At 45.3% G+C, this 136,095-nt stretch overlaps 4 protein-coding genes across 5 annotated transcripts; 1 reads left to right on the top strand and 3 right to left on the bottom strand.

Annotated features, from left to right (window-relative positions):
- Positions 1-11,405: 11,405 nt before the first annotated feature.
- polr3glb (RNA polymerase III subunit GL b) lies at positions 11,406-27,889 on the top strand. 2 transcript variants are annotated; one of them, XM_056286336.1, is made up of 8 exons: positions 11,406-11,657; positions 15,101-15,235; positions 16,276-16,405; positions 16,520-16,588; positions 17,487-17,543; positions 21,150-21,238; positions 21,763-21,873; positions 27,372-27,889. In XM_056286336.1, the coding sequence occupies exons 2-8, from the start codon at positions 15,122-15,124 to the stop codon at positions 27,456-27,458; spliced, it is 657 nt and encodes a 218-aa protein (XP_056142311.1). In that variant the 5' UTR covers positions 11,406-11,657; positions 15,101-15,121; the 3' UTR covers positions 27,459-27,889. The 2 variants fall into 2 exon arrangements, with proteins under 2 accessions (XP_056142311.1, XP_056142312.1); XM_056286337.1 differs by having other exon boundaries at positions 15,098-15,235.
- Positions 27,890-71,561: 43,672 nt separating this feature from the next.
- LOC130117973 (thioredoxin-interacting protein-like) lies at positions 71,562-74,639 on the bottom strand. Its single transcript, XM_056286259.1, has 6 exons — positions 74,223-74,639; positions 73,841-73,916; positions 73,601-73,748; positions 73,115-73,474; positions 72,588-72,893; positions 71,562-72,285 (listed from the first exon to the last, which is right to left on the bottom strand). Exons 1-6 carry the CDS (start codon positions 74,476-74,478, stop codon positions 72,259-72,261), a joined length of 1,173 nt encoding a protein of 390 aa, XP_056142234.1. The 5' UTR covers positions 74,479-74,639; the 3' UTR covers positions 71,562-72,258.
- A 17,867-nt stretch (positions 74,640-92,506) lies between these two features.
- bnipl (BCL2 interacting protein like) lies at positions 92,507-109,173 on the bottom strand. Its single transcript, XM_056286661.1, has 9 exons — positions 109,041-109,173; positions 104,890-104,949; positions 102,787-102,851; positions 98,990-99,232; positions 98,149-98,361; positions 97,298-97,400; positions 94,572-94,703; positions 92,934-93,020; positions 92,507-92,609 (listed from the first exon to the last, which is right to left on the bottom strand). The coding sequence occupies exons 1-9, from the start codon at positions 109,082-109,084 to the stop codon at positions 92,507-92,509; spliced, it is 1,050 nt and encodes a 349-aa protein (XP_056142636.1). The 5' UTR covers positions 109,085-109,173.
- A 6,696-nt stretch (positions 109,174-115,869) lies between these two features.
- prune (prune exopolyphosphatase) lies at positions 115,870-135,706 on the bottom strand. Its single transcript, XM_056286675.1, has 9 exons — positions 135,391-135,706; positions 130,825-130,929; positions 127,666-127,868; positions 127,134-127,318; positions 124,908-125,066; positions 124,282-124,376; positions 123,225-123,383; positions 122,395-122,485; positions 115,870-121,809 (listed from the first exon to the last, which is right to left on the bottom strand). The coding sequence occupies exons 1-9, from the start codon at positions 135,427-135,429 to the stop codon at positions 121,556-121,558; spliced, it is 1,290 nt and encodes a 429-aa protein (XP_056142650.1). The 5' UTR covers positions 135,430-135,706; the 3' UTR covers positions 115,870-121,555.
- Positions 135,707-136,095: the final 389 nt, after the last annotated feature.

Below are 136,095 nucleotides of genomic sequence, written 5' to 3'. Positions count from 1 at the left end.
GGTTAACAAGTCTGGGCTGGGGACAAGCCCAAAACAGTGACGTTCTGGCACATTTGAAATTTCAACTTACTGAGAAAGTATTAAAATGTCAACATTGAGACACAAATCTCTTTTTTTCATAGCTAACACAACCCATCTCTAACAAATACAATGATTGTTTTTTTTTTTTCAAAAAAAATTATTTTTTTCCTGAAAGTCTACCCTGGGGACAGACAAACTCCCTTAACTGAAGAATCACCCTTAAATGTTTTTTTTTTGCTCCTTATTTTTTCTACTTATTCATCTGTCCATTGCTTCACGTGTGTCTGTCCATTGAGGTCTAATTTGTCTTTATGCACGCCCAGTAATCAGATTTTAGATAACGATCTGATTGGTATGTGAAACTCTTGGTTGTGAGGCTACCCTTGAGTCGTTAAGTGTTTGTGGTGGGCTGTCAGTCAGTAGGCAGCTCGATGGCGACGGGCGTGTCAGCGCTGCCTTCTCGCGCTGCCTTCTCGCGCTGCAGCAGCCTCCTGCTCGAAACGTTCGGGAGGAGCTGGAGTGCGCGGCCTCGCTTCAGTCTGATTCTTGAACTGAATAGTTTCAAGACAAAACTTAAGGATGCTGAGTACAGACGCAGTCTGCTCGTCTCCCATTCCGAGGCATGCACATAAAACCCCGTCTTAAAGCGGAGTCCATGCTAGGTGCCCGTCCCCGCCGCCCCCTTCCTCTTCGGGTGTTTGTGGGTGAGAGTCCATCTCATCGCTACCGCAGTGAGTGGTGACCTGTGTTGCGGCGTGACGCGGCTCTGTGTCAGGCTGTACCGTGTTCATGGTCGTCAGCGTCATCATGCCTGTCCCATCCTTGCGTACGTATAGCGCTCTCTGCTGATGATGTCATACCCGGAGTTATGTAACGGGAGTCAGAGTGTGGCGTCACCTCCTGTCACGGAATGTGCCTCCGAAATTTCTTTTTTTTTTCATGTCTGCCCTGTTCCTTTGCTGCCTGCCTGTCTGTCTGCCTGCCTGCCTGTCTGTCCGCCTGCCTGCTTGTCAGCCTGTCTGTGTACCCGCCTGCCTGCCTGTCTCTATTTGTCTGTCCGTCTACCTGTCTGTCTGTCTTTCAGTTTGTCCATCTGCCAGTCTCTCTGTCTGTCTGTCTGCCTGTCAGTCTGTATGTCTGTCTGTCTGTCTTCCAGTTTGTCTGCCTGTCCCTCTGTCTGTCTGCCTGTCTGTCTGTCTGTCTGTCTGTCTGTCTGTCTGTCTGTCTGTCTGTCTTCCAGTTTGTCTGTTGGCCTGTCTCTCTGCCTGTCTGTCAGCCTGTATGTCTGTCTGTCTCTCCGCCTGTCTGCTTGTCAGCCTGTCTGCCTGCCTGCTTTCCTGTCTGTCTGTCAGCCTGTATGTCTGTCTGTCTCTCCGCCTGTCTGCTTGTCAGCCTGTCTGCCTGCCTGCTTTCCTGTCTGTCTGTCTGTCTGTCTCTCTGCCTGTCTGTCAGCCTGTATGCCTGTCTGTCTCTCCGCCTGTGTGCTTGTCAGCCTGTATGTCTGTCAGCCTGCTTTCCTGTCTACCTGTCTGCCTGCCTGTCTGTCTGCCTGCCTGTCTGACGTGTTCGTCTCTATCATTAAACCGCTGCCAAGTTAAAGGCCGTTCAGTCGCAGCATCGCTGCGGCAGCGCGGAGCCAATCAGTCGGGTAGAGGACTCGGGGTCTGTCGGTGTCCTCCCGGAGGGGAAACCAGATAATGATAGTAGTAATAATAACAACATCACCGCCATGCCCCCGCCATGCGCAGAATCAAACGCCAATGCATCGTTATTACTTGCCCACTTCAAAGCTTTCCCGGGAGTTTCGGATCTACATACCGACGTTATGCCGCGTAACCCGCGAGTTTAAACGGTAACCACCGCCTTGCAAAAATTCCCCAAAAACACGCGGACATCTTTGCACCGACAGAACATCGTCTCTCTCACAGGAGTTTCTGTCTCGGCCGGAATGCGCCGCTGCCCGCGCAGAACCGCAGACTGCGCGGCTAAAGACACAAGGAAGGTTTCTTACCACGGATGGAGGGAATTCACATCCACATGTCGCAGCCTCAGTTCAGTCCATCTCAGAGGCGGAGTGTGATTGTGTGTGTGTGTGTGTGTGTGTGTGTGTGTGTGTGTGTGTGTGTGTGTGTGTGTGTGTGTGTGTGTGTGTGTGTGTGTGTGTGTGTGTGTGTGCGAGCGAGAGAGAGAGAGCGAGAGAGAGAGAGCGAGAGATGGAGCCGGAGCCTGCCCGCCTCCTCCGGGTGGAGTTGGGAGGAGGAGGTAGTGGAGGCGGGGATGGAAACGACCTCCTGAATGTTTGTGATGGGTGTGGAAAGGAAAGAGAGAGAAGGAGAGACAGAGCGCTAGAGATGCAGAGAAGTGAAGGAAACGAAGCAGCGAAAGCAGGATTAGGAGTCTGAAAACTGACGTCATCAACAGCAACCAGCATCTAACTAGTCTGACAAAGTGACCTCTGGTCAACACCCCTGCCGACCCGAGGACCGGTATCTGACCTGTGACCTTTTACAGCTGTGATTCCATCTTCCTCCATCTATCTGCATATCTATTATGTCTCTACTTCTCATCCTATCTCTCATCCTATCTCTCTACCCCCTTCCCTCCTCTCCATTTCTCTCTCTATGCCTCTCTCTTTTTTCACTCTTCTATCTTTACCTCTCCCACTCTAATTCTCCCCACCCTCCTTTCTCTCTCCATGTCTCTCTCTCTCTCTCCATGTCTCTCTCTCTCTCTCTCTCTCTCTCTCTCTCTCTCTCTCTCTCTCTCTCTCTCTCTCTCTCCATGTCTCTCTCTCTCTCTCGCTCTGTGTGTGTGTGTGTCTCTCTCTCACATGCGTGCGCACACACATACATACAGGTGTTGTTTATTGTGTCCTCATAATTTTGTCTTTTTCTTTATCTCCATCTCTCCGTATATCTTCCCACCTGTCTCTCTCTCTGTCTCCCTCATTCTCACTCTGTCCATCTGTCTGTCTGTCTTTGTGAGATCTTGTGTATTGTTGTGTGTGTGCGTGTGTGTGTGTTTGGGTGGGGTATACACACACACACACACACACATATACATATTAATATTAATATGTATATATATTTAAATATATATACTATAATATGTACAGAGATGCATATGTATATATATATACGTATATATATATACACTATATATACACTATATATAGTATATATAGGCATCTCTGGACATAGTATATATATTAATCAGCACGTTTGCTTTGATTTCTCACGTGTGTGCGTCGGTGTGTAAACAATACACATCAACATGAGACATGTGATGTGTATTGATCTGCAGTTTTGATTCCTTTTTCCTGCATTAATTTTCTGTGGGAAAAATAAGCAAACATTTCATTAGACTATTCCAATATAAATCGCTGCCCTGGTTGTTGTGTGTCTTGCTCCTCTTGTTTCTACCTGTGCCTTCATACGTAATAAAAAAAAGCCCTTAGAGGAGCCCGCAGCCCATGTAAGACCACACTAAACACTCATTCAAAGACTGTTGCTATTATGGACCGCAGTTTCTATGGCAACTGATGAGCAGGATTCCTCCAGAAGCGCGCCAACGGTGACACACTCGCTACCACGCTCACCACACACACACACACACACACACACACACACTTTTTTTCGTTCTCTCCCTCCCTCTCACAAATGCATACACAATCAACAGATTTGCATACATGCACGTGCATGTGCACCTCTCTCACAGGTACACACACACACACACACACACACACACACAGACTGGGGCTGTGGGATGACAGGCTTCATGAGCAGGGTTCGTAAGGGAGGACTCACACTGACACAGCAGAAACGGTTCGACCTCATCGTCTGCCGGTCAACGTCTGTCAGTGGCCGTCTCTCCTCCTGTCTGTGGCTCTGCTGTCTGTTTCCAGTCCGGCGTCCACACAAAGGTCCACACAAACCTACCGGCTGCCATCCTGGGCTCACACCCGTTTATCCTCGTGCAACATCACACACACACACACACACACACACACACACACACACACACACACACACACACACACACACACACACACACACACACACACACACACACACACACACCGTCTCCCCCAGAAAACAGACCTTTTTATTCCGAGCACACGATACCGTTGACCTGTACTTTACAGTATACTTACACTTCCAGCTTGGTGGAAGGCTTACCGAGTAAAGGATATTTCAGGCTGAAACCCGTCGTAGTGGCGTGACTATGAGCTTATGTTGTCCCTACGGTGTCTGGTGCTTGGTTTCATTTAATACATTTTGGACTTTTTGAACCCTCTGATTATTATGGAGATCGGAGAGAAGCAGTGATGTTCTTCCCGACAGGAGAAGGACCGTGAAGACTGATACAGACCCAGAGTGGCTCTCATCCATGCCAGGTTTTGTTCCTTGGAGTCAGGCCGGTATTCCGCTTCCTCCATCCAAACACTGGGAAGAATCATCCAGATCGGGGATGGGCAACTTTGACGATAGAGAGGGCCACACAAATTTGACCCTCACTACCAGAGGGCCAGACTGTGACCGTGCACTTCCACCAGTGGGATGCTGCAACCCCATTAACCCCATCACTCAATTAGCCACTTAAAGCTGCTGATTTAATGAAAAGAATAAAATATATGCCGGTAATCAGAGTTTATTCTACCAACATTTCTATTTAATGAGACCAGCACGGAAACAAAACGTCCACATTCCTGAGTGATGTACTGTTATTTCAGTGCAGCGGGGTCTCAAAAATCATCATATATTGGTACACAAGTTAACATTCACACTACGTGCAACAACTAATATTCATGTTTGTAGTGCGTTTCTACTCTGCCCCCCCCCCCCATTCCATGACATGTTTCAAATAAACATGCATTTACCTCAAAATGGTAAATGGACTGCATTTTATATAGCACTTTTCTAGTCTACAGACTCCTCAGGGTTTTTGTTTTAATGTATGCCTCACATTCACCCGTTCACACACACATTCATACACTGATGAAGCCGCTGAAACTCCCCCGCCGCAGGTGGAGCAGTATACAGTTCTGTCTTCCTGAGAGATTTGTGGCCTCTCCTGCTGGCGTACGACAGACTGGATGTCAGTGTCAGTGTTTGTGCATCCAGTCTGGATCTGTCAGCCTGTTTCTCTCTTTTGACTTGCTGTGCTTCATTGCTGAGAAGCTGCTCTCGCAGATGCCGGTGCTCCCAGACATGCTGGCCACCGAGAGTGCGAAATCCCTGAGGAGTGGAAAGCGGGACTCGGGGGTAGTAGTCTCCAAAATGAAATTCCTCTCTCATTGCTTTTTGCTTGAAAGAAGGGGGTCTGGCTGTAGTTTGCAAAGTTCAAGCTGCAACTCTGGGGGTTGCTCACTGACAGCAGCAGATGGGGGGGCGGGGGGGGGTCAGTGAATAACGCAATTGGTGGTTGCATGGCGTGGAAATCTTGAAACCGTTCCTTGAACTGCTGCTGCAACTTTTCGGTCTGCTCTGTACTTGAGAAATGTTTTCTCACATTCGGGGACATCTTTGCGCATGTCTTCACAGGGAAAGTGTGCCAAATTTGGATGGTGGGATGAAAAGCCTTCTCTGAACAGGGCTAATTTATGCTTAAATGTGTTCACGTGTGCCTATAGATCCGCAGTGTTGGGAGGGTTACTTTTAAAATGTATTCCGCTACAGATTGCAGAATACATGTCATGAAATGTAATTTGTAACGTATTCCGTTAGATTACTCATTGTGAGTAACGTATCCTAAATACTTTGGATTACTTTAATATTTTCTTACATTTTGTGTAACAATATATGTGGCATTCACACAATACTACTTACTTGAGTAGACTAGTCGGTTTCTTCTATTGTATCAACTGGCTGAATGCATTTGGGTCACCTTAAATATATATTAACAAAGGCTAGAATAGTATGTAAACACAAAAGATCTATGATTTTTTTATCTGGTAAAAAAAGGAAGAAGAGAACTTGTCCGCGTCCTTTTCTTTATTTCCATAGCTGTTAGAATGAAAAACCTTAGACAAAGATGAAAATATAGCATACTGTTTTACTGAATTTACTGTTTGACTAACATTTAGGTGTCACTTTCACTGCATTTTGTGTTGCAATCCTCTTAAAATAAGAATGGCACCAAAGGGAAAAAAATTAAGTAATCCATTAATTTCAAGAATGTAACTGTATTCTGAATACCATAAATTTAAATTGTAACTGGATTTGAATACAGTTACTCATATGTTGTATTTTAAATACGTAACGCCGTTACATGTATTCCGTTACTCCCCAACACTGTAGATCCGGCACAGTTTGGCCTCTTCCCTGCAACCGCATATAGTGTTAACTAGCAAGCTAACCCTGGCTTCTGTCATCTGTAGGCTAGCAGTCAGGTTTCTAGCAGGAGTAAACATAAACTGGGTGGATATATCAAATTATGAGTTGAATTTAAGTCTAGAAATCCCATGAAAATATCACAATGTGTAAGTCTGCATGCAGGAAACAGCAGCAGGCTAGAGAAGTAGAGCAGGCTAATGAGGAAACTGATGCATCTTCAGGGTTTCAGGGCCTAATTATGAATAATAGTTTGGAATTATAGGAAGGCATCAGCATTCAAGTTATTCTTGGGCTGTTCGGCAAGCATAACCTTTGAAAGTCAACATATTTGGTCATGGGGTTATTTTGGTAGAAAAAAAAACTTAAACCAGAACAAGTTGTTTTCATAAGATCCTATTATCCTATTCACTCAATATTTAAAGTTTTCCCTCAAAAATAAATGTGACCCCAAGTGTAACCCTATGTTTGTATGTATCTTGTTCATCAAGGCATCATTTTATTACACACAGGAAACTTAGAAATCAAGTAAAGATGCCATAGGGCAGGTTGAGGGAGAAGCAGCTGGATCTTCAGGGCATCAAGTGAGGTCTTAAAAAGATACTGCGATTAAACATATGCTATTGTTTATTAATTGTAAATTACCAACTTACATGTAATGTAACCATAGTCTACCTATTTTCATGTTAACTTAGTTGGGAGTTATTATAACATAGGATGCAAAAGAATCACTTGCTTATGTTGATACAGACCAGGTTAAGTTTGGTTTTCTCTGCAGGGGACAGTCAGTGTGAGTGAGTATGATCCTGAAGCAAGTCAGTGTAGCACTGTCATGGACATGGGGAGTAAGCCGTACCAGCCTGGTCCAAAATTCATAGAAGTACAGCAACTTCCAAATGAGATGTTGCAGTTTCAGGTGATGTGGTACAGTCAGTACATGTGTTTTGTGGACTTGGAGAAGGCTTATGACCATGTACCCTGGGGCACTCTGTGGGGGGTACTGTGGGAGTATGGGGTACTGGGGCAGTTGCTACAAGTCATCCGGTCCTTGTATAACCAAAGCGAGAGTTGTGTCCGCATTCTCAGCATAAAGTCAAACACGTTTTCGGTGGGTGTTGGACTCCGCCAAGGTTGTCCCTTGTCTCTGATTCTGTTTGTGATATTCATGGACAGGATCTCAAGGCGCAGCCAAGGTGAGGAGTGTGTCCATTTTGGGAACCTCAGAATTGCATCTCTGCTCTTCGCAGATGATGTGGTTTTGTTGGCTTCATCAGAACGCGACCTCCAGCGCACACTGGGGCGGTTTCCTGCTGAGTGTGAAATGGCCGTGATGAGAGTCAGCACCTCTAAGTCTGAGGCCATGGTTCTCTACCGGAAAATAGTGGATTGCTCCCTCTGGGTTGGGGATGAGTTGCTGCCTCAAGTGAAGGACTTTAAGTATCTCGGGGTCTTGTTCACCAGTGAGGGTAGGATGGAGCGGGAGATTGACAGGCGGATTAGTGCAGCATCAGCAGTAATGCGGACGTCGAAGAGGGAGCTGAGCTGGTAGGCAAACTCTCAATTTACCAGTCAATCTCCACTCCAACTGTCACCTATAGTCATGAGCTTTGGGTAGGGTCAGAAAGGGTGAGCTCACTGATACAAGCGGCTGAAATGAGTTTCCTCCTTAGGGTGTCTGGGCTCAACCTCAGAGATAGGGTGAGGAGCTCGGACCTCCGGAGGGAGCTCGGAGTAGAGCTGCTGCTCTTTCGCGTCACAAAAAGCCAATTGAGGTGGTTCGGGCATCTGATTAGGATGCCTCCTGGGCACCTTCCTTTGGAGGTTTTCCGGGCATGTCCAACTGGGAGGAGACCCCGGGGTAGACCCAGAACTCGCTGGAGGGACTACATGTCCAATCTGGCCTGGAAATGCATTGGGATCCCCCAGGAGGAGCTGGAGGACATTGCTGGGGCATGGGACATCTGGAGTGCCCTACTTAGCTTGCTGCCACCACGACCTGACCCCAGACAAGCGGCTGATGATTAATGAATGAATGAATGAATGAATGAATGAATGAATGAATGAATGAATGAATGAATGAATGAATGAATGAATGGTACAGTCAGAATCCATGGTTTAACTAACACTGAAAAAGGTTCTTTGTCTGGAGTATGTCAAAGCGTGCACCATAAAAAGACCACTTTGGGGAAAAAGAATGACCCTGCCTTCTGCACAAAGGGTTTCAATAATTGGTAGAATGCCACGGGTAGCTTTAGTTGCCATCAAGCCAACAAACAAAGCACACCATCATACATTTGCAATCAATACACAGGAGCAAACTCCAGTTCACACCCAAATATCAAGTGCATGGGCTAAAACGCAGGAAGAGACGAGGCACTGTCAGGAGACAATAATGGGTGCTGTAAGGTAGCTTGCTTGGCAGGGAGTAGCATTTCAAGGACATGAGGCAAATGAAGGGAATTTGTACCACCTTGTGAAGCCACTTGCAAATGATGACCCTGTTCTTTCCTCTTGGCTCACTCATTGCCATGATTATGTGTCAAAATTAATACTTAACCTTGCTTGGTAACAACTGTCAGAGACATTGCAGCAACAATCAGTGGTTCAGTTTTCAGTTATAATGGATGGCACTCAGGACATATTAGGAAAAGAGTAAATGTCCCTATGTTTAATTGTGTGGACCAAGACCTGGTACCACAGGAAGTCTTTGTAGGATTATATGAGGTGCCAGTGACAATTGGTGAGCAGATAGTCAAACTTGCTATTGATGTGCTCTTGAGATTGAATATTCCAATTTTAGGCTTATCAGGTCAGGCGTATGATGGCACTGCTAATATGGCAGGGAAGTGCTCAGGGGCACAGGCAGTGTTGAAGAGAGAAAAGCCATTGTCTCTGTATTTGCATTGTAGTGCACATTGTGCAAATCTTATAACACAATGTGCTTGCAGTGCCTCTCCCTTAGTACATGACGTATTGCAGTGGATCCATGAACTTGAAACTCTCTGCAACTTACTACTAGTAGTACTTTCAGCTGCTCTCGTTAGGGGTCGCCACAGCGGATCATCCACTTCCATCTCTTCCTGTCCTCTGCAGCTTCCTCTGTCATGCCAGCCACCTTTCCTCCCTCACCACATCCATTCCTCTGTCATGCCAGCATGTCCTCCCTCACCACACCCATAAACCTCCTCTTTGGCCTTCATCTTTCCCCATTCCCTGGCAACTCCATATTCAGCATCCTTCTCCCAATATACCCAGCATCTCTCCTCCACACATGTCCAAACCACTTCAATCTTGTCTTTATGCATGCTCAATAATGCAGGTAAGAAAATCAAAGAAAGTTGAATCAGTTCATTTGGACACAACGTTTATTGACAGAAACGTTTCCTCACTCATCTAAGTGACCTCTTCAGTCTAAACTGACTGCAGGTATCCCCACCCTTAATACAGTTGCATAACGACCAAAACCAATGATCATTTTCATATGCAAATATGATGCATGTTTGCATATGAAACTGATAGGTGGATGGTGCATGGACAAGCTGTTGATACTGTTCTTTGTCAGTATGAGGCGATGTTGTCCATTTTGGAGGAAATGGCCTAAGTTGGTTCCAACTCTGGCACGAGGGCCAGTGGTCTCCTAAATCACTTCCAAGAGGGCAAGATTGTTCTTGGGCTGCTGGTAGCGTCAGAGGTGTTGGGGGAGCTTGAGTGCCTAAACAAGTCATTGCGGTCCCAAAAAGGTTGTTGTGTCCTTACCAGTGTTGAGACCCAACCTACGCCCCAACCTACGTAACATCCCACTGGTCATCCAGTCTCTCCTATCTGTTTTGGCCACATTTCATGCACACTAAAGCAGATTTCGTGCTTTAAATCACACACAGAGGTAAAAACCTTCTTGCATGCCTCAGCATTTCTCTCCCTCTTCCTCTTTCTTCCTTTTTTCTCTCCACTCCTCCTGCCATACCACCACCATTCAAACTCCCCTTCCTGCCACATGACCAGGTTAATGCCCCTGTATCACAACTGCTTATTCTTGTTTCTTTTTCAGCAACACAATTCACAGGTGTAATTTGTTGCTTTCAGCTGTGAGAAAATGAACAAATCTGTATTTCCTCACTATAATCTTACATTTATTAGTTTCAGTATAGTGATCATTATTTTCAGTATTTTAGATATAAGGATTTGTGCAATGAATATATGTGTACAGTTGATGGGAGAGTGGTGGATTTCAGCTTAAAGCAATATCCTCAGTTTTGATTAGCAAGACTTCGCTGATTTTTACGTCCATTGTATTATGACATTTTGTTTTAGGGGGATGCAGAAAACAGGCTTTACATTCACTTTTTATTTTGTGTGACTGCAATCAGAAATGTTACATTGTTGTGTGCAAATGAGTTTAATGGTGTGGGCGTTTGACTGTATAATGTGGAAATGTAGATAATCATTTGAGGATTGTCATTTAAACAGTTGAAGAAATTGCAGGAACGGAGTTTCCAAAGTTTTCCTCCCTGTTAAAGGTTTTATTTTTTTTTAGGGAGTTTTTCCTTATCTGGTGCGAGGGTCTAAGGACAGGATGTTGTGTTGCTGTAAAGCCCCGTGAGGCAAAATTGTAATTTGTGATATTGGGCTATACAAATAAAACTGACTTGACTTGACACAGACACACAGAAGTAGCTTGGCATACACAAACACACACAAAAATGCAAACAACTACACACATATATGCACATTTATTAAGGCTGGGCCCACACACACACACACACACACACACACGCACACGCACACACACAGCACCTTACATACATCGACCACTATTTATTATTATTACTGCTTTTTGTATTGTTGCTGCAGCGTTGAGGAGCCGAAACTCAAGAATTTTACTCTCTTTAACTTTTATAATGAGACGTAACAAATAAAGAACCTTGAATCTTGAATCGTTGTCTTGCCTCCTCTGCTGGTCCACATTGTGGCGGTCTCCCTCCGGAGCAGCAGGGGGCGATGAAAGAGCAAAACTACAGTAAAACTGCGGGAAACTACAGTGGACGGAAACGGGGACCCGGATGTGGCGGGCTGGGCTTCCGAATCATGCGCTTTCCGCTGCCGAATTGAAAATAATGACGACAACAACAACAACAACAACAATAAAATACTGGCAACGATAAAAGAAGAAAAAACAATAATTTAAAACAAAAATTGTCAAGATGAACGCTAGAAAGTATGCCGAACAGCTGAAGGTTTAATCGACCACAACGGGTTTGTTTGTCCCTCCGGAGGACGTCTGACGTAGGACGAAAACAACTTGTGGTAAGAAAGCAATAAATTAAGAAATCGTGTTTGTATTTAAGACAAATAACCAAAGAGGAGCAACCGAACCTAGCAGTCTGTTAGCCTGGTGCGTTACAGAATCGGAATCTAAAGGGCAACTCTGTCAGAATCAGAATCAAGTTTACTGGCCATGCAGGGTTGCACTACATGGAATTGGACTCCGGGTTCGTGGCTCTACTTAACATGGAATTACAGCACAACACTGCCGTAACTTCTAGATAACCTGTAACTTTTAAGTCAGTGGTGCTCGGACTTGGCCAATTCAGAAGAGAAATTGACAATATTTTTTTTTTGGGAAAAAGCCAGATTACAACAATACGCCTCCTCACCCAACCTTCATAGGGTCATAGGTTGCTCATCTCGGGACGGTGGATTATCAACGTTACTGAGCTGGAAACTGAATCATGCGTTGATGGGATGCGCCAGCTATCACACAGAGAGAAGCCTGGTGCATGCAGAGCTGTCAGAAATTGGAGCTACAGGTCTTTTGTTGAAATCAATACTCAGCGCAGAACATTGTGAAACAGCAAGAACTGTTATCAACTTCTCCATCGCACTGGACTCTACATAAGGATTTAGCTCATTGTCTTGATGGATGCTCGGTAATCCACGTAAGGAAATCACAGAAAGTTGAGTCAGTTCACCTGGACACAAGGTTTAGTGGGAGAAATGTAGATGAGGTATCCCCACCCTTATAAACAATACAGCTGCATAACAACCTCAACTAACGGTCGGTTTCATATGCAAATTAACATGACCATTAACTAGAGTTAAAATGGCCATGTGTACTATTCACAGTCACAGAGGATTGGAGAATAGTTGTAATCACAGCATTGTAAGGTGGCGACAGATGTACACTTAGCCACCCCACCCGCTCTCAGTTCAGGGATGGTCATTCCCTCTTCACATAGATGGCCTCTTTGATTCTCTGTTCAAACCAGCGTTCCTCCCTATCAAGGAGGCGCACATCCTCATCCTTGAAAGAGTGGCCACTGGCCTGTAAATGGGTGTAGACTGTGGAGTCCTGGCCTGATGCATTAGCTTTTCTATGTTGCGCCGTCCTCTTCTTCAGCATCTGTTTGGTTTCCCCCGATGTACAATGTACAAGTCATGGCAATCCTCCTGGCACTGAACCCCATACACTATATTTCTCTGTTTATGTCGGGGGACCTGATCCTTGGGGTGGACCAATTTCTGGCACAGCGTGTTTTGGGGTTTGAAAGCAACTGAGACTCGGTGTTTGGAAAATACGCATCTCAACTTTTCTGACACTCCCGCCACATACAGAATCACCACTGGTTTAAGCAGCTCTGTTGTCTTTCTCCTCTCTTTGATTGGCTGGTGCACTGTTTGGGCGTCTTCCTGGCTTTGACAAATGCCCAGTTAGGATAACCACACTTAACCAGGGCCTGTTTAATGTGGGATTTCTCCCCTTCCCTGGTGGCTGTGTTGAAGGGGATATTGTCAGCTTGGTGTTACAGCGCCCTGATGACTCATAGTTTGTGCTCCAGTGGATGATGAGAGTCAAACCTTAAGTACTGATCAGTATGTGTTGGTTTACGGTAAACATCAACATCAAATGACCCCATCACTGATTGTAATTTCACAATCTAAAAAGGCTAAGCTGTCATTTTTCACTTCCTCCACGCTGAACTTGATGTGGTTGTTCACTGAGTTAAACCACCGCTGATTCTGTATGTGGCAGGAGTGTCGAAACAGTTGAGAAGTGTATTTTTCAAGCACCGCATTTCAGTTGCTTTCAAAAGCCAAAACATGCTGCGCCAGCAATTGGTCCACCCCAAGGATCGGGTACCCCGGCACAAACAGACCAATGTAATGTATGTTGCTGCATGCCGGGAGGATTGCCGTGACTTGTACATTGGGGAAACCAAACAGACACTGGCAAAGAGGATGGCACAACACAGGAGAGCTAATGCATCAGGCCAAGACTCTGCAGTCTGCACCCATCTACAGACCAGTGGCCACTCTTTCAAGGATTAGGGTGTGCACAAACTTGATAGGGAGGAACGCTGGTTTGAACAGGAAGTCAAAGTGGCCATGTATGTTAAGCGGGAACAACCATCCCTGAACCGAGGGGTGTAGTTAAGAGTACATCTGTCGCCATTGTACAATGCTGTGATTGCAACTATTCCCCAATCCTCTGTGAATGGTACACATGGCCATTTTAACTCCAGTTAATGGTCAAGGCAATTTGCATATAGGACACTAAGTAACTATGTAAGAAAGTTGGGGTCATTATGCAACTGTGCTGTTTGTAGGGGTGAGGATACCTGCAGTCAGTTGAGACTGAAGAAGTCACTTAGATGAGTGATGAAGCTTTTCTCCCAATAAATGTTGTGTCCAGATGAACTGATTCAAATTTCTGTGACTTAGCTCAGTCTACAATCAGTCTATAGTCAGTTCTACAAATTACCTATGGAGTGCAGCAAGAAGGATTTGCTGTGTCTAGTCTGCCACAAATTCATCAGAAGCAGAAGAACGTTACTGCTGCAAGTATTTTTTCCCCCTTTTTTCTCCCAGTTGTATCCAGCCAATTACCCCACTCTTCCGAGCTGTCCCGGTCACTGCTCCACCCCTTCTGCTGATCCGGGGAGGGCTGCAGACTACCACATGCCTCCTCCGATACATGTGGAGTCGCCAGCTGTTTCTTTTCACCTGACAGTGAGAAATTTGGCCAAGGGGACATAGGGCATGGGAGGATCATGCTATTCCCCCTCCCCCCAAGCAGGCGCCCCGACTGACCAGAGGAGGCGCTAGTGCAGCGACCAGGACACATACCCACATCCGGCTTCCCACCTGCAGAAACGGCCAATTGTGTCTGTAGGGACGCTTGACCAAGCCGGAGGTAAGACGGGGATTCGAACTGGCGATCCCCATGTTGGTAGGCAACGGGATAGACCGCTACGCTACCCAGACGCCCCAACTGCTGCAAGTTTCTCAGTCACTATCTGGTGAAATATTTGGTTAAAAAGCATTAAGAAATGCAAAATTGGAGACTTGAAAGAACCGCAATATAGTCATCAAAGAGCCGCATGCAGCTCGCGAGCCACGGTCTGTGCCCCGCTGTTTTAAGTAAAGCGAGTTTACGACACACACATTCTTCATCTAACTTCAAATGCCTAATAGATGTTAACATTTTTCCCCTGACTTTACTGAAATCCCTGAAAGATTTGTTTTTACATTTTTTTCATCCAACTTTACTTGTCGTCCTAAAAGAGTTTACATCTTTCTTCTAACTTTATTCCGAGTGTCTAGTATGTTTTTATGTTCGTCATTTACTTCACATGTCTGGAAGATGTCAGCTCCCCAAACTGATGAAACGTTTTGGAGGGTCCAGGCGAAACAGGAGATGTAGGTTGTACGTTGGTGTAGTTGACAACGGCATTTCTCCTGTCCAGCAGATCTCCTCGGGGTGGAGCAGGATGGCTGGCCGTGGTCGGGGCAGGAGGCTCATGAGCTTCAGCGTGGAGGCAGTGGGTATCGGGAGAGGAGAGAATTTACCTCCCTCTATCCTCCAACCAACTCCCCTGTTCCCAGTATGTAATCTGTTACGGTTTACCCATCTAGACAGATGGATAGATAGACAAAGTCTTACCACCATGGCAGAATGCTGTTGGTGAATTTGAACCTCCCTTTGCACTCTGGCACTTTCCGTTGATATGGATAATTTGATTCTAGTTTGAGACTGAACATGACTCACAGCGAGGATATGCCTAACAGCTATTTTTTCAATTTGATCATTCTTTTTATTATTTACCTGTTTAGTTGATTTGGTTGGTTGAAAAAAAAAAGCGTTTCTGGCAGAAAAAAAATGTTTGACTCTAAAAACACTCTGCAACACATGCCATCATTCCTTTTTTTTTGGTTGAATGTTTTTACCCCCCTTTTCTCCCAATTGTGCTTGGCCAGTTACCCTATTTTTCTGAGCTGTCCCGGTCACTGCCTTTCTTTACCCCTCTGTATATATGTGTGTGTGTGTGTGTGTGTGTGTGTGTGTGTGTGTGTGTGCGTGCATGCGTGTGCGCGCACCTTTGTGCACTGCTGAATGCTGGCTGTTGGCCCCTGTTCCCCTTTATTTTTTACTTCTTTGACTGTTGAACTCAACAAGTTGTTTGTCATCTTGACTGTAAAGTTTACCCACCATTTTGAAATAACGTTACATTGTCGTTTGATTCCGTTATGTAATTAAGACGAAGGAAAAACATATGCGCTGTCATTGTACACATAACTTACAGAACACTGTCGTATTTATTGACATCAGGTCAGATTGCTCTCACAACACTACTGTACACTGTAGAAGCAGCAGCAACCAGGGTTTTTTTTTTATGTTTTCACTTCCGCAACGATTCAACTTGCTACACAAAGTGCTTGTTACTTATCCGTTATGGAATTCATTACCAACTGTTTTATCAGTTTTTCTGAATTGTATCAAGGAGTTGTTCCAGTCCTACGTTAAGCAAACTATAATATAAGCAAATTTAAGCAACCTGTGATAAGCAGAGGGCATTCCCATGAATGGTTAGTGTTAGGGGGGGGGGTCTGCTCAGGTGGAACTGATGACTGACTGGTTTTGTAGCCAATGGAACACAAGCCAGTTGCCCTAACAACAGGAGAGGAGGCAGAGTACATGCTGGCATTGAAACAGGAGCTGAGAGGAGCCATGAGGACCCTTCCTTTTTATATCCAGCCTGCTTCTTCAAAGAAAGGTAAACTCATCCCTTTACATATCACTACATTGTGTGTGCATGTGTGTGTGTCTATCATAGAAGTGCTCTTGTTTGTCCAGATGCTCTGTAAATTCATGTGTGTGTTGTGTTTAGATGTGGAGAGGTACTCTGACAAGTATCACAGTAGTGAACCAGCTGACAACTTGATAGACTGGAAACCAGGTAAGAACATGTGTGCTTTCTCTACTCTGTCTCTACTGTTTGTAGTGTCTCTACTCTGTATCTTCTGTCTGTACTCTTTCTTTTTATCTACTTTCCCTACTGTCTGAACTGTACTCTGTCTCTTCTCCAGTTCTCCTGTCTCTACTGTGTCCACTGTCTTTACTGCTTACAGCATGGTTGCCCAGTGGTTAGCACTGTTGCCTCACAGCAAGAAGGTCCTGGGTTTGAACCCCAGGCCTGTCCCAGGTCCTTTCTGTGTGGAGTTTGCATGTTCTCCTCGTGTCTGCTTGGGTGTCCTCCAGGTGTTCTGATTTCCTCCCACAATCAAAAGACATGCATGTTATCGGTAGTTCGAATCCCCGTGTTACCTCCGGCTTGGTCAGGTGTCTCTACAGACACAATTGGGCATATCTGCTGCAGCTGCCCACTGCTCCTATACAATAGGATGGATTTAATGCAGAGAACAAATTCGTTGTAGGAATAAAATGACAAAATAAAGTCGATTTCTTTGTTTCTTTCTTCTTCCTACTTCCCTACTCCTTCTACTGTCTCTACTCTGTCTCAACTGTCTATAACAGACACAGGCAAACATGTGCCATAAGTATATAGGTTTTCTTCCCACCCGTTCACTATACAAGACGATTTCACTGATTAACACACCTTCAACCAAACAAGACAGACTAATTGGTGAAATCAGCTGGTGTAGTGTGGTGTAGGATGAAACCCTGTATATTAACTGTCCTCCATGGCACCTGGTTGCCCATGACTGGTCTCTACTTTGTCTACAGTTTAGTGTCTCTACTGTATTGCTAGTGTCTCTGTCTTTGCATGTAAATGCAAATGTAAGTTCTTGGTACGTAATAACAGTATGTTCCTTTGTTTTTGTCTGCTCACTCAGACTGGAGGCGACTTCCTAAAGAGCTGCGTATTCGAGTGCGGAGGCCTCAAAAACAAAGTGAGTCCAAACCAAAATCTAGACACTATTTTACCAGCCACCTAGTTGTTAGAGTAGAAGTTACTTAAGCAGAGAACTAGGCTAATTTACAAAACGATAAGACTGATGTCAATACCTGGCTTTTAGCATCACTTTCAATCCTCGGGCATGCAAACTTGTCAGCTTTTGGCAAAATTTGCCGTTTTGAATCCAAAATAGGTCACCTACGTAACTAAGGCAGACATGGTGAGGAATAATTGGGGGCCGGGGGGTCGAGAGTCTTCCTACTCAAAGCGACTTCCATAGAAAGGCAATGGAGTACAAACATCTGATGCTGTGGATGTGCGTTTGGATATGCGTGTTATGGACTGTCAACAAAAAAGGCAGCAGCCAATCAATTCACTAGTCACAGTACCATGCAAGCCCAGACCATCAGTCTGTGAACTGCTGTGTGGAAAAAGCGGACACGAAGTTGCCACAGTGGCGCATGCCAGTCACAAAACTACAGAGAAGGCATCAACTGAAAACCGAAAAATACCCGCCAGTTGGAAAGCCTGAGGTAAGAGATCAAATTGGAGGAAACAAGGATTGTTAGCAAGCTAGCTAACATTGTTAAGAGAGGATGTCAGGTACGGGGAGGTGGACGGCACACTTTGTAAAGAACATCCGGTCAGTAGGAACCACTAACAAACGCCAATGGCAGCAGAGTCTGCCAGAAAAGTGACGGCAGGAGAGCAAGTATGGCTGCCAACCATCTAGCAGTGCTCAGGAGAGCAAAAGGCAGACGGCTGAGGAGGAGACGGCAAGACTGAGACATACGGCAAAACAGCGAAAGCGGACCCTTGAGACACTGGTCCAGGCCAAGAAGAAGAAATAAGAACAGATCCCTCTAGCCCCGTCCCTTCCACCAGTCCTAAAGCATAGGATACTTTTTCATATTCACATTATCAATTTTTCATTTTAACATTTTAACATGGTTTCTGGCCGATGTGGAGAGTAATAATTTTAAAAATAATTGTAATTAGTTGTGTACCTGGTGGGGCTTCCCTTTGTTAATTTTCCTTGTAAATGTGAGCATATCATATGTAAAGGGACATTTGCACTTAATCAATTAATACTTTGTATTTTATTTTGCGCAGTTTTGTAATTCTGTTAGCTTGTGAGCAGCACCAGAGTAATCCTAAAAGAAATGAGCATTCAGTAGCTTATTTTTAAAAAAAAAATCCAAGGGAGGATACCCCTGGACCCCCCTAGTGGGTATGTGTTTTTCTCTCCTCACACATGCTTCTCACCTTTTTCACTCCTAACCAGTTAGCATGCCTGAACCCTAGTCACAACTAAGATCTGTTTCTTCTCATCACACATCATGTCCAATTGTAGCTTCTACTCTTAAAAATCTGGTCACAGAGGGTGTCCGGGTAGCGTTGCCTATCCGCACGGGGCTCACCGGTTCGAATCCCTGTGTTACCTCTGGCTTGGTCGGGCATCCCTACAGACACAATTGGCCGTGTCTGTGGGTCGGATGCTGGATGTGGGTATGTGTCCTGGTCGCTGCACTAGTGCCTCCTCTGGTCGATCGGGGTGCCTGTTCAGGGGGGAGGGGGAACCGGAGGGAATAGCGTGATCCTCCCACTCGCTACGTCCCCCTGGTGAAACTCCTCACTGTCAGGTTAAAAGAAGTGGCTGGAGACTCCACATGTATCGGAGGAGGCATGTGGTAGTCGGCAGCCCTCCCCGGATCGGCAGAGGGGTTGGAGCAGTGACCGGGACGGCTTGGAAGAGTGGGGTAATTGGCCAAGTACAATTGGGGAGGAGAAAAAAGGGGGGCGTAGAGAACAGGACCATTAAATGATGGTTAGCTACCTGTCAGCCTGGAATGCCTTTAATAAATTACATCGTATATGGACGTCTGACATCTCTGACAAGACAAAACTAGCATTCTTCAGAGCATGTGTTGAATGTAGCCTACTTTATGGGCCGGAGACATGGACCATGAAAAAAGATCTTCAGGCAAGACTTGACGGAGCATACACACGCCTTGTTATGAGAGTTAAGAACATTTCCTGGCGGGAGCACAAAACCAAAGCTGAACTCTACGATGATACACCAACTATCTCAACTACGGTTGCACAGAGGAGAGCACGTTCTGCAGGACATTGCTATCGAGCAAAAGATCAGATTGTATCCGATGTTATCTGTATGTGTCTCTCATGTCCTACCAGAGGAAGGAGACCTTTCAACTACACAGAATATTTCAAGAGATGCTCAAATATACACTACCGTTCAAAAGTTTGGGATCACCCAAACAATTTCGTGTTTTCCATGAAAAGTCACACTTATTCACCACCATATGTTGTGAAATGAATAGAAAATAGAGTCAAGACATTGACAAGGTTAGAAATAATGATTTGTATTTGAAATAAGATTTTTTTTACATCAAACTTTGCTTTCGTCAAAGAATCCTCCATTTGCAGCAATTACAGCATTGCAGACCTTTGGCATTCTAGCTGTTAATTTGTTGAGGTAATCTGGAGAAATTGCACCCCACGCTTCCAGAAGCAGCTCCCACAAGTTGGATTGGTTGGATGGGCACTTCTTTGAGCAGATTGAGTTTCTGGAGCATCACATTTGTGGGGTCAATTAAACGCTCAAAATGGCCAGAAAAAGAGAACTTTCATCTGAAACTCGACAGTCTATTCTTGTTCTTAGAAATGAAGGCTATTCCATGCGAGAAATTGCTAAGAAATTGAAGATTTCCTACACCGGTGTGTACTACTCCCTTCAGAGGACAGCACAAACAGGCTCTAACCAGAGTAGAAAAAGAAGTGGGAGGCCGCGTTGCACAACTGAGCAAGAAGATAAGTACATTAGAGTCTCTAGTTTGAGAAACAGACGCCTCACAGGTCCCCAACTGGCATCTTCATTAAATAGTACCTGTTAGAGCCTGTTTGTGCTGTCCTCTGAAGGGAGTAGTACACACCGGTGTAGGAAATCTTCAATTTCTTAGCAATTTCTCGCATGGAATAGCCTTCATTTCTAAGAACAAGAATAGACTGTCGAGTTTCAGATGAAAGTTCTCTTTTTCTGGCCATTTTGAGCGTTTAATTGACCCCACAAATGTGATGCTCCAGAAACTCAATCTGCTCAAAGAAGTGCCCATCCAACCAATCCAACTTGTGGGAGCTGCTTCTGGAAGCGTGGGGTGCAATTTCTCCAGATTACCTCAACAAATTAACAGCTAGAATGCCAAAGGTCTGCAATGCTGTAATTGCTGCAAATGGAGGATTCTTTGACGAAAGCAAAGTTTGATGTAAAAAAAATCTTATTTCAAATACAAATCATTATTTCTAACCTTGTCAATGTCTTGACTCTATTTTCTATTCATTTCACAACATATGGTGGTGAATAAGTGTGACTTTTCATGGAAAACACAAAATTGTTTGGGTGATCCCAAACTTTTGAACGGTAGTGTATGTTCAAGACCTCCCAAATCAAATGGGAAACAGAATACTGGCGTGACGTTGTGAATGCATGTTTGACTGCGGTCGAAGGATGATGATGATGATGATGATGATAGCTACCTGTCAGAGAAGATTAAATTAGCATTCCCATTCGCACTCTGTGTAGACACCCCCATCGCTATGGAGTCATCAGTTCGATCCAAGTCCAGCGAGAAGAACAGCATAGTGAAAGAGGAGGTGATTCTGAAGCTTGAGGTAAATCATTCGTTCTATTTCTAACGGTTGTCCAAAAAATCATGTCAAGTTGGTTGAGAAAACCATTAAAGAGTTAAAATAGTAATGACATGGTCAGTTAATGCTCAGAGTAATATCGTGTAGTTGAGTCATATTGTGATATTGCTTGTAGAATAATGTTCACTTATAGAGTGATATGGTCTAGTTGACAGTCATATTTTGATATTTTGATATTACTTATCTTATAGAGTCTGTTGTCAAGTTTGTAGATACTCTCACTACTACTACTTTCGGCTGCTCCCGTTAGGGGTCGCCACAGCGGACCATCCGTTTCCTTTTTTTTTTTTTTCCATTTTCTCCAATGTTCCATTTTCCATTCCGTTTCCATTCCAAATTTGTAGATACTCTTAATGTCAGAAATTCATTTTCTTCAAGTGTTGCTTTGGTAACAGCCTCAGCTGAATAAGTGTGAATGGACGGAAGCTCACTGGCCTCAGCCAGACTGTGCCCTTTGACCTTGCTCTTCACTCCTAAACCACCACCAGACGCTGGAAAAGAAAGAGGAGGCGATGAGCTCCGAGGAGGAGGAGGAGAAGAAACAGGAGGAAGAGGAAGGAGAGGGGGAGGAGGAGTATGATGAGGAAGAGTATGAGGAGGTGAGCAGCAACACGTGCACAAAAATTACGCTATTAACACTGAATGAATACATGTTATTTACTTTTTTATGTTATTTACACTATTAATTATTTTCATTATAAATGTGTATTTACACTATTAACAGTAAATGAGTAAGTTTAGATAGAAAACAGTTACTTGATATTACTGGTAGTAATCAGTCAAAGAGAATATTTGGATTTAAGGTTCACATAGATTTAGTTTGAAAGAACCTGGTTTCTCTAAAACACGGGCATACATTGGTTCTTTTAACAACCAGTCTGTGGTACACCAGCTCTTCCAGTATTTCCTGTTCCCCAATCGTGGCACTAACAGACCTCAAGGAAACACGTCTGATCATTTTCTCTGACTGACGTATTTTTTAAACTGTTTTACGCCTCGTTGCAGAACAGCATAACGTAAGCGTTTCTGCTGACCGTTTGCCAGCTCACCAAGTCTTGTGTGTGAGGTGGCAAACAGCAAACCATTACAAGCTGAACATCATCATCCTAATACTGATTCCAGTGCCCTGATCATTTGTCTAGTATGTGAAACACTGATTAGCCAAAACATTAGAACCGCCTGCCTAATATTTAGGCCCCCCCTCATCCCGCCAAAACAGCTCTGACCCGTCGAGGCGTGGACTCCACAAGACCTCTGAAGGTGTCCTCTGGTATCTGACACCAAGACCTTAGCAGCACATCCTTTAAGTCCTGTAAGTTGTGAGGTGGGCCTCCATGGATCGTACTTGTTATTCCAGCACATCCCACAGATTCTTGATCGGATTGAGATCTGGGGGATTTGGAAGCCATGGCAACACCTTGAACTGTATGTCATGTTCCTGAAATCATTCCGGGACAAATTTTACAGTTTCAGCATTATCCTGCTGGAAGAGGCCACTGCCATCAGGGAATACTGTTGCCGTGAAGGGTCATCATGGACACTGACCGGTCTGCTGCTATGCAGCCCCATACGCAGCAAGCCGTGTTGCAGTGTGTTCTGACTCCGGTCTGTCATAACCAGCATTCACTTTTTCAGCAATTTGTGCTACAGTAGCTCTTCTGTGGGATCGGACCAGACGGGCTAGCCTTCCCTCCCCACGCCCATCAATGAGCCTTGGGTGCCCATGACCCTGTCACTGGTTCACCGGTTGTCCTTCCTTGGATCACTTTTGGTAGGTACTGACCACTGCATACCGGGAACAACCACAAGACCTGCCGTTTTTGGAGATGCTCTGACCCAGTTGTCTAGCCATCACAGTTTGGCCTTTGTCACTCAGTCACTCAGACCCTTACACTTGCCCATTTTTCCTGCTTCCAACACATCAACTTCAAGAACTGATGGTTCATTTGCTGCCTAATATATCCCACCCCTGTACAGGTACCATTGTTTTTTTTTTCTTCCCCTTTTTCTCCCGATTGTATTTGGCCAATTACCCCACTCTTCCAAGCCGTCCCGGTCGCTGCTCCACCCGCTCAGCCGATCCGGGGGGGAGGGGGGGGAGGGGGGCTGCAGACTACCACATGCCTCCTCCAATACATGTGGAGTCGCCAGCTGCTTCTTTTCACCTGACAGTGAGGAGTTTCGCCAGGGGAACGTAGCGCGTGGGAGGATCACGCTATTTCCCCCGGGTCCCCCTCCCCCCTGATCAGGTGCCCCGACCGACCAGGGGAGGCGCTAGTGCAGCAACCAGGACACATACCCACATCCGACTTCCCACTCGCAGATATGCCCAATTGTGTCTGTAGAGACACCTGACCAAGCCGGAAGTAACATGGGGATTCGAACCGACAATCCCCGTGTTGGAAGGCAACGGAGTAGACCACTATGCCACCCGGACGCCATTGTAATGAGTTAATCAATGTCATTCACTTTGCTGTTAGTGTTTTTGATTTTTTTGGCTGATCAGTTTATAATTGATTGCAACGCTTTATGTTCAGTTTGTGATGATACACGAACCAAACTGGTTGTTTAAAGTTTCAAATCTCCTTAAAAACAAGACATTTGATCAAACAACATCCGGTTCACCATGACTGGTGAGCTTTCACATGCTCAGTTTCAAAAAGCAGATTATAAGTCAACTATTCCATTTATATGTATTAAAAAATTGATCCATTCAATACATCCAGTTAAGGTCAGAGGTGAGGAGTTTGAATAGTTAAGTGTTAATAGGTAGATGGTAGAAGAATATGGGTAAGGATTAGAAGGAAAGATGTAGTAGTGAGCACGTACCATGAGCTGTGAGTTATTTTATATGCATTAGGATAAGGAATGATTATATTAGAGGCATAGCTCAGGTTGGACGGTTTGGGGACAAAGCAAGAGAGACAAGATTGAGATGGCTTGGACATGTGTGGAGGAGAGATGCTGGGTATATTGGGAGAAGGATGCTGAATATGGAGCTGCCAGGGAAGAGGAAAAGAGGAAGGCCAAAGAAGAGGTTTATGGATGTGCTGAGAGAAGACATGCAGGTGGCCGGTGTGACAGAGGAAGATGCAGAGGACAGGAAGAAATGGAAACAGATGATCCACTGTGGCGACCCCTAACGGGATCAGCTGAAAGTATTAGTAGTAGTAGTAGTAGCAGTAGTAGTAGTAAGTAAGTAGACTTTATTCACTGATACACACACATATATATATATTTATTTTTTTTTGACTGTGTCAGACCTAGTCTAAGCGTCCACTATGACAGTCATATCAGACTAAACACAGAAATTATCCGATAAGGCAGCATCAAGGACCATGACATTTGAGATATTAAGACCTTTGGGGATAACAAGGTCCAGTATATGGCCTTTGTTGTGAGTAGGCTCTTTTACATGCTGAGAGAGTCCCAAGTTTTCAAGGATAATGGAAAGTTCTTGAGCAGTCCTATCATTTGAGATATCAACATGAATATTAAAATCACTCGTAAAAATTACACGGCCAAAGTCAGTTACAATAATGGAAAGCAATTCTGCAAAGTAAAAAAAAATATAGCTAACTGAAAATTTGGGTGGCCTATAGATATTTAATAGAATAGTTTTAACACTGCTATCTAATGTAACAGATTTTCAAAGCAGTTATATGTACCAAATGACAATTGTTTGCACAAGAACACATATTTGAATATAACAGCTACTTCACCTCCTCCTCCTCTTCTTCTCCCTCTAATTGGTGTTTAACTATGTACAGGCATAGTAATAACAACCGGTGCCAATTCAGATTAGCTGGAAAGTGTAGTAGTTGTAATAGATTGATTAAAACAACACTGTATTAAATGATGCACTCATTTTCATTATTATTTATTCCACTCATGGTAACGCACAGCTCCAGACAGGAACAAGCATTTCAAATCAACCACAAATCAGTTTACACATTCCAGGATCGAAAAGGAGCAGGGAGAAGAAAAATCCTATCTTACCTGCCCCTTCCTCAAACATAAATAAACAACAGAATAGATGGTCTGTCAGTCAGTTACTCAACAACTAATACTTACAGCAGCATGGGAAATGAAAAAGAATCAAAAAGCCATACACAATAGTTCACCATCAACTGAAAACCCATTACCTGACAACTCCGTATTGTGTAATTTTTCTAAATGGTGCACTCGGCACAAATACTGTCGACAATAAAATGCTGTGTCAAGGAAATGCGCCTGACGTAAACCGTGGTCATAAAACCCGATGCTATCAGAACACTGCGGTGTTGGGGCGGCAGTAGTTCAGGAGGTAGAGTAGGTCATCTGATAACCGGACGGTTGCTGGTTAGATCCTCAGCTCCTCCTTGCAAAAATTCCAAGGTGTCCCTGAGCAAGACGTCTAATCCCAATTACTCCAGATTAGCTGGGTGTTACCTTGCATGGTTGACACGACCGTTGGTGTATGTTTGTTTGTCTGCATGTGCACGGGTGATTGTGAGGCATTATTCCATTGTAAAGGCTTTGAGTGGCTGTTGCAGCTTAAAAAAAAACAACACTATATAAAATGCAGTCCATTTACCATTTATGGTGCTGCTAGCCGCTCTGTGACTGAACAGGAATCAGGAATCGGGATCACTTTATTTGTCATTTCACCTCATGTACTTGTGCACATGAAATGAAACGAAATGGCGTTTCCCCCAGACCACAGCAGTGCAACATAACAGACAAAAACACATTCAAGAACTACAAGAACACACATTCAAACTAACACATATACTATCCAAACCAAAAAAAAAAAAATCACTGTCCAAAGGAACAAACGCCAGCCAGGATGACTGTCGGAACCGCCGGCCTGCATGGGCTAGCAGTTAGCCTAGCCTGACCCGATTACCCATCCTGTCAGACCGCCCTCCGTGTCTCCTCCTCGGGCGCAGCTCCCAGCTGGGGCCGTGGTCCCTGTGGCAACCGGACGAAGCAGACCAAGCCCTCCCAGCCGATCCAGCGCCAGCTCTCCCAGCCAGACCAGACACCCTTGACACACCTCCTCGCACTCCACACGACGACATCAGAAACACCACAATCAACGCCAGGTGAGGCCGCCGCCAGACCGCCCTCGGTGTTATCGGAACTGCCAGTCTGCATGGGGTAGCAGTTAGCTTAGCCTGCCCCGCTTCCGTGTCCTGTCAGACCGCCCTCGGTGTTACCTCCTCGGGTGCAGCTCCGGGCAAGGCCGCGGTCCCTGAGCCCACAGCACAGCTGATCCAGCACCAGCTCTCCCAGCCAACAAACAAAGACGAAAACTTAAGACACATATACGTGGACAAAGACACTGCATCGACGGTACTGTGTGAGGCCGGTACTGTGTGAATTCACACCGCCATCTTCCCACATACATGGGAAGTGGTGTTAAAAAAGGATCCCTTATACACATGGTAACAGGGTAACAGAAGATATGACAGAGTGAGCTGCTGATTGGTTTACTGACTAAGGTAAAGGGTAAAATGGTATACGGACCACATTTACACAGCACTTTTCTAGTCTGCCGACCACTCAAAGCTTTATTTTACAATGTATGCCTAGGCAAAGTTCCCTGGGCTGGTTTTCATATGGGCACTTTTAAGTGAATGGATTTGCACACACCATCGTATTATCACAAGGTTAAACAAGCTTCAATCACAAACTCATGAAGGTGATTTGACCTGCAGGTGGCGCCATAGCATTTAATAAACCTTTAAAGCGTTTAACGACATCTTTACTAAAAGCCCCTGAAGACTTCTCTCTTACTATAAACTATGGGGTCCTGCAGCAGCGTTACATACAGAACTGTTTACTTATTCATTTATTTGTATGTTTGTTTGTTTTGCTATTCCGAATGAGAGAGTTCGACAAAATGTGTTTTTGTCCTGCGCTCACTGGTTTGAGTTGGGCGTAGTCGGTCTCATCCAGATGTCCAGGGGAACTAACGTTGTGAGGTTTTGCCCTCGGCAACAGTATATAATGCTACAAAACAACAACAACAATACGGAAAATGGCTGTTGTGCGTCATTCCAGCAGGCTGTTTTGTTGTGTGTTTGGTTTAACACTTCTTTCATTCTTATAGGAGACCGACTACATCATGTCTTATTTTGACAATGGAGAGGACTTTGGTGGGGAAAGTGACGACAACATGGACGAAGCCATTTACTGAGGGACGACGACTGAGACCAGAAGACACAAACCCGGTTGTGTTTGCGATGTGTTTTTATTGTTTTATCCGCGTTCCTGACCACAGAGGCGCGGTGTAGGACAGTGTTTTTAACGTCACTTTTCTATTGGCCCATGAGGGGCTCAGGCTGGAGAAAGGGTTGATATTTGAATGTGTGTCTCCAGTGAAAAGACAGTCCTGTGAGGAGAAGAGGACAAACCCAAAACGTCCATGAGAAGCGATGACCTGGACCTGATCTCGTGATTTCTAAGTCTTACCGGGACACCAGCAGGTTACTTTCCGTTTCTGTTTTTAACTCTGTATTTTCATGTTTTTAAGCCATTGTGTCTGTGTTCCTTAATGTTTTTCCTAAAAAAAAACAACAACAAAAGAGTCTTTTGTACGTGTCACACATTGGTTTGTGGGTTAATAAACAGAAGCTATTTTTGATGCGTTTGTCATACGTGCACAGCTGTGGTACACCAGGTCCACCCGACCTTTCGCCTGCATTATCAAGCTGCGGCCCTGCAGCCCTCCTCACCACAGTGAGACACACCTCATCGGGTCACGCTTCATTTCCTGTTTTTTCATGTCACATGATGCAGTCAGACCGCAGCAGGGGGGGGGGGGTTCAGCATAAGGTCAAACTGAGGTCAGAATTGTCCTAGGCGATGCGGGCCCGGCTTTTATGGACTGGTTTGTGCTCCTCTGGGGCGGGTGTGGCTGTTGCCCCCCCCCCCCCGGGTGTGGGCTCGGTGGTCCTCCGGGGTTGCGGTGCCTTGGGCTCCGGCTGCTCTGTTGGTCCTGGGGTGTCTTGCACCACCGCAGGACCTGTGTGGGTGGCTGCAGAGCCCGTCCGCTGCTCGGAGGTGCCACGATGAGTCCCGGATCTCAGACCCCCAGAATTTATTGGGATTAATCCGGTGCACTCACAGGTGGACACGCCGCATGTACATACACACTGCTGGCGTCTGCCTCACACACATCCCTGGGACACTCCCCTGATTATGTCCTTCTCGGTCCTTTCTTCCCCTTTTTTCTGTCGTCTGCTTTATCGCTGTAACCGCTGTCTATCCTAAACTGGTATCAGGAAGACTGGTTTAATGACGTTTTGTCCAACACTTGTCAGCCTGTTGTCACTTCTCGTGGTTTCCTTGGCCCCGTCTCGGAGAAGCGATGCTGGTTGGTGGTTTAGCTGATCAAACATGCGGAAGAGGGGGACGGATGGGGGCTATAAATGTACAACAACCCCCCCACCCCACCCCCCCGCTCTTGTCATCCCACAGACCATCCGAAGGGCCGAGTAGTTGTACGCAGTTCTTGGCCATTAATAAAGATCGCCTTTGAAGGTGGAGAATCTGAACTCCGCTCGCAGCTTAACCGGCCAGGACGCACCGGCATGCGAAGGCCGCGTGTTGTGTATGCCAAGTGTGCCAACACTGCAACAAAAAAAACAAAAAAAGGAGGAGGAGGAAGGAATGGAAAGTGAAATAAATACCTTGGTGTCGGAAGGTGCAGTTTTTCCAGTGGGGAGGCAAACTGTTTACTCATTGTTCAAGTGGGTTTGTAGTCGTGTGTTTAAAAACAGCTCCCTTCAGCTGTCTCCATCCTAACCCGCAGTCGGCCATGGGTCAGAGGGCTGCGAAATGTGCGTGCGTGTGTGCGTGCGTGTGGGGTTGTCCTTTCTCTGGTTTCATCCGGTCTCAGATATGTGTGTGGGGGGGTGGGGGGGGTTTACAGCCACCCAACATTTCTCCATGAGGGGATTTTGGCTTCGGATGGTTTTATAAAACTACGGGCCGGTGTGGAAAACAAAGGGAATACCGGGTCTACCAGCCCGTCTTCTCTTTCTTATTCCGTTGTGTTAAAAACGTTTCCACTAAACTGACTTGTGTCCAGTAGATGCCACAGCTGAGGCTCTACACAAACTATACATCACGTCATCCATTTCTACACGATATAGGTTGATCTATCAACATGTATATATGAAGGGCTGCACCACCACTACCTTCAGCATTAATAATAATAGAAATTAAAGCTTGTAGACTGAAGACTGTATAGTGTGGAAGATGCACACTTCCACCATGTTGAATAACGCATCCAGACTTGAACCCTCGGATCAGTGATCCCATCTAACGCCACTTCTGTTTCACTTTAGCTGCTATGACAGAAGGTCAAGACAACAACAGCTACCCCAATGAGCATTATTATTATTATTAGGCTGCTCTAAAACTGGCCACCTGCTGCGTGAGTTCTGGCCCACCACACACATTACCAATAATGTGACATCATTTCCTGGTACAGGCGACGCATTCTGGAACCTGATTGGCTCAGCAGCAAACTCCCATAGTTGCCTCAGGAAACACCCCATCAGTGTGTGTTATGCAATAGACCGTGCAGGGACAAGCCCTGCGCACGCACACACACACACACACACACACACACAAATCTATCCTTGTGTGGACCCCTCATTGACTACATTCATTTCCTAGCCCTTAACCCTACCCTTAACCACGCAAACTACATGCCTAACCCTAATGCTAACCTTAACCTAACCCTAATGCTAACCTTAACCCTTACCCTAATGCTAACCCTAACCCTTACCCTAATGCTAACCTTAACCTAATCCTAATGCTAACCTTAACCTAATCCTAATGCTAACCTTAACCTAACCCTAATGCTAACCTTAACCCTTACCCTAATGCTAACCTTAACCTAACCCTAACGCTAACCTTAACCCTTACCCTAATGCTAACCTTAACCTAACCCTAATGCTAACTTTAACCTAATTCTAATGCTAACCTTAACCTAACCCTAATGCTAACTTTAACCTAATCCTAATGCTAACCTTAACCTAACCCTAATGCTAACTTTAACCTAATCCTAATGCTAACCTTAACCTAACGCTAATGCTAACTTTAACCTAATCCTAATGCTAACCTTAACCTAATCCTAATGCTAAACTTAACCCTAAAACCAAGTCCTAACCCTAAAATAGACCCTTTTACTAGTGGGGCCCCATAAAATGGCCCCACAAGGTAGGTGGCTTCTGGTTTTTCGATCCTAAATGTCCCCATTAGGATATTCAAACATGACACACACACACACACACACACACACACACACACACACACACACACACACACACACACACACACACACACACACACACACACACACACACAGGTGATGGGGAATTCCACATGTTCCAGTGTGGTAGTAGGAAAATCCCTCTTTTTCCCTCTTTCACTTTCGTTCTGAGGGAGAGAGAGAGAGAGAGAGAGAGAGGCAGATCAGTACTGAAAACAGCACTGATCAGACCTCAGAGGTATTTTCACCCCCTCGAATCATATTTAGCCTCGTCAGTGATGAATTTCTATTTGGATCATTTTAGCCTCATATTTCTGCATGAGAGAGACGCCCACCCAGGCCGGAGCACCCACTCAGGCCAGCATGAAGACTCCTGGACGACCTGGCAGAATAGAAAACATGACTAGAAAAGCAAACAGAACTGGTATTAATTTACTATTAGAGGCGCTTAAGCGCTTATGTATTTCTGTTTTTATATGTATGTACAGTTATGTACTGTGTTTGCTGACTGTTGTGTTTTTGTCTTTGCTGGACACTAAAGACCAGTCCAGATACTTTTTAGGGCAAACTTGTGGGAATAAAAAAGAAAAATCTGAACAATTAATAATTTCAATAATAATGTTAATATTAGTAATAAGGATAATAATAATAATAATAATAGTGAAATGTATTTGTAAAGCAGCTTTCATTCAAAAAAAAATGCAACTCAAAGTGTTTTACACTAGAGACAGCAAATTAAAACAGTCACAAGGAGGAAAAAAAGTCCACACAAAAAGTCAGTGATAAAATAAAAAGTCAAATACAGCAGTCATGGTGTTTGATGAAAACAGCTGCCGCTCTATGATCGCTCGGAGTGGCTGAAATTTCCAAAATAAAAAAAGCACTTTAAAAACATTAATCTCTTCTGCTCCACGACCACAAACCACAACCTTATTGTAAATAAAGCCAACGTGACCTTTCAGTCCAGCGCGTCATCTTGCTGGTGTCAGCTCCAGTAAATAGGAGCTTGCTACTCTGTAAACCTTCCCTGGAGAAGCGACCACACACACACGTGATCACCACGCGCCCAATAGAGTCGGGCGGTGTGTGTTTAATCATCACAACGTGAGCTGATCATGTCCTGCTGGCTGCTGTTTGTTACAGCCTTTCTTTCTCCACCCAACTCTGATTCACATTCACTCACTGACCAGTACAACCACAGCCTGCCACTGCAACCCTCTGGGAGCTGTCCAGTACAACCACGGTTTGCTGCTGTAAAGTGTGATATTTAATATACCCCGAATTAGGGCTGTCACGGTGTTAGATTTCCACTACACGATTATCGTGGCCAAAAGAATTCATGATAACAATATTGTGGCAAACTCGGGGGGGGGGGGGCAGTCCGGGAGCTGCCACAGCCGGGACGCGAACCCGTGTCTTCCGCTCCGCAAGCGACAACGTTGACCAGTCGACTAAAGGGTTTGACCCGTTAGGCAAGGACCAACGTGTCTACTTATCCATGCACGTTAAAATATTATCGTGATATCCATAGAAGTAAAAAAAATATATAACGCGCACGGATTAATAGACTTGCTAGCCCTTGGCTAACGGGCCGGACGCTTTAGTCGACTGGTTAACGTAGTCGCCCGTGATGCGGGAGACACGGGTTCGCGTCCCGGCTGTGGCGGTTCTCGGCTGCCCCCCTGATTCGCCATATTGGTGTCAGAAGTGGGATGGTGAAGCCGTCGGAATAATGCTTCCCGAAGGAGGGGGGGGGGTAGTGTAACGTGCACGGATGAATAGACTCGCTATCCCTTGGCTAACGGGTCGGACTGTTTAGTCCAGAGGGCACCGGGCCGCAAAGCATTTGCTACCGGGCCGCAAGGAAACAATATGATATACAATAGTCAAATAAAAGCCTGGTCCAGTCATCTGGACCGTGTAACGCTAGAGGGCTTTTAATTTGAAATGGGTGGCGTAATTTCATCACTCATTCACGTGGCATTCGGCAGACCAATGGGAGGTAATTAACTTCATAATTCAGAGACCACTCAGTCAGCTCGCTACTAGCAGCTAGCTAGCCGGCATGAGCAGTAAAAAACGTGGCTTGAGAGTTTCTTCGGGAGAGGTAGGGGAGATAAAAGGTCTAATGACGATGATAACGCAGAGACAGCGGAGGCCGAGACAGCACAAAAAGAGAAGAAAGCTTTCTTCAGTAGGAAATACGACGAGTCGTACCTAAAATACGGCTTTTTTGCGACCGGTGACTCGCAGGCTCCGAGACCCTGTGTGTGATATGTGGAGACAAGCTGTCTGATGAGGCAACGAAGCCTCAAAACCGCTTCGGCACCTTGAGTCCAAGCACCCTACACTCACACTCGAACCTGTGGAGTTCTTTCACCGGAAACAGCGCGAGCAAGCGGGACAGAAGCGCGCGCTGAGAGCCACCACCTCTACACGCTGCTGCTCTGAGAGCGTCGTGCTGAGTGGCTGGTCTTGTTGCTAAGGCTACTTAGCTGCTGGTCGTGTTGCTAAGGCTGCTTAGCGGCTAGTCGTGTTGCTAAGGCTGCTTAGCGGCTGGTCGTGTTGCTAAGACTAAGGAGCCTTTCACTATCGACGGAGACTTGAGTCTGCCTGCTGCCAAGCACACGTACCGGAACCTGCAGCTAACAAGGTGGCAAAGGTTCCTCTGTCAGCTACCGCACTTTCAAGAATTGATGAAATTGGTGAGTTGCAATGATGTTATATTTATGTTATGTTAATGCGAGGAAAATATGCGCTGTGTGTTTAATATCCAAACGTTACTTTAAATGTTATGATGCTACTGATTTATAAGCCTAACATAATATATTCCGGTCGTTATACCCAAGGGGCCGGTCTTTCCCAAAGCAGGTAAACCAGAGCCATTCACTGGGTGACAGGACTGCTGGGCGTGTGGAGGTGAGTGAAGACAGACTCATTGGCGTAAACATATTTCTTATTATTTATAACATATTGTAACCGGTTATTTTCTTGCCCGGTGCGGGATTCGATACGGGGTGTACTTCACCACAAGGCGACGTCACTAACCGCTCGGCTAACGGATCAGACCCGTTAGCTAGGGGCTAACGTGTCTTATTAGTAGTTTACAATAATTTGGGTGATTGCCACGCTAGCTAGTTACTGCGTCACGGGGGATGGAGACGAAGCAAGAACGGAAATGACTTAACAGGCGCCGGATTATTTACACGACATCATGTGTATTGTTAACATGATATTGTAGCGAATTCGGGGGACAACGCAACCACAGGAACTGCCGCGGCCGGGAAGCGAACCCGTATCGCCCGCACCGCAGGAGACATCGCTAACCGCTCGACTAAAGGATGCTGCGCTGGGTGCTGCATGGCTGGCCAGTGGATACACCCGACATCCGTTTCAAGCCGTTTTTCACCCGGCGCCATGAACTGTCCGCACGCAGTTTCATATAGAGTGCAGACTCCTGATGGGCAAATGCACCGACGCCACGTGGATCAGCTGCGTGGTAGAGCGACTGCACGCACGGATGTGGTCGCTGGAGAATCCATGGTTCCTGGTGAGCAGTCACCTGAAGATGGGCCGCTCGAGCCTACCTCGTCGGAAACGCCACGACCAGAGACCAGCGGGTCTGTTGAAGATCCCTCTGGTCCTGTGTCCATTCCTGTGCCCACTACCCCTCTACAGCGTCCGGCAAGAGACCGGCACCCTCCACGCCACTTGGCGGATTTTGTTGACTGGGGGAAAGGGGTGTAATGTATTGGGACTTATGTTAATGCGCATGCTCTCTGGTTAGTCTTTGATGGGGGGCTCTCGCGAGACGAGACCAGGAAGTAATGTTAAGTATGAGCCGAACTGGAAGAAACGCAGATGTAGCCTGATGGCTGAGTATCCTAAATTTGCTAAGTTCTAAGTAAAGAGTTCGTTTACAACCAATGTCTCTCTCGTCTCTAAGTCGAATCTTACAGTTAAATACTGGACTTCTTAGACACCCTTTCAGAGTTAACAAGTAAGCTTTTAATGACTGCAGGTCAAACAAGTCAGAACAGACACAAGTTTGTATGGGTCTTAGCTCCCGATGGCCGCCGCTGGTGGCTCTCTCTCCACGGGTCATGTCCAACTTGCTTCTGGTGGCTTCCCCATGGCTTGAAGCGCCGGCTGTTTTTCGTCGCACAGTCGGGGGCAGGCCGCGGCGGGGACTCCTCATCGGACTCGCTCTGAAAGAGAAGAAATTTTCCATTTCCTTGGGACTCCGCCCCTCGGACATTACCCAGCGCGTCTACCGCACTCAGGGGTGGGCACGGGTCTCCCCCTTCCTGAGGCCGCACTGCGCTACTCCCACCTGGCAGACAGAGCAGACCTTTGATCTCCTTTTCGAGAGCAGCGATTTCCATACGCTCACCGGCCGACTTTCGGTTACGTTCTTCGGCCAACAGTCTAAAGAGGTCCGTCCCACTTCTGACACCAATTTAGCGAATTCGGGGGACAACGCAACCACAGGAACTGCCGCGGCCGGGATGCGAACCTGTATGGCCCGCACCGCAGGAGACATCGCTAACCGCTCGACTAAAGGCTCAGACCCGCCAGTCTGCGGCCAGCGTGTCTACTTATCCATGCACGTTACAATATCAATATTTCATTTTTTTTAAAATAGCACGGTTATCGTTAATACCGGTATATCGCGACACCCCTACTCCGGAGACATGAAATATTTCTGACATGTCTTCCAATACTTGGGGGCGCATTGGCTCAAAACAGACTCAAGATTTAGTTTATTGTCATTTTCATTATGTACCTGGGCACATACATAAAAGCGAAATGCCGTTTCTCCCAGCCCACAGCAGTGCAACAGAAAAGATAAACATACACATCCAAAAATTCGCTAAAAACAATGCCAATAAAAACAAAAACAGAGAGAACAAACGAAAAAAGCACAGACAATCAACAACACAGTCCATTTAAGTGCAACATAGTCCATTAACGTGTCTGTGACGTTACTTTATTAGAATGTGAGAAGAGTACTTTTATTTTGAAGTTTATTTGCTCCCCCTAGCCTTCCTCACGTGACTTAAATTCAGGAAATAGTTTCCTGCATGATAGTCATGGTAACAGTACAGTCCAGCTTTCCATGCGGAGTTTCATATGTTTGCCCAGCTCCTGTGTTTATTGCTTCTATCTACGTTTGTGCCTTGGAGAGCATCGTCTTTTTACAAAAAAGGTTGAATTCTCAAAGTTCTTCAGTAAAGTTCCTCAACTTGGACCGGGACTCTGTATTTCTTTGGGATTCTTCATGTTGGCTATCTGTCGGCCTGTTTATACAGGGACACAAACACGTAGGACAGAATAGTAAAAAGACGACTTCACGGCGGGCACTACAGCAACAGGATCAATAAACAATGACGGACAACAGCGTAACCAATGGAAACACTGAAGGTGATGAGACGAAACAGGTCCGCTCACCTGACGCTGCATCTAAAACCTCCTCAACTGGCAAAGCTGCAATCAGGGCTCGCGCCAAAGTCGAAGCTGCCCGCGCACGTGCATCCTACGGTTAACGGTAAGCTAAATTAAAGGTAGAAGAGGCCCGTATAGCAGCTCACCTGAAATTAGAAGAGGCTTGTCTAGCACCTGACATTAAAGTTAAAGAAGCTCAAATAGCCGCCGAGTTATCAACATTGGGGCATGAGAAGGAGGTAGCGGCAGCTATAGCAGAAGCTCAAGTTCTCGAAGAAGCGGCTGAACTTGAAGATCGTGAGGGAAGCGAGAAGAGTCGATACAAATCGGTTAGCAACAGCCTTCAACGCACACGTGACTACGTCGAACACCACTCTAAGCTACAGACTAGTTACGAGGAGCCCCCAGAACTTGAACGATATACGCCGCTCAGAGCCCCTCACCTCTCAGCCACGAACGATGTTCATGCAGTACAGCAACCTGCAACTACAACGCCAGCTGCCACACATCAACCTGCAAGTTCAACGCCAGCAGCTCCGGCACAGCAACCTGCGAGGTCAGCGCCTGCAGCTCCGGCACAGCAACCTGCGAGGTCAGCGCCTGCAGCTCCGGCACAGCAACCTGCGAGGTCGATGCCAGCTGCAGCACAGCAACCTGCGAGGTCAGCGCTTGCAGCTCCGGCACAGCAACCTGCGAGGTCAGCGCCGGCAGCTCTGGCACAGCAACCTGTGAGGTCAACACCTGCAGTACATCACCAACATCCTGCTCAGCTCTCCCCTCCTCAGCCTCCTCCTGCTCAGCTGCACCATTCTCCTCTCAGAGCCTCACCGCAGCCACATCGTGATGACACGACTGGTATAAATGACATTGCGAGGTACTTGGTGCGCCGAGAGCTTGTGAATTCTGGTCTCATCCAGTTCAACGAGCGCCCAGAAAATTATTGGGCGTGGAAGTCCTCTTTCTTCAACACCATTGAAGGACTGAACTTAACTGCCAGCGAGGAGCTCGACCTCTTGACAAAGTGGTTAGGAAAAATGTCCTCAGAGCACGTTACAAGGATTCGCTCTGTGCACATCGCCAACCCTGTAGTGGGCCTACAACTTGTCTGGGAACGCCTAGAAGAGTGCTATCGCTCCCCTGAAGTGATCGAGAGAGCGCTCTTCGAGAGGCTAGAGAACTTTCCAAAAATCTCTCAGAAAGACCCCGTAAAGTTGAGTGAACTGGGAGACCTGCTGATGGAGTTAGACTCTGCTAAGTATGAGGGCTACCTGCCGGGGCTCTCGTACCTGGACACCGCCAGGGGTGTCAACCCGATCGTTGAGAAGCTGCCACACAGTCTACAAGAGAGGTGGATAACTAAGGGTTCCCAGTACAAAGAGCAGCACCATGTCTCTTTCCCCCCATTCACCTTCTTCGCAGACTTTATCTGCAGCGAGGCACGCAGAGGAAATGACCCCAGCTTTACGCTCCCTTCAACTCCCTTGAAAACGTCCAACAAGTCCTCCTCAGGGTCCTCAAAACATGAGCGATCAGAAAAGGAATCAAGACACAACAAAAGGCATTTCTCCACCCACAAGACAGAGGTCTCAACAAACCGCTCAGCTTCTCAGTCACGCAGTTCGAGCAGCAAGCCTGACGACTTTGGGAAACAATGTCCCATCCATCAGAAGCCCCATCCTCTAAAGAAATGTCGGGGTTTTCGAAGCAAGCCTCTTGAGGAGCGCAAAGCCTTTCTGAAAGAGAATGGTGCCTGCTACAGGTGTTGCTCCTCCATAACTCACCTGACGAAGAACTGTAAGACAACTTTGAAGTGCAGCGAATGCGAGAGCGATGACCACATAGCGGCGCTCCATCCTGGACCTCCTCCATGGGACAAAAAAGACAAGGACCCCACCTCAGAGCATGGCGGGGAGAGTGAAGAGGAGGCGCCTCCACCAGCAGTCACCTCTAAATGCACAGAAGTCTGTGGCAAAGGCCAAAGCCTCAGATCCTGTGCCAAAATCTGCCTGGTGAAGCTATACCCGAAAGCACACCCAGACAGAGCTACTAACGTCTACATCGTCCTGGACGACCAGAGCAATAGATCTCTGGCAAGGTCTGAATTCTTCGACCTCTTTCAAATCAGAGGTTCAGACTCACCGTACACCCTGCGTTGCAGGAGTCACCGAGACATCTGGAAGAAGAGCCACAGGGTTCTTGGCGGAGTCGTTGGATGGAAAAATAAGTGTGGTGCTTCCAACACTCATCGAGTGCCACCATATGCCTGACGATCGGTCAGAAATCCCGACCCCAGAAGCTGCACAGCACCACAGCCACCTGAAGTCCATCGCTCGCAGAATCCCTCGCCTGGACCCTGAAGCCCAGATCCTGATACTTCTGGGACGCGACATCCTCCAGGTCCATAAAGTCAGGGAGCAACGCAATGGTCCTCCCAGCGCCCCCTATGCCCAACGTCTAGACCTGGGTTGGGTGGTTATAGGTGACGTGTGCCTGGGTTCAGCCCACAAGCCAGCAGCTGTGACTTCCTATCGCACCAGCGTGCTCGAAAACGGAAGGCCATCTCTCCTCACTCCATGCCCCAACCGTCTCCAGGTCAAGGAAAGATTCAGCTCCAAAGCACAGAACAGCACCTCTCCTCCTTACAGCGTCAAACATGACACCCCAGTCCCTGATGACTGCAGCCTAGGCAGCACTATCTTCCAGAGTACCAAAGATGACGACAAAGTGGGGCTTTCCATCAAAGATCGTCTGTTCCTGGAGTTCATGGACAGAGAGATGGTGATGGACGACACCAACAGCTGGGTGGCGCCTCTCCCATTCCGATCCCCTCGTCGACGGCTCCCGAACAATCGAGACCAAGCTCTTAGCAGACTTACCTCTCTCCGCCGCACCTTGGAAAGAAAGCCTAAGATGAAAGCCGACTTCGTCACCTTCATGCAAAACATCTTTGATTACGACCAGGCTGAGTTGGCCCCACCACTACCGGAGGGAAGTGAGTGCTGGTACTTACCTATCTTCGGTGTCTACCACCCTCAAAAGCCAGACAAGATCAGGGTTGTCTTCGACTCCAGCGCTCAACATCACGGCATCTCCCTGAACGATGTGCTACTTACCGGCCCGGATCTGAACAACAGCTTGCTGGGAGTCTTGCTGCGCTTCCAAAGAGAAACAGTGGCTGTTATAGCAGACATCGAGCAGATGTTTCACAGCTTTGTCGTTCGAGAAGACAACAGAGATTTCCTGCGTTTCCTGTGGTTCAACAACAACGACCCCAACCAAGAGGTTGTCGAATATCGCATGAAAGTCCACGTATTCGGCAACTCACCATCCCCAGTTGTCGCCATCTATGGACTTCACCGAGCAGCAGAACACGGCTCCAGGGAACACGGAATGGATGCCAAGCACTTCGTGGAACGCGACTTCTACGTCGACGACGGCCTCAAGTCGCTCCCGTCAGCCACAGAAGCCATCGACCTGTTGAAAAAGACACAGGAGATGCTTGCTGCCTCAAACCTGAGACTCCATAAGATAGCGTCAAACAATTCTGATGTCCTGGAGGCCTTCCCTCCAGAAGACCATGCAAAGGGACTGCAAAACTTGGACTTCAACGACAACTCCACCCTCATCCAACGCAGCCTGGGACTCAGCTGGGAACTCAAGCATGACATCTTCACCTTCAGAGCAACGGCCACAGAGAAGCCCTTCACCCGCAGAGGTGCTCTAGCCATGGTGAACAGCTTGTTTGACCCCTTCGGTCTCGTCGCTCCAGTCGTCATTCAGGGAAAGTTTCTGCTGCGAGAACTCGCCTGCAATGAAGCTCTCGACTGGGACACCCCTCTACCAGATGAAAAGGAAGCAGAATGGAGGATGTGGAAAGATTCATTAGAAGACCTGAAAGACATCAGGATACCAAGAGCCTACACTCCCACCACCCTATCTACCACGCAAAGGAATGAGCTCCACGTCTTCTCTGACGCTTCAGTGAAGGCTATCGCCGCGGTAGCTTACCTCAAGGTGATCGACAGTGATGGAGAGTGTCATGTCGGTTTTGTCCTGGGAAAGGCGAAACTGGCGCCTCCGTCCGCTCATACTATCCCAAGACTGGAGCTCGGCGCCGCTGTGCTGGCAGTGGAAATGGCAGAGCTGGTGGAGAGGGAGTTGGACATCAGTGTAGACATGATGCGGTTCTACACAGACAGCAAAGTTGTCTTAGGGTACATATACAACCAGACCAGGCGGTTCTATGTGTACGTCTGCAACAGAGTGCAGCGAATCAGGAAGTTATACGTCTACACAGCTCAAAACCCAGCGGATCATGCTACCCGATCGGTACCTGCCGTCGAGCTAACAAACACTACATGGCTCACAGGACCCCCTTTCCTGTCCCTGCCTGACGGAGTTCACACTCCTGAAGAGGAGCCTCACGAACTCGTCGACCCGGATTCTGACAGTGAGGTGCGTTCTCATGCCACGACTCTCTCCGTCCCTCCAGCTAACCTGGGATCTCATCGCTTTGAGCGGTTCTCCTCATGGAAGTCTCTTGTGCGAGCTATCGCATCCCTAACCCGCATCTTGGAGCTCAAAAAAGCTGCTGTGGAAGACAACCTCAAAACCTGTACCGGACCCACAAAGCCTTGCACGGCGGAACAGCTATCGATGTCAGAGACTCTCATCATCAGCTGTGTGCAAAGAGAGACCTACAGAGAAGAGTTCACCTGCTTGGCTGCTGGGAAAAGTATTCCCAAACACAGTCCTCTAAGGAAGCTTGACCCCTACGTGGATGAAGATGGTCTTCTGAGGATAGGGGGAAGGCTCAAGCATGCAGCAATCGACACAAGAGAACAGTTCCCAGTCGTCATCCCAGCTCGCAGCCACATCGCGATGCTCCTTGTGAGGCATTACCATGAGAGAGTCAAACATCAGGGTCGTATCTTCACGGAAGGGTCCATCCGCACAGCAGGATTCTGGATCGTCGGAGCCAAGCGGTGCATCAACAGCATCCTCCGCAAATGCGTGGCTTGCAACAAACTTCGAGGGAGGACGGCTGAACAGAAAATGGCGGACCTACCCTCCGACCGTCTGAGCACAGAGCCACTCTTCACCTACGTAGGACTCAACGTGTTCGGTCCTTGGGCTGTCACCACAAGATGAACCCGTGGCGGTCAAGCTAACAGCAAGAGGTGGGCAGTCCTCTTCACGTGCATGAGCACACGTGCCGTGCACATCGAACTCATCGAATCGATGGATACATCAAGTTCCATCAATGCCTTACGACGATTCTTTGCACTGAGAGGCCCTGCGAAGCAGATTCGTTCTGACTGTGGTATGAACTTTACAGGCACCTGCAAGGAGTTGCATATGCTCCTCACAGATCCCGAAGAGCCCAACATCAGGAAGTACTTGGGTGAGGAAGGGTGTTCATGGATCTTTAACCCTCCTCATTCCTCCCATATGGGAGGAGCCTGGGAGCGTATGATTGGAGTCTCCAGACGTATTCTTGACTCCATGCTCAGGGAAACCAGCCAATCACGCCTTACTCATGAGGTGTTGTCTACCTTAATGGCAGAAGTTATGGCAATCATCAATGCCAGGCCCCTCGCACCAATCTCCTCGGACCCAGAATCTCCCTTCCTCCTGACCCCTGTTTTGCTACTGACGCAAAAGGTGTGTACTCTCCCTCCCCCTCCGGGGACCTTCGACAGCAAGGATCTCCACCGCCAGCAGTGGAGGCAGGTGCAACATCTCGCCAACACCTTTTGGCACCGATGGAGGCGTGAGTACCTCCCCACACTCCAAAGTCGCAGCAAGTGGCAGGACATGCGTCCTAACGCCAAGGAGGGCGACCTAGTGTTGCTGAAGGACAATCAAGTGACGAGGAATGAGTGGCCCCTGGCTCTTGTTACAAAGAAATTCCCTGGCCAGGATGGAAAGGTCAGGAAGATTGAGCTCAAGGTCACAAAATATGGATCTACAAAGACCTTCCTGAGGCCTGTCTCCGAGACAGTCCTACTCATGCCTGCTGAGGATATGGACTGAGTTAGTTTGTGTTCTCCGGACATGCTCCTCATGTTAGTTTAAGGTAGTGGTATAGTAATTATACCAGGCGGGGAGTGTGACGTTACTTTATTAGAATGTGAGAAGAGTACTTTTATTTTGAAGTTTATTTGCTCCCCCTAGCCTTCCTCACGTGACTTAAATTCAGGAAATAGTTTCCTGCCTGATAGTCATGGTAACAGTACAGTCCAGCTTTCCATGCGGAGTTTCATATGTTTGCCCAGCTCCTGTGTTTATTGCTTCTATCTACGTTTGTGCCTTGGAGAGCATCGTCTTTTTACAAAAAAGGTTGAATTCTCAAAGTTCTTCAGTAGTTCCTCAACTTGGACCGGGACTCTGTATTTCTTTGGGATTCTTCATGTTGGCTATCTGTCGGCCTGTTTATACATGGACACAAACACGTAGGACAGAATAGTGTCATTTCAGTTTAAATGTTGACAGCCAGTGTCTTGTCAACAAGTGACCAGCACTGATGGGGGGTTAGAGGGTAGGTGGATGGCCATGAATGGGCATGACCGTGGGGGTGGGGCACAGAGATGGTGGGTGAGAGAAAAGGGGAAACAGCCACAAGCCAACACACGCACATGCACGCACACACGCACACAAACAGTATGTGTCCAGCTAATCTGGTTCCATCAGAGAGAAATAGAAGTGTGTGTGTGTGTGTGTGTGTGTGTGTGTGTGTGTGTGTGTGTGTGTGTGTGTGTGTGTGTGTGTGTGTGTGTGTGTGTGTGTGTGTGTGTGTGTGTGTGTGTGTGTGTGTGTGTGTGTGTACATGTACATGTTTAGCTATCCTTGTGCGGACCAAATGTCAACACAAGGATAGCAAAACCTGACAAGACGTACCTTGTGCAGACCTTTCAGAGGTCCGCACAAGGAAAAGGGTCTATTTTAGGGTTAGGACTTGGTTTTAGGGGTACAGTTAGAATTAGGGTTAGGTTATGGTTAGGGTAAGGGTTAGGGTTAGGCATGTAGTTTGAATGGGTAAGGTTAGGGTTAAGGGCTAGGAAATGAATGTAGTCAGTGAGGGGTCCGCACAAGGATAGTGAAACACAACTGTGTGTGTGTGTGTCCGTGTGTGTGTGTGAACCTGCCTTAGTCCTGGTCTTCTGTCAATTGTATGTGGTTTTAACTCCTCAGTTAACACCTTGTTCGCTGGGACATTTCTATCTTTTTTCTTGTTTTTGCTTTATGTCACATAATTTCTCATTCTTTTGTTGTTCTCTGTTTGATTTCGTTGCATCGCACTATTACTCAAGAGTGTCATCAATATCTATTTGGAAAGGTGCTTTATAAATATTCAAATTGTGATTTACTATTATCAACATTTATTTAGCCAGGTTTGCTTCAGTGAAAAGGCAGCAGTGTCCAGACAAAAAACATGAGACAATGAAATCTATGATTAAATACACACAAAATTCACAGTTCAAAGTCAACATCATGACCTTCACCTCATCTACAACAGTCTACCCTTTCTCTTTCCCTCGCCTCTCTACTGTCTATCATTACTGGCCTAGTTGAGGTCACTAATGTTATGTTGAGAGTGACTCAGAGTAGTTCGCTCGCATACAAAGCAAACCGTTTGATTCACAAGAATTTTACAAGGTTGTCGGCTGTTCCAGCCGTGAAGCTTAAATGTTTGATATACAGTGGAGCTAGAAAATTTATGATCCCTTTAGAATTTTCTGTATTTTTGCATAAACGTGACCTAAAATGTGCTCAGATCTTCATCTAAGTCTAAAACTAGACAATGAAACAAATAACATAGAAAACATGGTACTTTTTCATTTGTTCACTGAGCAAAATGACCTAAATGTCTTTGTTGGAGAACATATGTGAACCTCTAGCATTATCAGTCCATTTGAAGGGGTAATTGGAGTCAGCCATCTCAAACAATGGGATGGCAATCAGGTGTGAGTTTAGCAGGCCCTGCCCTATTTAAAGAACGTAGGCCTGGCTCTGCACTATCCAAGTCTGGTCTTACCACACAGGTTTGCGGGAAGGTGGTTATGCCTCGATTGAAGGAGATTTTCTGAAGAGCCCAGAAAAAAAAAATGTTGATGCTCACCAGGCTGGAAAATGTTAGAAAATTTCTAAAGAGTTCAGTCTCCACCAATACACTGATGGTGTGCAAATGGAAGAAATTCAACACCATCATTACTGTCCCCAGGGGTGGTTATCCAACAAAAATCATTCCAAGAGTAAGGCTTAAAATATTCGGGAGGTCACCAAGAACCTCAGGGTAACATCTAAGGATCCTAGAGGCCTCTTTGCATTGGCTGAGGTCAGTGTTCATGAGTCCACTATCAGGCAAACACTGAACAAGAACGGTGTGCATGGCAGGATAGCAAGGAGGAAGCCAACATGGCTGCCTGTCCAAAGTTTTCTAAAGACCACGTGAATGAGCCAGAAGGCCACTGGAAGAATCTTCTGTAGACGGATGAGTCCTAAATAGAACGTTTTGGTTTAAATGAGAAGCGTTAAGTTTGGCGAAGACCAAACACTGCATTCAAACATAGGAGCCTCGTCCCAACTGTGAAGCATAGTGGTGGCAGTATCACAGATGGCTTACCATCATCAACAGAAATATGAATTCTGGATTGTACCAACAAATTCTACAGGAGAAATGTCAAGGTGTCAGTCCGTGAACTGACGCTCGACAGAAAGTGGGTCATGCAGCAAGACAATGACACTCAGCACACAAGTCAAGTCTACCAATGTATGGTAACATCAGAAGACATTTAATGTTTTGGAATGGCCGAGACCTTTATCCAATAGAAATGTTGTGGAAGGACCTGAAGAGAGCAGTTCATGCAAGGAAGCCCACCAAAATCAATGACTGGAAGCAGTTTTGTGAGGAGGAATGGGCCAAGACTCCGCCTAGCCAATGTTTAGTACTGATCAACAGTTACCAGAAACATTTGGTTGAGTTATTGCTGCTCAAGGGGGTCACACCAGCAGACCGTGTCTGCCAGCAGCCTGCTAATTTATCATATATATATATATATATATACCAAGTCCAGTTGCACTTGATTCAACTCCTTTGGATAACCATGACCTGGATGAATGAGAATATTCACAGACAATTTATCATAAAGCTTTTCTTCTCTTTAACAATTTTTCTTGACTTCCACAATACATTTTCATGCACATACACATGAACATAACTACATAACCATTTATGGTTATGTAGTTATGGAACTACATAAGCATACATGCATTATACCTAATCCATATACATAGATTAGTACACAGATTGCACATATATCTTGCCATACATATTATTCATAATACACACACATATGAAAAAAAAATAAAAAGGAAAATAAAAAAGGGGGGGTTCTCTGCTGCCTTAATCTAACTCTAATCTCCCTTATTGAGTGGGATTTGTAAACTCTTGTAATACTTGAAAAAGGGGGTCCAAATCTTCATAACTTTTGTATAGAGCCTTGGTGGGTGTATCTGATTTTCTCAAGTTTCAGAAACTACATAATGTCTTAAATCCATCTGGACAAATTAGGTGGCGCTTGCTGCTTCCATGAGAGAACAATGAGACGTTTAGCAAGCAAGGCGGTGAATGCTATAATTACATGTGCTTTACCTTTAAGAGTACGAGTTTCTGGAGCAAAACCAAATAGGGCACATATGAGGTTAGGGGGAATGTCTTTTTGAAACATCTTGCTATAAGTGTTAAAAATACAGGTCCAAAATGTGTTAAGGTTAGGGCATGACTAGAACATATGTGTGTGATCTGCTGGTTGACTTTTACAGCGAGGACAGGGAGAGTCTGCAATGGGAAAGATTTTGGCCAGTCAAATGTGCTCTCAAAACAACCATTAGTTGTATTAAGCTGTGTCTTGCACATGGTGAGGAGGTATGTATTAGGCCAAGTGCAGCCTCCCAGTCATCATCCGTCATTTCCCCTCCAAAGTCCTCTTCCCAAAGTCTCCTAACAACTTGTAATGGATGAGGGGAGATATTACTTACTCTGTCATAAAGAACTGATATTAAATCTTTGCAGTGTGGGGATAAAGAGAGAATGTGATCAATTCTATTGTTTGTTGGCAAATTTGGAAAAGAAGTAATATTTTTCTGGGCAAAGTGTCGGATTTGGAAAAGGTGAGATTTTGGCAGATCGTACATTTGGGAAAGTTGTGTAAATGAACAGAATTTTCCATCAACGTATAAATTAGAAAGTGACTTGATTCCCCTTGAGAACCAAACTCCAAAGGTACAATCAGAGAGACAAGGCGGGACGTTGTAATTATTTTGGATAGGGGAAAGTACTGATGTCTTAAGCAACTTAAAGTGTCTCTTAAATTGTGACCAAATTCTAACTGAATGGCACACTACTGGGTTGGAAGAAAATTGGCTTTGAGGAGGCACAAATTAAGGAGTGTAAATGAAATGGGCTGGAAGCATGTTCAAATTTTCCCAGGCCTTACAATTGTCTGTCACAAATTCCCCCATCCAGGATAATATTTTCTTGATGTTACAAGCCCAAGAATCTACTGCTACTTTTGGCTGCTCCCGTTAGGGGGCGTCACAGCGGATCATCTGTTTCCATTTCTTCCTGTCTTCTGTATCTTCCTCTGTCACACCAGCCACCTGCATGTCTTCCCTCGCCACATCCATAAACCTCCTCTTTGGCCTTCCTCTTTTCCTCTCCCCTGGCAGCTCCATATTCAGCATCTTTCTCCCAATATACCCAGTATCTCTCCTCCACACATGTCCAAGCCATCTCAATCTTGCCTCTCTTGCTTTGTCTCCAAACCATCCAACTTGAGCAGTCTCTCTAATATAATCGTTCCTAGTCCTGTCCTTCATCACGCCCAGTGAAAATCTTAGCATCTTCAACTCTGCCACCTCCAGCTGCGCCTCCTGTCTTTTCGTCAGTGCCACTGTCTCCAAACCATATAACATAGCTGGTCGTCTCAAAACCATCTTGTAAACCTTCCCTTTAATTCTTGCTGGTACCCTTCTGTCGCAAATCACTCCTGACACACTTCTCCACCCACTCCACCCTGCCTGCACTCTCTTCTTCACCTCTCTACTGCACTCCCATTACTTTGGACAGTTGACCCCAAGTATTTAAACTCAAATGCCTTTGTCACCTCCACTCCTTGCATCCTGACCATTCCACTGTCCTCTCTCTCATTCACGCATAGGTATTCCGTCTTGCTCCTACTGACTTTCATTCCTCTTCTCTCCAGTGTATACCTCCACCTCTCCAGGCTATCCTCAACCTGCACCCTACTCTCGCTACAGTTCACAATGTCATCCGCGAACATCATCTTCCATGGAGACTCCTGCCTGATCTTGTCCGTCAACCTGTCCATCACCATTGCAAACAAGAAAGGGCTCAGAGCCGATCCTTGATGTAATCCCACCTCCACCTTGGACCCATCTGTCATTCCAACCGCACACCTCACCATTGTCACACTTCCCTCATACGTATCCTGCACCACTCCTACATACTTCTCTGCAACTCCTGACTTCCTCATACAATACCTCACCTCCTCTCTCGGCGCTCTGTCATAAGCTTTCTCTAAATCTACAAAGACACAATGCAACTCTTTCTGGCCTTCTCTATACTTCTCCATCAACACTCTCAAAGCAAACATCACAACTGTGGTGCTCTTTCATGGCAGGAAACCATACTGCTGCTCGCTGATCATCACCTCTCCTCCTCTTAACCTAGCTTCTACTACTCTTTCCCATATCTTCATGCTGTGGCTGATCAACTTTATACTCCGTAGTTGTTACAGTTCTGCACATCACCCTTGTTCTTGAAAATCGGTATCAGTATGCTTCTTCTCCACTCCTCAGGCATCCTCTCACTTTCCAATATTGTGTTAAACAATCTAGTTAAAAACCCCACTGCCATCTCTCCTAAACACCTCCATGCCTCCACAGGTATGTCATCAGGACCAACTGCCTTTCCACTCTTCATCCTCTTCATAGCTGCCTTCACTTCCTCCTTTCTAATCCACTGCACTTCCTGATTCACTATCCCTACATCATCCAACCTTCTCTCTCTCTCCTTTTATTCATTCATCAGCCCCTCAAAGTACTCCTTCCACCTTCTCAGCACACTCTCTTCGCTTGTCAGCACATTTCCATCTCTATCCTTGATTGCCCTAACTTGCTGCACATCCTTCACAGCTCGGTCCCTCTGTATAGCCAATCGGTACACGTCCTTTTCCCCTTCCTTAGTGTCTAACCTGTCATACAACTCACCATGTGCCTTTTCCTTTGCCGCCTCTCTCTTCACTTTACGCTGCATCTCCTTGTACTCCTGTCTACTTTCTTTATCTCTCTGACTATCCCACTTCTTCTTTGCCAACCTCTTCCTCTGTATAATTTGCTCTACTTCCTCATTCCACCACCAGGTCTCTTTGTCTTCCTTCCTCTGTTCTGATGACACACCAAGTACCTTCCTAGCTGTCTTCCTCACTCTTTCTGCAGTGGTTGCCCAGCCATCCGGCAACTCTTCATTGCCACCCAGTGCCTGTCTTAACTCCTGCCTGAACTCCACACAACGGTCTTCCTTCCTCAATTTCCACCATTTGATCTTCGGCTCTGCCTTCACTCGCTTCATCTTCTTGGTCTCCAAAGTCATCCTACAGACCAACATCCGATGCTGCCTAGCTACGTTCTCCCTGTCACCACCTTGCAGTCTCCAATCCCTTTTAGATCGTGCATTCTACATAAGATATAGTCCACCCGCGTTCCCTTTCCTCCACTCTTGTACGTCACCCTGTGTTCCTCCCTCTTCTTGAAATATGTATTCACCACAGCCATTTCCATCCTTTTCGCAAAATCCACCACCATCTGTCCTTCCACATTGCTCTCCTTGACACCATACCTACCCATCATCTCTTCATCACCTCTGTTCCCTTCATCAACATGTCCATTGAAGTCCGCTCCAATCACCACTCTCTCCTCCTTCGGTACCCTCTCCACCACGTCATCCAACTCACTCCAGAATTCTTCTCTCTCTTCCATCTCACACCCAACTTGCAGGCATATGCGCTGATAACATTCAGCAGTAGACCTTCGATTTCCAGATTCATACTCATCACTCTGTCTGACACTCTCTTCACCTCCAGCACACTCTTGACATACTCTTCCTTCAGAATTACCCCTACCTAAATTCTCCTCCCATTCGCACCATGGTTGAAGAGTTTGAACCCACCTCCGATACTCCTGGCCTTACTCCCCTTCCACCTGGTCTCTTGCACACACAGTATGCCTACCTTTCTTCTCTCCATCATGTCAGCCAGCTCTCTCCTTTTACCAGTCGTCGTGCCAACATTCAAAGTTCCGACTCTCACCTCCACACTCCTACCTTTCCTCCTCTCCCGCTGCCTCTGGACATGCCTTCCCCCTCTCCTTCTCCTTCGCCCAACAGTAGCATAGTTTCCACTGGCACCCTGCTGGTTAACAGTACTGGTGGTGGTCATTGGTAACCCGGGCCTTGACTGATCCGGTATGAAAATCTTATTTATGATCCGCGTATTTGATTGGGCAAAAACCCAGCCACTGAGGATGCACAAGCCAGTGCATCCTTAGTGCCGGTCCCAAGCCCGGACAAATGGGGAGGGTTGCGTCAGGAAGGGCATCCGGCGTAAAATGTTTGTCAAATCAAATATGCGGATCATAAATCAGACTTACATACCGGATCGGTCGAGGCCCGGGTTACCAACGACCGCCACCGGTACTGTTAACCAGCAGGGTGTCGGTGGAAACTATGCTACTGTTGGGCGAAGGAGAAGGAGAGGGGGAAAGCATGTCCAGAGGCAGCTAGAGAGGAGGAAGGGTAGGCATGTGGAAGTGAGAGTTGGAACTTTGAATGTTGGCACTATGACTGGTAAAGGGAGAGAGCTGGCTGACATGATGGAAAGAAGAAAGGTAGGCATACTGTGTGTGCAAGAGACCAGGTGGAAGGGGAGTAAGGCCAGGAGTATCGGAGGTGGGTTCAAACTCTTCTACCATGGTGTGAATGGGAGGAGTAATGGGGTAGGGGTAATTCTGAAGGAAGAGTATGTCAAGAGTGTGCTGGAGGTGAAGAGAGTGTAAGACAGAGTGATGAGTATGAAGCTGGAAATTGAAGGTTTATTGCTGAATGTTATCAGCACATATGCCCCGCAAGTTGGGTGTGAGATGGATGACAAAGAAGAATTCTGGAGTGAGTTGGACGACATGGTGGAGAGGGTACCCAAGGAGGAGAGAGTGGTGATTGGAGCGGACTTCAATGGACATGTTGGTGAAGGGAACAGAGGTGATGAGGAGGTGATGGGAAGGTATGGAGTCAAGAAGAGAAATGTGGAAGGACAGATGGTGGTCGATTTTGCGAAAAGGATGGAAATGGCTGTGGTGAATACATATTTCAAGAAGAGGGAGGAACACAGGGTGACGTACAAGAGTGGAGGAAAGTGCACACAGGTGGACTATATCTTATGTAGAAGGCGCCATCTAAAAGGGATTGGAGACTGCAAGGTGGTGACAGGGGAGAACGTAGCTAGGCAGCATCGGATGGTGGTCTGTAGGATGACTTTAGAGACCAAGAAGAGGAAGCGAGTGAAGACACAGCCGAAGATCAAATGGTGGAAGTTGAAGAAGGAAGACTGTTGTGTGGAGTTCAGGGAGGAGTTAAGACAGGCACTGGGTGGTAGTGAAGAGTTGCCAGATGGCTGGAAAACAACTGCAGAAAGAGTGAGGGAGACAGCTAGGAAGGTACTTGGTGTGTCATCAGGACAGAGGAAGGAAGACAAGGAGACTTGGTGGTGGAATGAGGAAGTACAGCAAATTATACAGAGGAAAAGGTTGGCAAAGAAGAAGTGGGATAGTAAGAGAGATGAAGAAAGTAGACAGGAGTACAAGGAGATGCAGCATAAAGCAAAGAGAGAGGTGGCAAAGGCAAAGGAAAAGGCGTATGGTGAGTTGTATGACAGATTAGACACTAAGGAAGGAGAAAAGGACTTGTACCGATTAGCTAGACAGAGGGACCAAGCTGCAAAGGATGTGCAGCAAGTTAGGGCGATCAAGGATAGAGATGGAAATGTGCTGACAAGCGAGGAGAGTGTGCTAAGAAGGTGGAAGGAATACTTTGAGGGGCTGATGAATGAAGAAAATGAGAGAGAGAGAAGGTTGGATGATGTAGGGATAGTGAATCAGGAAGTTCAGCGGATTAGCAAGGAGGAAGTGAGGGCAGCTATGAAGAGGATGAAGAGTGGGAAGGCAGTTGGTCCTGATGACATACCTGCGGAGGCATGGAGATGTTTAGGAGAGATGGCAGTGGAGTTTTTAACTAGATTGTTTAACACAATCCTGGAAAGTGAGAGGATGCCTGAGGAGTGGAGAAGAAGCATACTGGTACCGATTTTCAAGAACAAGGGCGATGTGCAGAACTGTAACAACTACAGAGGTATAAAGTTGATCAGCCACAGCATGAAGATTTGGGAAAGAGTAATAGAAGCTAGGTTAAGAGGAGAGGTGACGATCAGCGAGCAGCAGTATGGGTTCATGCCACGAAAGAGCACCACAGATGCGATGTTTGCTTTGAGAATGTTGATTGAGAAGTATAGAGAAGGCCAGAAAGAGTTGCATTGTGTCTTTGTAGATTTAGAGAAAGCTTATGACAGAGTGCCGAGAGAGGAGGTGTGGTATTGTATGAGGAAGTCAGGAGTTGCAGAGAAGTATGTAGGAGTGGTGCAGGATACCTATGAGGGAAGTGTGACAATGGTGAGGTGTGCGGTTGGAATGACAGATGGGTTCAAGGTGGAGGTGGGATTACATCAAGGATCGGCTCTTAGCCCTTTCTTGTTTGCAATGGTGATGGACAGGTTGACGGACAAGATCAGGCAGGAGTCTCCATGGACGATGATGTTCGCGGATGACATTGTGATCTGTAGCGAGAGTAGGGTGCAGTTGAGGAGAGCCTGGAGAGGTGGAGGTATGCACTGGAGAGAAGAGGAATGAAAGTCAGTAGGAGCAAGACGGAATACCTATGCGTGAATGAGAGAGAGGACAGTGGAATGGTCAGGATGCAAGGAGTGGAGGTGACAAAGGCATTTGAGTTTAAATACTTGGGGTCAACTGTCCAAAGTAACGGGGAGTGCAGTAGAGAGGTGAAAAAGAGAGTGCAGGCAGGTTGGAGTGGGTGGAGAAGTGTGTCAGGAGTGATTTGCGACAGAAGGGTATCAGCAAGAGTTAAAGGGAAAGTTTACAAGATGGTTGTGAGACCAGCTATGTTATATGGTTTGGAGACAGTGGCACTGACGAAAAGACAGGAGGCGGAGCTGGAGGTGGCAGAGTTGAAGATGCTAAGATTTTCACTGGGAGTAACGAAGAAGGACAGGATTAGGAACGATTATATTAGAGGGACCGCTCAGGTTGGACGGTTTGGAGACAAAGCAAGAGAGGCAAGATTGAGATGGCTTGGACATGTGTGGAGGAGAGATGCTGAGTATATTGGGAGAAGGATGCTGAATATGGAGCTGCCAGGGAAGAGGAGAAGAGGAAGGCCAAAGAGGAGGTTTATGGATGTGGTGAGGGAAGACATGCAGGTGGCTGGTGTGACAGAGGAAGACGCAGAAGACAGGAAGAAATGGAAACGGATGATCCGCTGTGGCGCCCCCTAACGGGAGCAGCCGAAAGTAGTAGTAGTAGATATTTGATTTGGCAAAGATTTTACGCAAGATGCCCTTCCTGATGCAACCCTCCCTATTTATCCGGGCTTGGGACTGGCAGTAAGAATGCACTGGCTTGTGCATCCTCAGTGGCTGGGTTCATCCAGTAATATGCAATAAGTTACAAGCCCAATAATGATAAATGAAATTAGGTAGAGCAAGGCCAGCAAGCTTTTTAGGACCAGCGCATTTCTTTTAATTCTATGTGGTTTACCGTTCCAGATAAATGAAGTTATACTCTTCTCTAATGAATTAAAAAAAAATACTTCCTGATCAGAATTGGGATATTTTGGAGTAGGTACATTTATTTTGGTAATATCATGATTTTAATAAGATTGACTCATTCAGGTATGGACAGGAGAAGATTCATCCATCCATTCAGCCATAATTTGTTTAAAATTTTCAAATAAAGTACCAAAATTCTTGATGAAAAGAGCTGAGAAAGTGCATGTGATTTCAACCCCAAGATAGTTAAAGCCGTTTTTGACTATCTAGAATGGGAAATGTGAGATAGAAATTAGGGTAACTGCCTGATTAAGGGGGAACATTTAAATTTTCTGAAAATTAATTTTGTATCGTGAAACATTTCCAAATTTAGTCAAAATATCAACAATGGGAGGAATGGAAGTTAAGGGGTTTGAAATATACAACAGAAAATAATCTGCCTACAAAGACAGTTTATAGTTAGGCCCACACGTTCCACACCCACAAACTCCCTGGGCTGTCTAAGAGCAATGGCTAAGGTTTCAATGGTGATAGCGAAAAGAAGGGGCGACAAGGGGCAGCCCTAATGAGTATTCCTGCCGGATGAGACATATTTAGATTGTTGTCCATTGGTGATCACGCTGGCCAAAGAAAGAGAGTAAAGTAGTCTAATCCAAGAGATGAAGGCATCGTCAAATCCAAATTTATTTAGGGTTGAAAACAAATATTATCATTCAACCTGATCGAATGCTTTTTCATCATCAAGCGATACAACCATTTCAGGGGAGTGCCTCGGAGGGGAGTACATAATATGTAGTATAAAGCTTTTTTTTTTCATTTCCCCCCAATTACCCCATTCTTCTAAGCTGTCCCAGTCGCTGCTCCGGCCCCTCTGCTGATCCGGGGAGGGCTGCAGACCACCACATCTCTCCTCCGATACATGTGGAGTCGCCAGCCGCCTCTTTTCACCTGACAGTGAAGAGTTTTGCCAGGGGGGCGTAGCACATGAGAGGATCACACTATTCCCCCTCTCCCCTAACAGGTGCCCCAACCGACCAGAGGAGGCGCTCGTGCCACGACCAGGACACATACCTATATCCAGCTTCCCACCCACAGACACGGCCAGTTGTGTCTGTAGCGACGTCTGACCAAGGTGGAGGTAACACGGGGATTCGAACTGGCGATCTCCGTGTTGGCAACGGAATAGACCGCCACCCGGACGCCCTATCATAAAACTCTTGACTGTAATAACTGACATCTTTGTATGTCTGGTTGTCAGCCTAGACATGTGACTTTCACATTTTCATTTCTATTGAACGGCAGGTGGAAAATACAGGAAAATAGACAAGGCCTGAGGGAGTACATAGACACACACAGTATCTATCTATCTAGGTATATAACTGCTTGTCTTCATTCAGAAGTCCACACTCGGGGGGGGGGGGGGCGTGATGATTGATGATGATAATGATGGTTAGTCATGGCAGTTGTGATGATGGCGTTTTGTCATCGTGGCGATGATGTGCTTTTCTGGTACAGCGCTGCTGGTAAGGTTAAGTATACATCTAACTTTATCAACAACACTAAATATGGATGGGAAGACATGAACACTCAGACCTACTTTGCACTGTGCCCTGAAACCTCACACCAGACAGGCAAACAGAGGAGAGCCCGGGAGAGGGGAGTTGGGAGGGAAAGGAGGAGTAACTGAGAGACACTCACTTTAGTTGGGAGAGAGAGAACCAGGTTGAGAGACATTCGGTGTGTTAAAGAGCGCGATGGAGGCTAAATTGGCTCTGTGGGAACAGCTGCAGAAGTAAACAGCAGCATCGGGTTTCTCTCTCTCTCTCTCTCTCTCTCTCCCTTTCTTTCTCTTTCATCTCACACACTCAAATGTGTACACCAAATACAGGCACTTAACACTGAATCATACACCACGATTGTTCACGTGCATAATGCAGCCCAGCCAATGAGAGCGGGGCTATGTGTATTTACCACAGCGTGGCCTGATAATCCTGCTGGCTGCTATTTGTTGCCACCTTTATTTCTCCATACCACTGAACTATGATCCACATTCACACACTGACAGTACAGCTGTAGTCTGCACGCACGCACACACACACACACACACACACACACACACACACGCACACACACACACACACATACATACACACAACCCTGTCCCATGCTATAGGGTGTCTAATGAGCTCTATAAGACACCTAATAGAACTGCTGACCTTCAATCATTCCTGTAGTCGATTTTAACAGCAACAATGAGACAGCGCTGCCCTAGGTTTAGTGTACACTGCCCACAGCCAGACTCAGAATGAACCACAAGTGTCCAAGAATAGCACATGTACACACACACACACACACAAAGGCTAAATTACTGTTTTAACATACTGTTTTATATATATACACACACACATACATATATATGTGTATATATACACGTATATATATACATATATACGTATATATACATATATACACATATACACATATACATACATACATACATACATACATACATACATACATACATACATACATATATACACACACATATATGTGTGTATATATATAGATGTAGGAAATTTTTTTAATACATAGCAATACAGTATTAAAAGTTTTTTTCCTACATCTATATTGATATTTCGCTCCTCATTAGTTGAGCACTTTTATCAACACCATTGACGATTTCCAAAAAAACCCCACTCTACAGATATATATATATACATACACACACACACACATGCATATATGCACATATATATACATATATGCATATATATACATGTATGCATATATACGTGCAGATATGCACATATACATACATATATGTATATATACACACACATATATAGACATATATACGTATATATACACATATAGACAGCGCTGCCATAGGTTTAGTGTACACAGCCCACAGCCAGACTCAGAATGAACCACAAGTGTCCAAGAATAGCACGTGTGTACACACACACACACACAAAGGCTAACATACTGTTTTAACCCTTATATATACATATATATATACACATATATATGTATATATACACATATGCATACACATATACATGCATGTATGCATGTATGCATATATATATATATACATACATACATACATACATACATACATATATGTATACGTGTGTATATACATATATATATTAAAAAAACTTTTAATACATAGCAATACAATAGTAAAAGTATTTTCCTACATCTATATTGATATTTCGCTCCTCATTAGTTGAACACTTTTATCAACACCATTGACGGTTTCCAAAAAAACCCGCTATATATATATACACACACACACACATATATATATATATATTTGTATATATCCACGTTTACATAGACATATACATGTATATAGTATACACGTATAGACAGCGCTGGCCTAGGTTTAGTGTACACAGCCCACAGCCAGACTCAGAATGAACCACAGGTGTCCAAGAATAGCATGTGTACACACACACACACACACACACAAAGGCTAACATACTGTTTTGCCCCATATATATATATATATATATATATATATATATATATATATATATATATATATATATATATATATATATATATATATATATATATATCCCCATATATATATATATCCCCATATATATCCCCATATATATCCCCATATATATCCCCATATATATCCCCATACACACACACACACACACACACACACACACATACATACATACATACATACATAAGGGGCAAAACAGTATGTTATATATATATATATATATATATATATATATATATATATATATATTCTGCTAGCCCTCTGACTCATGGCTGTCTCATGGCTATCTACTTTTCCCTCAGTTCCTCTTTCAGGGTCTTCTTTATTAAACTGGTTTATCTCAAAGTGATGTGAAAAAAGCAAGCTTGTTCAAAATAAACACTGACGAGACAAATAAACATCAAAACAGAGTCAAAGGATGCATCACTGAAGGTCACAGCTGCTTTTGTGTGCATGCGTGTGTGTGTGCGTGTGTGCGTGCGTGTGTGTGTGTGTGTGTGTGTGTGTGTGTGTGTGTGTGTGTGTGTGTGTGTGTGTGTGTGTGTGTGCGTGGGTGGATAGAAAGACCTTTTGCCTGCAGGGACAGAGGAGAAGTCAGGAGGGGAGGAGTGTTGCTGTTGGGGGATTCCCTCCCACAACTTTACTAACATGACAACCACACCAACACAGTGCTGGCAGCAGTTGTTTAACTTCCTTTAGTTGATCAACACCTACCACAGAATTGTTGAATGAGGCTTAACTGTTTTATTACAGTGTACCTTCATCTTTTCACGTCACACATTCAGTATAGCTGACTAGGGTTCATGCAGACCCCCAAACAGGGGTCAACGCTCTGTCAAAGAACGTTCCACAGTAGGGGCATCTGGGTAGCGTAGCGGTCTATTCCGTTGCCTAGCAACACGGGGATCACCGGTTCAAATCCCCGTGTTCCTTCCGGCTTGCTCGGGCGTCCCTACAGTGGGAAGCAGTATGTGGGTGTGTGTACTGGTCCCTCCGCTAGCGTCCCCCCTGGTCGGTCGGGGCGCCTGTTCGGGGGCGGGGTAGCGTGATCCTCCCATGTGCTGCGTCCTCCTGGGGAAACTCCTCACTGTCAGGTGAAAAGAAGCGGCTGGCGACAAAAGAAAGTTCCACAATAGTGAATTGTGCATCAAGTGCAGTTGTGTCACTGTGTGTCACTGTTGTCTGGTGTTGTCATGCTTGTATCTTGTAACTCGAGTGTCGGCCAGCCCACCTCGTCCCTCCAGGTTGATGTGTTTGTTTTAAATTGAACGCCGCCTCACCGGCAGGTTGCTAGCCAAATAGTGCCTTGCAAAGTCATTAGTTTGGATTCTGACGTGGCTGAACAGTACAGGCCTTGGGGACTGACCATTAATTAAGCTTTTAGTCTTCCATGAATTACAGATTCCTTAAAGGCACGTGAGTTGATATGAATAGCAGATTGTGCAACTTCTGATGCGATCGCCACTTTATCAGTTATGAGATTTCAGGCTTTAACTGTCGCTATACAGCCATAAAGTGACCGCTACTGGAGGAGGTTAGAAATGACACACACAATCACACACTACCTTTCTATTTGAATTAGTTTGTCCTGTCTGATTTGATTTGTTGTTAATACATCACTGCACAACAGTCTGGTAGTGTTTAGATGTACTTCTAAGAAGTTGAATGTCCTTACTTTCAACTACACTGTCAAAAAAAAATCCCTTTCCAAACTGTCGTTGAACTCTGGGAAATTTGAAACCTGAGAAGTTTTTCCCGGGTTTCCTGTCTTAATTTAACATTTCACAAAGCACGTCGCTGCTGCTGGAGGCCAGGCGGATACACTCCATGGCTAAAGTGTGTGGACACCCAACCATCACACCCATATGAGCTTGCTGAATATCTCATTCCAAAGCCATGGACATTAATATGGAGTTGACCCCCCCCCCTTTGCTGCTACAACAGCCTCCACTCTTCTGGGAAGGCTCTCCACCAGATTTTGGAACGTGGCTGCAGGAATTAGTTCCCATTCAACCACAAGAGCATCAGTGAGGTTGGGCACTGATGTTGGGGAGGATGCCCGACTCACAGACAGCGTTCCAACTGGATGGGGTTGAGTGGGGATGAGGTCAAGGCTCTGTGCAGGCCCATCAAGTTCTACCCCATCAAACTCGGCAAACCATGTCTGTATGGACCTCGCTTTGTGTACGTGGGCATTGTCGTCGTGCTGAAGCGGGAAAGGGCCTTCCCCAAACTGTTGTCACAAAGTTGGAAGCATACAATTCTCTAGAATGTCATTGTATAATAATAATAATGATAATAATAACTATTTATATAACACTTTTCTAAACAATGTTACAAAGTGCTTCACAAAAAAATTAATAAAACTAGACAAGGCAAACATGAGAATAAGACCAAAGGACATGAGCAAAGAGGAGGTAAAAAAAATTGAAGAACAGATTAAAGGGAATATAAATACAAACTGTATAAATAAATAAAAACAAATATCAAACGTTTCCAAAAGCTTTCACAAAGAGAAAAGTTTTAAATAGAGATTTAAAAGACGCTAGAGACTTGGTTAGTCTTAGTTCAACAGGAAGACAGTTCCATAGTGTGGGGGCTCTAATAGCAAAACCCCCATCACCCTTTGTAACAAACCCAGACCTGGGAATAACCAGCATCTGTAGATCTTAATGGTCGAGAGGGCATATACCGTGTCATTGAATCACAAATGTATGTAGGAACAAGACAGTTTAAGGCAAAGAGGCTCAAACTCAAATTACCTGGGGGCCACTTGACAGGTGGTCTTATGGAGGAGGGCCGGTGCAATAGGGATGAAGAAAAAACTGTTCGACTATATATAACGTTCACATCATTTTTATTATTATTTCACATTTTTTCAGAGTTTTACATGAATAGTTACAGTGCCTTGCAAAAGTATTCAACAGTCATCACTCATTTATGGATTATAAAAGATACTCATCTGTTCCTGAACAGTATTATTTTTGTGAGCCCATAAGCTCTAAAAGGATATTCCCAAAGCCAAAATAAGTTATGTTTCACTGACTTTAAATAAGATCTAAAATATAGTGCTTGCATAAGTATTCTACCCCCACATATCAATATTTTGTTGAGTACCCTTTTGCTGTGATAACAGCCACGATTCTCTTGGGGTAAGTATGTACAAGCTTTGCACATTCTTCTGGAGTAATTTTTGCCTGTTCTTCTCGGCAGAATTTGTACAGATTTTGCAGGTTTGTGGGATGGCGCCTCTGAACTGCAATTTTCAGTCTGTGCCACAGATTTTCAATTGGGTTGAGGTCCGGACCTTGACTTGTCCACTCCAAAACGTTCACCTTTTTGTTGCTGAGCCACGTCATTGTTGCTTTAGCCTTGTGCTTAGGATAATTGTGCTGCTGGAAGGTGAACCTTCTCCCAAGCTTCAGTTTTATGGCCCACTGCAACAGGTTTTCTTCCAATATTTCCCTATATTTAGCTCCATCCATTCTTCCCTCAGTTTGAACGAGGTTCCCAGTGCCTGCAGATGAAAAGCAACCCCATAGCATTATGCTGCCGCCGCCATGCTTCACTGCAGGGGGGGTGATTTTTTAAGGCATGAACAGTGTTAGGTTTGTACCACACATCAAGTTTAGAGTCTTGGCCAAAAAGCTCAACTTTCATCTCATCTGACCACAAAACCTTTACTCACATCCTAACTGGGTCTCTCTCATGCTTGGTAGCAAACTCCAAGTGTGCTTTTGTATGCATGGTTTTGAGCAACGGCTTCTTTCTTGCCACCTCCCCATACAGGCCTGATTTATGGAGAGCCCGTGATATGATTGACTCATGCACATTTAATCCAGTTTCAGCCACTGACCTCTGGAGCTCCTTCAAAGTGATTGCAGGATCATCTGTGGCTTTCCTCACCGGCCCACGTCTTGCTCGGACACTTAGCTTTGAGGGACGGCCTGTCCTACAAAACGTCTGGGTGTTGTGATACAGCTTCCACTTTCTGACAATGGATCCAACAGTGTTCTGTGGGACAACCAAACACTTGGATATTGTTTTGTATCCCTTTCCTGCCTTCTGCATTTTAATCACTTTGTCTCTTACTTCAGTATTATGCTCCTTTGCCTTCGTTTTCTGATGCCTTTTGCGCCCAGCTAATGAACTTTACACAGAGTGCTTTTTATACCCATAAACAAGACCGTTACTTTAATATCTTACAGGTGATCACTAATTATGTGCAATTGGAATAATTTGTCATTTGTGTAAACTTGGAGCATTCAGAGCACAAGGGGTTGAATACTTATGTAAGCACTATATTTTAGTTTTTAGTTTATTAATAAAAAGTCGGGGAAACATAACTTATTTTGGCTTTGGTAACATGCTGTTAGAGCTTATGGGTTCATAAAAATAATATTGTTCCGGAACAGATGTGTGAGTATCTTTTATAATCCAGAAATTAGTGATGACTGTTAACGGGGTTGAATACTTTTGCAAGGCATTTTAACTATGTACATAGTGTAGCCTAGCCTTGACCTACATATTTAGCCTACTTCCTTGCCAGAAACCTGGCACGTCATCTGCTGACACGGGTGAAGCACATTTGCTTTCAGGGACTGGGCAGTGGACACCCTGAGGACAGCCTGGAGATGTTCTTTGGTCAGTCTGGACCCATGATTTGGTTTATGAAAGTTCATAGTTGAGAACAGTTTCTCACACAGATAAGTGCTTCTGAAAAGACACATGACCTTCCTGAACAGTTTGGACACTGTAGGAATGTTTTGAGACGCTCTCTGAGAAACTGTCCAAGCATGTCCTGCTTTCCTTGTGTCTCTCTGAACCTTGCCTTGAGCTCAGTGTTGCACTGCAAGTCTGTGAGCTCCATTTGAAATGTGCTTGGAGCACTGTCCACATCAGAGGAGAAGGGGTCTGCAAATAATTGGAAAATGGTGCTGTGAGTCTTTCAGTGGCAGTCACATATTCATTATCATTGACTCTGGCACCATCATCAATAGTTGACTGGTATGTTGGGAAGTGGACAAATCTTTTCTCTGTGAGCTGTGTTTTCCATAATCTGAGTTTCATCACGCTATCGAATGCTACAGTGACAAGTTGGTCTGGCCCCTGCAGTTTTAAATTAAGAGTGCTAAATGCTTGTGGGTTATCAACTAAGAAAGCTAAATCCATGTGCCATTTGGGATCATCAAGCTCAGGAACATGGAGCCTGCCTTCTTTCATGAATTCTCTGATCACCTCCCTCATTTCAAAAAACCTTTTCAGGACACTGCCCCTGTTCAACCAGTTCACTTCTGTGAAGTACAACACATCTCCATATGTTGCATCTATTTCCTCCAGAAAAGCACAGAACTGACGGTGTTGTAACCCTACTGATCTGATGTAATTAATGCATTTCACTACAACAGTCATAACACTGTCAAATTTCAGGCATTTGCTGCAGAGTGCCTGCTGGTGAATGATACAGTGCAATACAGTTGCGGGATCTACATTCTCATCCTCCAGCTTTTCTTCCCATCATTGACGGGGCACCATCAGTGGTGATTCCAGTCAATTTATTCCAGGGTAGACCAGCACCCTCAATTGCATTGCACAGCACCTGAAATAGATCTTTGGCCGTAGTCTTTCCCTGCATTGGATATAAAGTTGGCAGTTCTTCTGTTAACTCAACACGGTCATTGATACCCCTTACAAATATAGCGAGCTGAGCATTATCATTTACATCTGTGCTTTCATTGAGTGCCAAAGAATAGTGTACTTTGCTTTAGTGCACAAGTGTATAAATGTCGCCTGACAACTCATTGATCCGTTTGTGTATTTGGGCTGAGACTGACGTTTCCGAATAAAGGTGTCTTCTCCGGGCAAATGATATTTGCCACCTGCAGCATGCAGTCTCTCAGAGTCTGTCCCTCTGTAAATGGCTTGCCAGCCTTCGCTATTGCCTCACTTACGACATAGGTTCGACAGCTGCATCAGTGTTTTTGGCTTTGTGAAAAAAGTTCTGCGGACGGGACAGACTTTTTTGAAAGTGTGCTGCCTTTCTCTCCTCACCTTTGAGCCGATCATCCTCCTCTGCATGTTTTAGTAGTGTAATGTCGCTTCATATTGAAATTCTTCAGGATGGCAACTTTTTCCTTGCAAATTAGACAGATCATGAATGCATTAAATTCAGTGAGGAAGTAGTCACATGTCCATTTCTCTTGGAAGTGTCAGTGCTCCTGGTGAGCTTTTCTTTTGGCTTTTGAAAGTGACATTTTTACAAAACTTCTGCAAGTAGTGACAACAATTTATGTTAGCAAGCTCATGTGAGATATTTCACAGTGGGTTAGCCTACTGGGTTTATATACTTGCGTTGCCTGGCTACAGTGTGTGTGTGTGTGTGTGTGTGTGTGTGTGTGTGTGTGTGTGTGTGTGTGTGTGTGTGTGTGTGTGTGTGTGTGTGTGTGTGTGTGTGTGTGTGCGTGTGTGTGTGTGTGCGTGTGTGAGAGAGAGAGAGAGAGAGAGAGAGAGAGAGAGAGAGAGAGAGGAAACATGCTGTGAAACTGATATTAAGCTATGTCATCTGCAACTGGCCATACAGCTAATCTTAACTGAGTACTTACAACTTGAAACAGAAAAGTTTAACAAAAAGGAAAAAAAAAAGCGAAAGTAGTACACAAAATGGATACACGGACCAGATCGCTTAATAAATCTAGCACGGACCACACAAAACTGCCTCGTGGGCCGGATGTGGCCTGCGGGCCAGTAGTTTGAGACCCCTGCTCTAAAGTTTCTCCTGTCTGGCTGACTGTTGTCATATTGTCGCCATTGTTTTGCATAGGTACTATGAGTTGCGTTCTGTTCCTACTTACTACTCCATGTGGTCCTTCCTCTAAATAAGACCTTGGAGCAGCATGAGATGAAACCCAGTCGCTGAGGATGCACAAACCAGTGCATTCTTAGTGCCGGTCCCAAGCCCAGATAAATTGAGAGGGTTATGTCAAGAAGGGCATCTTGCATAAAATCTTTGCCAAATCAAATATGCGGCTCATGAATCAGATTTCCATACCGTATAAGTCAAGGCCCGGGTTACCAACGACCACCACCAGTACAACTGGCCAGTAGGTGCCGGTGGAAACTATGCTACTGTTGGGCGAAGGAGAAGGAGAGGGGGAAGGCATGTACAGAGGCAGCGGGAGAGGTGGAAGGGTAGCAGTGTGGAGGTGAGAGTTAGAACTTTGAATGTTGGCACTATGACTGGTAAAGGGAGAGAGCTGGCTGATATGATGGAGAGAAGGAAGGTAGGTATACTGTGTGTGGAAGAGACCAGGTGGAAGGGGAGTAAGGCCAGGAACATCGGAGGAGGGTTCAAACTCTTCTACCATTGTGCGAATGGGAGGAGAAATGAGGTAGGGGTAATTCTGAAGGAAGAGTATGTCAAGAGTGTGCTGGAGGTGAAGAGAGTGTCAGACAGAGTGATGAGTATGAATCTGGAAATCGAAAGTGTGTTGTTGATGAATGTTATCAGTGCTTGTGCCCCACCCCGCAAGTTGGTTGTGAGATGGAAGAGAAAGAAGAATTCTGGAGTGAATTGGATGAAGTGGTGGAAAGTGTACCCAAGGAGGAGAGTGGTGATTGGAGCGGACTTCAACGGGCATGTTGGTGAAGGGAAAAGAGGTGATGAGGAGGTGGCGTTGGTATGGTGTCAAGGAGAGGAATGTGGAAAGACAGATGGTGGTGGATTTTGCGAAAAGGATGGAAATGGCTGTGGTGTGCTTTCTGGAATCTTGCTACCACAGAGTGAAGTCTTCTGTCGTGCTCCTCCTGTGACATGCCCCATATAATCACCTCATCAGTGTGGCACACTGTACCTTGGATTCCCTCAGGGCGAGTGACAGACGGTGCCGGAAATGTTCAGGGGTAGACCTAATCCCAAATGGTAGCACATTAAAGTAATAGTGTCAAAACGGTGTAGTGAAGGTAGTGTATTTAGCAGATTCCTCTGGCAATGGCACCATCCAGGAGCCCATATTAGGATCGAGATTGCTGAACACCCGTACACCTGCTAACATCCATACCATCTGCTCCATCAAGGGTAGAATGAATTTCTCTCTGTACATCACCTCATTTAGTTTAGTGAGGGCCACACAGATTCGTGCTGTATTGTTCTTCTTGGGCACTGGCACCATACCCGCATACCAGTCAGTAGGCTCTTCCACTCCGGATAATAATAATAATAATCATAATAATAATACATTTTATTTGTGGGTGCCTTTCAGAGCACTCAAGGACACGTTGCAGAACACAGTTAAAAAACAAAAAACAACAAACAAGCAGCACTGTATCAGACAGCATAAAATCAAAACAAAGCAGGGTAGACAATTAAAAAGTTAATACAACAGATAAGTATAAAATCACCATCCTCACAAAACTTAGTGAAGTGTGGATCAGACTGAATATGCCAGTTTGAAAAGGTGCGTTTTGAGATGAGATTTGAAGGTTGAAAGAGAGTCAGTGTTGTGAATGTCTTGTGGGAGAGCGTTCCATAGGCGGGGGGCAGAATGACTGAAGGCTCTAGACCCCACGATAGTCAAGTGATGGTGTAGTGAGCTGGAGAGCAGAAGAGGATCTGAGAGTGTGGGAGGGCGTGTGGATATGAAGGAGTTCGGAAAGATATGAAGGAGCTAGGTTATTAAGGGCCTTAAAGGTGAGGAGCAGGATCTTGAAGTCAATACGGTATTTAACAGGGAGCCAATGGAGTTGCTGAAGAACAGGAGCGATATGATCTATGGAAGGAGTTCTGGTAATGATACGGGCAGCTGAATTCTGGACCAACTGAAGTTTATGAAGACACTTGAGGGGAAGACCAAAGAGGATAGAATTGCAGTAGTCAATACGGGATGTAACCAGGATGTGACTGAGTATGGCGGTGCTGTTAGGTGTAAGTGATGGGCGAAGATGATTGATATTGTGTAGGTGGAAGTATGTAGACCGAGTAACATTGTTGATGTGGGCCTCAAAAGATAATGTGCTGTCCAAGATGACACCCAGACTCTTAACTTGAGGTGATGGAGGAACTATAGAATTGTCAATGGTCAGAGAAAAACTATCAGATTTAGCCAAAGTAGATTTGGTACCTAAAAAAAAGGACTTCACTTTCACCACTATTAAGTTTGAGGAAGTGGTATGAATACCAGGATTTAATTTCTAGTAAGTAGTCAGAAAAGGAAGTGGGTAGAAGAGTGGATGTAGTGGAGGATATTATGCCAAGACATTCCATGCGCTCCAGCTCTTCTCAGCCTTACCCTGGCAGGAGTGTAGGGACTCGTCTGGGCGTTGACAGGGAGAACGGTGTTGTCCCTGGCTTGAGTTTTATGGTGTATGACTGCTGCACCCTACATAGACCAGCACATAATGAACACTCTTCATTTGAGTGTTGATGCTATTCAGTCTTCCTACAAGCTCCAGTTTCATTGTAGCTGGCCTGCCCAGTAGAGGAGTATGCAGATCATGGACAGTCTTCCTGAACTGTGCGCTCACCCTTAAGCGATTCTTTAGCCACACCTATGAGAGTGACGGGGCTGCCGCCTGGACCAAATAGTGGCTTTTCAGTCCCTGATTTTATAATGTTTTTGTAGGCCTGATGTTGAATGCCCCAGTATCAATTTTGAACCTGACTTTCTGGTACCAGATCATTAAATCCACTGACCATGGATCTGCTCCAGCCTCTACAGAACCCAGGAAGAGACCATAAGTGTGAGCATTGATTACTGTATTAACTACTTTTGCTGACCTGCAGACTTTTTGGAAGTGACCCTTCTTCCCACATGTGTGGCACACTACGTTCTTGGCAGGACACTGCCATATGGGATGAGCTGTATTTCCACACTTATGGCCTGCTGGTGGATCTGGCTGATCTGGTTTTGCCTCTGCACCCCCCCCCCCCCCACTTGGTCTGTGTGCATGGCTTTGGCTTTCTGAGCTTATGTTTTTGTTTTTTTGAAAGCATCAAATCCCATGGTACTATTGACACTTAGAGCATCCTCCCTTAAGTCTGGCTGCTACCTCTTAACAGTTTTTGATTGCCTTGCCATAGTCACAGCTTTCTGCAGTGTTAGGTCTTTGTCCAACTGCATCTTCTCTGATAAGGCCATATCACTCAGTCCTACAACCAATCTGTCATGAATCAAATCATCATGAAGTGGGCCATAATCACGGTTTTGGGCCTATGCATACAAAGCAGTGATGAATGAATCCACAGTTTCAGTTCCTAACTGCACTCTTCTGTTAAATTTTGCCCCCCCAGAAATAAAATTCTTTTTAAGAGAAAAAATATTTATCAAGAGCCTCTTTAACAGAGTTGTATTCCTGTCTCAGGGCACCAGTTAGGTTTTTTCCTCGCAAAATGTCATCCGCCTCTTCTCCCATACAATAGACGAGGGTGTTTACCTGATGAGCTTCAGGTGAGAGATGGAGGTTGCTAGCCAGTCAGAATCTTTGGAAACCTCTTATCAATTTCTCCCACTCCAGCAGTTTTACAAAGTTAAACGGTTCGGAAAGTTGGATAGTGAAATTGGCGGTGTTGGTTTGAGGCTGTAGTGCTGTAGGTGCCCGCTCGTTGTCTTGCTCCGATCCCCTCTCTGCTGTGCTCATCATGGCGCTTGAGACTAGCTAGCTGGCTGTGCGTTAGCAGGTCACACATTGAAAATGGCCCTTCTCACATTCCCTTGCTCCATCAAAAAAAAAAAAGGAAAAAGAAAAACCCCACTCTTGATGGCTGCGTTCACGCACATGGAATTGCATCCACTTATGACACCATGTTATGTTGGTGAAGAAATTATTAACAGCTACAAAGATTAATAAAGTTCTTGCCTTTACTAAACTCGTGTCCTCTTTTACATGGATCTCACATATCTCCTCTGACCCAGACATGACTCTTACCATCATACATCACACAACTAGTTTACATAACATGCTAGATTCCATGCAAATGGGGCATAATTTGCAGTTGAATGAGACAGATCTCCTCACGGCTGTCCATATTGAAAGTCACTGAGCTCCTCAGTATGACCCATTCTACCACCAATGTTTGTCTTTGGAGACTGCATGGCTGTATGCTTGATTTTTGGTTGTTGATTTTTTTTTTTACATTTATTATACTATATTAAGATGCGGCATAAAGTGACGAGAGAGGTGGCGAAGGCACAGGAAAAGGCGTATGGTGAGTTGTACGAGAGATTGGACAATAGGGAAGGAGAAAAGGACTTGTACCGATTGGCTAGACAGAGGGACCAAGCTGGGTGAGGATGCGCGGCAGGTTAGGATGATGAAGGATAGAGATGGAAATGTGCTGACAAGTGAGGAGAGTGCGTTGAGAAGGTGGAAGGAGTACTTTGAGGGCCTGATGAATGAAGAAAATGAGAGAGAAGTTTGAATGATGTGGGGATATTGAATCAGGAGTGTGATGGATTAACAAAGAGGAAGTGAGGGCAGCTATGAAGAGGATGAAGATTGGAAAGGCAGTTGGTCCAGATGACATACCTGTGGAAGCATGGAGGTGTTTAGGAGAGATGGCAGTGGGGTTTTTAACTAGATTGTTTGGAAAGTGAGAGGATACATGAGGAGTGGAGAAGAAGCATACTGGTACCGATTTTCAAGAATAAGGGCGATGTGCAGAACTGCAGCAACTACAGAGGTATAAAGTTGATCATCCACAGCATGAAGATATGGGAAAGAGTAATAGAAGCCAGATTAAGAGGAGAGGTGATGATCAGCGAGCAGCAGTATGGTTTCATGCCATGAAAGAGCACTACAGATGTGATGTTTGCTTTGAGAATGTTGATTTAGAAGTATAGAGAAGGCCAGAAGGAGTTACATTGTGTCTCTGTGGATTTAGAGAAAGCATACGACGGGTGCCGAGAGAGGAAGTGTGGTATTGCATGAGGAAGTCAAGAGTTGCAGAGAAGTATGTAGGAGTGGTGCAGGATATGTATGAAGGACATGTAACAATGGTGAGGTGTAGGGTTGGAATGACAGATGGGTTCAAGGTGGAGATGGGACTACATCAAGGATCGGCCCTGAGCCCTTTCTTGTTTGCAATGGTGATGGACAGGTTGACAGATGAGATCAGGCAGGAGTCTCCATGGACTATGATGCTTGTGGATGACATTGTGATCTGTAGTGAGAGTAGGGTGCAGGTTGAGGAGAGCCTGGAGAGGTGGAGGTATGCACTGAAGAAATGAGGAATGAAAGTCAGTAGGAGCAAGACAGAATACATATGCGTGAATGAGAGGGAGGACAGTGGAATGGTGAGGATGCAAGGAGTAGAGGTGACGAAGGCGTATGAGTTTAAATACTTGGGGTCAACTGTCCAAAGGAACGGAGAGGGCGGAAGAGAGGTGAAGAAGAGAGTGCAGGCAGGGTAGAGTGGGTGGAGAAGAGAGTCAGGAGGGATTTGCAATGGAAGGGTACCAGCAACAGTTAATGAGGAGGTTTACAAGATGGTTGTGAGACCAGCTATGTTATATGGTTTGTAGACAGTGGCACTGAGGAAAAGACAGGACATGAAGCTGGAGGTGGCAGAGTTGAAGATGTTAAGATTTTCATTGGGAGTGACGAAGAAGAACAGGGTTAGGAACGGAGACAAAGCAAGAGAGGCAAGATTGAGATGGTTTGGACATATGTGGAGGAGAGATGCTGGGTATATTGGGAGAAGGATGCTGATTATGGAGCTGCCAGGGAAGAGGAAAAGAGGAAGACCAAGGAGGTTTGTGGATGTGGTGAGAGAGGACACGCAGGTGGCTGGCGTGACAGAGGAAGATGCAGATTACAGGAAGAGATGGAAATGGATGATCCGCTGTGGCGACCCCTAACAGGAGCAGCCGAAAGTAGTAGTAGTAGTAGTAGTAGTAGTAGTGTATTTCTGCCTCAACTGATTTAAAGGTCAAATCTGCAACTTCTCTCCATTAATAAATTGGTTTATCCAGCTGACGACGATGTGGTTATTCTGTTGGACAGACAATATTACAGTGGAGCAGTTTTCTGATATAGCTGGATGTAGAAGGCAGTGAGAAATAGATCTACTGCTAGATTTTTTGAGACTACAAACAAGGTGTAGCAGCCGTTGTGGCTCGTACCATCAGCTCAGCAGTAAACAGTTCCCACCCTTTGTAAAAATGGATCCTCGGACCAAAGCTAACAATATCAAACTACACTGATCAGCCAAAACATTAAAACCACCTGCCAAATATTTTGTAGGTCCCCCTCATAATGCCAAAACAGCTCTGACTCATCAGGGCATGGACTCCACAAGACCTCTGAAGGTTTCCTCTGGTATCTGGCATCAAGATGTTAGCAGCAGATCATTTAAGTCCTGTAAGTTGCGAGGTGGGGCCTCCATGGATCAGACTTGTTTTCCCAACACATTCCAGAGATGCTTAATTGGATTGAGGTCTGGGGAATTTAGAGGCCAAGGCAACACCTTGAACTCTGTCATGTTCCTGAAACCATTCCCAAAGAATTTTTTGCAGTGTGGCAGGGCACATTATCCTGCTGGTGTACTTGGTCTGCAACGATGTTTAGGTAGGTGGTACATGTCAAAGTAACATCCACATAGAATAGAATAGAATAGAATAGAATAGAACAGAATACACTTTATTTGTCATTTGTGCATACATACAATGAAATTCACTCTCTGCATTTAACCCATCCTAGCTTTGTAGCTAGGAGCAGTGGGTAGCTACCGTGCAACATCCGGGGACCTACTCCAGTTATTTCTTCCTATTGCCTTGGTCAGGGGCACAGGCAGGAGTATCAACCCTAACATACATGTCTTTTTGATGGTGGGAAGAAACCGGAGTGCTCAGAAGAAACCCATGCAGACACGGGGAGAACATGCAAACTCCACACAGAAAGGACATGGGACGGCCTGTGGTTTGAACCCAGGACCTTCTTGCTGTGAGGCAACAGTGCTAACCACTGGGCCACCATGCTTCCCATGAATGTTTCCAAGTTGAACATTGCCCAGAGCATCACACTGCCTCCACCGGCTTGCCTTATTCCCATTGTGAATCCTGGTGCCGTCTCTTCCCCAGGTAAAGGACACACACACCTGGCCGTTCACATGATGTAAAGGAAAACGTGATTCATCAGACCAGGCCACCTTCTTCCACTCTCCACAATCCAGTTCTGATGCTCATGTGCCCATTGTAGGTGCTTTCAACGATGGACAGGGGTTGTCATGGGGACTCTGACTGGTCTGCGGCTATGCAGCCAGTTACGCAGCAAGCCGTGATGCCCTGTGTTCTGACACCTGTCTATCATAGCCAGCATTTAACTTTTTCAACAATTTGAGCAACAGTAACTTTTCTGTGGCATTGGATCAGACGGGCTAGCCTTCGGTTCCCCAAGAGAATGAATGAGCCTTGGGCACCCATGACCCTGTCTCTGCTTCACCGGTTGTCCTTCCTTGGGCCATTTTTGGTAAATACTGATCACTGCATACCGGGAACACCCCACAAAACCTGCCATTTTAGAGATGTTCTGACCCAGTCATCTAGCCATCACAATTTGGCCTTTGTCAAAGTTGCTCAGATCCTTATGTTCACCCATTTTTCCTGCCTCCAACACATCAACTTCAAGAACTGATTGTTGATTTGCTGCTTAATATATCACACCCCTCGACAGGTGCCATAATCAATGTTATTCACTTAGCTGTCAGTGGTTTTAATGTTTTGGCTGATTGGTGTATATCGCATTACTGTTGTATAGTAATATTGTCTGTCCAACAGAAGCATGCCCACATCAGCATCACGTTTCAATCTTTTTTTTCCAGCTTGAATCGTTTCCTACACGTAGGCAATATGTTTGCCGCTGGACCAGTATTCGTCCTACCCAGTCAGAACATTTTAACAGCGGTATACAGAGACTGGAGAGTCTCCAACTATGGTGAAGATGACAGTTAATGCTATGGAACTTGACTCCATGATCCAGATGGATAATATAATTATTTGGAGAAAAATTCCATATTTCAGCTTTAAACATCACCTGTAAATGTACTTTTAAAATAAATTAAAAAAAAAAAAACCAACAAAATTGACAATATTAAACTTTATTTATTCTACTGAAAAAAAATATTGAACCCCCTTGGGGCATCATATAAAACATTTCTTATTTACAGCTTTGCATTGCTATTGAAAATATACGGTACCATATCTTCCACAATTACAACTTTAAAGCTTGTCTGTAATCAGTTTTCATATCCTCTCCTTCAAAAAAAAAGGCATCGCGTCAACATGTATTATTACGAAAGTACCATGATAAACCTAAAAGAAAACTAATCAGGGAAAAACATGTTCACTCGTGTAACAACAGAACAGTTTTCGCAATAGAAAGTGCATGAACACATAAAACACAGCAGAAATACCGTACTCCTTTAGTAAGATGATCAATATGTAGAAATGTCAGGAAGAACTTGCTAGTTGTGGACTTTGCCAATGCACTGACAGGTACGTTGAATTCCAAACAACAAGATGGCTGTCAAATGTTTGACATTTTAGAACAGAACTAACATGGAATGACTGATTCTGAAAGGACTAAGCTTTCAGCCTTGAACATCTGCTTGGATGGAAACAGGAAGGCTTAACATCATACAAACGTCCCACTGACACGTCTGTCATCTCTACGGCTCTGTTTCTCTGCTCCTCAGAACCTTTAAAAGAGGAGATGAAGCCATTGGACCGGGGTCCAGTCCACTCTCTTCCGTCTCTCTGCTCCACAGCGACCGCTGTCCTCAAGAAAACTTAGACGTCGCGTCAACCTGGATGCAACAAAACACCCCCGGTCATCTAAGGTTAACCAAAAACTTCTATCCACATACATGAAAAAATATCAAATATATCTGAGCAAATAATCTTTATTCTAATAAGAGATTTTTGTGTACTTGCTATAGCACTTTGGACATCTTTGGATGATAGAAATAATAACAGAACTGAATGATGTAACATGAATGGAACTAAAAGCATGAATAAAGGGGTTGGAGGGGTGGAGCTCATTAAGACATATTGAGTAGAATTGTAAGGCACACTGGAGAATGGGTTCAGCATTGAGCCTCCTGCTCACCTCAGAGTAGGCAGGGGGAGGGGGATATGGTTGCTCTGGCGCCCACATGAAAAGTCCATCCTCATCCTCATCGCAATCGTCCAGCAGTGGTGTGAGGGGGCTGTCCACGCGCAGGTCACGATGAATGTTACTGTAGCTAGGGGGTGCTGAGGGGAGTGACACCCAGCTGGCTGATGGGCTGCCAAGTGACTCCGCCTGGCTGCTCATGCTGTTGGTGCGACTGCCAAAACCACTGAACGGGATGGTACCAATAACCAGAGGCAACTCTATAAACAACTTGTCACTGCCCGGGATGTGGATGGAAATCTGCAAGCAGCAAAGGAGAGGAGAGCGGAAGGAAGAGAGGGAGAGAGGAAAAGTGGGAGTTGAGGAATCAAGTTGGAGTTAAAAGCTTAAAGGTTTGTTAAACATTGATCTTTGCATTCCCTGTCTTGGTCCTCTGCATTTTGGGTGCTGCTGATCAGAACAACAAGGTCTATGGTTCTGACATCATGCTGATGTCAGAACATCATCAGCATGCTGCTCACCATGAGGGTGTAGTCCACTCTGATAATGTCACATCCCTTCAGCGATGGCTTCAGTTTGGGCACGCGGATGCTCTTCCCCTGCCACATGTCACACATGTCTGGGATAATGTGGTTCCCGCGCACTGAGGATAGTTTTTCGTGTAGCACCTTGGTGCGCCCGTTGGCCAGGTAGGTGTGTTTGGCCACAATAGCAGCCTTAGGCACCACAATGCGAGAACAGGTGTTCTCAAACTTGGCGTTGACATAGATTTCCTCACCCTCACAGAAACCCTTTCTGTCAATCCTGGCACTGATGGACACCTGACCGTCTGGAATGAACATAATGGTCACCTTCTTCTCTTTACTACCTGCTGCTGGTGCCTGGAGGAAAGAGAGGACAGAGAAGAGAAGAGGAGATGATGAGTTGGCAGGATGAAACAGCCATTTCCATAGAGCTCCTGGTAAGTGAACTGGTTTTTCAAAATCGAGTAGTTTAGAGGATCCTACCAGCAGGTCAGGGGTGTTGACATCCAGTGGCTCCTCCACCTCAAACTCTCTCTCACAGTGCAAGGCATGCTGGGAAGGCCTCTCCATCACAGCGCGCACATAGTAACGCACGCAGCCAAACTTCCCCTTGTAGGAGGAGACCAAGTGTCTGTGTACAATTTAAGGACCTTGTTTGTCAGTATGAATACACAAACCTGCATCTGGTAATTGTTTCAGTTGATTTATGGAGAAAATGCTCACCCGGGAGAAGGCAGCTCAAAGCCAAACATGAACTCGTATCTGGTTCCTGGTCTGAGCAAGATGCAGCCATCTCCATCTGTGGGGCACAGTTAAAAGATGTTTGAGGTGTGAGGATTTAATTAGCTTCTTACAAATTCAAACATTTTGACAGCTGTTTACACTTTAAATGCCATTAACACCTTTCAACATGTTTTATACACATCAAAGTATTTAGCCCTATAAACAATCTCCACAGTAAGAGTTACCTACAGTGCATCTTAAAATAAGGTAAAGATGCTTTGAAAATTAATCCAACTAAAGAAATTCCGGCTGAGGCTACAGGGACTGAAATGAAGCTAGTGGGCATGCTCCTGCTTTAGGGTCTAGTTTTAACTGTTATGACCTGTGGGCTGTCCGTCCAGGTGAAGCGTCTCCTCGTATTTCAGGTACTCCATTTCCTCCCGGCATCTCTGCTTCCCCTTGGCGTACTCTACCTTGGCGCAACCCGCTCCGAAGACCCGGATCGCGGACACCCGGGTCGGCTCCAACACCTCCACCAGGATCTCCCCCGCCACCTTATCCCCGCTGTGGTAAAAGCAGCGGTTCGGGTCCCGGAACCGAACTTCGAAAGTCTTCAGCTTCTTGACCGTGAGAACCATTCTGACCGGAAACGCGAAGCGGGGATAAAATGAAAGAGTGAAAACGCTCTTTTGTCGTCTCGGTAAGGACGGACTGTTGTGCGCACGTTTTACTTTCTGTCCAGCCGCTCCGTTCACTCCCGTCTTCTCTTCGCCGAGTGACTTTATACCGTGCCGGGCCGCGCGCCCCGGTGTCGTCTTACTGCGCACGCGGCTGGTAAGTGAACAGACCGGATGTTCCTGGCAGACGCTCTGTGATTGGTCCAGATTTGCTGTGTGTGTTAGCCTCAGCCAACCGGAGTCCAAGCGGGGCGCGTGGACACCTCATGGCTGGGCGGCGCTGCGCGAGACGCCTTGCCATAATCGCGAAGTAATAATAACTTCCTAATAATGTTAACTCACTAATATTAACTTCACAACAACGTCCTGATAATATTAACTTCATATTAACTCCGATTTATTTCACAGTTTTCATCATAAAAACCGGTTCACATTTAACTTTAGATGTTTATGTTTACGGTTCGTTTACTGTAAGCCTGCCCAGCTTTTCTCCCACAGCCCAAAATAATGTCTCCTGAGCGCAACATGGCAGCAAACTGTAACCTGGTAAAGTTGTTATCGTAACTTAAAGACAAACTGCTGCCAGGAAAAGCGAGGCTTTGAATAGGCGACTTCAGGTTGAGGTAAATCTATTCCCAGTCTCAGTCTTTCTTTCCCACTCTCCGTCCTCTGTAGAACGCAGTGATTTGTGTTTTATGTGGGTTTATTTTCAGTGGCAGAAAGGAAAGAAAAAAAACGCAAAACAAAACAAAAACTCAGATTTTGGGAGCAGCTGTCTGACCTTTATTTGCCAGGATGAGGTACTCAGCAGCACACACTGCCCCCTGTTGGAAACAGCCGGTGTTGACATACAATAAGATAAGTTTTGCGTGACTGGGGGATGTATTGGACCCCTGATGGAAAAAAATAGGCACTGAAATCAAACGTAATATTTTATTAAAAACATTAAGATGTTTCATGACACTCGAGCAGCTCACAGCAGTACCACGTTTTCTGACATTTATTGCCAGATGAGTCGAATACTTTGTAAAAATTCAAGAGTAAAGATTCAATACTTTATTGCCATATGAACAACATTGGTTGGAATTTGTCTTAATGAGCTCACTTAAACAAAAACACATAGAACCACTCACTTATGAAGCACATAATGCATCAATCCAAGATAAATAAATAGATAAAATCCAAGCCATAAAATAAAATGATTATGAAAGCATAAAACAAATGGGTAGAATAAAATAAACTCCAACACATAACAACACCAAACACTAGCACCTGTGGGGAATTAGCAGCAACAGCTAATGACCACTAGATAATAATAATAATAATAATAATAATAATAATAATAACCTCATTCTAACCCTAGGCCCAAGGACCTCATTCTAACTCTAGGCCCAAGGAATGGGCCTGGTTATTATGTTGTATTATAGCATGACGTTAAAGGAAATTTGTATTATAATAATTATAATTATAATAATAAAAAATAATAGTAATAAAAATGGATGAAGTGCTTCAACTGCATAAGTTCACAATTGCATCCCTTATTTTAATCCCTTTTATATTATTGACAGTTTACTGTGTGAAGACGCATATTTACCAAATCAACAATTTTCACAAAATATTCACATCTTGACTCTGTAAGGTACTTGAATGATGCCTTCAGGTGGTGTTTGAAGAACTGAAAATACAAATTGCATACCAACAACCATACAACACAGGAAAATCTTGGACAGAGAATAGTTTTAAAAAGCGCTGGATTCTCCTCTGTATCATTGCCCCGGTACAGCAAACTGGTAGTTAAATCTTTAAGAACCCAGCCTCGAGTTTGGATGTGTGTGCTGAACCGGTCACTGGCTATGTTAGATTCTGTGTGGATAGCTGTATCCCAGTATGGTCTACTTGCTCCTTCCCTAACCAGACGCCCTGGATTAACAGCGGCCTTCACCTGAGGTTTACCACTGCTTTTAAATCGGGTGACAAAGAATGCTACAAAAAAATCCATGTATGACTTGAGGAGAGCCATCAGAGCCGCTAAAAGACAATATAGGCACAAACTGGAAAATGATACAGTACCACAGCCACTGTAGTCATTTTCCAGTTTGTCCCTATATTGTATTTTTTCATGGCAAAAATCAAATATTGACACCCCCCCCCACCACCTGCATTTCTCATTCCGAAGCCAAATTTTCCCATGACATCTTCATTGCCACCATTTCCTTCTCCCATGTGTCTATTCAAGTCTGCTCCAATAAAAACTCTTTCATCCCCCGGTATGCCTGCCATTACATTGTCCAGTTGTCTCTGGAAATTCACCTTTTCTTCCTCATCGCAACCAACCTGTGGTGCATATGAACTTGGTATATTTGCCAGATGTCCACACAAATCCAACCTCATCCAAATCAGCTTATCCGATTCCCTCTTTACTTCTATGACTTTCTGTTGTAGCTCTCCGTCTAGGATTATTCTCAAACCATTCCTTTTACCGTCTGTCTCATGGCGGTATATCTGATAGTCTCTCTTGCCTTGCTTCATTTCCACTTTGCGTCCTGAACACACATCGGTTGTATTCTTCTCCTGTTCATCATGTCTACCATTTCTCTCCCTCTGCTTGTCATTGTCCCAACATTAAGTGTGGCTGTTCTTAAGTCTTTCTTCTTCAGTTGCCCTTCCTGACACAACCACTAACCCTATGGACAGCAGCACAGGTAAAGCGCTGGATGCCATCCCAGTATTCATAGACTTACGCCCATACCTGTTGCCTGTAAAAGACAATATAGGGACAAACGTGGAAAGGACTACAGTGGATGTGACTCGCGGCCCATTTGGAAGGTGACTGCAGGTGATTACAGACTATGAATCTACACCCAGTGTGCCTCTCAACACCTCTGCCTCTCTCCTGGATGAGCCGAACAACTTTTATGCCCGTTTTGAAGCTCACAACTTGGACCCAGTGACAGCAGCACAGCGCCCACCCGATGATCTACAGGTGACAGAGACTGATGTGAATAAAACTTTTAAAGGGCTCGTAAAGCTGCTGGCCCAGACGACATCCCTTCTCATGTCCTCAAGGCATGTTACACTGAGCTATTTTGGGTTTTTACTGACATTTTTAACCTGTCCCTGTCATTGTGTGTAGTTCCACTTTGTTTTAAGAAAACCACCGTTGTGCCTGTACCCAAGAAAACACCCGTCTCTTGCAGTAATGATTACCAGGGTGTTGTTTTGACCTGGAAAAACTGGTTATATCACATATAAATGTAACATTCCTGTTACCCTTGTCCCAATACAGTGTGCCTGCTGTTCCAACAGATCTGTATATGATGCTATCTCACTTGCTTTGCGTACTGCTTTAGTACACCTTAAAAAGAAACGTACCTATGTATGTCAGAATGTCGTTTATTGATTACAGTTCTGCTTTTAATATAACTGTACCAAAAAACTGGTGTTAAAATTCAGAAGTCTATTTGATTTCCTGACAGGCAGGCCCCAGACTGTTGAGAATAGGTAAAACATAGTCATCCACATTAGTTCTTAGGACCGGCACACCTCAGGGCTTCTGTCTCAGTCCCCTATTGTAGTCTGTTTACACATGACTGTGTTGCCATATATGACAACAGCATCATTAAATTTGCAGATGATGCCACAGTGATTGGACTAATAAGTGACAGTGATGAGAGAGCCTATAGGAGGAAAGTGTAAGATTTAAGCACACGATGCCATGATAACAACCTCTCTCTAAATGTCAATAAGACAAAAGAAATCATTGCTGACTTTAGAAAGATCATAGAGGGAATCCCTTTCCTATTTTCATCAACGGGTCATGTTACGGACATGTTTTGGGGTCTTCATTCCCCTTCCGTTCCATCTTTTGTGCAGAGCTGATTGTAAACATGAGATGCCACAGCTATGCTTATTATGTGTTGTACGCTGGGTGACGCCTGTGACATTAAAAAAAAGAAGAAGGAAGAAACTACAAATCCCAGTGCAGCAGGGTTCCTGAGTGTGACGTCACGTCCTGCCCATTCGTTTGGCGGGAAGGGCTGATTGATAATTGGTCACCGCCGGCGGGCACAAGGCGAAAAAGACGTTGGGCAACTGTGGCGCACGCTCAGCGGAAGCAGCTGCGTTTTTTCTACACCCCTCTCTCTCCACCTAAACTTGAACACCATCCACACGAACAGGACTGGCCGCTCTCGGGGGCTGGGATTGCGTTATTCGGACCACTGAGACGGAGACGTCCTCGCGGGGGTCTCGAACCGCAGTGACGTAAGCATAGCTGCCAGTTTACTCGCCTCTGTTTCCATATCGGCTCTGTCTGGTTTCTCTCTCTCTTCGTTTCACGCTGTGCTTCTGCAGTGGCAAGCTCCGGCTGGGGGCTTGTCGCGGCTGTACCATAACGGTCATCTTTTCAAACTGAGGACAGTTTTAGATTTCTGTGTTTACACACCAGACACCCTGATGTGGTCTCTCAACATCAATTGCATCCTCTAGAACAGTGGTTCTTCAACCTTTTTGGGGTCCTGGACCCCCTGCGTATTTTTGATCTACCCTGAGGACCCCTCCACCTGATCTTGGGGGAGGGGGGTTGCAACTTGATAGAAACAGTAGAAACTGCATTTTAAATTGCATTATAGCATTTATTCACTCTTTGGGGCAAAAATAAGAGCTTTCAGTTGTAACTTAGATATAGTTAACAAAACAGAATTCTTATGCAGTAACTTTCAGATATATGTAACAAAACAGAATATGTATTCAGTAACTTTCAGATATATGTAACAAAACAGAATATGTATTCAGTAACTTTCAGATATATGTAACAAAACTGAATATGTATTCAGTAACTTTCAGATAGATGTAACAACAGAATTTTTATGCAATAACTTTTAACAATGCAAACGGGAGCGAGATCTCTTATTAAAATACAATAAATGACACTTGTGAAACAGATGTAATTAGAGAAAAAAGTCCTGTTACCCTTTATAGTTTAGGTAGAGAAAGGTCTCAGTCACATTTGAGTAAAATAATCCTATTTCTATAAATGTCATAGGATCTTTTTTTTAAAGATATTTTATTTTCACGGACCCCTTGCAATTACACCACGGACCACCAGGAGTCCGCGGACCCCCGGTTGAGAAACACTGTTCTAGAAAGAACAGCAGAGACTGTATTTTCTGAGGCGTCTCGAGTGTCGGTAAGAGTACATGAGCTTTTGTCGTGGTGCCACTGATGAGGGTGTCTTGGCAGGCTGTATCACAGTGTGGTTTGGCAGCCTGACTGCTCAGGACTGCAGACTGCCAACGGACTTAAAAGACAGCAGCAAACCCCATTGGCATGGAACCACCACAACTTCATGATATTTACACCACTCGCTGCAGAAGGAAATCCCAAAACATCATTAAGGACACCGGCCACCCTGCTCGTGTCCTGTTCTCGCTCCTTCCACCTAAAAACCACTACCGGAGCACCAAATCCCACACCACCCGTCTCAGTAGTACTTTCTTTCCACACACAGCTGACTATATAATGTATGAATTCACTGTGTCTATATGGGTACGTAGTGGGGTTTTTTTGTGTTTTTTTGGGGGGGGGGTCCTTGTGTCCTTTGTGTTAAAGCAGAGAGCTACAGCACAAGAATTTCATTGTATTCCGATAAACATGACAAAGCTGAAATTGAACTTTTAATCCTTCACGGTGGCGCAGTGTTTAGCGCGATCGCCTCCCAGCAAGAAGGTCCTGGGTTCGAGCCCCGGGGTAGTCCAACCTTGGCAGTCGTCCCGGGTGGTCCTCTGTGTGGTGTTTGCATGTTCTCCCCGTGTCTGCGTGGGTTTCCTCCGGCTGGTCCGGTTTCCTCCCACAGCCCAAAAACATGTAGGTCAGGTGCATCGGCCGTACTACATTGCTCCTAGCTGTGTGTGTGTGTGTGTGTGTGTGTGTGTGTGTGTGTGTGTGTGTGTGTGTGTGTGTGTGTGTGTGTGTACAGACCCCTTTCCCAGTAAGTAACCACAACTAGAAGGACTAAGATAGCGCGACCCTGCAGAAACAAAGATCATGTCGGGAGGGCGGTTTGATTCTCACATTCAGCATCACGCCATCTTGTCTGACGTGTTACTGATAACATGACGTCAGTGGGTTTTTTTTCTTTTCTTAAACGTCATGTCCTCCTGACACAAGGACACGTACCACGTGTGATGTCGGAGCGAGTCTGCCGGTCTCCCAACGCTTTACCACCTGGCGGGGCACAATCCATCTTCCAACCTGTTTAAAGCAGCAAGAAAAACACGCGACTACCACTATGTTGCTTTATTTTTCTTTTATTTCTGGTTAAACAGATTCATTTATGTCCCTGATTTCGTTTTGCGTGTCTTTCCTGACTACCCTGAAGAGCATAGTGTGTGTGTGTGTTGGGTTGATTCTAATCTTTGTGACATTGTCACTAGAAGCATTTATCGCATAGATTCAACTTTTGGGGGGGGGTTCCCCCCCTTTTCTCCCCAATTGTACTTGGACAACGCTGCTCCACCCCCTCAGCCAATCCGAGGAGGGCTGCAGACTACCACATGCCTCCTCAGATACATGTGGAGTCGCCATAACTTTTTTTTTTCACCTGACAGTGAGGAGTGTCGCCAGGGAGGATCACGCTGTTCCCCCTCCCCCCTGAACAGGCGCCCCGACTGACCAGGGGAGGCGCTAGTGCAGCAACCAGGACACATACCCACGTCCGGCTTGCGATATTATGAACCCTACATAGCCCTCGCCAAAATCCCGTACCCTGTCCCAAATCTCGCGAACGGACGCCGGATTTCCGCTGCGTTGCTAAGGAAACAATCAACTATCAACTCGGTGCGAAGCAAAGCTAACGTTAGCTACCTTCAATTTTGTAATTTTGTATTTTTCGCAATTTTGGACAGCTGGCTGCTTTTGTAATTTTGGACTGCTGGCTGTCAACAACAGAACGGAGGTAAGTAACGTTAGTTGTCTGAACATGAACATATATCTAATAAATAGACTTTCTCACATTTAAGAAAGCTGATCAGTAAGTTGTTACCTGTGTATAAATGTAAAAGTCATATTACTACAATATAGGAGCTCGTTTTGTTTGTAGTCATGATAAGGGGTGAAGTATCCTATGCTCAAACGTGGAGCAAGCAAAGATTGAGTTAAAAACGTTAATGTTGATTGTGGATAACTTAGACAGGTTAAATTGTGGGTGTACAGCGTTTCCTTGATGAGCGCTAACCCCATAACAACATATTTTCGCGTTGCTACGGTGGCGCACACGTGACAAAGCCAGAAACGGGATTTTGGCGAGGCCTATGTAGGGTTCATAATATCGCGTCCGGCTTCCCACCCGCAGACGCGGCCAATTGTGTCTGTATGGGCGCCCGACCAAGCCGGAGGCAACACGGGGATTCGAACCCGACATCCCCGTGTTGGTAGGCAACGGAATAGACCGCTACGCCACCCGCACGCCGCGTACATTTAAACTTGACCATCGCTGTAAATGATCAAACAAATGAGGCTTCACTTATTTTCACGACGCTTCGGACATTTCCAATCCCAGTATGTGCTGGTCTGGATGAACACCATGTCGTTATTTCAGAAATCATTCAATCTCACATCAATCCTCCCTTCGTTTAAAAGAAGGCTTTAAATAAGTTAACATCACATTCAACAAGTACAAGCAGGACTTCCTGTTACACATAGTTTACTTCCTGTGTCACATCCCGGTCTAAGCGATCTACTTCCTACTTTGGTACATTAATGTATCGTAAAAGAGCAAATGTGACCCACCGAGGGTCTCCCTGATGCCCGGACGCGGAGCAGCGCAAACGGACGACGGCGTGATTTGGTTTCGCGCCGCTGCTGATGACGAATCAGGGGCCTCGTGTGTATCAGCCGTTACCGTCGGCAACTTTGTGCGTAGACACCCACGGGATTTGTGAGCCCTGAAGTTTGTCTCGGAGGTCAATCTCGCGCCGGGGTAACCCCTGAACTTAGACGCCGATTGGCCGATGTCTTTGCAGGCCTGGGGCGATTGCTCGTTGCAAATACCCATCATGCTTTGCCTTTAACTGTCAGACAAACTTGAGGGTTAAAAATTCCATGGGTGTGTAGGCACACAATTGCCCATAGTAACGGTTGATACGTGAGCCCCCCCCCCCCCCCCGTGAGGAAACAGCTGATTTGATGGATGAGTTGGGACGTCCTCCTCCAGCAGAAACAACACGTCTGCTCCAAGAGGGGGTGTAGTATGTTTAGGTCTGTCTAAAGCAGAAAAATGAATTTCAAACTTAAGGCACTGAAAATGTTTTTTTAAAAAAAAGAAGCCCAAAATCATTTGGTGTGTTGAAAAATAATCTTCTGATTTCTCTGCGGCCGTCCAAGACATTAACGTCCTGATTGACGGTATTGGCTTAGACTTCCTGAAGGCATGAAGACGTCATTCTGTCACTTCCGGCCAAAACATTCGTTTATTTATACAGGGAGTCATTGTGCATCATTAACTCTGTAAAATATTCAAAGTTTTCACTAGCTAAGGAACCTTTTCAATCGTTTTGTAAGAACGTAGATGAGTACTCATCTACATTCTAGTAGTACTAGTAGTGGTAGTACTACTAATAGTAGTACCACTACTACTACTGCCACTACTAGTACTACCAGTAGTAGATGAATTGGTGACATATGACTTTCACACTGGCAGCGAATCTGGAGAAGGTTTTTTTGTTTTGCTCCTTAAACAGCGACTCACATTCTGAAGCCTTTAAATGTCGAGGTACTCTAATTTTAACTTAAATCAATTTGTGTGTTTTTAACTATTTAATACCTCTTCTATTTACATCACTTTTATTTATAAGCACAACTACATATACATATGTCTTTGTATTATTACATTTACTTGGCTCATTTCTCATGCCCAAGTTTGATAGTCATGGTTTGGAGAACTTGTTGACTGTGTATTTACATATATATGTTCCATATGACGTTTGTAACAACACACGTATGTAACAATACAACATGTATGAAACGGTGTACTGCTGAAAATCATTGACAATGTTCCTGATGTTGGGTTTGATTCCTATCAGCCACCTGGCAGCAGAAGAAAGTTTCATCTGAATAGATATTATTATTATTGTTGTAGTTGATGATGATGATGATGATAACAACTTTGGCCTGACCTCTGACCTTTGAGTTTCTAAATGAAAGTTTGGGTTCCACCTGACAGATGGATGGACAGGGGGAAGTTGAGAGAGATGGGAAAATGTCAAAAGATTCTATTTTAAATTTCTTTCCTTTCATTTTCACACATGAATCGATAAATAGGAGCGGGCTGCTCCTCAGTCTGTCCTCCCATCATTCAGTGGAGCAAACCGTCATTCACGGAGTCGTCTTCTTTCCTCTCCTCTCTCTCCTCCTTTCTTCTCCTCCACTCCAGGGTCACCTGTTCATCTTCTCGTCAAACCTAAAGAGAGGTTCGTGTGGGTGAGGTGGGTGTAAAGCTTTTAAGACCAGTATAACAGACCAGTATAACAGGCCAGTAAAAGCAGTCTAGTAAAACAGACTAGCAAAAACAGACCAGTAAACAGACCGGTAAAAGAGACCAGTACCAGTAAACAGACCAGTACAACAGTCCAGTGAAGTGGACCAGTAACAGAACAGAATAGACTTTGTCATTTGTACATACTACATACAATGAAATGTGTTCTCTGCATTGAACCCATCCTATTGTACAGGAGCAGTGGGCAGCTGCAGCACCCAGGGACCAACTCCAGCTCTTCTTTCCATTGCCTTGCTCAGGGGCACAGACAGGAGTATTAACACGGTGAGAGCAATTCATATTTGCTGTTTGCTTACTTTTAATCTTTGACCATGTGTGACCTATACCATGTTTAACTTTATTTTACACTGCTTATATAGATGCTTAAAGTCCACGTGTAGCAGAACAACAGTAGTCTTATAAGGTGTCTTCTGTGTTGGGTGATAGCAGAGGAATGTGTGGGAGTCTCACTGAGTGTAGCGAGTCTGTACACACTAACTGGAGAAGTGGCCTTGGTGGGATGAGAGTTGGAAGGCATGAGAAAAGGAGGAGACGAACAGACAACTGCCCTATCAGAGAGACAGTACTGTGCTGATCGGCGTGCGTTCAAGCATCTAGGCTTTTGCGTCATGTTCATGAACATATATTACTACTACTACTACTTTCGGCTGCTCCCGTTAGGGGGCGCCACAGCGGATCATCCGTTTCCATCTCTTCCTGTCCTCTGCATCTTCCTCTGTCACGCCAGCCACATGCATGTCCTCCCTTACCACGTCCATAAACCTCCTCTTTGGCCTTCCTCTTGCCTGGCAGCTCCATATTCAGCATCCTTCTCCCAATATACCCAGCATCTCTCCTCCACACATGTCCAAGCCATCTCAATCTTGCCTCTCTTGCTTTGTCTCCAAACCGTCCAACCTGAGTGGTCCCTCTTATGTAATCGTTCCTAATCCTGTCCTCCTTCCTCACTCCCAGTGCTCATGAAGATATATTAAGTGTGACAACACTGTAAGAGATTTTAGTCTCGCCCCTCGTGTAATGTCAGAGTGGAATTAAATAATTGCCACGACAGTTTGGGGGCTCGCCCGGGGAGCCTAACTCATATTCTTCTTTGACCCACTCTGCACTGATTGAATCTGGCCGGCCAGTCTGGTGAAGGGATTGGAAAATCGCCTAAGACCCAGGAAGTCTACCTCCCCTGAGGACAGCTCGTAGCCGACTCCCGGGGTTGGGAGGAGACGGTTGTGAGATTGTGGGGAAAGGAATTGTGTGATACGTCTTTTCATTTAACTGAGGATGTAGTGTGAAGACCACATGAAGACGTCTGAAGGTAAAGACATTCACTTAGGGGTGGTGACCCATCGGCAAAGGAAATGATAATGTCAATTGGATGGTCATGACAGGACATTTCCGGGTAAGGGTAGCTGCAGGTTAAACGAATGGGGGGGAGGAAAAAAGCAAACTTAACTGACAAATCTTGTCTGACAGAGGCAGAGGAAAATTAAGTGTGAAAGACGTGGTGACGATGCCTGTAAACCGCTTTCAATGTGGGGAAAAGAAATTTGGATCTCCTGAAACTGGTAGTTTTACTGTAAAACAGTTGCAAAAAAAACCCCCAAAAAAACAAAATCTGCAGGATAAGATGGAAAAGCATGAATGAGAAACGGGGAAACGAGAGACGAATTCCCGGCCACCATGGGATGGGGGACAACAAAGGCTGACCTTTTAGTCAGACTGACTAAAGTTTTCAGAGAAAACGGTCATCGAACACCACTGGACGGATAAAATGTCTCCCTGTGTGAGCAGCGGCTCAAGACCTGTTTCCTGGGAGGCATGGAGGAAGACAGCAGCCGCCAGGTATGCAAACCCTGTGGGCTGGGACAGAGGACGTTTGGCTGCTGTTTGGCTCCATGTTGAAAAGGATATGAAACTCGGAGACAAACGCACAACAAGCCAAAGCTCGGTGGACGAACAAGCTGCAAATGGCGCAGCTGGCACAGTTACAGACTCGGCAGAGCCCCAACGGAGGCAGAGGGAGAAGCAGAGGGCGGAGGTCCGAGTAGAGGACCCCCGCAATGCAGGCCCTCGAGACGGGGGATGTTGGAACTGTGGGGCCCCCGATCGTTGGGCAAAAGGCTGTACTGAAAGGCATCTGGGTGGCGTGGCGGTCTATTCCGTTGCCTACCGACACGGGGGTCGCCGGTTCAAATCCCCGTCTTACCTCCGGCTTGGTCGGGCGTCCCTACAGACACAACTGGCCGTGTCTGCGGGTGGGAAGCCGGATGTGGGTGTGTGTCCTGGTCGCCGCACTAGCGCCTCCTCTGGTCAGTTGGGGCGCCTGTTCAGAGGGGAGGGGGAACTGGGGGGAGTAGCGTGATCCTCCCACGCGCTACGTCCCGCTGGCGAAACTCCTCACCGTCAGGTGAAAAGAAGCGGCCGGCGACTCCACATGTATCCGAGGAGGTCATATAGTAGTTTGAAACGCTCCCCGGCTCAGCAGAGGGGGTGGAGCAGCGACCGGGACGGCTCAGAAGAGTGGGGTAATTGGCCAAGTACAATTGAGAGAGGGGGGGGGGGGTCAAAAAAAGACTACCAAACCAAGAAAGAGACGGGAACCTATTGGATACACATGTGGTGTGAACACCAAAAGTGAAGCGTGACTGGGGACGGGGACGGGGGAGATTTCGGAGTCTGGTGAAATGCACCCCCGACAACACACACACACACACACACACACACACACACACACACACACACACACGCACACACTGACAATGTAGGAGCATCAGGTGTTGCAGTGAGAGAATTAAAGAGAATTATCTGCCACGCCGTTGCGGGTCGTCACAGAAGACGGGGACAGGATGAAAGCCCCTTCCCTCTTCTCCGGATGTTGCCCTGTAAATCTGTTCGCCAGAGATCTGAAGTGCACTTTAAACGGTTGTGCCGACCCCCGCCGTAGCCCGGCTCCACTGGGACTGTAACTCAACGCCACCTGTGTTTGGTCAAAACACTTCACACCCAGTGGGAGGATTGAGGGCCGTGGGTCACCCGGTGTTCACAGGACCACAGGTGGGAGACTTTGTCTAGCAAAAAGGCAGGAGATCTTTTAAAAGGAAAGAAAAAGTAAAACGCTGAGCTCAAAACGAGCGGAAGCCAGGCTCAGACTTCGAACCCCTTTCACTAAGAGGCAGTTGGTGTCGTTTTTGGGGATGACGGGCCGCTGTAGACAGTGGATCTGTGACCGGTCATCCCTGAAGGCTCCACCATTAACTATTACGCATGGTCACAGACGAAAACCAACTGGCAATGTGATGTAGACAGAGGCTGCTGACGTAGCTCTCACGACTACCACGCCTAATTCAGGTCTGCCTGACCCAGACAGGCCATTCACACAGGCCATGGGTGGAGAAGGAGGTCTCATGACGTCTGTGTTGATAATGTAGAGACAGAGAGGAAAAACAAAAAGCTAAGTGCACATATTTAAATAACGTATGGCAGTCTGAGGACGGACGTCCTTGCCTGCCTGCCTGTGTGTTTCCTTTTTATGTAAAACTGCCACATGGGAAGGACCCTGTGTCAAAGGGGGGGGGGGGGTGGATGCAATAAACAAACGCTGGTTTACGAGAGGCTTCACGAATTATTCCCAGAATTTTTTGCTCAAAATGTTTAATTTGTTTGAAAAATAACGCCTCAAGAAAGCAAACCACACAAGCCTCGAGCCCCCCCCCCCAGACCACCTGCCCCCCCCCCCCCAGACCACCTGCCCCCCCCCCCCCCCGACCACCTGTTTGATCACCTGCAGATGGATTTCACTGAACTAACCCCACGTTAGGGAAAGAAATATCGGCTTGTGTTTCCTAAGTGGGTTGAAGTTTTCCCTACAGGAAAGGCAGATGCCTCCACAGTAGCAAAGATGCTAGTAAGAGAGATTATTCCCAGATGGGAATACCACGGAAAATCAGCAGTGATAACGGAATTCATTTTGTAAATAGTGCTGTTAAACAGCTTTCAAAATTTTGGGGTATTAATCTGAGGTAACATTGTGCCCGTCACCCACAGTGTGGTGGAGCACTACCGTTAGTGCTGATGGCTATGAGAGCGAGGGGGGGGGGGCTGCAACAGGTCTGTCGCCTTTTGAAATCCTCACAGACAGACCCATGAATACTGGAATAGCCCTTCTCCTGCAAAAGCGGGTCCTCAGCTCAGACCTCATGGAGGGTGTAATGCTTAACTGTTGAGTGCAGCTAAACTAAATGCTGAGTTCTACTCACATGCAGGTGAGGGCAGCACTTCCACAGCCAACAGAGGGTCAGCTGCACGACCTGAAGCCAGGAGATTGGGTGCTGATACGGGACCTAAAGAGGAAACACTGGAGGAGGCCCCATGGGCAGGGGCCTATACCAGGTGCTCTTGACCACACCTACAGCGGTGAAGGTGGAGGGGAGAGTCGGCTGGACACACGCCAGCCACTGCGAAGAGGTGCCACCCCTCGAGATATATACCCGATACTGAGGTAGATATCATCTTATTTGCCTTGTCTGAGTTCAATAAAGTTTGCAGGCTGCATGAGTTGGACCACGCAGTATTGTGGAAGGTATCTACATTTGAAACGGCAGTAAACGCAATGCTTCGATATTGTGTAGAGTTTCTGGCCGTGCCTGCTAACTGCAATAATGATATATGTGTGAGCCTATAACTGAACCAGAATACACCTATCGTATGGTAGCTGGGGTGTAGTCCGCCTCATGGAAATAGCAAATACAGCTGGTATTTTTAGGTTTTACAGTGTATATTTGCTCTAGGCGTATGTTCTCTACTAAGTCTTTGACTCACAACTGTTCATTTACTTGGCCTGTTGTGCGTGTGCCTGCCCTGCCTGATGTTTCTCTGTGTGTGCAAGACCCCGGTTATGAAATCACAGCAGACACTACCCGTAGTAATAGGACAGTAAAGCTAACGTTCAGTAAGCAACCCTACTGGCTGAAAAGGTCCATTTAATTTGTGGTGAGCAGGCTTAAAGCTGTCTCCCGAGAGAAACCCACGGTCGGTGCTACTTTGCAGTTTTAGTACCCTTAATCAGACAGGCGTCAGCATCAGAGTTATCATCCCTCCATCGCAAAGCTAAATTTGCCTTATCAACGGCTCAGCACACATTTGGCATATTGATACCCCTCGTGTGGTATATATGAAGCTCAGGAGGAGATCAAGTCACTCTCTGCTGTGTTCGAATGTCACATGGGCATCTGTACAGCCGCTGTTATAGCCACGGCGAGACGCTTAGATGATGTTGGACACACAGCAACAGAAAATAGGATGGCGTTGGACCTTCTGTTAGCCTCACAGGGTGTGTGTAAGGTGATCTCCACTGACCGCTATGCAGAAATTACTAGCAGCGATGCTGAAATATCGGGATTGAAACGTGATACTGAAGAAGGGGTGAAGGATTTACATAGTGTTCACGGGTGTGTTTGGCCCCTTGGCATCTGGGGGTGCATCATTCACGAGTACTCTGATTGTGGGTTATCCTGTTTTTGTCATTACTTGTATGATTATTGTGATCTGTAAATATTGTATGAAGACCGTACTTGACGCTGTACAAGTCAGATACTCTCCTGATCCCTGGGTTCCACCATACGATTGTGATGATGATGTGGATTTTAGCAAGTGTCTGCAGTGACCTCACTTGATAGAGTAGTTCCCCCAAATCCTCTCTTTTTATTTAGTTATTGGTTTCCTTTTCCTTATGTTAACGCTTACTTAGTTAATCTGTAACCAATCTACACACGTGTGTTATGAATACATATTTCCCTTTTATTATTTCATCATGAATCATTTCTTCATATTAGTGGGGTCTAAGTTGTGTTTCAAGAGGAATTTTGAGCATTCACATAGGTTTTTCCCCAAATGTCAACACTGGGGTCTTCGCAGTGTGTCTACTCAGATTAGTGTAAATAACTTCTCGAGTCTTTTACTTATTTCTGGTCAAGCGTGGGGTGAGATGTTCGACCGACCGGAGGAGGCGCCAGTGTAGCAACCAGGACACCTACCCACATCCAGCTTCCCACCTGCAGACACGGCCAGTTGTGTCTGTAGGGATCCCGACCAAGCCGGAGGTAACATGGGGATTCGAACCGGCGATCCCCCATGCTGGTAGGCAACGGAATAGACCGCTACGCTACCCGGGCACCAGCATCACGGTTATTATGTGTGAGGTAAGACGATCCCCAGGATGTACAACCACTGTCATGTTCTCATTTTGCTTCATCCAGACGATTTGTTATTGATTAAAAGTAATCAAAAAGGGGGGTTGTGGGGGCAATTCATACTTGGTTTGCTTACTTTGAGTCTTTCACCATGTATGACCTATACCATATTTAACTTTATTTTACACTGCTTATATAGATGCTTAAAGTCCACGTGTGGCAGAACAACAGTAGTCTTATAAGGTGTCTTCTCCAGGTGTACAGATAAAGGCCTACTGTTGGGTGATAGCAGAGGAACGTGTGGGAGACTCCCTGAGTGGAGTGAGTCTGTACACCCTAACTGGAGAAGTGGCCTTGGTGGGATGAGAGCTGGAAGACATGAGGTAAGGCCGGGAAGAACAGACAACTGCCCTATAAGAGAGACGGCACTGTATTGATCGGTGCGCATTCAAGCATCTAGGCTTGTGTGTGTGTCATGTTCATGAACATATATTAAAGTGTGACAATACCGTAATGCCCCTTTTCCACTGCATGGTACTGGCTCAACTCGACTCTATTCGACTCTACTCGCTTTACTTTTTGGGATTTTGTTTTCCACTGCAGATAGTATCCCCTCACGGCGAAGCCCTGCTGGTCATTTGTGGGCGAGTTGACTAGTTTTTTTTTTTTTTTAAAGATTTTAATTTATATTTAAATTATTTGTTTATAGTGGTATTGTCATGTCACCTTTCAGTATCAGCTCAGGTCACTTGGAACCTCGACGGAGGTGGTACCCAAAAAAAAGTACCTGGTACTTGGCCCCTTGGCATCTGGGGGCGAGTAGGGTTGAGTCGAGCCGGCACCATGCAGGGGAAAAGAGGCATAAGAGATTTTTGTCTCGCCCCTCATGTAATGTCAGAGTGGAACTGAGTAACTGCCATGACAAACCCTAACATGCATGTCTTTTTGATGGTGGGAGGAAACCCACACAGACACGGACGGGGAGAACACGCAAACTCCACACAGAAAGGACCTGGGATGACCTGCCTGGGGTTCGAACCCAGGACCTTCTTGCTGTGAGGCAACGGTGCTAACCACGAGGCCAGTAGCACAAACCAGTACAACAGTCCATTCCCCCCTCCTCTGTCGTGACCAGTCTTGGCGTTAAGTTCGACTCCACACTCTCAGTCCAAGCCTGTATCAAACACACCCGGGAGATTTCCTTCTTCACCTTAAAACCAGATCCAGACCGACTTCCCTGCCCTAACCTTCTCCCGACCTGATTATGGCAGAGCCTTCTCGCCGGTCTTCCAGTCAAATCTATCAGCCATCTACACCTCATTCAGAACAGTGCCACCAGAGTCCTCAGAAAAGTCAGCCCACAAAACCCCCGTACTCTCCTGGCTCCCAGTCCATTACAGGATCCATTTCAAAGTCCTCCTCCTGACCTAAAAAGCCTTAAATGGCTAAAGCCCCAGTTACCTCACTGACCTCACGCTCTCTCCGCTCTAGCTATTCCCCGCATCTCCACATCCCCCTACTCTTCCCCCCACGCCTCCCTCCCACGCTTTCTCAGAACTGCCCCTTCCATCGAGGTTTTTAAAACCCCTCTTTTATCCTTTTACTCTTTATTTTTTTCTCGTCTTTTATCTGTGAAGCGCTTAGACACGTGTCTCCACAGATGAGGCACTATACAGACTCAATTCAGAGGCGTCTGGGAGCTGGCAGGCTTTTGGGGAAAATGAGTCGGACATGTCAGCCGGGATGTGAGTAACCGTGAAGTCTCAGCCTGATGACTGAAGATTAAAATGTCTCCTCCTCTTCCTCGCTGGTGTTTTCTTGTGAAATTGGTGACTCTCACCCTTTCCCACCAGCAGCGAACCAGAACTCACCTCGCTGCATCTCACACACACACACACACACACCAAAAGCACCAGGCTGCTGGACAGCACTCATCTCGCTGTCAGTCCATGTCTACCAGTGAATTTCCCCTGACGGAAGAATAAAGTCACACACTGTGTGTGGTGATACCGCTCAGTGAGTGTGAAAACACTGAGTTCTTTGTAGGGTGTGTGTGACCATTTCTGCACACAGTGCAAACACATACATCTCCTGTCATATGACTTTGAAATGTGTTTAGTCGCACACTTCCTCACACCATCGTTACTTTATACAGCAGAAGCAGTCGGTGGTTCTTCTCCAGAACTTACTGACTGATCAGTCAAGCTAAAGAGCGGTCTGGTATAAAGGCCGTGTGTTCATGTGATTCTGTCTCTTACTCTCGGATGCAGTCTGGAATCTGGAGCTGGTTTGTCGGGATGAACTCCGACAGTTCCTTCAGGCTGTGGATGAATCGAATCTTCCTGCTGAACTTATCACTGTGAAGGACAGCAGAGAGGTCAACAGGAACACCTCACCAGTCGATATCAGACAGAAGTCAAGTCGATTTCTATTGTGCCAAATCACATTTCCGGTCTCTTTACCATACCAACAAACAACGGTCTACAATTGGGTTGGAAACCTTAAATTTAGCTCCCGCATTCCCAAGAGAGCACCGATCTGGCTTGATAACACATTTAAGCAATATAGTCTACGTTAATGAAGTAATCAGAAACAGAAGTAGACAGACAGACAGCTCGCTAGATAGATGGATACTCATTCTGTCATCCTATGGCTCGTTTATTTCTTTCAAGGGAACAGACCTGATGAAGGGTTTGACCAGCGTGATGAGCGCCTTGATGTACCAGGCAGGATGGACCACCAACAGCCCCTTCAAGTCCTTCTTTAGCCTGGAGAAAACACACACACACAAGGCTGACCAGTCGTCCCGGTGTGACCGGGAAAAGACCTGCTGGGGTTTCATTTATAACCATTGCGTGCGCACAAAACGGAGCCTGAAAGAGGCGTCCGCCACTTCCCACGCAACATTTGTGATCTATAAAAACAAGTTTGACGGGAGAATGTGCGCACCTGTACGTAACCGCAGTTGGTGAGGTAAAGCCAGATTGTATAATGATGCCTCTCTCACATTTAAGTCTGAATTTTTTTTTTTTGTGTGTGCGCACGTACTTTTAGTAAGGATCCCATGCACTGTTGTATAAATGAGACCCTTGGTCAGTTTCAGCAGGTTCTCCCCTCAAGATACCAGCTTTCATGAGAACGTGATAAAAGATAAAACAGGCCACACATCAAATCAGCAGTCACGCAGAAGAAAACTAGCGCCTCATGTCACTGACTAGTTGATGGGTGTCAATCAGAATGTGCTGTCTGGTTCTCAGGTTCCTTTTCAATAAAGAATAGATAAAAACTTCTTGATTAAACCAAGTTAAGATGCACAGTGGAGTGATGAACAGTCTTTGCAGCAACAATACAGTCTAGCTACAGGTCAAGCTAACTAGCGGCAAACTCTACTGGTGATGGTACCTGCCCCGCCACACGCCAGCGCCAGGGTAAGAACGTCAATTCAGCGTAATTGAAAACTCCCATGACTGATAAGTAGGCCCTACTTATTAGTTCCCATAAAACATTTTATTTATTTATTTTTGCCCCCCTTCTTTCTCCCCAATTGTACCCGGCCAATTACCCCACTCTTCCAAGCCGTCCCGGTTGCTGCTCCACCCCCTCTGCCGATCCGGGGAGGGCTGCGGACTACCACATGCCTCCTCCGATACATGTGGAGTCGCCAGCCGCTTCCTTTCACCTGACAGTGAGGAGTTTCACCAGGGGGATGTAGCGCGTGGGAGGATCACACTATTCCCCCCAGTTCCCCCTCAGCAGGCATCCCGACCGACCAGAGGAGGCGCTAGTGCAGCGACCAGGACACATACCCAAAACCGGCTTCCCACCCGCAGACACGGCCAATTGTGTCTGTGGGGACGCCCGACCAAGCCGAAGGTAACACGGGGATTGGAACCGGCGATCCCTCGTGTTGGTAGGCAACAGACCGCCACACCACCCAGACCCCCTCATAAACATTTTGTCCTGTATTTCCTCTTTACATTCCCTTAGACTTTTTTCCCCATTTTTGTTAATTGTGATTAATTACAGCTTATCATGCCATAAAGGTGCTAAAATGTAATTGACAGCCCTCGTTATCAGTACAAAATTCTAAAATGTCAATGATAATTAGCTAAAATTCAAGTTAAGCAAAAGACAAATGTGTGACAGAGCTGCTAATGAACCAGTCGCTGAAGGAATTAGGATGCACATTATGCCTTGTCAGTGTCCCTGTTTGGGACTTTGCAAATTTGAAAATCTGGTTACCTTAACACACACACACACACAGGGAGGGTGTTTACGATGTTAAAACTGAAGTGTCTTAATAAGATCATGTCTGGTACCGTCTGTCTATGGAAGTGTAACACTGTCGCAACCACTTAATGGCTGGCATCTTGTTCCTCTGAGCCATCCCACACAAGTACACCAGGATGTAGTTCTCCGATACCATCAGGTCCAACGTCCCAACAATGTACCTGCAGAGGACCACACATACACTGATTATAATCATCATGTGTTTTCAGAGCAGAACACGTCCATCATCATCATCATAGTCATCCTCGAGTGGTCCATGAGTAAAGAGCTGAACGGTTCTATTCATTCAAAGTTTGCTACAGACCAAATGGTAAAACCCAGAGGTGTGGACCTCAGTACCTGACTTGGACTCGGGTCACACATTTGATGACTTCAGGCTTGACAAAACTGAAAAAGACTTACAACTCGACTTTGACTTTAACACCAATGACTCATGACTTGACTTGTAATGACTTCACAGCCTTTTGACCTGAAAGAGTTGATGCCTTCTCTAAGCCCAAAGCTAAAACGCTTTTTAATAGGTGTGCAGCCAATCAGCTCTTCGTTTCCGTAATCGAGCCACTTTGAATCAATACGTAATAAATACTTTTTTTTTAAAAAGCGATATGAGTAAATTTAATTTATTTAGTATAACATTTTGAAATGGTATTAAATTTGATGAGTGCATAATGACTTGTTTAGGACTTGAAACTCAAAGTTTATAACTTGGGACTTGACGTGGGACTTGTCTGTTTCGACTTGGGACTTGTCTGTTTTGACTTAGGACTTGTCTGTTTTGACTTGGGACTTGTCTGTTTCGACTTGGGACTTGTCTGTTTTGACTTGAGACATGAGTGCCAAGACTTGAAACTTACTTGTGACTTGGGGAAAAAAAGACTTGGTCTCACCTCTGCTAAAAACGGTTGCCTGTAATGCTTCCCTTGGTTAATTGCTGTGTAGCTGTCTATAGCTTTAGTTCAGACTTTAATGAAGAATTCTCCTGGAGTTTCCCCAAACTGTATCCCCCCTCAGTTTAACTGTGTGTCAAGAGAAAATTCAAATGTCAATAGCATTTCTAATTGGCCACACAATATCTATTTTGGACTTGAACTCTATTATTGAATACCATCGGCATTCGGTTTATACATAACAAGCACGTTACGTAATGGTTGAGTTAGTTACAGCCAAGGACACGATCCACACGGTGATAGTTTATAAAGTTTGTGTGATATTAGTTCTCCGTCTCACTGCTTATTCTAAGTAACCTGTTTATGTTGGTAGACAAAACCTTTTTTTTCTTCCTTTTTAGGATATTATGAAGGCTGTCTGCTGTACACGTGCATGCTAAATATATCTTCCACTTCTTTCAGCTGCTCCCGTTAGGGGGCGCCACAGCAGATCATCCATCTCCATCTCTTCCTGTCCTCTGCATCTTCCTCTGTCACACCAGCCACCTGCATGTCCTCCCTCACCACACCCATAAACCTCCTCTTTGGCCTTCCTCTTCTCTTCTTCCCTGGCAGCTTCATCTTCAGCATCCTTCTCCCATATATACCCAGCATCTCTCCTCCACACATGTCCAAACCATCTCAATCTTGTCTCTCTTACTTTGTCTCCAAACTGTCCAACCTGAGCTGTCTCTCCAATATACTCGTTCCTATTCCTGTCCTCCTTCCTCACTCCCAACAAAAATCTTAGCATCTTCAACATAGCTGGTCTCACTACCATCTTGTAAACCTTCCCTTTATCTCCTGCTACTCTCCTTTTCGTCTTCTGAAAAGAACAGTAGCATTTGCATGTGCATGCTGTTTATACCACTGGTGAAACCAAACGTTACTGTTCTTCTCAGAAGAAGCCACCAGGGGTCAGTGTTGCTTTTTATCTTGTTCCAGATATGCTTCTCAGCGTGTTAAGCTTCTGCATACTTGGCTACTCACTGATAGAGCTGAAAAGTGACCCCCCCCCCCCTACTTTTCCAGCAGCCCAGGTTGCGGAAATACATTTCCTATTCATTTTTGTCAGACATTTCAGAAAATTCTTATGTAAAGAGTTGTACGCCTTGAGCCCATCCTACCTGCTACGAGATGAAATATGGGCTTTTATGAATTGACTCCAAGCAGAAAAAAAATAAAAATATTATATATGAAAAAACAGTTAAAAAGACAAAGGTACAACACTGTGTATTTCATGTATTTTAAGAGGGAAGGAACTACTCATCCCATAAAGCATTGCAAATGATGACAAGTTCCTTTCCCTCGCTATAAATCAGTTTCAATCAACTCTTGTGAGCATGTATATTTAATCTTTTATGCATTCTTATATCTATCTATCTATCTCTATATATATTGTTGAGTCTTATGATTTGTCTTCTCTTCATCCCTGAAAAAGCAGAGAGACAACATGGCGGAACATGCTGCTAGCCAAAGTAGATGTTGCCTTGTACTGTGAATAATAAAATTCCTTACGGTGATTATGAATGGGATTTTTACTTCCAGACATACACACCCAAACACTTTTAACACCACATATACTCACTCATGCATGCATATATATATATATATATATATACACATATATATATATACAGTGTGAACGTCAGTGCCGTGCAAATTGTGCAGCGGTGACTAGTAAAACTGTTCAACATCAGCGCATCCCGGCTCAGTTCTTAACAGCCCCAGCAGGCCAGTACATCATTTGACACCACCATTTTCTATTACAAACACGATACCACAAATTGCTGGGTTTTTTTCCCAGTGTGTCTTTATGTAGTACTGACCGGAACAGGTTTTCCATGACGTAGTCGTAGTTTTCCACAGAGTTCTCAGGCAGGTAGCAGGAGGAGAACAGGATGATGGCATTCATACCATCGTCATAGTAACCTGACAACCAATCACAAACAGATAGCTCATATGGCGCTCACCCACTTTCTCAGGCATGAGATGGTCATCAGATTATGTGACCTGGATTTGAAGTCCCACTAACGGGACTTAAAATGAATAGACGTCACCAAGTTTTCCATCTATTAGACGTTTTGAGACACTCGGGCTCAAATTCTACCATTAGGTGATCTAGTACACCTTGTGGCTCGCCACCAGAGTCTCTGGTCAGGCACAGCTGGTGCTTTACCTTTTCGGGAAATCTTGTTGGAAATCTTCCATAACTACATTAGACAGTTGTGTTTTCCAGTTGCCGGCAGTGTGGGCAAAGTGTTTATTTTTGGTAACCACAGCAGTATTGTTAGCATCATGACTCTCCCTGGAAGGCCAGCTGTATGGTAAATCGCTGAATTACAGTGAGAGTACCAATATGGACAAGTTGATAGCTTAGCAATGTCTGTAGTGTAATTTCCATTTTGTTTATTGGTGGACACAACAAATGTGATGTGGCTTGAAGACGTTCTTTGTGTCTATTGTTGTTTTCCAAAGAATATCTTGTCATTTCCTCAAAAAAAGAAAAAAAAAGTCCTCCACGTTGGCTATCCTCAACATTGGGCTGATCTTACACTACTGTGTGTAACCTGATGTCGCTAAAGGTAACAGTAAAGGACAAATGTACCTTACAACGTGGGACATTAAGAGGGATTTTTAACTCAGATTGTGCAGAACTGGTTTTCCGGACACGGCTCACCTCCATGGGACAGGACCTGCAGGTACGGCTCCAGGACGCTCATGTTGACGTGGAACTCTTGTCCTGTGATGCAGAACCTCCTCCATCGGCGCCCCTTACTGTCCACCTGGTCCAGCTCCAGAGAACCCATCTCAGCATGCTCCACCCCTGAGGAATTAGCCAGACCCCCTGACCCGCCGCCAGACCCACTCATACCCAGCCGAGGGAGGTCGTCTGCAGGGTGACAGAGGGCAAAGGTCAGAGTCTGGAGGGTGTTAGCCTAATCGCCACCATATCGACATGCACCCCTATTAACAGCCAGGTTAGCATGAGTTGAGACATCTTAACTCAGGTGCAGATAACAAACTGGGGTGGAATCAGAGTTTGGCCTGACATCAGACAGGTGTTATAGACAGATGTAAGCGGACCGCCCCGGCTGCTACTCAGTGTGATTAGCTGATTCCCAAAATCTGTCGCCAACATTTTTTACAGTGCTACAAAAATTATAACGCTTCTCCAATTCAGAGTCCTGCATTCAACAGATAACATAAGAGAAGAAGAGCTGTCTACAGGACTATCCTCCCCAGGACAGACACACCATCTGTCTCTCTCTCCCTCATGAGTGTGTCTCTCCCTTTCTCGCCCTTTGCATTTGTGTCTCTTTATGTCTCTCTCTCTCCCTCTCTCTCTTTTCCATCTCTCGCTCTCTCTCTCATTCTCTTCATCTGTCTCTTTCTCCGTCTATATCACTCTCCCTCTGTGTCTCTGTCTCTCCTGTCACCCAATCTCTCTTTCTCTTCATCTGTCTGTCTCTCTTTTTTCTCCCTCTCTCCATCTCCATCTCTCTCTCTCTCTCTCTCACCCTCCCACTCCAGTTCGTGCAGGCTGCCAGGGAAGTTGCAGGATTCGCTCTCAGACGGCGTCTCCAGGGCTTCCAGGTTGATGTCCAGGGACGACGTGTCATCGGGGGAGGCAGAGAGAGCAGCGGTGGAGAAGCCTTCATCGTGGGACCCAGCGCTCAGTGTCAGGCTCAAGGTCGGGGCCGTCAGACGCTTCTTCGCCCTGCCCTCTATTACCCCTGTGAGGGCCAGGCTGGTGGGTGGAGCTAAGGGGTGAAGGATGATGAACAGGGTGATGTTGGTAATGTGATATCTTTACTAACTAGCGACAATACTGTAATACAATAACAATACTAGCAACAATACTATAATACAATAACAATACTAGCAACAATACTGTAATACAATAACAATACTAGCAACAATACTGTAATACAATAACAATACTAGCAACACCACTGTAATACAATAACAACACTAGCAACAATACTATAATACAATAACAATACTAGCAACAATACTGTAATACAATAACAACACTAGCAACAATACTATAATACAATAACAATACTAGCAACAATACTGTAATACAATAACAATACTAGCAACAATACTGTAATACAATAACAACACTAGCAACAATACTATAATACAATAACAATACTAGCAACAATACTGTAATACAATAACAATACTAGCAACAATACTGTAATACAATAACAATACTATCAACAATACTATAATACAATAACAATACTAGCAACAATACTATAATACAATAACAATACTAGCAACAATACTGTAATACAAAAACAATACTAGCAACAATACTATAATACAATAACAATACTAGCAACAATACTGTAATACAATAACAACACTAGCAACAATACTATAATACAATAACAATACTAGCAACAATACTGTAATACAATAACAATACTAGCAACAATACTGTAGTACAATAACAATACTAGCAACAATAAGTTCAGTGTGTCATTTTTCTCTGCAAAATGGACTGGATTCTTCTTACTGCTGTGATAACAGATCTTTCACTTTATAAAGCACAGGTTATGTTCAACTTTTTTTCTCCCCAATTGTACTCGGCCAATTACCCCACTCTTCCAAGCTGTCCCGGTCTCTGCTCCACCCCGCTGTCGATCCAGGAGGGCTGCAGACTACCACGTCTCCTCCGATACACGTGGAGTCGCCAGCTACATCTTTTCACCTGACAGTGAGGCGTTTCTCCAGGGGGATGTAGAGTGTGGGTGGATCGCGCTATTCCCCCCCAGTTCCCCCTCCCCCCAAAACAGGCGCCCCGACCGACCGGAGGAGGCGCTAGTGCAGCAACAAGGACACATACCCACATCCGGCTTCCCACCCGCAGACACGGTGAATTGTGTCTGTAGGGACGCTCAAGCAAGCCAGAGGCAACACGGGGATTCGAACGGACGATCCCCGTGTTGGTAGGCAACGGAATAGACCGCTACTCTATCCGGACACCCCACGTTTAATACTTTAAGGTGAAATGCATTAATTACAATATAGTCCATGGGGATTAATAAAGTATATCAAAATAAAAATAAAAAAATAAATAAAAAATAAACTTTTCTCGAACAGATGGTGGGTCAAACAAAATTACACAACAGGTTTCCTAAACTAGAGTGTATTCACATAGGAGTCTTTAAAAAGTCCAGAAGCGAGCCCACAGTGTTGTCAGATTGCATTAGCTCCAGTCCGTTAGTGCACCCTTCACTTAAAATCTACCCCAAAGGGGCGTCCGGGTAGCGTACTGGTCTATTTCGTTGCCTACCAACACGGGGATCACGGTTCGAATCCCCGTGTTACCTCCGGCTTGGTCGGACATCAGACACAATTCGCCGTGTCTGCAGGTGGGAAGCCGGATGTGGGTGTGTATCCTGGTCGCTGCAGTAGCGTCTCCTGTGGTCAGTTGGGGCACCTGTTTGGGGGGGAGGGGGAAGTGGGGGGAATAGTGTGATCCTCCCATGCGTTATGTTCCCCTGGCGAAACTCCTCACTGTCAGGTGAAAAGAAGCGGCTGGCGACGCCACATGTATCGGAGGAGGCATGTGGTGGTCTGCAGCCCTCCCCAGATTGGCAGAGGGGGTGGAGCAGTGATCGGGACAGCTCAGAAGAGTGGGGTAATTAGCCAAGTACAATTGGAGAAAAAAAAAAGGGGGGGTTCATCTCCTCTCCTCTCCTCTCCTCTCCTCTCCTCTCCTCTCCTCTCCTCTCATCTCATTATCAGCTGCTTCTCCGGGGTCGGGTCGCGGTGGCAGCAAGCTAAGTAGGGCCCTCCAGTCATCGTCCCTCTTCTCCACAATGCCCTCCAGCTCCTCCTGGGGGATCCCAAAGCGTTCCCAGGACAGATTGGACATGTGGTCCCTCCAGCGAGTTCTGGGTCTACCCCGGGGTCTCCTCCCAGTTGGCCGTGCCTGGAAAACCTCCAAAGGAAGGTGCCCAGGAGGCATCCTGATCAGATGCCCGAACAACTGGCTCCTTTCGATGTGAAGGAGCAGCGGCTCTACTCCGAGCTCCCTCCGGAGGTCCGAGCTCCTCACCCTATCTCTAAGGCTGAGCCCAGACACCCTACGGAGGAAACTCGTTTCAGCCGCTTGTATCCCCAATCTCACCCTTTCGGTCACTACCCAAAGCTCATGACCATAGGTGAGGGTTGGAACAAAGATTGACTGGTAAATTGAGAGCTTTGCCTCCCGGCTCAGCTCCCTCTTCACCACAACGGTCCGGTACAACGTCCACATTACTACTGATGCTGCACCAATCCACCTGTCAATCTCCTGCTCCATCCTACCCTCACTCGTGAACATCACGACCCCGAGATACTTGAACTCCTTCACTTGAGGAAACAACTCATCCCCAATCCGGAGGAAGCAATCCACCATTTTCCGGTAGAGAACCACGGCCTCAGACTTGGAGGTGCTGACTCTCATCCCGGCCATTTCACACTCAGCTGCAAACCGCCCCAGTGCACGCCGGAGGTCGCGTTCTGATGGAGCCAACAAAACCACACCATCTGCGAAGAGCAGAGATGCAATTCTGAGGTTCCCAAAACGGACACACTCCTCACCTTGGCTGCGCCTTGAGATCCCGTCCATGAATACCACAAAAATATTGAAGAGAAAATCCCCCAAAAAAAAAAAATCTACATCAAAATGAGGAAATGAAAACTAATGAGTGTCTTTATGCATGCTCAGTAATCCAGGTAAGGAAATAACAAAGTTGAATCAGTTCATCTGGACACAACGTTTACTGAGAGAAATGTTTCATCGGCACGGTGACACAGTGGTTAGCGCGGTCGCCTCACAGCAAGAAGGTCCTGGATTCGAACCCCGGGGTAGTCCAACCTTGGGTCATCCTGTGTGGAGTTTGTATGCTCTCCCCGTGTCTGCGTGGGTTTCCTCCAGGGGCTCCGGTTTCCTCCCACAGTCCAAAGACATGTAGGTCAGGTGAATCGGCCATACTAAAAATTGTCCCCAGGTATGAGTGTGTGTGTGTGTGTGTGTGTGGGGGGGGGGGGGGGGCTGTGATGGCCTGGTGGCCTGTCCAGGGTGTCTCCCCACCTGCTGCCCAGTGACTGCTTGGATAGGCTCCAGCATCCCTGCAGCCCTGAGATCAGGATAAGTGGTTCGGATAATGGATGGACGGACAGATGGACGGATGGATGGACAGAGGGACGGATGGATGGATGGATGGTTTTCTACCCTGATTTTGCGACCCCCCCCCCCCCCCCAAGCCTTCCTGAACAACAGAAGTTAGCTACGAAGGCTGATCCAGCTCACCTGGTCTGTCGCTGCTGGTGGCTGGGCTCTCCTCCTGTGGAATCCCAGAATCCTCTGGGAGAGGCCTGGAGCACACAGAGTCACATCACATCATCAGACAATAAATGTACACCGTTTCACTTCTACAGCCAAAATGGCACCTACTCCGATAAACTATTGCTATCATAAAATAAAATTCATTATTGAAAATCAATAAAATTGTTATCAGGACCCCGTCATCCACAGCACAGCAACACTTTTACAGATTTAATAATTTGTTTTTGTTTTCATGTCAGAAAACTGTTAAGAGTAACAGACTGAAACTTGTTACATAACCACAGACTGAATGAATCCAGATCGGGACGTGGTTCAGAAAAGATGCTGAGGGTCTGGGCTGCTGAAGGTGAGCTGGATTTAAAGCCACCGGGAAATGAGTGTTTCCTTAAACGGTGTTGTGTATCGACAAACGAGCAGAAATAGAAAGGCAGAGCCAGCACCGTGTGCCATTATCCATCACCCTCAGTGGAAATCCGGTTACTGGGATGGCCGTGTGGTTTACTGAGGACCGTGAGTCTGAGACCAACAACAACACAACCAGTCAGCCGGTCCGACTCCTGTATTATGAAATGGAGAAATCTGGAGTGTTTGTGTGTGTGTGTGTGTGTGTGTGTGTCGGGGGGGGGCTGCAGTACCACTGACTGTCAACTACTACTCACATTATATCTACCAGTCATATCATATTTCCATCCGTCCGTCCATTATCTGAACTGTTTATCCTGCTCTCAGGGATGCTGGAGCCTATCCCAGCAGTCACTGGGCGGCAGGCAGGCGGGGAGACACCCTGGACAGGCCGCCAGGCCATCACACACACACACACACACACACACACACACACACACACACACACACACACACACACACACACACACACACACACACATTCATACCTAGGGGCAATTCAGTACGGCCGATTCACCTGACCTTCATGTCTTTGGACTGGGGGAGGAAACCGGAGCCCCCGGAGGAACCCCACGCAGACACGGGGAGAACATGCAAACTCCACACAGGATGGACCGGGACGACCCCCAAGGTTGGACTACCCCGGGGCTCGAACCCAGGACCTTCTTGCTGTGAGGCGACTGCACCACCGTGCCGCCTTACATCATGTTTACTAGTTATATTATGATATTCACTTGTCATGTTATGATGTTAACTAGTCACACTAGGCCACTACTCATACTATGATCCTTGCTAGATATATTACGATACTAGTCATGTTATGATATTGCCCAGTCACATCATCAAGATATTTATTTGTCATATTATGGTAATTACCAATCAGATTGTATTTACTAGTCGTGTTATGATAGTCATCAGTCATATTATACCTCAGGAAAGCTAAAAATAAACCCAACATGTGGCATTTTTAAATCAGAACAGATCATCCGTTCCTTGCCCTTCAATCCAACACTCTCATGTCGTTCATCGCTCATCTCTTCTTTTGGATTTTCCCCCTTTTTCTCCCCAATTGTACTTGGCCAATTACCCCACTCTTCCCAGCCGTCCCGGTTGCTGCTCCACCCCCTCTGCTGATCCGGGGGGGGGGGGGTGGGCTGCACACTACCACATGCCTCCTCCGGTACATGTGGAGTCGCCAGCCGCTTCTTTTCACCTGACAGTGAGGAGTTTCACCAGGGGGACGTAGTGCGTGGGAGGATCACACTATCCCCTCCAGTTCCCCCTCCCCCCCAAAACAGGTGCCCCGACTGACCAGAGGAGGCGCTAGTGCAGCAAACAAGAAAACACTTCCACATCCGGATTCCCACCCGCAGACACGACCAACTGTGTCTGTAGGGACGCCCGACCAAAACAGAGGCGAGGCCTAGGCCCATTAACGTCATGAGCCGGCCCTGCCCCCCCACCCCCACCCCCCACACATCTCCAAGAGGTCCTGCAGGCATCTGCATACAAAACCTCTGTTAAGCTTTACATCACCAGCATTCCTGATCAGTCAACACACAGTATTTCTGACGAGCTCGCTCATCCATTTAAATAATGTGCATTGGAGCAGTAGTTGGTTTTGGTCTGTGGGGCGAAGGTCAATAAGTCAAAGGTCACACCGACCTGGGGAACTCCTCATCCTGCCACTCCTCACTCAGCTCCATGACGCTGGCCTCCGGAGCCCTGCGGGGACAAACCCACCCCCCACCAATAAGACCGGAGCACACATGGGTGATCACACACACACACACACACACACACAATCACACACACACACACACACACACACACACATGGGTCGCTAGTTGACTCTTACTGGATAAATAAAAATGAGAAAGAAAGAAGGCGGCTCTCCTGACCTTGTTTAAACACAACCTATACATGCAGCAGACAGAGAGCATTGCTCCACCACCTTCTCTCGCTCCCCCCCTCCTCCCCCTCGCTCTCTCTCTCTCCTCCCCCCCTCTCCCCTCCCTCTCGCTCTCTCTCTCATATTGTTTTTCATTGCTTTTTAGACTGCAGAAGAATTGGGGAACTTTTTGCTGTTTCAGATTGTTTACTTCCTTTAATGAAGTGTGGTCTAAAACTGCTTTTATTTTCGGAGCAGGATACAAAATAATAATAATAACAATAATAATAATATTGCAACAAAGTGACAACTTTTAAACTTCCTTGCTGGCGAGGCTAAGCTGTCAATATACGTACATCACCAGAAAGAAAACGACAGAAGGAAAACAGCGTGACGGAACCGTCCCTGTGTTCACCTCTCGGAGTTTTAACTGACTTTGAGTTTCATAAATGAATGAAGAGCACGGTTGCTCAGTGGCGTTATAATGACGTCATTCGTTCAGTGATGAACGATGAATTAATTAGCGACTTTTTCAGACAATGTTTTTTCTGTGAGTCTTCGCTTCAAAAGTGCTGTAAATGTGTGCCCATGTATTAAAGTTATTTTTTTTTAAAAAGTCAAAAAAGTCTCTCTCCCCCCCCCCCCACCACCACCACCACACACACAGGTAGGGGGGAGGATCAGGAAGAGCTCCTGCAGAGAGGCTGCACGTTAGTAACCCACGCGTGTAGGCAGGTGAAGGGGCCATGGTGAGCGGCTGCACCACACACATCTCCGCCTTCCAAGATGTCTCCCGTGCCTCCAGGCGCTGCCGGGCAGGAATTGAAGGACACTTAAAATGGGGGAAAAAACAAATAGGGGGGTTCGGCCGCGCGTCTCTTATATCCCAGACTGGAATAAAACAAGTCTGCCAATCAGAAGGAAACGGTCAGATACTCTGTTAGAACGGAGACATCCTTTTACTTAAGTCTCCATCAAATCACACTGGTCTTGGCTCTTTATCCGCCCCCCTTCCCCCTCCTCCCCCCCCCACTACTTATTATTCGTCGAGTTCACCGACGACGCCTTTAAACGAACCGACAGACGGACGGACGGACGGAGGGGGGAGGGGAGGAGGGGAGGGGGGGGGACCTACCTGGTTAACAGACACGCGGCGGGGGCATCGCTCCGCTGCGCGTTCACTCAACCCGGTTTGCGCTGTTTTGACACATGTCATCTGCATCCGCGCGGGCTCGCGACCAGCGCAGGTAGCGAGAACAACCCGCGTGCGTCATCAACCGGCAGCCAATCACGGCGTCTTTGCTTTAGTGACGTGTGGGAACACCTGAGAAGGAGCCGAGGCGGCTGCTCTTCTTCTTCTTCTTCTTCTTCTTCTTCTTCTTCTTCTTCTTCTGACAGCAGCGGCAAACAGGAAAAACAGGTCGAACAAACAATAGACGCGCACACAGAGACTACCGTAAAGTCACGTGATAGCGGCCGGGTCAACCCCCCCACCGCGCGGCGGCGGCGGCGGCCATGACGCTGCTGAAAGCATCCGGACAAGCGGTTTTATCGCAGGCCAGCTCAACAGCGTGGCTGATTATCAAACATTATCAATTTTATTCATTTCTGCCCTCTAAAATCTATACATTTTATCGATGGTCCATCCTTCCTTCGTGTGATCCGGCTCCTTGCCCAGCTGAGCCCGATCCGCCATCAGAACGTTCCCCTGTTGGCTGTGACGTCATTACAACCCTCCCTGTATGGCCTCCGGCGGTTCCGTTAATCATTTATTAACTCATTAATTATAAATACTTTCTATGGGCGACCCGACCGGTCCTTAAAGTAGAGGAGACAGTGGGCGGGGCTGTGCAGCACGCCAGCTGGCCCCTCAACATCACAGCTATCAGGTCAGCTGTTGCGTTGTGCTTATCCTCTTCCTCTGGTGATGAGTATTTATATCGTCACGCAGGACGATACCTGAAAATCGAGTTGGGTTTGTCATAAATTTCACACACGCCCAAAGGATCAACTATGAGGAGAAGGCCGGGGGGGAAGGAGGTGTGGCGGAGCACCCTGCCCTCCTGTTGTGGAGGTGTGCTGCTGGAGGGAGGATCCTCTTTCCTGTTCTGTCCTACAGCCTCAGGAAACAAGAGCTGCTTGGTTTTCTCCCTCTCTCCTCCTCTTTCCTTCACAGGGAGGAGGAAAATGTCTGCTGGGCAGGGAAACAGAGGCGAACGAAAGGTTTTCTCGTCAGGGATGAGACAAAAGAGAATCAGCTTCACCACCAGCCGTCTGATGGATGGATCCAGGGATGGATGGCAGATGTCGACCAAAGGATGGACGTTAGACGATGGCTGAAGGATGGATGGATAGAGAGATGGATGAATGTGTGGTGTGACGGATGGCCGGATGGGTCAATAGGATCTTGTGTGGCGATGGACGGTTTATTCGACATCTTGGATGCACGTTCACGTGACGGCTGACTCCCTTTTCTCCCGTTTCTCACATGACCTCTGATCACATGACCTCTGACCAGAAAACCTCATCCCGCACAGACCTGTCTGTGACCTGTCCATAACAAGTCTCGTGATTCAGTTTGCGTTCAGTTCACCTAGCTGATGTGCTCGTCCACAGTCAGCTCCACCTGTTCAGTTTCTTGCTCATGGGAACTTTCGCTGCTGCAGGAATGGACCCTCGAGACGTTGCTGTTTGAGAACAGGACAGTCCACCAAACTCCACACTTCACCGTGAAGTTTGAAGGCGAGTGTGAAGAACAGAAATCCGGCATGAAGAATGGATCGGTGCAGCGTTCCCATAAGGAAGGCTTTGAGATGCGAAGCGTGTTGTTATGTGCGATTCTGTCTGGAGGAGAAAGGAGCAGACTTCCTCTCTCTCTCTCTCTCTCTCTCTCTCTCTCTCTCTCTCTCTCTCTCTCTCTCTCTCTCTAACAGAGCCGACATGTTTATCGTCCCTCCGGCGTGGAGCTCAAACATGAGGTTCTCTACTCAGCACAGAGAAACCAGGCTGATGGAAAAGGTCTGAAATCTGTCAGTCTGACCACACGGCACACGGCCCCTACTGCTCCTTGACAACTACTGCTATTACTTCCACTAATAATGCCATCGTTAGTACTACTAATGCGATTACTGTTATTACTAGTACAGCAACTACAACTATTACTACTACCACAACAATATAGTATGACAACTACTCCTAACACCACCACTACTGCCACTAATACTACCACCACAACCACAATATACTATGATGACTACCTGCACTACTACTACTACTACTACTACTACTACTACTACTACTACTAGCAGTTATGATCAGAGGCGAACACCTCCCTTGGTTGTGGTACTCTGTTGTGTTTAAACAGCAATACACATTTTCAAAGAATTTCTTCCTCTTTCTTAAGTGACTGCCTGGAGGAAGTCAGCTGAGATGACACTTCCTGATTGGCCGAAATCTCTCGGCTCCACTGACACAAGACCTCTGCCATGTGATCCGTCACCCTGGCTGTGAGGGATGCGTTTTAAACAGAACCACATCACCTCACAGACAGCTCGACAAAGTTCACAAGTCAAAGAGTTATTATCACAGGGATCATCCTCTGTTAGTACAGGGTGAGTCACTTCACACAAGCATGTCCTCAAGGTAAATATCCCAGACGTGAAGTCATGTGATGCCAACATCCCATCTGACCTTCCTGTACAACAATGCATCACATCAAGCTTTAGAGAACAAGTTTGAATATGTACACTTCCCTTTTAATTCAGGAAACTACTTTGACTCTCTACCAACTCTCACTCGTGTACACACACACACACACACACACACACACACACACACACACACACACACACACACACACACACACACAGTGAAAAATGAAAGTGTGCTGGATTTTAAGTTCTCTAAAATCACATTTGGATCTTACCTGTTCAGCACATACTGGTCCATATCCTGGCTGTAGCTTCCCATCTCTGGTATCCGGCTCCGCTCCAGCACAGAGACGACAACCAGAACATGAAGCAAATGGACGATGTTTCAACAGTCAACCAGTCATTCAGCCATTCAGTCAGTCTGTGTTCTAGCTGATGTGGGTGGATGTGTGTTGTTCGTGTTTGCGGTGTGAATGTGTGAGCATGAGTGTCCTTATCTTGAAGCTGACTCGCCCTCTCGCTCGCTCTCTCTCTCTCTCTCTCTCTCTCTCTCTCTCTCTCTCTCTCTCTCTCTCTCTCTCTCTCTCTCTCTCTCTCTCTCTCTCTCTCTCTCCTGCCCCTACAGGTTTTTCTGCATTTCCCGGCATGTTGACAGCTTCTCTCAGCCTGGGAAGTGACAGCTCAGACAAAAGAAAGGGATGAGGTGGTTTTTAGACTCTCCATCAACAAAAAACACAGCTGAAATTATTCTTGAAAAATTTTTTTTTTGACTGAATCTGTAACAGCTCAAAGTTGTGTGAATGGAGGATGGCCAACGGGGTCCTACTGCCCTTCACATTAACCAAACACCGAGTAAAGAAGCTCAAGTTAAATTTACAAATGATACTGATCATGCATGGTTAAATTGTCTGTGGAAATTAAATTGAAACCATGACTCATGTATTTTTGTATTAGTAATAATAATCCTTACATTTATATAGCACTTATTTATATAAAACATGATTTTGCTGGTATTTTGAATTTTTCTTCAAAGAAAGTTGTTTTATGAAGAAAATATTTAATATAGAGAATTTGTAAATCTTGGAATTTCTTCATAATACATGTAAAGTATTATTAGCTATAAATATAAATACTCCAAAAAGAGACCAAATATACAACAATTAAGAATAAAATTTGGACATTTTTCAGAAGTACTAAATGGTATGAAAATTGCAGGTAAATTTTTGGATTGTTGTTGTAAAGCACTAAAACATTGTATTGTTGTGTACTTTTCTGTGTACAGACTTATTTTTTACCTTACCTTTTCTGTTGTGTTGTTGTTAATTTGTTTATACCAAGTTTGTATAATACTGTGTTGCTTTAAAATAAAAGAGTAAAGCTAATATGGGGGACTTTTGGTTACTTTTGATTTTGTGTCCATCGTTTTTGTCTTCCATGTCTTGGACGTTTTGTTTTAGTGGGCATTAAAAAAAGGACAGGATGGCTGAGAGACCCCCTGTAAAAGTGAGCAAAAAATATTTATTTAATAGTATTTTGTCACAGTATTTAGTATTTATTAGTATTCTGTTTTTTTCTCAGAAAGGCTGGAGATAGCTGGGCTGCTTTTAAAGTCATCAAAATAAACTTGCTGCTAAATCTAAAAAATGTTTTCTTGTACAATACATTTTTTTAAGAGTATACCTGTTTGGTATATTTGTTTGACATGTAGTATGTAAAATACAATGTACATATGTACAACGCATTTTGATAAAACAGAAGTACAAGGGGCTTTAAGTTGTGCCGTGTGGGTTCCCATTTTAGTTGATTTCAGCGACCCCTTTTGGAGACAAGTGGTTTCTTAAAATTAAGACATTTAAATCATATTGCCCAACCTCCCTGTTGAGGAGTAATTATTGCCATATCTCCTAGTGCATTTATTTAGCCAGTTTACCCATTCAAAGACACCAGGGTCCCATGGAGGAAGAGGATTGCAAACACCTAATGTTTACCTAAGAAGTAACATAAAATAATGTATTATTGAATATAAAATCACAAAATAAATGTGTGAAGTAGTGTGTGTTAAATATGAATATTACCTCTAAAAGACGGGAATATGCAGGTCTGTGGAGTTTAAAAGGTTGCAACTTCAGGGTTAATTAGTTTTTGTAGAATAGCATTAACAACGTGACCTGTTCAAGAAGGAAGATGGCTGCCGGTCATGAACCTTTAAAATCACAGAGCTCCAACAACTGAACACCCGGCAGAGGGTCACCTTTGTTTGGCTGGCTCTATCTCCCTTGATTTCTTGACTCGATAACTTCCTTTTTTTCTTTTTGCTGTAGAGTTGTTGTAAGTAATTGTTGTACACACCTTTATTCAACATTACTTCCACCATATGCTATTTTTGGCTGGACCAACCGGTGGGCCAGCCCTACAAACACGAATGTACCTGACAGATTGCGTGACTGACTAACTGACTGACTGACCTTGTTTGACACAATTGGGCCGCTGGATCAGGTGACCAACAACGTCACTTAAGTTACACGATTGGTCGGCCAAGCACCGAGAGGTGTGAGGGAGCACGCACAGTTAAAGCACCCATATAACAATCACTTTGACAAATCACTCCATGGCGAATTCACAAAAAAAGATTACGTGGCTTTTGCGGCCGCTAAACCTGCACAAATAAGACAAAAAGAAACCATGTAATTCTCAAAGCACCTGCAAAGAGTGATATGCACCCCTAACTGTGCTGCCAAGCAAATAGCGTCTCGGTGCTCTGATGCTATTCACACATATTTAAATAAGGTAATATGCATACATTTGGCGCAAAATTGGCCCCTTTCTATGCAAATGAGCCTCACTGCAAAACACCAGCGCTAACAGCCACACGCAGCTGGAGGGGAAATTATTAGCTTCTTCAGAGAGTTAATGGTAAGTGACGCCCAGGCTTTCCAGTGATCATGGCAGCAGTGATTGTAGCCAGGCAAAGGCATCATCATGCCAGGCATGCACGTGAGCGGATATTTCGAGGGCCTGGCGGCCTGCCCAGGATATCTCCTCGCCTGCTGCCCCAGTGACTACTGGGATAGGCTCCAGCATGCCCGTGACCCTGAGAGCAGGATAAGCGGTTTGGATAATGGACGGATATCACATATTGATTTAACTTGAGACTGAAATCATTCACAAATACAGGTTGCCAGGTCAAACAATTCTTGCTCTACTTGATGACATCAAGGAAGACATTGAACCTGCCTGCTGTGTTCTTGGCGGAAAGCCGCCATTTATACTTTTCCACATCCCAGATAGCAAAATTGCTGTGGCCCGTACCCGTACCCATCCCACACCCGACACTTTCATCTGGCCCACATACCACGTGGAATGATGGCACTTGGGTGGTCTGCTCTTGTTTGCCAGATCTGGGCCACAGCCAAGCCATATTCACCATTTACCACACGGGCCACTTCAGGGTCACATCCAGATTACATGTTGCCGAGAACACCGCATCTTTGCCAAAAAAGGCCCACATTTGATTTGGCATATTTGGGCCATATTTGCTATTATACATGTGGGCCACTTCAGAGTGGAAAGGCAGTTGGTCCTGATGACAGACCTGTGGAGGCATGGAGATGTTTAGGAGAGATGGCAGTGGAGTTTTTAACTAGATTGTTTAACACAATCCTGGAAAGTGAGAGGATGCCTGAGGAGTGGAGAAGAAGCATACTGGTACCGATTTTCAAGAACAAGGGCGATGTCCAGAACTGTAACAACTACAGAGGTATAAAGTTGATCAGCCACAGCATGAAGATTTGGGAAAGAGTAATAGAAGCTAGGTTAAGAGGAGAGGTGACGATCAGCGAGCAGCAGTATGGTTTGATGCCACGAAAGAGCACCACAGATGCGATGTTTGCTTTGAGAATGTTGATGGAGAAGTATAGAGAAGGTCAGAAGGAGTTACATTGTGTCTTTGTAGATTTAGAGAAAGCTTATGACAGAGTGCCGAGAGAGGAGGTGTGGTATTGTATGAGGAAGTCAGGAGTTGCAGAGAAGTATGTAGGAGTGGTGCAGGATACGTATGAGGGAAGTGTGACAGTGGTGAGGTGTGCGGTTGGAATGACAGATGGGTTCAAGGTGGAGGTGGGATTACATCAAGGATCGGCTCTGAGCCCTTTCTTGTTTGCAATGGTGATGGACAGGTTGACGGACAAGATCAGGCAGGAGTCTCCATGGACGATGATGTTCGCGGATGACATTGTGATCTGTAGCAAGAGTAGGGTGCAGGTTGAGGAGAGCCTGGAGAGGTGGAGGTATGCACTGGAGAGAAGAGGAATGAAAGTCAGTAGGAGCAAGACGGAATACCTATGCGTGAATGACAGTGGAATGGTGAGGATGCAAGGAGTGGAGGTGACAAAGGCATTTGAGTTTAAATACTTGGGGTCAACTGTCCAAAGTAACGGGGAGTGCAGTAGAGAGGTGAAAAAGAGAGTGCAGGCAGGTTGGAGTGGGTGGAGAAGTGTGTCAGGAGTGATTTGCGACAGAAGGGTATCAGCAAGAGTTAAAGGGAAAGTTTACAAGATGGTTGTGAGACCAGCTATGTTATATGGTTTGGAGACAGTGGCACTGACAAAAAGACAGGAGGCGGAGCTGGAGGTGGCAGAGTTGAAGATGCTAAGATTTTCACTGGGAGTAACGAAGAAGGACAGGATTAGGAACGATTATATTAGAGGGACCGCTCAGGTTGGACGGTTTGGAGACAAAGCAAGAGAGGCAAGATTGAGATGGCTTGGACATGTGTGGAGGAGAGATGCTGAGTATATTGGGAGAAGGATGCTGAATATGGAGCTGCCAGGGAAGAGGAGAAGAGGAAGGCCAAAGAGGAGGTTTATGGATGTGGTGAGGGAGGACATGCAGGTGGCTGGTGTGACAGATGGAAACGGATGATCCGCTGTGGCGACTCCTAACGGGAGCAGCCGAAAGTAGTAGTAGTAGTACATGTGGGCCACTTCAGGCTCACATCCATTTTGTCAGGGCCAGAAGAAGGCCATCAGTGCCGCATCATTGCCTGAAGTGGCTCACATCCAGATGCTATCGGATGGATAATTGTAATCAGATCAAAACAAGGGCAAACTGCTCTCAGCTGCAAAACTTTATGGGTGTGTTTTCACTGTAATATCATTAGCACAATATCTTTTGTGAATCGTACCTTAAGCCAGCAGATAGTGGTTGTAAGTGATGCACAATTCAAGCTGCTATCAGCGGCCGCAATCCATTCTTTGTTAGTTCGCCTGTCAATACAGAGTGAGTCTTAGAAAAACAAGAGACATCCGCAGATAGAAACAGATGAAAGAGGAGGGGGAGTTAACAGATAATTAGAATAGGTATACTTACAATTAAGTTCTCTTTCAAATCAAACATCCCAAGATAAGTGTAATGTCCTGTTCTTGTAACAGTATTTATAACCTTTTTTGTTTTTACTTGAATGTAGCTTAACCATGTGCTGCGATACGCTACTTCAGTACACTTTAACAACAAATAATACTGGGATGCCACAGAAAATTGCAGATGAACATTTAACATCCAGGAATTCACATTATAGACACTATCACTGACTATCCCTCTGACAAACTGGCCACAGTTTTGAACATTGACCATACGTGGTCCAGCCATACACTAGATTTGGACTTGGTCTTGTTAAAGAATAAACTGGTTTCACTGCTTTACATTGCTGTGTCATAGAGAGCCTGCCCCTGTTCCATCTGCAAATGACGTGGCTTTTGAAAGGTTATGGACACCACAAATTTAGTCTGCAATGTCCCATTTTTCATAAATCAATTTTTTGGAAATCAAGTATTTTATTTCATTTTAGCTTTTTAGAATTATTTTCATAATACTTTCAGTAATAATTTCAATAATCTATAATTCCATAATACTCTTATCATATAATGATAATAATTTCACAATTTAATTTCGAAGATTTTCAGAAACTCCATGTTCAGTGTTGATGTGTTGACAGGGGAAAAAGGAGTTTTTGGCATGTTGTTGGCTTTTCCAGGCTTATAACTGGTCAACATGGCTTTAAGGTTAGGGTTATATCACCGCCTGTTGGTTTGGCATGCTCTTGGTGGTGTGTTGAATAGCATGTGCTTTTGCATTTTTCATTCGAACGGAGATTTTTTTTAACCCGTGCTTGTGTGGACGAGAACTTTTTTTTAAGAACGAAGGAGGAAAAACACCATTTCAAAAAACATTGTGTATGTGTGGGCTAGATAGTAGTTTAACGGCCCTTTTCAACTGCATGGTACTGGCTCAACTCGACTCTATTCGACCCTACTCACTTTACTTTTAGGGATTTCGTTTCCACTGCAGATAGTATCCCCTCACGGTGAGGCCCTGCTGGTCATTTGTGGGCATGTTGACTAGTTTTTTTTTTGAAGACTCAATTTATATTCAAATAAATATACATCTATTTATATTTATTTATATTTTATTCATTTTACTTTAACATTATATTTGTGTTTTCATGTCACCTTTTAGTATCGGCTCAGCTCACTTGGAACCTCGACGGAGGGGGTACCAAAAAAAGTACCTGGTACCAGGTACTATCCCTAACTTTTACCCAATGGAAAACCAACAAAAGTGAGTAGAGTTGAGCCGGTACCATGCAGTGAAAAAGGGGCATAACAGAGAGATGAATAGAACCTGGACCAGGACCTGTGCAACATGTTCTGATAGATACAGCCTGACTTTTTTGGGTGTTGTACTAAAAAAAGTAGTAGAAAGAAGAGATAGCCATGATGTGGTCGGAAAATGAAAGCCAGGTCATCGTCATCACCTCGAGGTTCCTCACAGAAATGATGCAGCAATGGTAAGAGAGACAATGTGCCAAGATGACTGGACCAGATGAAGTGGTGCTGATCGTAACATTTTCATGCATTTCCCAGGATCATCCTTTATTGTCTTAGACCTAATGTGTCCTAAACTAACAAGCACAGGTTGGACACGGCTCAGGAAATATAACCTAGCAGCAGTTAATCAGCTGTGATTGGATCGTTGGAGAAAAAGGGCAGCTGTCAGGATTGGTTAATTACATTTTCCTTGAGAAATACATATTGAGAAAACAACATCAAGGGTTCCTTCATTTATTAATCAGTTAAAGGGTTTTAAACTGGAAAAAAACAAACAAACATTTTTACGTGTCAAAACCCCTTGTTCTGCTCAGAGGGTCATGAGGCGTGGCTTTGGTCTTAAAGACTGAAGTTTTTTTTTTTTTATTTAAAGCTGCATTAAGCAATATTTTTGATATTAACAGTGAATAAAATAACTTTCTGTAATATGAAACGATTGTGGTCATTTGATTTCACTGGTCCAGCAAAGTACACCTCTCTCTCTGTTTTAGTCCCTCCTTCTCTCAAAATCTCCCCCTACCCACCCCACAGTACTGTGAAGACGTATTTGCCCCCTTCCTGAATTCCTCTATGTTTGCATATATTTCACTGAGTGGATTCAGATCTTCATACAAAATGTAATATAAGATGAGGAGAAGCCGAGTAAACACAAAATACAGTTTTTAAATGATCATTTCATTTATTGAAGGAAAAGAAGTTATCCAACACCCATAATCACCCATGTGAAAAAGTAATTACCTCTCTGAACTTAAATGGTGTGCCACCTTTAGCAGCAAAAACTACAACCAAATGCTTCCTATAATTGGAGATCAGTCTTTCACATCGCTGTGGAGGAATTTTGCTCTCCTTTTTTGCAGAATTGCTGTAATTCAGAAACATTAGAGAGTTTTCAAGCATGAATAGCTCATTTAAGGTCCTGGCATAGCATCTTGATGGGGTTCAAGTCAGGACTATGACTAGAACACTCCAAAACTTTACTTTTGTTTCTTTTGAGCCATTCTGAGGTGGACTTGCGGTTTGTATTTTGGATCATTGTCCTGCTGCATAAATCAATTACGCTTCAGCTTCAGATCACAAACTGATGACTGGACATTCTCCTTCAGAATTTTCTGGTACAGAACAGAATTCATTGTCCCTTCAATGATGGTGATTCTTCCAGGCACTGAGGCAGCAAAGCATCTCCACACCATCACACTACCACCACGTTTGGCTGATGGTATGATGGTCTTGTCGTGAAATGCTGTGCTTGCTTTACGCCAGACATAACAGGACCCATGTCCACAGAACATTATCCCAAAAGGTTTGGGGGGATCATGAATTTCCTTTTTTACAAATGTGAGCAGTAATGTTTCTATCAGTTAGCACTGAATTCCATTTAATTCCAATGAATTCCATTCTTGCTCAGTCTCTTTCTTATTGTTGAATCATGAACGATGACCTTAGCTAAGGCTAGAGAGGCCTGCAGTTCTCTAGATGTTTTCCTGGATTTTTGACTTCCTGGATGAGTAGTCGCTGTTCCCTTGGAAGAATTTTGGATGGCCGGCCACTCCTGGGAAGATTCACCACTGTTCCAAGTATGGGAGCCAAGTTATGTTTTTAAATGTTTTAGTGCGATAAATAAGCACAGTCTGTATTTGTGTAATTAGCTTACATAAACTGAGATAAATAAGTGATTTGATTGAATAGGTTAATTAACAGTAATTTTTAAAAGTCAGCTAATAATCATTTGATTTACTTCATGTTGATGTAAGCATATTTTGTAAACAGCAACACTGTGTAAGCGTTCTGTTGAAAGGGTGATTTAGGTTATTGTTGCTTTAAGAGATAGGGCTCGTGGGCTTATGAAGGCAAACCCGCAAAAGACATGGTTTCTTTGTTGAGTTGAGGCTCAAGTAATGACCGAGCCACATGGTTTTCTTACCATAGTACAGTTTTTGCTGATTAGGAGAACTTAACTTTGAATATTCCTGTAAGTAGATACTACAAGTTGTGGAATGAAAATACTTGTTTTATCCTTTCTTACATCGGAGTCCTGCGGAAGTTTTTCCTCATCAAATTAACATACACAAGTTAAGCCCTGGACCAACAAGTGGGCTGATACAGGTTTCAGCCAACCATATATTAGTTGCCAAACTGGATGAACTCTGGGGTCAGCAGTTCAAGAGTGACTTCCATGAGTGCGAGCAAGACGAGTAGCTGGAGATGTCCAGAAAAGCTCTTTAGTTTCTTTTTTTTTAATAAATTTATTTCTGATTTTTCCCCTTTTCTCCTAATTTAGTGGCCAGTTGCTCCCTATTTTGTTCAAACACCCACCCTCGTACTGTATACGTTCGCCAACTGCATCTCTCTGGCCGGCAGTCTCGAAGGAGACGCCTTGCCACTTTCATGACAAGGAGAATCCAGGCTGAACCACTGCTTTTTCCAACACACACAGAGATGCATTCATGTGACGAACACAAGCCGACTCCGCCTCCCTCCCGAAGACAGCGTTACCAATTATTGCTGATTCATCGAGTCCGGCCATAGTCGGATCTGACGAGACCGGGGCGCGAACCCTGGTCCCCAGTGGGCAACTGCATCGACACAAAGCTGATGCTTAGACTGCTACACCACCACAGACAGGGATCTTTAGTTTAGGCTTTGGTGAAGCAGTACTCAGCCAACTGCACCACTTTGCTGATGTTAGCGAAGAAGGTTATGGGACAGTTAGCTACATGCTACAGAAGAAGAGCAGCAACACAGTCCACAGCGCGTTTTACATGGGGAAATGGGGAAGGCCAGAGTGGCTCCACTTAAGCCCATGACTATCCCTCACATGGAGCTCACCGCAGCCACCATGGCTGCCCATATGAACAAGATGTTGAGAGCAGAACTGCAGCTGAAGCTCCAAGAGTCTGTGTTCTGGTCAGACAGCACAACTGTGCTGAAGTATATCAGAAACAGAACAAGCAGATTCTGCACTTTTGTCGCTAACTGAGTAGAGACCATCTTGAAGATCTCTAAACCATATCCGTGAAGATATGCTAATACTTCACAAAACCCTACAGACTACGAATCAAGGGGGCTCAAGGCAAAGAAACTCAGCCAAAGCGATACTTTGTTACAGGGGCTGGACTTTTTCTCCAAGCCTATGGAAAATTGGTCTGAGAAACCGGACCAACCTGGGAACCTAACCACAGAGGACGCAGAGGTGAGGAATGCCATGGTCAGTGTGACTGCACCTGAAGATCAAAGGGATGCAGTATTGGAGTTCATGCAGTACTTCTCTTCCTGGATTTGCCTTAGGAAGGCAGTCGCTTGGATGCTTAAGGTTAAGAGCACTTTGCTGAGCCTGTGTTGTAAGAGGAAAAAGTTGAATGCTACTCACTTTCCACTCAAGGCTGACAAGTAGATGAGGGACTTCAAAGCAGGATCTCTATGCATGCAGGAGGTGGAAAAAGATCCAGTACATGGCAGACATATTCTGTAAACGATGGACAAGAGAATATCTACGACAGCTAGAAGAACGCCACAAGTGGTTCCATTCATCTCACAACTTCGCCATTGGAGACACTGTGTTGATTGTCGACGACTCAGCACCACACAACTCTAGATGACCTTTCCTATGACTCAAGACAGTCCAAGACAAGTTTGGACTGGTATGTCAGGTCCATACTAAAACCAAGACCAGCACACTGGATAGGTCCATCACAAAGATTTGTCTCTAACAGGAGGCTGAATGTGGCAGTGATAAAGACTGTCCTCCAACAGGCGCCACATGCTAGTAACCTCTGAGCCCCAAGGTAAATGGTAAATCAAGCAATGAAGACTGCTTACACAGGAGGACTTCAATTTCTAAAGCTCCACATGTTGTATATATCCGGTAATTGTTCCTCGTGAAGAGTAAAATTAGGGACCGGTATGTGGGAGCCAAGTTACATTTATATATACACTTTAGTTTGATAATTAAGTGTAGTCTATATTTGTGCAATTAGCTTACATAAATTGAGATAAATAAGTGATTTCATTGGTTGATTAAAAGTATTTTTTTAAAAGTCAGCTAATAATCATTTGATTTACTTCATGCTGATCTAAGCACGAGATTTTATAAAAGGCAACACTAAGCTTTCTGTTAGAACAGTGATTTAGGTTATTGTTGCTTTGAGAGATAGGGTTTCCAGTGTTTTTATGTCTCCATGATAATAATACAGCCTTTTGAGCTATGCTTCATGTTATCTGGTGTTAACAAACAAATTAATATACAAACGACTGCATCAGCCCTTCAAAAAAAATGTTTTTGGCTGATTAGTTCATTGAGTAACTAAGGGGGCAATTACTTTTTTTTCAAACTGTTTTTCCTTAAATAAATAAAAATATTTACAAAGTAAATTTTGTATTTGCTTGGATTATCTTCGTCACATTACATTTTGTATGAAGATCTACATATAAGTGTGACAAATATGCAAAAATAAAGGAAATCAGTAAGGGGGCAGATACTTTTTCACACCAATATATAAAGCTATGGATAAGACGGTGGCAACTCACAAGTTCAGAATGCGGTCAAGGGTGAAGTTGTGCATGGATACTGGTCTCAAATCAGTTTTCTACACCGCTTTCATATGGTTGGCATTTGTGTGTTTTTGTTTTTTGTTTTTTGGATTACAGTAAGGCAGTGTTTTCTAGTAGTTGAGGTTAGGATAAGGTTTGGGTTATGGTTAAGGTCACATGTTTCGTAGAAGGTACAAATCTGGTCTGAGAACAGGGTCCATGGGCAATTTCACCTAAGAGTGCTCCCAGAGAGGTAGCAAGTTCTTGGACTAACACGTTTGCAAACAACTGCGTAATTACATATCCAGAGGAAATAGAGCAACAATCTGAGTCACTTTTGAATCCTCTGCATACATTAGCAGGGTTAAAAAAATGGATGGTGAGCACGTTGTTTGTTCCACTTGGGCGAACGTAGAGACAGGAAGGGAGACGTCGTGAGTACAGTCTTAGCTGCGAGTGTGTGTTTTGAATTTCTATAGTACCACCGCCTGACAAAAATCACTTAATGCAGCTTTAAAGCCGAACTGTGCTGACAAAATCCAAGCTTCTTTGCTCATTTAATACAACATGACAATTATACCTGTTTAATGACTGGACATGGTACCAGGCTTTGGGGGGAAAAAATATCACCTCATGCCTGTGTAGGACAGACAGAGAGCTAGACAGACAAACACAGAGAGACACAGATGGAGAGACTGCTCTGAGATCGTCTAAAGACACCTGTCAATGAATCAACTCATCCATTTCAGTAATTAATTTTTGAACAACGATTTTTTGACAAATTCATAACAAATTATGATTGAAGCTTTCTAAAAATAGCCAAATTCACCACGTCACTCAGTGAAGTGTGACCCAGCTGCATCAATGGGACATTAGCTGTAGCAATACATTAACTATGCACAGAAGATGGGAGTTGATAGCCAATATTCTCCATATTGAATTGAATCTTGGAAGTATCAGTACAGGTAGCAAGAGCTTATTCTCTGATGTGGTCATGTCATTTCCTACAACGCTGGGCCAAATACACACCGCCAAGTTGCCATAGCATCCATGTTGAGTACCATGTGATTAAAATCAGAAGTCTGTTTACAAAAGTCTCAGAAAACCTTTACATTTTCAATTATGGAAAATACAGAATTCAATCCATTTCAAATCTCTGACAAACCTTCTTAAATGCAGATTGTGACATTAACTTCTGAAGAACCTCTGTTGTTTATGGATCTTTAATGGTCTTTGTTTTGTTGTTGGACCAGGTGAGAACTGGTCCCGACTCCTCCCAGTTCACTTCAACACTTTGGATAGATTCACCCAGGCTCCATTGCGATGCCTTAGCCATCCAAGTGACTTACAGCTCTGCGGAAGGCTGGGTCGAGTGTCTGTCAGTGGCCTCCTTCACCATCTTCCTGGTCAACCATCTTGCTGAACTTCTCCTCCAAGGCTTGGGCACTGATTGGAGGAAGCCCATTGTCAAGGGGACAACCCTCAACCAGACTGTTCATAGGAGTCGGCGGGACCTGAGAATCCTCCTCCAAACCCGCTTCATCGTGGTCTCCATGGCAGCCGTCTCTTTCTCGCTCCCTCAGGAAGTCTTTGACAATAGGGAGGAGCTTCTTACGGGAGGCCAGAGTGTTGCCTTAAAGACAGAATTAAAATAAAACGTTTATCAAGTTCCATTAAAATTCAAAAACAGGACATAACTTAGTATGCTGACAGGAGGGCACAAAAGAAAGAACAGAATACTCCTTAAAAGTGTTATTTAGGCTCAAAAGGCTGCACTGCATTGCCACTGATGTGTGCGTAGATGCTTCCCTAGCTACGAAGACATAGTGCTTGTGTTTGCCTCTCGAAGGCAGTGTTGGGATTTACAAAAAATTATAAAGCTGAAGAAATGTGAGACTGGAAACAAGGAAAATAAACAAAATTGCAAAATATGATTGCATAAAAACTCGGCTTATATCCACTTTGTAAAGAAATTGTATTTCACATACATATTGTTACAGCACAGGGTGAAAAATTTTGCTTACAGGATGAGTTAAACCACAATGTCAGTGTACTTGCTGCACTACACTACCAGAAACTAGATATTTCCTGCCCCACCAGGGTTGGTGTGATGCACTGGGCAGCAGATACACTCAACATGCTGTTGAGATTTTTGAGGTATTGTTATAAGAAATGGCAGGAAAGTGATTCCTAGAGGAAGACTGGTGTGAAGGTATACCTTGGTGATATGCCTTAATGTGAAGATGGGGGCTGCTGATTGGACACAGATTGAGGGTGGGGTTACGGGCCTGCTCCAACGCCTGGCTCACCTGGAGGAGGAGGAGACATGTTGGACTGTTGTCATGCTAATTCGGAAGCTAGCATCCAAAACACCAATCTAAAACTATTAACCATTTCATAACTAAAGCTTTGATCTTTGCCCATGCTATGTGTGGAGGTGAGCCCAACTATATCTATTTGGTACCACTCCACCTCCCGCACCAGCTCAGGCTCCTTCCCTGCCAGAGAGGTGGCATTCCACATCCCGAGGACCAATCTGCGATGCCGGAAGTCGGCACGCCCCCATCCCGGCCTTTGCCTGCCGCCCGGCCTGCATTGCACCCTACCCCAATGCTCATCCCCATGTGTGGTCGGTCCACGGGGTTGTGGCTCCATGTTGTTCTTTCAGGCTGGGCATGACCACCTGGCCACCAGTCACTTGCCGATGTCCTTTCCCAGGTCTGGCTCCAGGAGGGGGCCCCGGTTTCCTTTTTCCGGGCGAGGTGCTGTAGCTCTGCTTGCTTTAGCTCCAAAATGCTCAAAAACTAATGCTATGTGATCTATGTGAAGTGATATGTATAGTCTTCTGTCTATATGTAGTGATATGTATAGTCTACCGTATATACTTAGTGATTACGCATAGTCTACTGTCTGTGTTCAGTGCTCTGGTAAGTGCATAAATCTAGCAAAAGTATAAATGATATTATAATTATTATGAATGATCATTGCTATATTGTTCATTTCATCATCTATTGGCAAAATCTCTGAGAATCTCACTGACTTTCATACCTCTTCCAGGTGGGGGGCACTGTGGCTGTAGACGGCTAGCTGTCTGAATGGTTCCTTGTTGTCTTTGAAGGAGATGGTCATAGCGAGCAGCAGGTCATATTGATGTTTCTGACAGAAGGCAGACAACTTCTGCTCCAAGTCTGTTCTCTGGAGGAACTTCTGTAAAAGTAATCAGATACCATTGTGGACTTTAAAACCTAATTTCTATCTAGAAACGAGACCATTTTCAAAACCCACATTTTTCTGACATTCAGTTCTGGACTAGATTTCAAGGTTTTGAATGATGTTTGAGATGATGGCTGCCGATAGTGACTGAACAATATGAGTGTCAACAAGTCCATATTACTCTAACTGAACGTCCTTCAACAGCGAAAAACACAATATGACTGTCAACTAGACCATATTGCTCTATAACTGATTATTCTACAATATGACTGTCCATCCATCCATCCATCCATTATCCGAACCGCTTATCCTGCTCTCAGGGTCGCGGGCATGCTGGAGCCTATCCCAGCAGTCATTGGGCGGCAGGCGGGGAGAAACCCTGGACAGGCCACCAGGCCATCACACAGGGCCGACATAAACACACACACACACACACACACACACACACACACACACACACACACACACACACACACACACACACACACACACACACACACACACACACACACACACACACACACACACACACACACACACACACACACACACACACACACATTAATACCTAGGAACAATTTAGGATGGCCGATTCACCTGACCTACATGTCTTTGGATTTTGGGAGGAAACCCACCCAGACACGGGGAGAACATGCAAACTCCACACAGAGAACGACCCAGGACGACCCTCAAGGATGGACTACCTCGGGGCTCGAACCCAAGACCTTTTTGCTGTGAGGCGACCGCGCTAACCACTGCGCCACCGTGCCGTCAATACGACTGTCAACAACACCAAATCAATGCTATACTGCTTTATTCAGTCGTATTACATGCAAGACTGTGATGTGGTAGTAATACTGTAGTACTGTGCAGCAGTGCGGTACTGAAGTACCTCCAGGGTCATGTAAATAACAGAGATGGCCAGGTGCAGGTCTCCTCCTGTTACCGCCTTCATGTCTTTCAGCAACATCTGATCTGTGGTCAGTCCTAAAACACAGCACACCTGTCAAAGTCTACTGGACCTGATCTGGGTTCTGTTACGATATACTACGTAATAATCCTCTTGGAGACAGAAAAACTCCATAGAATAAACAGAGCGACACTTAAACGCTAGTCATCTAAAATAAACATGATTAAGTCCAGAAGGCACATTCAAACCTAAAAAAACTTTTTTGACTCTGCACAAAAACAGAAGGTGTAGAGTCAAAAAGTGAAAGGTAGACTTGAAAAATTGGACTGAGAAATACAGACTATCCAACTCCAGATCAATAAATATTCTTTTAAAATTAAACTGAAACCATTTACTTTCGCAAGGGTATTTGACCAGTCCTGTCTGATTTAAGTTTTAAACTTTTTACAACATATTTTCTTCCCCTTTTCTTTTCTCTTTTACGTTCTTTTATTTCCTCTTTTCTGCTTTGTGAAACATGATGCTAGTTTTTCGGTGTGAAATACTTCCTCACCTACGATCATGTAATGACAGACCTGAATCCAGTCTGTGTGGGACAAAAAGAATACCTGACACGTCAAACTTGGCATTCTGTAGGGACTGGAAGAGAGCGCCTCTCGGTGGTAGGCTGGGGAAATGCTTCTCCAGCAGGGCAGCATACTGACTGTCTTTGGGCGTCACCTTCCCTGCTTCAGGGGCCATGTTCACACAGTCCAACACTATGGTGCCTGAAAAACACACACACACACACACACACACACACACACACACACACACACACACACACACACACACACACACACACACACACACACACACATATACAGGCTGAATGTTTGTGTAACAGGAACAAACACTCTACGAACACCTCCACACCTGATGGTATTCAAAAGAAAAATCGTTTCTATGCACCCTATGTATTGCCTTTGTGCACTGCCTGTTGACACCTATGTCCTATCGGACTTGAACCTAAGTTTTTGGCACTTACTTGTGTTGTTACCTACCGACTAGATCCTTGCTTGTGTTGCATTTTTTTTGGGGGGGGGGTTTTCCCCTCCCCTTTTTCTCCCCAATTCTACTTGGCCAATTACCCCACTCTTCCATGCTGTCCTGATCTCTGCTCCACCCCCTCTGCCGATCCGGGGAGGGCTGCAGACTACCACATGCCTCCTCTGATACATGTGGAGTCGCCAGCCGCTTCTTTTCACCCGAAAGTGAGGAGTTTCGCCAGGGGGACGTAGCGCCTGGGAGGATCACGCTATTCCCCCCCCAGTTCCCCCTCCCCCACAAACAGGCACCCCAACCGACCAGAGAAGGCGCTAGTGCAGCGACAAGGACACATACCAACATCCGGCTTCCGACCCGCACACACGGCCAATTGTGTCTGTAGGGACGCCTGACCAAGCCGGCAGTAACATGGGGACTCGAACTGCCGATCCCCGTGTTGGTAGACAGTTGAATAGACCGCCACGCCACCTGGACGCCCCTTCTTGTGTTGTATTAGCTCTCAGATGTATGTCGCTTTGGATAAAAGCATCTGCTAAATTAAATTGTAACATTGTAACAGTGTTGAAGGATGGATGGTGGGTTGTAGGTAGGACTCCACCAGTGTGCAATGACAAATGGATGGACAGGTTGAGGCCGAGCTGTTTGTCTAATGACTGGATATGTGAGCAGAATAACGGCCAAATAAGTGAAAGGACTTGTACTCTTGTGGCATTTTTGGTGTGTGCTACTGGTCAATTTGAATGAAATTTACCACCCATATTTCTAGTCATCTCAAAATAATGACCAAGTTTTCCAATGGTTAAACCCTCACGTGCCAGGCCATTTTAACCTTTTATCAATTTCAACGGTTTATTGAGTTCATGTTGGTGATGCTATATTGAACTGCATCATGGTTCACTTTTGGATCAAGACACAAAAATAACTGATGCCCGGACTCGAGAAAACAAAAAGCATGATAGAATTTTTTTTTTTTTTTAAATAATTATAAATGGTGAAAAATCCATCATGACGAAGATGAGTGGTCTCGACTGCAAAGTTGCAGAATAAGGGCAGCTGGATGTGGTGGACCAAAGTTTATGTCAATTGGAATCAGTGTGGAGACTTGAATTTTCAAACTTTTTAAACATTTACCTTTAACTATAGCACCACCATCAGACCAATTAGGGTGATATTTGTGGTGTAGAAACTTACTAACAACACATCATGTACCACATCACAGTACTTAGATATTGAAAAGTCTGTATGGTCGATTGATAAGTGTAGAGCAATCATCAGATCATCTGCCATTGGTTGGTTTTAAAACAGTTTGACAAAAAGGGTACAGACCCTTTTTATTAAAGTAGCCAGCAAGTTTCATGATGACTGGACTAACCTTTCATGAGTCCAGTGATAAAAGCACCAATTTTGCACTTTTTGGCATTTGGGGCTCCCCCTATGAGCCAATCTCAACCAAATTAATCACACATACTCTTTCTTAGTTACTGCATAATATAATGACAAAGTTATGTGATGATAGATAATTGGGCAAGTTTTTGTAGAACTTTAGAGGGTTTTTTTTATGATTTTCATTCAGTGCCCCAATATCTGCTAACTGCTGACTTATCTTCTCACTTAGCCGATACTTAAGTGTCTGCTAAATGAGAAGATCTAAAATTCAAGATATAGATATATTGACGTGTATAGATATAGATGGATATGCTATAAAAATGTAAAGATTAATATATATAACTATGTTACCTATATTGTATAGATGTACAGATCTAGTTGTTATGTAGATTTATAGGTACCATATAGCAGCTGAGCTAACTGTTGATCCAGGATATCAGGGGCCTTCTGCACAATCCGCTCTGTTACCAAGGTTGCACAGGAACCCACCATCTCCACGGTAACGGGGCAGGAAGGCGAGGGATCCCTCTCCATGTGATGGTGGTCAATCACCTCCACCACTGCCTCCTCCAGGTCACTATCCGAACTGCAGGACAAACAATGAGGTCTGTTAAATAATATATCCACTAGGGACTGCTGCTATTCTCCATAATCACCGTTTCTCTTGCTCTTCCATCGTTCATGATCATTCTGTCTCTCTGTACTATTTTGACTAAACCCTTAATGTGCAGTAGCTAGCACCATACGCAAGGTCTCGTTATGTTCAAATGAGATTATCAAAGGCAAATCTCTCTGTTGAGTTGTATCCTGGTCCTTCCTTTTGGGTGATCAACTCTTTAGAGAGCCACAGACAGACTTATTCTACTACTGGGATGACAGGTATGGCCATATGGCCAGCAGGCCAGGCTACCTGGTTCATGGCTTCATGCATACCTGGGCAGGATGTTGTGGTCAACCAGGGTGAGGGCCAGGCGTCCGGACCTCTGCAGGTCTCTGAGGTCCAGCTGATCTCTGAAGAGCAGCAGGTCCTGGGAGAGACCAGTCTGTCTCAGCAGAAAGACACTGTCTGTCCTCAGGACAAACTCCTCCTTCAGGATATTTAACACTGGCACAGGCAACCAATCACTGTGCACGGTCTGAGAAAGAGACAGACAGACCGACAGACAGACAGACGGGTTTTCATTACAAAGCCCTGCACAGCCAAGAGTTGAGCCAAGAACACAATACTCCAAAACACCATCACACACTAACCCCCCCTCCCCCCACAACCTCAAGACCAGAGTAGATACAAACTCAGGATCAGTCACATCAGTCAAACTGGGTGTTTGTCTTGTTTTAGTCCTGCCTACAGAAAAGACCCAATATCATCCAAGTTCCAACTCCCTCCAGCTACAGACCTTTTTCCACCCCTGCCTTCAGCGAGGCGCTACAGACGCCTTCAAGCCCTCGCCACTGGGCTAAGGAACAGGATTTTTTCCCCCCCAGGGTCGTTACACTGCCACCTACTTTTTCTTCCGTCCTTACATACACCAAACACACAAACACGGACACTACTCGTGCACCACACGCATACACACCACTTAAGCACACACACACACGCCACCTACCCATACTACCTTAACCAACACACCTGTACTTTATCCTTGTCAGCCTAAACCAGCATTGTTTGCACTCCTCCATCTTTTTTTTTTAAATATGCGTATATATTTTTATGGGTATTTCTATTCTGTGTGAATCTTATTCTCTGCGATACATGTGCTGCACTATCTAGGTCAGGGGGTATGCTGCATGGTATAATGACAAGAAAGCTAAACTAAATTGACTATAACTGTCATCCTGTCGTACTTCTGAAAGCTATGAAAAAAGTCATGAATATTTTATCACTGAAAAGAGAGAGCAAGAGAGAGAGAGAGAGAGGAAGAGGGGGGTGGGAGAGGGAGAGAGAGAGAGAAGGAGTGGGAGAGCGAGAGGAACAGCTGAATTATCTTTACATGTTTTCATGTTTACAGTTTGTGGTCCAACACCGTGGAGACAGGAGAGACCCTGCAGAGCACGCTCAGTCCAACACACACGGCAAACTATATAAAACACACATCTCTGTGAATCCCTGAACCTGGTCCAACACGAAAAAGGTCCGACATCTTACATCTATCCATCTGACATGGAGATCAGCTGGCTCTAAAGAGTCCAACCCAGTCAAAACCAGTCAAAACCAGATAAAACCAGGTTATGTGCAAACAGCAGTTACTGGAGGAAATCATGCAAACATGCAGTATTTATACATACCACACCAATGTTCTGAATACTAGCAGTAACCAGATAAAGGAGGTATGTTGATGACTATGAATACACAGTTCAGAATAACTCTATTGCTCCAATTCCTGGTTAGAAATGATTTGTTTTTTACTGGTCTCAGGTCTGCTGTTTGGTGACCTTTCACATGCAGTTTAAAAAAGCTGAAATAAACCCAACTGAGATGTTCACAATGTAGCCAAAAGATGTGCAGAAATTGATCATTCATTCATTCATCTTCAGCTGCTGCTCCGGGGTTGGGTTGTGGTGGCAGCAAGCTAAGTAGGGCACTCCAGACGTCCCTCTCCCCAGCAACGCCCTCCAGCTCCTCCTGGGGGATCCCAAGGTGTTCCCAGCCCAGATTGGACGTGTAGTCCCTTCAGCGAGTTCTGGGTCTATCCCGGGGTCTCCCAGTTCGCCGTGCCCGGAAAACCTCCAAAGGAAGCCGTCCAGCAGGCATCCTGATCAGATGCCCGAACCACCTCAACTGGCTCCTTTCGACGCGAAGGAGCAGCAGCTGTACTCTGAGCTCGAAATTGTATCATCTTAAAATTGTTATGCTCACTTACATTTTGACCTCAACCTTTTAAAAGACAACCAGGTAAGCGGTGTTTACATGACAGTCTATAAAGTCAGAACACACCGGCTAGTATTGGGTTATACTTTGCATGTATACATACCTGCTTTGTAAAGGTAAACAGAGGGTGTGTACACGATAGCCAGTAAACAAGGTAAAACTGCTCATTTCAATACACAATAAAAATGTATTAGCATTTAGAATCATCTCTAAAAATAAAATTCTCTGCATACACCCCATATTAAAACATCAGGACCTCTGACTTAAACACCGCTTTCCTCACAATCCAAGCATCAGCTGTCCCAACGCTCGAAACCCCTCCAGGTCCGTCTCTTCTCAATGACTGAAGATATTAACTCTCTTAAAAAAGTGTGAACCGGGATAAACAATATTACATTACGTGGTCCAGGTTAACCCGTATCGAGAAAATGAGTGAAAAGCATTACTGTGTTTACACTGTGGGGTATTTTGTTTGCTTTTGTTTTGCTAACTTCTGCTGCTCGCTAGCATAGAGGGTTTGGCAGAGATAAACGGCAGGATTCATCCTCATGGAACATGGAACAACATGCAGAACCTCATGGCCAAGTGAAATATAATGCATGCAACCAAAGCATCGTGCTATGAATGCATCACATTATCATTTAATCATTTATTTTGGTTTAACTTTTATTGAAACCGTTTTCACACAGGCAATGGTTTGCACCATGATCTGACTGGGACCAAAGCCCCCAACTTAGGAAAACCTCCTGAACTAGGATGGTGCTTAACTGGATCCACATGAAGAGTTCACATTTGTCAAAAAGATCCCCGTTCGATTAAAAGGTTCATAAACGCAAACCATAAGGCTCTAGCTGCATGAAAACATCCAAATTCCAACTTTTGTGTTTTTATATAGATGTTAAGTTTTCATCTGTTGGCTGGTGAGTCTTTGGCCCTGCCCACAATGCTTAGCAAACAGCTAATTTTTTGTCAAATGCCTGAGTTCACCGTATTCTAGGTCCGTCCATAGGATGTTAAACAGACAGCAGTGACTACAGACAGCTTCGAAATGGCCCTGTACTTTCAAAACAGTCAATAACTGAGAAAGCGTCAATTCAATTTTACTTTATCAACCCCTGTGTGAGTGAGGGAGGGAGTGAGTGAGTGCTGTGTCTTAGACTCCCTGATGATTGGTTGTTGGGTTGGGTTAAAGGTTAGCACCAGATGAGCGGAATGGTTCTCACCTTAGACAGGTAGTAAGCAAAGGCCAGTGCAGAGACCATGGAGTCCAGGTCACAGGCCTCGTTCCCCATGACCACGTGGAACCCTGGGCTGCTGTCCCCGTTCTCCTGGGAAATGTAAAACAGGAGCATCAGGTCAAAATTCACATCCAAGGCCTTTTATTTTCTGTATTTTCCCCTCATAGAAATTTTACCTCTGATAGAGAATTGCAGATTATATCACCGTCTGTTTATTCCAGCAACCCCCAAACTAACCCCCCGAGACTTGTTTTATCAAGCATCTCAGAGGAACTTGCTCCAAACTTCCCAAAAGCTTTCAGACTGACGCAATTTTGGTCTGACTTTTAGTCTGACTTTTAAGAGTGGGATCACTGCCCTTCCTCTCCTAGGAAAGATCTCTAAAATCCACCAGTATTCGGGGGAGCTGGACCTTTGGTACCATTTGGGGAAAAAGTGTGTCCGGTTCCAGATGGTTATATCAACATTGTTCTAGAGTAAAGACTTGTGAGGGGAGAAGTTGTGGACATGCTAGATCTTCCAGCTTAATAGAGCTTTTTGATGGAAATTGGATAATTTGAAGGACAGTTTGGGAAAAAAAATTACAAGACAGCAAGAAGTATTAATCTCCAAATTTGTTGAAGATATAAAATGGCATAAAATATCAGATGGATTCAGGATTGCTCAAGTACTTCAACTAATTTATTTTGGAGATATGACGGATGTTGTGGAACTCCAACACTTCTAAACCTCCCACACCTTTCTTATTGGAATGCTTTAATTTCTGCGGAAGCTTTTTCCAAATAAAATTGCAAATTGGCCTCTTTTCATGTGGTGCCATTAAAGCTGCAGTAGACCATTTCAGTGCAAATCCTTCCGCCTCTCTATCTGCTGTCTTGTATCACTCCGCTAAGTCCCTCTCACCAAATGACCTCCGCATCGCTCTTCAGCCCCTTACACCGGTTCCTAACTGGATGTGATGCCAACGAGCAAACATCAGATTGTTTCAATTTTCCCAGTGAAGATGTCCTAACTTGCACCATGTGTCAAAAAACAGGCGAGCGACGTGGTGCTTGTTTGAAAAACTGCTCGCCCTGGCTCTAGTCTTGTGAAGTTTCGTGCACTTATTCCACCTCCAACCTATTTTCACTGGTCAAAAATCAACGCTGACATCCTTGACGTTTCCATTTCTGCTCCAGTCAGCAGTAACACCAGCCATTAATTAATTAAAGGAAATTAAATGACAGAGGGAATGATTAGAACTCAAGAAAATTATGTTAGTTATGAATAAGTAACTTAGACACTTACTCATTTGCAGAGGGGGAAATCACAAGCAGCACCCAAAAAAAGAAAAACCTTATCCCCTCCTCACGCTGTGACCGCTCGTGGTTTCACTGTTATACCTTTTCGCGCTCCATCCACTAGAGTTCGCTCGCTTGCTGTATGTTAGGAAGAGATTGTTTTTACCCCAATTGTACCCGGCCAATTACCCCACTCGTCCGAGCCATCCCAGTCACTGCTCCACCCCCTCTGCACTGCAGACTACCACATGCCTCCTCCGACATATGTGGAGTCACCAGCCGCTTCTTTACACCTGACAGCGAAGAGTTTCGCCAGGGGGACGTAGCGTGTGGGAGGATTACGCTATTCCCCCCAGCTCCCCCTGTGCTCCGACCGACCAGAGGAGGCGCTAGTGCAGCGACCAGGGCAAGACATACCCACACCCGGCTTCCCACCCGCAGACACGGCCAATTGTGTCTGTAGGGACGCCCGACCAAGCCGGAGGTAACAAGGTGTTGATGGTGTACATACTCATCTGCATTTGTAAAACAGCCAATAGCAACGCCCTCTCTCTGAACTGACCTGTGATTGGCTAAAATCTTCCATCCCAGGCTAGATTTTGTTTAAAGCCTGAACACAGAGCCAAGAGGAGCTGCAGAAGTCTACTTTTCTCTCAGACCACTTGAATTACAATATGCTGAAAGATTATCATGGAATATTTGCCCAATGACGCCGCGGAAAAAAATGCCTATCTCAGCTTTAACAAACAAAGATAGAGAAGAGTTCACAAAACGCAGTAAGCCTTCAGCTTTGAACAACAGATCTCTACCTAAAACAGAAAGATCTCTTGGTAGCCAATCACTGAGGGTGTAAGATGCTTTTTTTTAGCCTAGGAGAGAAATTCAAATTTTGTGTGGCGATGGGGTTTTTAGCAATGTAAATATCACGATATTTCACCGAGTCTTTCACTGGGATGTATTCGATCAAAGTTTCACTGCATTGAAGAAGAGCTAAAATGTTATATTTAGCTCTATTAAGAGATAAATCAGAGACTCTAGAGAAGGAGCTGATTAAATGAATAGCACAAGGGACTTAGCTCCTGTGTTTCAAAAAAAAAAAGTTTGGCGTCATCCACTAATTGGGAAATTTTGATTTCTCTGTCAAAAGCTGAGACGCCTTTAAAATTTGGCATAATTCAAAATATCATGTGATAGCAGTTCTACCACTAAAATGAATTAAGAAAAGGGGGCAGCTAGCCAGCCTTGGCAGAGGCCTTGTTTTATACTGAATCCCTTGGACGTGCCAGAGTGCCGCGTAATGTCTTTATAAAACATATTAAAAAAATAACAGAGTCATCTCCCACTGAGTCCGCATAGTCCAAGAGATCCAAAACAAGTCTGATATTACCTAACTCCCCCCCCCCCAACCCTTCACTTAAAGACCACCATGACAACAGCAGTGTGTGTGTGTGTTGGGGTCAGTGATGACAGAGTGACTGTTCACAGACAGAGTTGAAACACACAACAATGTGGTCACAAATAAACACAAACACAGTACGCAATAAACACATACAGCAAACACAACACACACACATACACCAAGTACATAATAAACACATAAAGTACACACAATACCCCATACAAATGCAAACAAAGAAACACAAATGTCCCCAGCCAGCCTGATGAGGTCACATCCCAATAGACCAGTATATACCAGTTAGATTAGCTCAACTGGAACGAAGACCAGCAAGTGAAAGTGAAAAAAAGCATCTGTTCAACACTGTCTGTTTGAAACATCTGTCTGTCTGTCTATACAAAACATCTGTCTGTCTGAAACTTTTATCTGTGTCCATCTGAAACATCTGTCTCTGTCAGTCTAAAACTTATCTGTGTCCATCTGAAACATCTGTCTGTATGTCAGCCTGATACTTTTATCTGTGTCCATCTGAAACATCTGTCTCTGTCTGTCAGCCTGATACTTTTATCTGTGTCCATCTGAAACATGTTTCCGTTTGTCTGAAACATCTGTCTCTCTGAAACATGTCTGCCCTTTACTGGATAAGCAGCCATCATGTAACTCATGTTCTTATCTAAACAACTAGTTGGCTGTTGAAAAGTGAAAGACGGGTAGAGAAGAGTAAGAGGAGGAGGACGGGGGTGAGGTAAACAGAATCTTCAGCTGGCTGTCTCTGATGTTTTAATGCTCTAATGTGACTTACTGGTGCATTCCCACTAAAAGCGCTGAGTGCTTCAGTAGATCTGAGTGCATCTCTTTGTGTTCTAGGGTGTGTGTGTGTGTGTGTGTGTGTGTGTGTGTGTGTGTTTTCTCCCTGCATTTAGGCTTCATTAAACATGCCCCGTGTGTGATGTTCACTCTGTGAACTGACATTTCTGGACCAGAACACTCAAAAGCGCTGGTGGGATTTCAGAGATTTTGTGACCGTTCTGTATTTGGTTTTGTTTTATTCGTGTCCATCATCGGGCTGTACAGAAGTCTGCTCTTTGCACTTGATACAAAAATCTGATTCCAGTTGTTAGTAGAAATGTACAAAAGGTCATGGAAATGTAGTGAAATATAGGTGGGGTTTTTTTTTTTACCCCAGATGCTGGCAGGTGTGACCAAAGCAAAAAGGGAATAAATGTGAATGAATTCAGATTCAAGCCAGTGAGTTGCCACTTAGTGGTCTAGAAGACTCCTAACCTTCCTCCTGTAGGTTGTGTGTTCAACATCATCATAATCCCCTGCAGTATTGCGCAACACCAACACACACAACACACAGGCCTACTGGTCCTCAAACACAGCCTGGTTCCTGGCCCAGCAGAACGCACCGGCTTGTCGTTTCAAATCAAGGTCTGGCCTGTTTGTCCAAATCAGAGTGCGTCTTGTCAGCCTGACTGCCTCAAAGAGCGAATTATACAGAACAGAAACTTTTACCCAAACACACACACACACACACACAAACACACACACCCCAAAAATAGCAACAACAACAAAAACAATACCAACAGCAGCAGATTCAATAGAACCAGTAAAACCAGCAGAATCATTAGAACCAGTAGCGGTCTGCTGGTTTCATACAGATAGGCGGGCAGCGTCCACTGCCTCAGAGCCGCTGAGCACGCACGTACACGTACACACACACACACACACACACACACAAATACATACATACACACACACACACACACATACATACACACATCCATACATACACACACACACACACTCACTCACTCACACACCCATACACATGTACACACACGCGCGCGCGCGCGCGTACTACATATTTACCATGAGGGCGTCGCGACAGCGTCTCAGAAACGTCTCCATGTTTCTCGTTTGTGTAGCAGAGCCGAGCAGACAGACGGGTTAACCCGTTTCACCGACAGACAGACGGGTTAACCAGTTTCACTGACAGACAGACAGACAGGCAGGCAGGCAGGCAGGCAGGCAGGCAGACGGGTTAACCTGTACGACGTTCAGCTGTAGACTGAACCAAACGCGGCGTTGGTGAAACGGCCCCGTGGAGCTGAGCTGTCACTGTTATGCGCGTTCCGCTCCGGCCGAACGGAACTGTGGGTAATGTAGTGCCACGTAGAACCACCGGTTACCCGCAGAACCGAGTCGCTCCAGATCCGCAGACACGTCTCGGTGACCCGCAGAACAGCACGATGCTCGTTCAGGCAGCGGACAAAACGACAGTTGGGGATTTGGTTCGAACTCCGCCCCGCTCAGCGCAGTAGGCACAACCAGGTACACTGACGCGTCTGTTGCTACAAGCGGCCCTGCTGGTTGATACACACATCGCTTATGGCCATTTCAGTGACGCGTCTTTAAACTGTTATTGGAATATACTGTTTGTCAGGCGTTTGCGTGTTTTGTTCTTTGCGGCTTGCCGTAGGTGGGCATTTCCGCGCGTGCGTGCGCGCGCGCGCAAGTATGAATGGTGTTTTGTTTCCTCCGTCAGTTCGCTTCTTTTAGCGCAGCGTTGAGTTT

Source organism: Lampris incognitus, chromosome 9 (genome assembly GCF_029633865.1).
Source record: "Lampris incognitus isolate fLamInc1 chromosome 9, fLamInc1.hap2, whole genome shotgun sequence".
NCBI classification, from domain to species: domain Eukaryota; kingdom Metazoa; phylum Chordata; class Actinopteri; order Lampriformes; family Lampridae; genus Lampris; species Lampris incognitus.
Note: the sequence above shows the minus strand (reverse complement) of the source record. Positions and strands in the feature narration are given on the sequence as shown.

What these genes read in the sequence shown, in the direction of transcription:
- polr3glb (XM_056286336.1), top strand. Translation starts at nt 15,122, where the DNA reads ATGGCTGGCCGTGGTCGGGGCAGGAGGCTCATGAGCTTCAGCGTGGAG. An exon ending in GCCTGCTTCTTCAAAGAAAG is followed by an intron (nt 16,406 to 16,519) that starts GTAAACTCATCC and finishes TGTTGTGTTTAG; the next exon opens with ATGTGGAGAGGTACTCTGAC. An exon ending in GCGGAGGCCTCAAAAACAAA is followed by an intron (nt 17,544 to 21,149) that starts GTGAGTCCAAAC and finishes CACTCTGTGTAG; the next exon opens with ACACCCCCATCGCTATGGAG.
- LOC130117973 (XM_056286259.1), bottom strand. Translation starts at nt 74,478, where the DNA reads ATGGTTCTCACGGTCAAGAAGCTGAAGACTTTCGAAGTTCGGTTCCGG. An exon ending in CCTGGACGGACAGCCCACAG is followed by an intron (nt 73,917 to 74,222) that starts GTCATAACAGTT and finishes TGTGCCCCACAG; the next exon opens with ATGGAGATGGCTGCATCTTG. An exon ending in TTTGAGCTGCCTTCTCCCGG is followed by an intron (nt 73,749 to 73,840) that starts GTGAGCATTTTC and finishes AATTGTACACAG; the next exon opens with ACACTTGGTCTCCTCCTACA.
- bnipl (XM_056286661.1), bottom strand. Translation starts at nt 109,084, where the DNA reads ATGGGAAGCTACAGCCAGGATATGGACCAGTATGTGCTGAACAG. An exon ending in GACCAGTATGTGCTGAACAG is followed by an intron (nt 104,950 to 109,040) that starts GTAAGATCCAAA and finishes TTGTCCCCGCAG; the next exon opens with GGCTCCGGAGGCCAGCGTCA. An exon ending in GTCATGGAAAACCTGTTCCG is followed by an intron (nt 94,704 to 97,297) that starts GTCAGTACTACA and finishes GGTCCTCTGCAG; the next exon opens with GTACATTGTTGGGACGTTGG.
- prune (XM_056286675.1), bottom strand. Translation starts at nt 135,429, where the DNA reads ATGGAGACGTTTCTGAGACGCTGTCGCGACGCCCTCATG. An exon ending in GTTAGCTCAGCTGCTATATG is followed by an intron (nt 125,067 to 127,133) that starts GTACCTATAAAT and finishes TGTGTTTTTCAG; the next exon opens with GCACCATAGTGTTGGACTGT. An exon ending in TTATTTACATGACCCTGGAG is followed by an intron (nt 123,384 to 124,281) that starts GTACTTCAGTAC and finishes TTACTTTTACAG; the next exon opens with AAGTTCCTCCAGAGAACAGA.